This window comes from Dama dama, chromosome 27 (assembly GCF_033118175.1).
Source record: "Dama dama isolate Ldn47 chromosome 27, ASM3311817v1, whole genome shotgun sequence".
Classification (NCBI taxonomy): Eukaryota; Metazoa; Chordata; class Mammalia; order Artiodactyla; family Cervidae; genus Dama; species Dama dama.
This window is the reverse complement of record NC_083707.1, coordinates 23086974-23208162: the sequence shown is the minus strand read 5'-3', so window position 1 is coordinate 23208162 and position 121189 is coordinate 23086974. Positions and strand designations below refer to the sequence as shown.

The 121189-nt window shown below is 41.3% G+C and overlaps 3 protein-coding genes and 1 pseudogene across 5 annotated transcripts; 2 read left to right on the top strand and 2 right to left on the bottom strand.

The window, feature by feature from the left end:
* Positions 1–25875: 25875 nt before the first annotated feature.
* On the top strand, positions 25876–77280 carry LOC133047715 (zinc finger protein 271-like). The gene is made up of 6 exons (XM_061131137.1): positions 25876–25955; positions 27277–27771; positions 28038–28179; positions 29434–29499; positions 30650–31689; positions 72704–77280. Exons 2-6 carry the CDS (start codon positions 27358–27360, stop codon positions 74372–74374), a joined length of 3333 nt encoding a protein of 1110 aa, XP_060987120.1. The 5' UTR covers positions 25876–25955; positions 27277–27357; the 3' UTR covers positions 74375–77280.
* Positions 35874–56099, bottom strand: ZSCAN30 (zinc finger and SCAN domain containing 30). Of its 3 annotated transcripts, none has more exons than XM_061131135.1 (4): positions 56039–56099; positions 45866–46372; positions 45457–45595; positions 35874–39106 (listed from the first exon to the last, which is right to left on the bottom strand). In XM_061131135.1, exons 2-4 carry the CDS (start codon positions 46271–46273, stop codon positions 38175–38177), a joined length of 1479 nt encoding a protein of 492 aa, XP_060987118.1. In that variant the 5' UTR covers positions 46274–46372; positions 56039–56099; the 3' UTR covers positions 35874–38174. The 3 variants fall into 3 exon arrangements, with proteins under 3 accessions (XP_060987118.1, XP_060987117.1, XP_060987116.1); XM_061131134.1 differs by having other exon boundaries at positions 55660–56057; XM_061131133.1 differs by lacking the exon at positions 56039–56099 and having other exon boundaries at positions 45866–48978.
* Positions 77281–82841: 5561 nt separating the features above from the next.
* Positions 82842–89874, top strand: LOC133047613 (small ribosomal subunit protein uS2B-like; annotated as a pseudogene).
* A 2250-nt stretch (positions 89875–92124) lies between these two features.
* On the bottom strand, positions 92125–102528 carry ZNF24 (zinc finger protein 24). Its single transcript, XM_061131136.1, has 4 exons — positions 102421–102528; positions 100056–100554; positions 99677–99824; positions 92125–97710 (listed from the first exon to the last, which is right to left on the bottom strand). Exons 2-4 carry the CDS (start codon positions 100473–100475, stop codon positions 97172–97174), a joined length of 1107 nt encoding a protein of 368 aa, XP_060987119.1. The 5' UTR covers positions 100476–100554; positions 102421–102528; the 3' UTR covers positions 92125–97171.
* Positions 102529–121189: the final 18661 nt, after the last annotated feature.

The following is a 121189-nucleotide window of genomic DNA, read 5'->3' as shown; positions in this document are numbered from 1 at the left end:
TCATCACTTAAAGAGAGATTGGCAGAGTGGATAAAAACCATGACCAAAACTGCATACAATTTGGATGGCACTCAAGATCATGATGCTTGGTGAAAAAAAAGTCCTCAGAAGTCCACATACTATATCTTTCCACTTATATAACACTCTCAAAATGATGAAATTAAAAATATGGAAAACAGACTAGCAGTTACCAGGGTTAGGGTTGGGGTGGGTGTGACTCTAAAGGGATGCTACCCCATAAACTGTAGCCCACCAGGCTCCTCTGTCCATGGGATTTTCCAGACAAGAATACTGCAGTGGGTTGCCATTTCCTTCTCCGGGGGATCTTCCCTGTAAAGGGACAGTATGAGGGAAGTCTTTATGGCAAAGTAATAGCTCTGGATCTTAACTGTAGTGCTGGTTACACAAATCTATACCTGTTATAGAATGGTATAGAACTGTACACACACACTGTACCATTGTCAATTTTCTAGTTTTAATACCGTATTCAGTTCAGTCGCTCAGTTGTGTCCGACTCTGTATTATGGTTACATAAAACCACCAGTAGTTTCTGCCACTTCCAATCAATCTTAGCTTTTGAGGCTTTCTTCATAGCTAAGTTGGCAAAGAATCTGTCTGCAATGCCGGAGACCGGGGTTCGATCCCTGGGTTGGAAAGATCCTCTGGAGAAGGAAATGGCAACCCACTCTGGTATTCCTGCCTGGAGAATCCCACGGACAGAGGAGCCTGGCAGGCTGCAGTCCATAGGGTCACAAGAGTCGGATATGACTTAGCGACTAAACCACCACCATGGTTACACAATCCTTTCATAGGCATACTTCAGAAAGAATGCTGCTTCAGTTCAGATCACTGCAATAAAACAAATCCTGGCAACAAAGACAGTCACAAAATTTTTAAGTTTCCCAGTACATATAAAAGGTATGTTTACACCATACTGTTGTGTATTAAGTGTGCAATAGCATTATTTTCCAATGTACACCTTAATTTAAAAATACTTTAGTGTTTACAAAAACAGAAATATGGATCAATGGAGTAGAATAGATAGCTCAGAAATAAATCCACACATTTATGGTCAATTAATCGTCAACAAAGGAGGCAAGAATATACAATGAAGAAAAGAGAGTCTCTTCAGCAACTGATGTTGAAAAAGCTGGGCAGCCACATGCAAATCAATGAATTCAGAACACACCCTCACACCATTCACATAAATAAACTCAAAATGGCCTAAAGACTTACATATGAGACATGACACTGTACAACTCCTAGATGAGAATACAGGCAAAACATTCTTTGACATAAATCAAACCAATGTTTTTTTTTTAGGTCAGTCTCTCAAGGTAATAGAACTAAAAGCAAAAATAAACAATGGTACCTAATCAAACATAAAGCTTTTGCACAACAAAGGAAACCATAAACAAAACACAAAACCACCTATAAACTAGGAGAAAATATTTTCAACCAATGATACTGACAAGGGCTTGCTTAATTTCCAAAATATACAAACAGCTCATACAACTCAATAATAAAAAACCAAACCCATCAAAAAATGGGCAGAAAACCTAAGCAGACATTTCTCCAAAGAAGACAGATAGCCAAAAAGCACACAAAAAATGCTCAACTTTGCTAATTATTAGAGAAATGCTTATCAAAATGACAAACAGGTACCACCTCACACCTTTCAGAATGGCCATCATTAAAAAGTTACAAATAACAAATGCTGGATAGGGCATGGAAAAAAGGAATCCTCCAACACTGTTGGTGGGAATGTAAACTGGTATAGCCTATATGGAGCTTCCTTAAAAAACTGAAAATAAAAGTTTCCATAGGATCCAGCAAATCTACTCCTGGGTATATATCCAAAGACAATTATAATTCAAAAAGATGCATCACTCCAACATTCTTAGGAGCACTATTTACAATAGCCAAGACATGGAGATAATCTAAATATCCATCAACAGACGGATGGACAAACATATGGTACATATGTACAAGGGACTATTACTTGGCCAAAAAAAGGAATGAAATAATGCCATGTGCAGCAACATGGATATTTCTAGAGATTATCATACCAAGTGAAGGAAGTCAGACAGAGAAAGACAAATACCATATGATGTCACATGTATAGAATCTAAAATATGACACAAATGAACTTATTTATGAAACAGAAACAGACTCACAGACATAGAAAGCAAGCTTAGGGTTACCAAAGGGGAAAGAGGCTGGGGTGGGCATAAATTAGGAGTTTGGGATTAGCAGATATAAACTATTATATATCAAATATATAAACAACAAAGTACTATAGTATAGCACAGGGAACTATACTCAACATTCTGTAACAAACCATAATAGAAAAGAATATGAAAAAGAATATGTGTATACATGTATAACTGAATCACTTTGCTGTACGCCAGAAACTAAGACATTGTAAATCAACTATACTTCAATTTAGAAAACACTTTATTGCTTAATAATGCTAAACACCATCTGAACCTTCAATGAGTTGTAACTTTTTTTTGCCATAGTAACATCAAGATCACTGATCACAAATCACCACAACAAATACAGTAATACTGAAAAAGTTTGAAGTATTCCAAGAATTACCAAAATGTGATGCAGAGACACCAAGTGAGCAAATGTTGTTGGGAAAATGGCACCAGTAGACCTGCTCAATTCAAGGTTGCCACAAACCTTCAATTTGTTTCAAGAATATATATATATGTAAAACATAATATATGTATCTAGTTCCCCCAGTGGTTATGTTACATCTTATGTAATCATTGGAGAGAACTGGGTAAAAGGTACACAGATCCTCTCTGTAGATTTTGCAGTTTCCTGTGAATCTAGTTATCTCAAAAGTAAAACAAAGAAAAAGCTCTACCTAAGTTCAAATCCAGGCTCCACCACTCCGTCTATGAATCTGAGCTCATCTGACTAATGTGTGCCTTGGGTTTGCTCATCCATAACATGCAACAACAGTATTTACCAAGTTACGGCAAGAAATAACTGAAACAATACATTATAAGAAAAATTATTGTGAGTACTAAGTGATTATTCCCATATTTCTGATTTTTCCTTTGTTGTAGAGCTAGGCAAGATCAATCCACTTTTTATCTTTGATTATTTATATGATCTATTTCATGTCCACATCATACAGCTATTATTAAGAAGCTTGTATGACTAATAAATGTTTTAAGCATCTCATCAACACATTTAAGAAAACATCGGCCTACAGGATGAAAGCAAAAGGACTGGACATGAAGCATATCAAGGGTAGGCATGGACAGATCTACCCTCTGACTTTGTTCACAGTCTACCTGGAGAATCAAAATATACCTCCCAAAGCACAAGATGTTTACTGTCCATATTATTCACTGAACAAAAGAAAAAAAAATCTTATTTCAGGTGGCACTAGTGGTAAAGAATCCACCTGCTGGTGCAAGAGATGCAGGTTCGATCCCTGGGTTGGGAAGATCCTCTGGAGAAGGAAATGCTAACCCACTCCAGTATTCTTGCCTGGAAAAACCCATGGACAGAGGAGCCTGGCAGGCTACACTCCATGGGGACTCCAAGGAATTGGACACAACTGAGCAACTGAACACAACAGCACAGTACATTATTCACTGAACAAAAGGAAAAAACATACTGTTTAATTAATCAAAAGCCAATTAGAAAACCTGACACATATATAGCCAGACAAAGCCAGAGGAACAGAATAGAGAGTCAAGAAATAAATTAAATACACATGAAAATTTAGTATATGAACAGGATGTTACCTGAAATTGGTCAGGGAAAGATGGGCTATTCAATAAATTGTGCTAAAGCTATTGGACAGCCACTTGGAAATAAAAGGCTACATTCACACTTTATATCAGGAAAATTCTAAATGGATAAAAGACATAGATATGAAAATAAAGCAATGAGAGTACTAGAAGAAAATAGAAACTTCTTTTTAACCTTGAAGTGTGGAAGGCTTTCCTTACCATGATGCCAAAGAAGCCACAGAAGAAACAACTGACAAAGTTGACTATATAAAATCAAAAAGTTCTGCATGGCAAAAACAAAATTTAAAAAAAACTCAAAAAAAAAAAAAAAAAGGAAAGAGTAAATGAAAAATATTCACAGAAAACAGTAAGATCAAAAATCATATTTAAAAATATATCTGGTTATTCCTATAGCACAGTTTGTAATAGCAAAAAAATTGGGAACAACCTAAATGTCCATCAGTAGAAAGCTAATTAAGTTGTTCAGTACATTTTTACATGACAGAATATTATGCAGTTGTGAAAAAGGAAAAATTCTTTAGCTAAATAATACAGAAAAATCTCTATTATTAAAACTAGTATTAATTTTTTTTTTTAAAAAAAAGCAAAGTGAAAACAGAATATACAGTATGTTTCCTTTTGAGTAAAAGGGGTAAAATAAGTATATTGCTTATATGCATGAAGAAACTCTATAATGAGACACTGTTGCTGTTTTTCAGTTGCTCAGTCATGTCTGACTCTTTGTGACCCCATGGACTGCAGCATGCCAGGCTTCCCTGTCCTTCATCATCTCCTGGAGTTTGCTCAAACTCTTGTCCATTGAGTCAGTGATGCCGTCCAACCATCTCAACCTCTGTGGTCCACTTCTACTCCCGCCTTCAATATTTCCCAGGATCAAATAAAAAACCACTTATGTTGGCTATCAAGAAGGTAGGCACGTAGGTGAGAACTAAGTAGATAAGAAAAAATTTTCATTTTATACTTTTTGCTACTGTTTTGAATCACTCAAAAATTTATCTGTTCAAAATATTGGATTAAAAACAACTCTTAAGCAGACTCAGAAAGGATTGTTTTATTCATTTTAGCCTCCATTAAAAAGCATCCCAAGCAACTCATACAGACTGAAAATATTCTGATAAACACCTAATCAGAGACTGGGAGTCTTAAGATACTACCAAGAGCCCCTGGATCAAAGTGCCAAAAGATGACGTCACACTCATTTCCCACTCAGTCTAGGAAATTAAATTTACTTTAAAATAGGGCAATAATAAAAGTATTTAGCAAATTTTAAAGCCATGAACAACTGAATTTTATAAAATTCTGAAGTCTAGAAACACCACACTATTTAAAGAGACAACTTTTTTTAAAAAAGACAACAAGGAAGATAGGCAATTGGCAGAGGAGGGAAGCAGCTTTTGCAATAGAAAGATAAGGAATGAGAAATACCAAAGAGTTACAGTTCATTACAGCAGCAAACTCAAACTTGAGAGAAATATTCCAACAACTTTTTGTCTATGTACATATGTACTGTGTGGGATTATCTATCTATTTATTCATTTACTTATTTAGTCATTCATTTAGTCATTCACTTGTCCATTCATTCTGGACTGGCAAAACTTGTCCTTTCATTCTAAACAAAATAAATTTAAAAGCTGAAGGGACGGAATTCCCTGGCAGTCCTGTGGTTAGGACGCCCTGCTTTCACTGCTGAGGGCCCAGGTTCAATCCCTGGTCGGAGAACCAAGATCCTGCAAGCTGCATGAGGCAGCCACATAAATAGAAAGGCTGAAGGGCATGATATTCTCAAAGACCCATAGAGCTAAAAGTCAACTTAAAGAAGGGGTTTTTTACAGAACAGTAACCTAAATTATAAAATGGGAGGGCAGCATGATTACAGTTTTGGTAAGTGATCATAAAAAAGTGATCATTCCTAAAACACTAAATATTAAAACAAGAGAGATTATAGGGCTTCCCTGGTGGCTCAGCAGTAAAGAATCTGCCTACAATGCAGGAGACTTACAGGAGACGAAGGTGTGATCCCTAAGTCAGGAATATCCCCTGGAGAAGGAAATGGCAAACTACACCAGTATTCTTGCCTGGGAAATCCCAGACAGAGGAGCCTGGCGGGCTACAGTCCATGGGGTTGCAGAGTTGGGCACAACTGAGTGACTAAAACAACAGAGAGATTATAAGTACAGCACTCTCAGAGCCTCTAGTCATTTCTGGCTAAGTGTTATTAAATGACTTACATCTTAACTATGGAAAGAGTACACAATTTTTCCAAATTTAAATATTTTCCTTGAGAGAAGAAAATGAAGGAAAATTTACAGTGAGTAACATATACTTTGGATAGAAATCTGATAACACATTAAAACTGGGGGTTAAACCATTTTTATTATGGAGACATAAATTTAAGCCTGTATTTGTCAGCTGCAAACTAGCACACTGATAAAAGAATATTTACATTAATCTGCTTTATCTGTTATATCCCATAATCCAAGTTGAGATTTAGATTCCTCCTCCTTGCTCCCAAAATACTTTATGTTTACTGCACCTTACTGTGTTCTAGAATTCAGTTGATGTCTCTCCATATCGGTCTCTAGACAGGTTTCCAGAAGGCAGGACCCTGTCTTCTGTTCATTATAGTAGTTACACAGAATCTAGTAAAGTGCTTGGTTGCTGAGGACTAATAAACATTGTTAATTAAATGTCAAAAAATTAGGTATTGTAGCACATATTCACTATATTAATGATGTTGTAACAGCCCACTTTCCATTTAGGCCAAGGTTATCTTGGTTTATGTATCCATGACTCTTAGAAAGATGAGATGACAAACTTATAAAACTGAATAAGCCTAAGACAAATTGAAGCTTAAGAGTTTCACTGTAAAATTCTCCAAGGCTAATTCTCTTTCTGTTCATGTAACTCAGAGTTTACTCTTTTACAGCATCCTTATATAACTCCATGGAAAGCATTTCAGATTACTTGGTTCCTTTGGATGTTATAAGGTTTTTCTTTGTAATTTAAATATTTGATGAATCCTCTAGATGTTGAAAATCCAAATTACTATGTTTAGAAAATATTAAATGTTAGTGGGAATGAGGAATTTCACGTTCATGGCAGACTCCTCTGCGATCCGACAAAAGCTGTCCTGCTTTATCTGGCCGAGAGGTGGCAGCATGTAACAGGACAGTATCTCAAAACTCCCGTGCTTATTTCGCCTGAGTATTTAGAACCACCAAAGAACTTTACAAATATCTGTGAAAAGAAGAGATGCAAAAAGCAAAGGAGAAAAGGAAAGATATATCCATTTGAATGCAGAGTTCCAAAGAATAGCAAGGAGAGATAAGAAAGCCTTCCTCAGCGATCAATACAAAGAAATAGAGGAAAACAATAGAATGGGGAAAACTAGAGATCTCTTCAAGAACATTAGAGGTACCAAAGAAACATTTCACGCAAAGATGGGCTCAATAAAGGACAGAAATGGTATGGATCTAAAAGAAGCAGAAGATATTAAGAAGAGGTGGCAAGAATACACAGAAGAACTATACAAAAAAGATCTCCACGACCCAGATCATCACAATGGTGTGATCACTCATCTAGAGCCAGACATCCTGGAATGAGAAGTCAAGTGGGCCTTAGAAGGTATCACTACGAACAAAGCTAGTGGAGGTGACTAGCTAGTGGAAATAGCTCAATTCCAGTTGAGCTATTTCAAATCCTAAAAGATGATGGTGTGAAAGTGCTGCACTCAATATGCCAGCAAATTTGGAAAACTCAGCAGTGGCCACAGGACTAGTAAAGGTCAGTTTTCTTTCCAATCCCAAAGAAAGGCAAAGCCAAAGAATGCTCAAACTACCGCACAACTGCACTCACCTCACACACTAGCAAAGTAATGCTCAAAATTCTCCAAGCCAGGCTTCAGCAATACATGAAACGTGAACTTCCAGATGTTCAAGCTGGGTTTCAAAAAGGCAGAGGAACCAGAGATCAAATTGCCAACATCTGTTGGATCCTCGAAAAAGCAAGAGAGTTCCAGAAAAAACATCTATTTCTGCTTTATTGACTATGCCAAAGCCTTTGACTGTGTGGATCACAACAAACTGTGGAAAATTCTAAAAGAGATGAGAATACCAGACCACCTGACCTGCCTCCTGAGAAACCTATATGCAGGTCAGGAAGCAACAGTTAGAACTGGACATGGAACAACAGACTGGTTCCAAATAGGAAAAGGAGTACATCAAGGCTATATATTGTCACCCTACTTATTTAACTTAAATGCAGAGTACATCATGAGAAATGCTGGGCTGGAGGAAGCACAAGCTGGAATCAAGACTGCCAGGAGAAATATCAATAACCTCAGATATGCATATGACAACACCCTTATGGTAGAAAGCAAAGAAGAGCTAAAGAGCCTCTTGATGAAAGTGAAAGAAGAGAGTGAAAAAGTTGGCTTAAAACACAACATTCAGAAAACTAAGATCATGACATCTGGTCCCGTCACTTCATGGCAAATAGATGGGGAAACAGTGACAGACTATTTTTTTTGCTCCAAAATCACTGCAGATGGTGACAGACACTTGCTCCTTGGAAGAAAAGCTATGACCAACCTAGACAGCATATTAAAAAGCACAGACATTCCTTTGCCAACAAAGGTCCATCTAGTCAAGGCTATGGTTTTTCCAGTAGTCATGTATGGATTTGAGAGTTGGACTATAAAGAAAGCTGAGCGCTGAAGAACTGATGCTTTTGAACTGTGGTGTTGGAGAAGACTCTTGAGAGTCCCTTGGACTGCAAGGAGATTCCATTCTAAAGGAAATCAGTCCTGAATAGTCACTGGAATGACTGACGCTGAAGCTGAAACTCCAATACCTTGGCCACCTGATTCGAGGAACTGACTCATTTGAAAAGATCCTAATGCTGTGAAAGATTGAAGGCAAGAAGAGAAGGGGATGACAGAGGATGAGATGGTTGGATGGCATCACTGACTCAATGAATGTGAGTTTGAGTAAACTCTGGAAGTTGATGATGGACAGGGAGGTCTGGCATGCTGCAGTCCATGGGGTCACAAAGAGTCGGACCTGACTGAGTGACTGAACTGACTGACTAACTGAAGAACTTTACGGGAGACAGAGTAAACAAAGATTTAGCTACTTTATTAGTTCCAACCAACTGGATGCCCAAAATGGTAAAGGTCTTTGGATAGTTTCAACCATCTTACAGCTAGATCCAGTGCCACCACTGTTGCTAATTATCACCTGCTTGTTAATTCACAATAGGTGTAACACAACATAAACTAGCAAGGTCCTGCCAAGCCAGAGAGGAAAGAGGTAAAGAACAAGGGAGCTTGGGAAAGAAACTGAAATAAAAGAAATCAAAAAATGCTTGAGTAATCTGGAACACCTCTTATAAACACTTGTGATGACTTTTCAGTCTGTAATAATAAACATGACTAACGTGATAAATTTTTACAGTTTATGATATTAACCCTTTTTATATAACCATTTTGTTAACACAGAGACTAATAATAATAATATGATCAAACAACTGCAAACAACTCGTGAGGGTTTTAAGGTCGATTGATGTACTACTCATTTTTTGTACAAGTGTATGATTTGGTTAAAAACAGGAGAATTTATCCCATAGCATAAGTACTGTTTGACATTCAACATTTTCATGTATTTTATTATACCTGTAGGATGTTACTAGCATATAACTCTTCTATAGAATAATAAAATTATGATAAAATATTGGGCAAGTTAGATAATGAGGATAAACAATTACTTGTTTGGTTTGGTGTGGTTAGATTCAGTCATCAGCAGACTTATTTCATTCTGCCATGTCATCATCATGCTTACCTACATAAGCTGTTAATTAAGTGTCCTTGCTTTTAAAGATTTAAGAGATCCTGACATGCTCTCTATTTAAAGGGTTATTATTTGAGTTCCTAGTTACCACCCAGTTTCCTAGGAGACTAAGAAATCTGTTGCTATTTAAACACAAAGCTAAACTGACTATACTTGTTTAACTGCAAAATTGACTTGAGACCTGTTTAAAATTATATAAGGGGGTAGCCACTAAGCTTAGAAATGTGTCAAGTGTGAGGCAGGTTAGAACCTGAATTTCATCTGAAACTTGGAGATTTCTGTGGCACATTACCTTCTCGTGTGCAGTTTCAGCTTGGACTCACCGGGGACTGTATGGTAGCCCAGAACTGGAAGAAGTACAATCACACAACTTCACTCCAGGGCTACTATACAGCTGCCTGAGTCAGTCAGTGCAGGACCAATTGTTAAATCGTCCTGCACCCTAACTGTGTGCAAGCAGTCTAGACATGTTACATGTTTGTCAAAGTGATGATGACCACAGTGATGATGTTAGTTTAGCTTGCTAAAAAAAAAAAAGCAAACTTACCTTTTAAAATAAAGGGTAATAAAAACTTCCTTTTTTTTTTTTCTTTATTTTTTTTTTCAGTGGGTTTTGTCATACATTGATATGAATCAGCCATAGACTTTCACGTATTCCCCATCCCGATCCCCCCTCCCACCTCCCTCTCTACCCGATTCCTCTGGGTCTTCCCAGTGCACCAGGCCCGAGCACTTGTCTCATGCATCCCACCTGGGCTGGTGATCTGTTTCACCATAGATAGTATACATGCTGTTCTTTCAAAACATCCCACCCTCACCTTCTCCCACAGAGTTCAAAAGTCTGTTCTGTATTTCTGTGTCTCTTTTTCTGTTTTGCATATAGGGTTATCGTTATCACCTTTCTAAATTCCATATATATGTGTTAGTATGCTGTAATGTTCTTTATCTTTCTGGCTTACTTCACTCTGTATAATGGGCTCCAGTTTCATCCATCTCATTAGAACTGGTTCAAATGAATTCTTTTTAATGGCTGAGTAATATTCCATGGTGTATATGTACCACAGCTTCCTTATCCATTCATCTGCTGATGGGCATCTAGGTTGCTTCCATGTCCTGGCTATTATAAACAGTGCTGCGATGAACATTGGGGTGCATTTCTAAAAATAAGGACTTTTAATTTTAAAAAGAAATTAAGAAGATGATTACATCATCAGATTCATGTTAAGTCTGGCAGCAACCTGCAAGATGCATGGGAATAGGAGGGCAGATGTGAGTCAAGGAGATCAATTAAGAAGCTATTACTAGAAAGATAATAAAGGCTTGAATTAAAACAGTAAAAAGGAAAAGATGACAAATCTGAGCTATTTCAAATGATGAGTTGATATGACCAAAGTTTTTAAATGACCAATTTTTCCCAGTCCCTTCCACTGACCCTAAAATTTCTACTTACTCATGACATGTGAGGGTAAAAATTGCAAGAAGTAATTATTCTACTATAAAAATGCCACAATAGAATAATTAATTTTAATAAGAGTAAAAATGGAAGAAGGTAGTCCAATTTGATTTGGCTGTATGAATGTAGAAGCATTGGTGAACTGTCCACGACAGATGTCCTCACACCTCACAGGTTGGAAATTAAGATTTGGGGCTTGGGACTTTCCTGGTGGCCCAGTGGTTAAGACTCTGTGCTCCCCATGCAGGGGAGCACAGGTTCAATTCCTAGTCAGAGAACTAGATCCCACATGAAACAACTAAGAGTTCACACTATACAAGTAAGAGAGATCCTGTGTGCCACAAGTAAGACCTGACATAGCCAAGTAAATATTAAAAAAAAAAAAAAAAAGATTTGGGGCTTGGTAGATACAATATTGGGGCTACCCTGACGGCTCAGATCGTAAAGAATCTGCCTGCAATGCATGAGACCTGGGTTTGATCCCTGGGTTGGGAAGATCCCCTGGAGGAAGACATGGCAACCCACTCTAGTATTCTGGCCTGGAGAATCCCATGGACAAAGGAGCCTGGCAGGCTACAGTCCACAGGGTTTTAAAGAGTTGGACACGACTGAGCGACTAAGCACAGCACAAATATAATTTTGTGATATAATAAGAAATACATGTTTGGTCTTCATCTCCAGTTTCTGGCACAGAACGCCTAAATCCCCTGGAATTTCCCAAGTGGTGGGGTGAGAGGAGGACCTTTTGTTACATAATAAGCCCTTTCAACTATACCTGAGTTTATGCTAATTCCAACCACATGATCAGAGGATTGGAATTTTTAGCCTCACCCAGTGACCTCCAGGGAGAGGAGAGAAACTAGGGATTAAGTTATTAAAAACTGTCAGTGGTCAATAACTTAATCAGTTGTGCCTATTAACAGAAGCTCCAATACCTTGGCCACCTGATGCGAAGAACTGACTCATTGGAAAAGACTCTGATGCTGGGAAAGATTGAAGGCAGGAGGAGAAGAGGGCGACAGAGGATGAGAGGGTTGGATGGCATCACCAACTCGATGGACACAAGTTTGAGCAAGTTCCAGGAATTGGTGATGGACAGGGAAGCCTGGCATGCTGCAGTCCATGGGGTCGCAGAGAGTCAGACATAAACACCATAAATGATGGGTTCAGAGAGCTACTGGCAGGTGACACAACCCATACTCTATGGGGACAGAAGCTCCCACACTCAAGACCCTTCCTGACTTCGTTTTAAATACCTCTTCATCTGGTTGTTCACTTGTATTCTTTATAATAAACCAGTATTTCCCTGAGTTCTATGAGCCTTTAGAGCAAATTATTAAACCTGAGGGGTAGCTGTGCAAACCTCAAATTTATAGCCAAGTCAGACAGAAATGTGGATAAACTGGAACCCACTACTTAAAATTGTTGTCTCAAGTTGGGGGCAGTCTTGTGGGACTCAACCTTTAACGTGTGGGGTCTGTGCCAACTGGGTAGTTAGGGTCAGAACTCAATTAGATTTTATTCAGTTCAGTTCAGTCACTCAGTCATGTCCGACTCTTTGCAACCCCATGAATCGCAGCACGCCAGGCTTCCCTGTCCATCACTAGCTCCCAGATTCCATTCAAACCCATGTCCATCGAGTCGGTGATGCGATCCAACCATCTCATCCTCTGTCATCCCCTTCTCCTTCTGACCCCAATCCCTCCGAGCATCAGGGTCTTTTCCAATGAATCAGCTCTTCACATCAGGTGGCCAAAGTATTGGAGTTTCAGCTTCAGCATCAGTCCTTCCAATGAACACCCAGGACTGATCTCCTTTAGGATGGACTGGTTGGATCTCCTGGCAGTCCAAGGGACTCTCAAGAGTCTTCTCCAACACCACAGTTCAAAAGCATCAGTTCTTCAGTGCTCAGCTTTCTTTATAGTCCAACTCTCACATCCATACATGACCACTGGAAAAACCATAACCTTGACTAGATGGACCTTTGTTGGCAAAGTAATGTCTCTGCTTTTTAATATGCTGTCTAGGTTGGTCATAACTTTCCTTCCAAGGAATAAGCAGCTTTTAATTTCATGGCTGCAATCACCATCTGCAGTGATTTTGGAGCCCCCCAAAATAAAGTCAGACACTGTTTCCCCACCTATTTGCCATGAAGTGATGGGACGAGATGCCATGATCTTATTTTTCTGAATGTTGAGCTTTAAGCCAACTTTTTCACGCTCCTCTTTCACTTTCATCAAGAGGCTCTTTAGTTCTTCTTCACTTTCTGCCATAAAGGTGGTGTCATCTGCATTTCTGAGGTTATTGATATTTCCCCTGGCAATCTTGATTCCAGCTTGTGCTTCTTCCAGCCCAGCGTTTCTCATGATGTACTCTGCATATAAGTTAAATAAGCAGGGTGACAATATAGAGCCTTGACGTACTCCTTTTCCTATTTGGAACCAGTCTGTTGTTCCATGTCCAGTTCTAACTGTTGCTTCCTGACCTGCATACAGGTTTCTCAGGAGGCAGGTCAGGTGGTCTGGTATTCCCATCTCTTTCAGAATTTTCCACAGTTTGTTGTGATCCACACAGTCAAAGGCTTTGGCATAGTCAATAAAGCAGATGTTTTTCTGGAACTCTCTTGGTTTTTCGATGATCCAGCGGATGTTGGCAATTTGATCTCTGGTTCCTCTGCCTTTTCTAAAACCAGCTTGAACATCTGGAAGTTCACGGTTCACATATTGGTGAAGCCTGGCTTGGAGAATTTCAAGCATTACTCTACTAGCATGTGAGATGGGTGCAATTGTGCAGTAGTTTGAGCATTCTTTGGCTGTTAATAACTTATGTTTGCAGAGAACTGGAGAATTGCTTGGTGTGGGAAACCCACACATTTGGTGTTGAAAGTGTCATGAATGGAGAAACAGTTTTCCTTTAGTAAACAAGACAGGAATGAAGATACAAATTGGGGGATCATTTATGTACGAGAAGAATGAAATCAGCCCCCCGACAGAGGGGATATACAAGGAAAGTGATGAAGATGAGCTCAGCAGAAGCCTGAGGCAGGGAGCAGACAGTGAAGAGGAATCACCCAGGCACAGTGTGGCTGGAGCAGGAGAGAAAAAATATTGTCTTAGAAACTAAAAAAATAAAATGAAATTAAAAAGGATAGGCTGTCAGTGACAAAAATACTAGAGTTCAGGAAGGATAAGGATTGAGAAGTCATTGAATTCAGTGGTTATAAGATCACTATCTTCTAAGATTCAACTTCATGGGAATGGTAAGAGAAAACTGGATTAATAAATAAGAAGTATGTATCCTTATCTCCATGCTTCCATAATTCCTCCAAATTGTATTCAAATATCAATATTTTAAATATAAAAGTAAATCACAGCTTTAAAATTCTTCAGGATGCCCTCTTTTCGTGGTTATGGTAATGAGCGACATATTTAGGATGTGTAAAAATGTGATAACTTCGGCTCTTGAAGAGGTAAGCATCAGCTGTCTTAAATGTCACTGGAAAAAATGCCCCCATTGCCCCAACAGTAATGTCCAAAACATATTTTTGCTTTCAGTCTTTGTTTTCTGTACTGTACATAAAGCATAAATACATAAAGTAGAAAGAGTAGTAAGTCACTTCGTCCAGTGTAGGATAAATGCAGAACCTGAAAATCAAGGGATAAAAGCAGAGATACTCAAGAGATTCAAAGAAAGCAATATTTCACCTTTAATATGGTTTTTTTTAAGAGAAGTAAATAGCATTTTTACATGAGTCATAACCCTAGTTTTCTTTAATATTACTGAAAAACAAACTAAACAAAATACAGTCCCTGCCTCGGCCCTGACCCTAAAGGGAGACAGGCCACCAGCTGTGTTAAATCGAGCTCCAGTTCAAACCACTGACAAGTACTTTTTGGTATCCCCTGACATGAGAATAGAACTATTTTCAAGGATAAATATGTCCTCTTACAAGAAGCCATCAACAAAGAGAAAATATTCCTGGGCTTGACCATACATTCCTAGAGAAAGAGAAAACTCAGATTCAGCTGCCATAATTTCCCTTTCAAAGGGCAATTTTGAACAGATTGGCAACCCACTCCGATATTCTTGCCTGGAAAATCCCATGGACTGAGGATCCTGGTAGGCTACAGTCCATGGGGTCTCAAAGAGTCGGACATGACTGAGCGACTTCACTTTACTTCACTTCTGTCAACCTATTAGGCTTGGCAACTAACCAACCAGACAATCCATACAGAAGCCCCAAACCGAAGGAAACTCAATCTGGTCACAATTGCTTTTCTGTGGTTAAGTGGCTCAATTTCCCATTTAAAGGTAAGACCACTCAGACATCTTCACCACCACCAAACCACCAACACCACCACTTTTGTTTCTTTCTATTCTAAATTATTTTATTTAATATGAACATCAGGCCCCTGCACAGCTAAGGAATCCCTCTCCAACATGAGTTCACTGGACTACAGTTTATAATTTCTTGTTTATTTTTCCCTTTAATGAACTCATAATGCTTTTGTGACAAGGGATAGAAAAGCTTTTATTGTTTAAATTGTTCATTCAAGTTACTCAGCCAAGCCTCCAGTTGACATTTTACAGTAGGAATCCCAATAGACTCTAGGATTTAAGAGAACAAAAATCAGAGAGATTTTCATTGGTTTTAGCCTCTGCTATACACGTAGAAACTAAAATAGTTTCTGGTGGAAATCTGGACACAGTTTAATTAACAGATCAGAATCCACATCTGTCTGACTCTGAAGTCTACACTCTTATCTGCCACATCACAATTTCCCAACCTAATTTGATAATGAGAATCATTTGGCGTATTTGTCAAAAATATAAATTCATTGAATCATCCCTATGCATGTGTGCTCAGTCGCTAAGTCACGTCCAACTCTTTTGTGACCCCATGGACTGCAGCTCACCAGGTTCCCCTGTCCATGGAATCTTCCAACCCACTGGAGTGGGTTGCCATCTCCTCCTCCAGGAGATCCTGCCCCTGGGATCGAACCTATGTCTCCTGCATCTCCTGCATTAGCAGGCATATTCTTTACCACTGAGCCACCTGGGAATCCAAACAAGGTTTAGCACCCTGAATCATCCTGAGGTATTGTAATTGAAGGCCTAGTAATATGCATTTTTAACAAAGACCCTAAATAATTATTCAGCTCAGTTCAGTTGCTCAGTTGTGTCTGACTCTTGCGACCCCATGAATTGCAGCACACCAGGCCTCCCTGTCCATCACAAACTCCCAGAGTTTACTCAAACTCATGTCCATCAAGTCAGTGATGCCATCCAACCATCTCATCCTCTGTTGTCCCCTTCTCCTCCTGCCCCCAATCCTTCCCAGCATCAGGGTCTTTTCCAATGAGTCAACTCTTCGCATGAGGTAGCCAAAGTACTGGAGTTTCAGCTTCAGCATCAGTCCTTCCAGTGAACACCCAGGACTGATCTCCTTTAGGATGGACTGGTTGGATCTCCTTGCAGTCCAAGGGACTCTCAAGAGTCTTCTCCAACACCATAGTTCAAAAGCATCAATTTTTCCGTGCTCAGCTTTCTTCACAGTCCAACTCTCACATCCATACATGACCACTGGAAAAACCATAGCCTTGACCAGACGGACCTTTGTTGGCAAAGTAATGTTTCTGCCAGTGGGCATATCTAGGGACTGCCCTGGCAATCCAATGATTAAGACGTTGCCTTCAAAGCAGGGGGTTCGGGCTTGATCCCTGGTCAGGGAGCTAAGATCCCTCATGCCTCATGGTCAAAAAAAACCAAAACATAAAACAGGCAAATCCAGACCCGCAGAAATGTTTCTTCTGCCAACTTCCACACTGCTTATCAAGTCAATCTCTCCTTCTCCAAATACCAACAATATACATTCATTGAGCACTGTTCTAAATGTATTCCAACAGCCTTCTGAGGTAGGTAATTTAACTACACCCATTTTTCAGAAAAGGAAATGGAGGCATAGAAAATTTAAGAAGCTTGTACAAGGTCACAGAGTTAATCACTGAGAGAGCAGGGATTTGAACCCAGTCTTACTCCAGAAGCTGAATTCATAACCATTACATTATTCTGCATATACCCGCTTGTCCCAACCTCCCCAAAGTGCTGGTTTCCTTTGGGTAACACTTCCACATCTGGTAATGAAAGTCATCTTGTAGCCTCTGTACGTGCATGGGCTCAATCACTTCAGTCATGTCCTACCCTTTGCAGTCCCGTGGACTGCAACCTGCCAGGTTCCTCCATCCATGGGATTCTCCAGGCAAAAATATTGAAGTGAGTTGCCAAGCTCTCCTCCAGGGGATCTTCCCAACCCAGGGATAAAACCCAGGTCTCCTGCATCTCCTGCCTTGGCAGGCGGGTTCTTTATCATTGTGCCACAAACCTCAAACTGATAGATTATAAAAATAAAGATAGTTCCACCAAAAGGCACTCAATTGGTTTTTTTAGTATAATCAAAAGAAATAGCCATTTATAAGGAAAGTGTTATTATCTGCAGTGGTACAATCCCGGCCACAAAAACACAATATAAAATAATGAATTTGTAAAAGCATGAGAAATCCAGAAATAAGCAAATTGAATTGCACCTCCTGAAAATGTCTTAAACATAAAAGTAGATTTTAGCATTCAGGAAGCCTGGAGGTAACGTGTGTGTGCGCTCTCATGCTCTCAGTTGTGTTCAACTCTTTGTGACCCCATGAGCTGCCAGGCTCCTCTGTCCATGGGATTTTAACAGGCAAGAACATTGAGTGTTGTTGCCATTTCCTGCTCCAGGAGAACTTCCTGACCCAGGGATTGAACCCTCACCTCTGCGTCTCCTGCATTAGAGATGTATTTTTTACCACTGAACCACTTGGGAAGCATCCCCAGAGGTAGTATATAAATCAGTCATTTCCCATCATGCTGCCTAACAAGATTAAAAGAAATGAAGTTATCATTATATGTTGCCACAAAAACGAATATTCAATAAGTTCACTGTTCTGTAAAAAAAATTCAATTAAACCCTCAATTTCTTTCTAATAATGATTACTACAACAACAAAAGAATTTAGGCAAATAATACAAGTTCAAGACAACCAAATTAGATTTTTAAACACATCCATTTTAACACAGATAATGGTTATAATGAAATGACATGGAAGTCTTTTAACACCCAAGTCCTACAGCTTTAAAAAAGAAAAGCTTCCCCTGCACTCTAAAGTTTCCTACCCACAAAACCATTAGAAAATATTTCATTCAGCTTCTTTAGCAGAAGTGTCCTTTCAGTTACTCCCTAAACTTCCAGATGGTCAAGCTGGATTTAGAAGAGGCAGAGGAAGCAGAGATCAAATTGCCAACATCCACTGGATCCTCGAAAAAGCAAGAGAGTTCCAGAAAAACATCTACTTCTGCTTTATTGACTATGCCAAAGCCTTTGACTCCAAAATCACAACAAACTGTGGAAAATTCTTAAAGAGATGGGTATACAAGACCACCGGACCTGCCTCCTGAGAAATCTGCATGCAGGTCAGGAAGCAACAGTTAGAACTGGACATGGAACAACAGACTGGTTCCAAATCAGGAAAGGAGTACATTAAGGCTGTATACTGTCACCCTACTTATTTAACTTATATGCAGAGTACATCATGAGAAACGGTGGACTGGGAGAAATATCGCTAACCTCAGATATGCAGATGACACCACACTTAGGGCAGAAAGCAAAGAAGAACTAAAGAGCCTCTTGATGAAAGTGAAAGAGGAGAGTGAAAAAGTTGGCTTAAAATGCAACATTCAGAAAACTAAGATCATGACATCTGGTTCCGTCACTTCATGGCAAAGAGGTGGGGAAACAATGACAATTTTTTTTTGGCTCCAAAATTGCCGGGGTCTAGCCTCGGCAGGATCCAGTGGGTACCCTCAGGATGAAAGGCATCTGCAAGAGAAGACACGTGAGGCCAGCCTTGATAGGGCCAAGTCTGCGAGGGAGAGAGAGAGAAAGAGAGACAGAAAAGAGAGAGAGAGGCCAGACGGGGGGTGCAGCAGACTCTGGCAATGCTTTATTTTTTACCGTGGCTTTTATACCCTAAGTTAGTACATTTCTAAGGGGAAGATAGTTTAACATTACATCAGCTTGTCCTTCACGAAACCAGGGTGTTTTCTGCATACTTCTTTGTTTATGAGGGTGTTGTACATTATCTTCTGGCCTTAGGGCCTATTAACATTTTATGCAAGTCAGGTGAATGTAAACCTATTTTCTGTTTCTCTGGTGACCTTAACTGAAAGGTAGCAGTCTCACAGGGCAACAGTGCAGAGTAGAAGTATAACCTTGTTAACACAAAAATTAATCCTTCTGCAGAAGTTGTCAGTTGCGTTTATCGAAGAGTTTTATCCCATACAGATTCTGCGGCTTCAGTGAGGCAGCTTCTGCCTAGCACTCCTGGCTGACAATTAACAACCGTTTCATTGTTACCACACTAGGGCTAAGCTCTTATTTTTCTAGATCTATAACTATATTAACAATGGTTTCTATAACGCAACCTTAGCACATTAAGAGCAAAAACACAGCAAGCAAATGTTAACCCAATAGCCACTTTTAGAATAATTTTTCTTGTGTTTTCTAACAGGGCTTCCTCAACCCCCCCGAAGGGCTCTATGTCTATTAGGGACCCTATATGATCAGGTTCTTTATGCTGTTTTATGATTAGGGTATTATAAGCAATCATGCATATTAGCACCAAGGGCATAGACGCATTTGCCAAACAAACTAAAATACCAGCAAAGGAGTTTAAATTAAAACGCTCCTTTCACCCTGGATAATCTCATAAAATACCACCACCTGGGAAACTTATTGATTAAAGTTCTAAATTGATTCTTATTTGGGAAGAGATCGGAGAAGGCCTTCTGCCTGTGTCACAGAAATTAGGGAGTAGTCTATTGAAGCAAGCATCAGAAAGACAGATATCATCTTTAAGGTGAGCACTGGGGGCAGCTTTTTGGAATCCCTGAAAACCTGATCCGCCTTGCCTGTCAAGTTTTCTCCCTCATGACCTTGTCATGGGTGGGATCTTGTGTGCTGGCTCCCGGCACAAAATCACTGCAGATGGTGACCGCAGCCATGAAATTCAAAGACACTTGCTCCTTGGAAGAAAAGCTACGGCCAACCTAGACAGTATATTAAAAAGCAGAGAAATTACTTTGTCAACAAAGGTCCATCTAGTCATAGCTATGGTTTTCCCAGTAGTCATGTATGGATGCGAGAGGTGGACTACAAAGAAAGCTGAGCGCTGAAGAATTGATGCTTTTGAACTGTGGTGTTGAAGACTCTTAAGAGTCCCTTGGACAGCAAGGAGATCCAGCCAGTCCATCCTAAAGGAAATCAGTTTTGAATATTGATTGGAAGGACTGATGTTCAAGCTGAAATTCCAATACTTTGGTCACCTGATGCGAAGAACTGACTCATTTGAAAAGACCCTGATGCTGGGAAAGACTGAAGGCGGGAGGAGAAGGGGACGACAGAGGATGCGCTGGTTGGATAGCATCACCGACTCAATGGATAGGAGTTTGAATTAACTCTGGGAGTTGGTGACGAACAGGGAGGTCTGGTGTGCTGTAGTCCATGTCAGTCACAAAGAGTCATACACAACTGAGTGACTGAACTGAACTGAATCCATTCATTTATTAAGTCATTGCACTTTTTCTTTCCTAATCTTAGAATGTATCTTTCTTTGTTGAATCACCCCTAAGGCAGAACAGAATCCTGGTGGAAGATCCTTCTGAAGTGGCTGGCAGGATTAAGAGCTAGGATGAGATTTGTCTTTGTGGATAACTCATAAAGGGAAACAAATGTAAAACAATAGTAAGAGCCTGTCTATGGCTTTAACTCTGTTCTGGGCATGGTAAATGCAAGAATGTGCAACCTCAAGGGCTCTGACATCGAGGCAAAGAGAAACAACTCAGTAAATAAGGCTTTTGTTTCCTGTCTTGGGTGCTACAAATAAGCACTGTCTTGTTCTGTTAATCCATCTGTCTCTAAAAAACACTGAATGCAATGCTAAGTTGATGATATAATAGTGACAGTAATAGAATTTAATAGTGTAACAATTATTCTGGATATTCTGTATTAATGATTTGGCGTCTTGGAGTCGTGGAGCCACACTAATAACCCAAAGTTTTAACAAACACCTCCACCATCAGGCACTTGGCAATCTATCACAAATCCTGCAATCACAAGCATCAACTGTGTGTTTTATTTCCCACTCCCACTTTCAATAGGAGACATCCCCACCTAGCTGGCTGCTTCTCAGCACTATAACAAGGATTAGTCCCAGCTCTCTCTACTTCTCCCTGTAAGTGACCCCATGTGGCCCCCTGAGGGATGCGATGCCTCCCATTCTCTGGGTATCTGAGCAGTAAACTCTTCTTTCAATGGTTGCTGTCTGTGTGTCTGTCAAAACTTGATTAAAATAAATCTTGGATTAAAATAGTCCAAGTACATTATTCAAAATGTTCCTCTCTGAATAGTCTATGTCTTTGAATCCTTCCATTACTATCACTAGTTGTGGTATTGTTAAAAGGTAAACTGAATGAGGTTCATGAAAATTTTGAAGAGCTTCATTGAGCAAGTGAAGTGAAAGTCACTCAGTCATGTCTGACTCTTTGCAACCCACAGACTATATAGTCCGTAGACTTCTCCAGGCCAGAATACTGGAGTGGGTAGCCTTTCCCTTCTCTAAGGGATCTTCCCAACCCAGCGATTGAACCCAGTTCTCCTACATTTCAGGCAGATTCTTTACCAGCTGAGCCACGAGAGAAGCCCAAGAATACTGGAATGGGTAGCCTATCATTTCTCCAGGGGATCTTCCTGACCCAGGAATCGAATCAGGGTCTCCTGCATTGCAGGCAGATTCTTTACCAACTGAGCTCTCAGGGAAGCCCTTCTTTTGCAAATATCGAAGCAAATCAGGCAGCACCAAACTGAAAATGGCTGGGAGCTTTAGAGCAGATGTGGAAGCAACTCGTGGGAATTGATGCTTAAGCTTAAGTGATGGCCTCATTTGAGAAAGCCTAGTTGGCTGGCTGTGATTAGTTGTTAAGTTTGGTTCTTAATCTTGAGGTATTTACAAAAATAAACTCTGGCTTAGGTTTTGGTTTCCTTATATAGGCTGCCAAGGCATTAGAACCACCTGAACCAAACACCACCTAATCAAATTTTAAAATCCCTGTTTAATTACTTTAACCAGCACCAATATTCTCGCTTGCATATTTCTATACTAGTCATTACTGATGAGACAACAATGGAAAAACAAAATCCCTGCCCTGAGTTTATACTCTAAGAGTTACAGTTATAAGTGAAGTGAGGAAGCTTGTCTTTTATTTCATTTGAATCTCTTACTTGTCTTACCAGTGTTTCACATATAATAATATTCAATAATTATTTGCTAAATGAAAGAATGATCCATTTTCCTTTAAGCATCAGAAACCATTTTCTCCATCTTTATGACTGAAGAGTAGTTTACAGTTAAGTTTATCTCACTTAATGAAGACCACAAAGTATAGCACTGTTAAGCGACACAGAATTCAAGCAGTTGGACTCTACTGAATGAATAGCTTTACTCACCAACCACCAGTTTATGAACAAGTGGGTCTTCACAGGACACTGAATCTGCTGATGCTGCGGCCATAATTTTCCAACCTCCAGAACTGTAAAAAAGTACATTTTTGTTGTTTATAAGCCACTGAGTCTATGGTATTTTTGTTACAGCAAGATGGACTAAGACACTATGTAAGTGGAGACTGTCGACCAAAGCTCTTAAAATGATCAGCTGCCATCCCACTGAGCATTTAAAACAAGTCCTGGGAATTTTTTATAAATCTTTAGCCTACATCTCTTGCAACTAAGGCATTGGTTTTTATATTAAATGTCTGTGCCATCTTGTAAGGAATGATAGGGATTTGAATTTTTTTCCTAGGGTCTCACTTTCTTACCAATAAAGGCTCATTACTTATCAAAAGATTATCTACTGAAGTAGATGTTCTTGTTGCACTCATCACTCATCTATCTGTCTCCTTTTTCTGTTTTTTAACATAAACCTAATCTTGCTCACCTTCCCCAGACTGTATCTCTCAGGAGGATACAGTCTGGAGATACAGGAGATACAGGTTGGCCTCTCCTCAGCTCTAGGACATGAATCTCAATTGGCCAAGCCTATTTTGGAGGACTCAAGCTTCAGGTGTTGCTGGTGGTTAAGAACCCACCTGCCAATGCAGGAGACATAAAGGACATGGGTTTGATCCCTGGGTCAGGAAGATCCCCTGGAGGAGGGCAGAGCAACCCATCCCACTATTCTAGCCTGGAGAATCCCATGGACAGAGGAGCCTGGCGGGCCACAGTCCATAGGGTCACAAAGAGTTGGACACGACTTAGCAACTTAGCATGTATACACTCACCTTGGAGGCCTCCCTCATTAGGGACAGGCATAGACAGGTGAAGCAATTTTAACTAATGTAACATGAGTGAAAATCTGCTGGTGGGGGGAAGGTTTTCCTTAGTCTTAAAAATAGAAAATATAAAGGTGACCCCTTTTCCTGCCTCTGGATGTCATCTGTAATCTGGAACAGAGACCACTTTAGGACCATAAGGGAAGCCAGACTGGAGAGCATGCCAACACGCTTAAACATGGAGCAGCAAAAAGAAGAAAGGGACCTGGGTCCCTGACAATGTTGTCAAGCCATTGAATTAACCAACCCTGTGGATGACCTGACCTCCACTTACCTAGCTATGTTAGGTAATAAAAAGGCTTAAACATTAAGGACATTTAGTACGGTTTTCTATCACTGCAACTAAGAGTGTTTCTTCTCTCTCAATAGTTGTCCTCCGAAATAGTAGGCTTCTCAGGCATGCATAACAATGCAATGATAACTGCCTATATTTCCTCCTAGGTTCAAGGTACTCTTCCTCTTAAAATGCAGAGTCTATTTCAAGAGCCTTCCCATGAGTCTAGTCTGCCAACAGAATACATAAGTAATACAATGTCAGTTCCAGACCTAGGTCTTAAGAGAGCAAGCATCTTACCTTCTTCCTTCCCACTGTTGGAAACCAGGACCCCTGTCTCGCTGTTCGCTGAACACATAGTAGGCAAGGCACGAGCAGGGAATCTGGAAGAAGATTCGAGGCGTCGTAGGAACTGCAGATAGGTTTATTCTGTCCTGATGGCCATGGCAGCAGCAAGGCAGCAGCAGACATGTTGCATTCGCTCATGGTTGACCCAGCAGACACAGCTGTAACGCACACCAAGGGCTTTTCAGGTGGTGCTTATATAGGCATGTGTGTGTGCAGTGCTACAAACAATTTCAGCTGTTACATAAACATGCAAAGTTATTCATCACAAAACGTGAGGCGAGAGAGCCTGATCACTGCCATCTTGGCTAATTTGCTCTTTCCCTACAACCAGTAAGAAAGTCCAGGCTAATTCCCAGATGACGGGCCACTGCGAGGAAACTTTATGGAGAATCAATGGAGTCCAGCCAAAAGACAGCACCAAGACCACGACAAGGCGAGTGACATCATCCTGGGCCTTCCCGTCCCTATTAAGCTACGTGGACTGACACCTCATAAAGCATCTCTCTGCTAAGCCCTGCCTGAAGTCCCGACCACAGAATTGTGAGCAATAAAACACCTATTTCAGTCACTAAGTATTGGAGTGGTTTGTTAGGCAGCAACAGCTGAAGCATAACGTTGTATTATCTGTTCTCCTGCTTTGTAAAATTGTTCTAGTCTGTGCACTATGATTAGGAATTATTTAGCGAGCCACTCTAAAAGCTAATGAGTATTTTTTCTTCAAATATGTGTTTCGTCTTAGCTCACAAGAGTTGTTTCTCTCCATGTATCACCTTGTACTAACATTTACAAAACAATTAAATACAAATAAAAGGGGAAATATTTGTGACAAATGAGTTGATATCCTCCTCTCACAAATACAAAAGAAAAATAGTAACACCTCACTTTTAAAAATGGAAAAGCCATTTCTTTGAAGAACCATAAATGGTCAGTACACATATGAGGGAAATACATTAACTCAAGCTCACTAATTTAAAAGAAATGCAAATGAAAACAACATGAGGTATCTTTTTTTAAATTTATTTTTAATTGAAGGGTAATTGCATTACAATGTTGTGCTGGTTTCTACCAAACATCAACAAGGAGGCATCATTTTTTAATCTACTGAATGGCCAAAGGAAAAGTTAAACACTAAGACCTAAAGCCAGTGAAAAATGGAAAAAAATCCTTATTAGAGACTCCAAGTCTGGGACCCCTGTCCTTGAAATACGGCGACTTCGGCGTCTCTGGCCACCAGTTACCTGACTTAGGGCAGAGTCTATGGCTGTAATGTGGGCATAAACAGCTACTGCACAAAGCAGCTGTGAGGCTCAGAGGATACGCACAGGGAAGAGCACTATAAATAGTTGTTACTTTTTGTCCAGCCCAGTTCATTCACACGTTCACTTCTGTCGGCAGTACTGGAAATGCACAGGAATTACAGGAAAATTCGAATTATTTTCTGAAAAACTGGAGGTGAGATGACTAGGGAGTGACAAGACATCAAGGACGGCGGTGACTGAGGCGGTGAGCGGTGCTCTCGGGCAGCGGCGACTTCCCACGGGAACCCCCGCCCCTAGAGCATCCTAGACCGGGCGTCAACATTCCTCGGGTACCGAGGCCACCACGAAAGCGATGGGAGGACCAGATCCACGCACTGATTGGCTGCCTGTGAGCACGGGGCGGGGCGGACGGAGGCTCGGGAGGTCGCGCGAGCGGAAGGCCGCGGGCGGGTACTTCCGGTCTTTGTGGCTTTCTACTGCAGGTCCGCGGCTCGCGCCCTGGTCGCTCCTGGTCATCGCGGTGAGGGACGTGGGACCCGAGGCGGAGGGAGGGCGGGGAGGGCGCTCGGCCAGGGCGGCGGGCGCGGGATGGAGGGTCCCCGCTGCTCCGCCTGCGCATCCCCGCGAGCCTTGTCGGGGCGGCATCTCCGAGTGTCTTGGGGACGTAGGGGAGGCCAGCAATCTAAGCCCCTGCTTTCCGGCAGAAAGGGCAATTATTGTCCCTCCACTGTGACTTTTAAGATGCTGCGATTTAAGCGAGGTATAAAAATAGAAAGGCTAGTGCGACGGGGCTGGTAAATAAACTACAGATTTGTAGGCTAAATAGTCTGTTCTCTAAAGTTAACTTTAGTAGGTTAGGTTAGGGTTAAATTGTACTGATCTGTCCCAATTCAAGGGCATACCCTTCCATCGAAGTTCTCCCATTCAAAAATCAGATCATGATCGATTTACATTATGAAATTTAAAACACAAATGACTAGTTGCCATATTTCACTTTTTAAAATGTTTACTCCCCTGTGAGTTCTAAGCATTTTGAGAGTTTAGATTAACGTTTTTGCTTTTATGTCTCATGATATCTGACGTGTTTGGGGGCATATGGTAAGCATTTAACAAATACTTCTTGGTTAATTCCTGGGTAGACTCTTATTCAGGAGAGTACCCAATACCTGGCTCAGGACAGAGACCATAATAAATGCCTCAGTGTTTGTTGAGGAAGTGCATCAGATACTAAATTTGATCAAATGGTAAATGTCCAACGATGTTTTCATTAAAATCAACTCATGTTTAATATGAATTTTAAAAATTTTTTTAAATACGAAAATTTAAAAAAAATTAATATGAATTTTAAAAATAAAAATGAATTTTTATTCCTACCTTAGATGAAAAGCACCATCATTTGCCGTAAGTAAAAGGTAACTAAAAATAAATTTTTATAAAGCATATCAAATCCTAGCTAGATACGGTTACCCATGGAAGTCTGAGGCCTATATTTTAAAGAGAATTTCACAAGTTTTACAGATGATGTTAAAGACAGGCTGTTCTCCCTGATGCAATCAGGATTGAAAGAGAATTGAAGAGGAAATTTCCCAATATGTGATTCAAGTTAATGCTTTCTTTTGCCTCTAAAATAATTCCTCATAGTATAAATGTGGTAGGAATTCTACAGAATGAGAGACATTGAATGAGGTGAGTGATTTTTAGTTTTGTCACTTGTTTATTAGTTACGGTCTCCACCCTGACCCCACTCCATGTGTTACTCCAGTGACTGATCTTTATTATTACAAGTTCTTAGAGGTTTTTTTTTCATTGCTGTAAGTTAACAGTGCTTTTATATCCTTCAGGAAAGAAGAGATTACCCAAAGAAGCTCTGAAGTACAGGACCCAGTTTTAGTGAGCTTCACGCTAAGCTCTTTCAGCCCAGAATGGCTGTGGAATCCAGAACAGTTTCAACCCCAGGACCTCAGAATTCTCAGGAACAAGAGCTGATACTGGTGAAAGTAGAAGAAAGCCGTTCTTGGGGTCAGAAACTTAAGCAGAATGGGAGTACCCGATCCTGCCAAGAATTGTTTCGTCAGCAGTTCAGAAAGTTCTGCTACCAGGAGACACCGGGGCCCCGGGAGGCGCTGGGCCGACTCCAGGAGCTTTGCTATCAGTGGCTCAGGCCAGAGTTGCACACGAAGGAGCAGATCCTGGAGCTGCTGGTGCTGGAGCAGTTCCTGAGTATCCTGCCGGAGGAGCTGCAGATCTGGGTTCAGCAGCATAGTCCAAAGAGCGGCGAGGAAGCCGTGACTCTGTTGGAGGATCTGGAGAGGGAATTCGATGATCCCGGGCAGCAGGTGGGAACAGGGAGATGTGATACGTTGTGGGGAAAGGAATGTACAGACTGGAGCATGTGGCATCATCATAAGAATGGGATGAGAATTTATCTCCACTGAACCATAACCCTGATGTGACTACTAGGGCCATACCCATCTCTGTCCTTCGTAGTTCTTTTGTCCCTGTCCCTCATCCCGGGATGTCTTTGTTAACCTCTGAGAGATTTTTACTAAGCATTTTCCCTAGGGGTTTTCTCACAGAGCTAATCATATTTTACTGATTTCAGGTCCCAGCTGGTCCACAGGGACCAGCAGTGCCTTGGAAGGATTTAACCTGTCTTGGAGCAGCCCAGGAGTTTACACATATTCAACGCCAGCCTTTAAAGAAACAGCTGAAACCGTGGGAACCTTGCCTTTCCCCCAGGAGTGGTAAGAAATAGAAACTCATCTGGAAACTTATCAGGCCTCTGGTCTTGAGGATAGGGAATTAGCTACATTTTACAGCCCACTCCAGGTGAACCTCACCTTTATTATTCTAGAAAGGAGGTGCTCACTTTGCAGCTTTGTATTCAGTGGTCCTGGTGAATTGCAGTTAGCCTTCCTTGTGTCAGTTTGCCTGTCCTTTATTCACTTACTCCTTCATTACATAACTTAATAGGGTGCTAATACATGTTGTACTGTGGTGGGCAGTGGTTCTCTATCTTCAAGGAATTTTTGGGTCTAGATGGGGTGGTTGGCAAGCACAAAGGCAATTATAATATAGTGCCAGGGAGTAAATTATAGACTAGAAGTAGATAATGGGTCCTACTACATATAAAGGCACCCAAGTCAGCTTTAGAGGCTCAAGGAGTACTTCCTGGAAGGAGAGACATCTCAGCTAAGACATGAACTGTGAGTAGAGGTAAGCTGGGTAAATAAGTGGGAAGAGGAGCTTCCACACTAAAGGGAAAAACTGTTTCTTTGCTCACAACACTTCTGACACTGGATATGTGGGGTCTTCCCCCCTGTTAAGCTCTTCTGACACTAACTACCCAGAGCCAGTGCAGACCCCACAGGTTAAGGTTTCAGTCCCAAGAAACTGTCCCGTCCCCTGCCCTCCATCAGATACTAGTCTCACATGTAGCGAGTCCCCAGATTACCCACACTTCTGTCCAGTTTGGTTGCAGATTGGAGGTTCCACAACAGCATCCTGAGGTTTCATAATTTGCTGTAATGGCTCCTAGAACTCAGGAAACACCTTCTTCACCATTTCCTGTTCATTGTAATGATACTGGTGACCAGCCAGATGAAGAGGCCCACAGGGCAAGGTCCAAAAGGGGCCTGAGCACAGGAGCTTCTCTTTCTGGAGTTCAGGATGCACTACTTTCCCTGAAGCTCTCTGAACCCCTTTATTTAATGTGTTAACGGAGGTTTTTTTAGTCATGATTAATTACATCATTGGCCACTGGTGATTAAGTCAACCTCCAGTCCCTGTCTCTGACGTTCAGGGTGGGGCTGAAAGTTCTGACCCTCCAGTCAAACTGGAGAACCTTTGGGAACCAGCCCTCCTTGCCCTCCAAGAGTCAACTCATTAGCATAAGCTCCAGTATCCTCTCCTTTCCACCACAGATGAAACTGCAGGGTTTTAAAAGCTCTGTGCCAGGAACTGGGGGTGAGGCCAAATATATATTTCCCACATTACAGAGTCACACAAGCAAGGACCACAAAGTCCTAAAGATGAGAGAAGACAACCCATTCTGGCAATTGCAGGTAATTCGATTTAACTTGAAGAGAGAATTCCTAGGGAAGAGAGAGAAACTAGAGGGGAAGTTGGCACACAGGTTGTGAAAATGTGTCTGTCATCCTAACTGGTTTGTACAGTGCAGTGGGGTACAGCTGAAGGGTTTTACATGAGGGACTCAGTTGCAGGTTTTAGGACAGGTTTTAGGACTCAGTTGCAGAGGGGAGAGTGGATTTGAGGAAGGCAATGCAGAGTCTGGTTAGAGACAGTTGTATCCAAGTGGCCACAGGGAATAAATCAGGATGAGGTGAGAAAAAATACATCTGATGATTTATTTTCATTTTCGTGTTTGTCAAATATTTATAAGTAACATGGCCAACTAACATTGGATATGAGTGTCTGGAGCTTAAGAGAACTGGGTTAGAATTGGGGATCTGGGGAGACATTACTATATAGCGTAAGTAGTGACTGACGCTGAGGAGGTAGTTGGTGGACTGAGGATATGTGAGAGCTCAGAACAGAACTCCAAGGAACTAGTGTTCCTCATGACTGACCTTGAATCTGAGAAGGAACAGCCATAGAAATCAGGCTGATGTGTTTGGAAGAGAGTGTCTCTGGAAGGAAGGTGTGGTCCGCAGTGTCAGTGCTACAGAGAGGCCAGCTAAGAAAGATCCAGAAAGTAACCATTGGATTTAGCAGCTATGAAGTTGGTGATGTTGATGAGGGCAGGGTGGAGGGTGCACAGGTAAGGCAGACACCAGATTAGAGAATGGGGACCAGTACAGACTGCTGTTTGAAGAAGCTTTATTCTGAGTGGGAGTGAGGTTGCATGAGGGAGATGTATAGGCAAGGAGCTTAATTTTAAAAGATGAGAGAGACTTGAATTTATTTAAGTGCTCATGAACAGGAGTCAGCGGAGAAAGAGACCAAAACAGTAGGAGTGGAATGGTGGATAATTGGTCTACTGAAGTCTCAGAGGAGGCAGGAAAGGATAAATTTCAAACTGTGGATGTAGGCCTTAGTGTTAAAACAGAGGAGGGACCCTATTTTGACCAGTTAAAGGTACATGCAGACAGCTATATCTTTGTGGGCAGGAGCATCTATTTTCTCTAACCTAGAAAGGGAGTATTGAAAGGGACTGGAGAGGTAAAACATTATTTTTTGTTATTATCATTTCAGGTTGTGAGAATAATGAATCGGCAACAAAGAAGGACATTTCAGGAGAGAAACCACAGACACTCTCCCAGGAGCCTTCATTTGGAGGATTCAGTGAACACAAAAGCCGTTTAGAGTGGCAGCAAGGGAGTGCTCCAGGGGAGACATTGAGAAGACCCCCTTCTCAGGAGGGCAGTTTTAGTCCAGTAATCTTCACACACAAATCGCTAGGAAACAGAGACCATCCCGAGCCCCAGAGAAACTTGATTCTAAGCACAAACTCTGTAACGTATCAGAAAGTTCCTACAGAAGAGAGACCTTACAGGTGTGACATCTGCGGGCACAGCTTCAAACAGCATTCTTCTCTAACACAACACCAGAGAATCCATACTGGAGAAAAGCCCTACAAATGTAACCAGTGTGGGAAGGCCTTTAGTTTGAGGTCCTATCTTATTATTCATCAGAGAATCCATAGCGGTGAGAAAGCCTATGAATGTAGTGAATGCGGGAAGGCCTTCAACCAGAGCTCAGCCCTCATTAGACATCGGAAAATCCACACCGGTGAGAAAGCTTGTAAATGTAATGAGTGTGGCAAAGCATTCAGTCAGAGTTCCTACCTCATTATCCATCAAAGAATTCACACTGGTGAGAAACCCTACGAGTGTAATGAATGTGGGAAAACCTTTAGCCAAAGCTCAAAGCTTATCAGACACCAGCGAATTCATACAGGAGAAAGACCTTATGAATGTAACGAGTGTGGAAAAGCTTTCAGGCAGAGCTCAGAGCTGATAACCCATCAGAGAATACATAGTGGAGAGAAACCCTATGAGTGTAATGAGTGTGGAAAAGCCTTCAGCCTGAGCTCAAACCTCATCAGACATCAAAGAATTCACAGTGGAGAGGAACCTTATCAGTGTAACGAATGTGGCAAAACCTTCAAAAGGAGCTCAGCCCTTGTGCAGCATCAGAGAATCCATTCCGGGGAAGAGGCTTACATATGTAGTGAGTGCGGCAAGGCCTTCAGGCACAGATCAGTTCTCATGCGCCATCAGAGAGTCCACACTGTAAAGTGACTTGTGAATACATTGAATACTGTAAATATTTCAGTCAGGCTTCTATCTTTGTCAGAAGGGTTTCATTTGCTTTGGAGTAAAACTCCATGGAGGTGGTTATAAAGTACCAGGTCTCAAGTCATCTACTATACAGCACTCCCCAGTGCTCATGCATATTGTCTCCTGAAAGCTTTTCCTGTGACTAATCAGAACAGCAGGTGGTAGAATTGTTTCTTCCAGCTTTTCTCTTACCATTAGGAATCCTCAGGAGATGCTGAAGATGGGATTATAACATTGAAATCTCATTTTCCATGAGAATGTCACAAAGAGGGCACAGCAACCCAGACTCTTGTCAATGCATCTGATGATCCATGGGCCAGATTTGGGGGGTGGCATGGAGAGTATGAGGGACATTTTCTCAGGAATGCAAAAGATTTTACTGACCAGTGGCAGGGCAGCAAGACGTGGGAAACAGTTTCATCAGTGAGTTATTGAGCCCAGGGCAGGCCAGAAGTGAGACAGTGAAGAGAAAATACAAATTAAGTTACCCAGCAGTTAGTTTTTGAGTGGCTGCTATCAGGCATAAGGGGTACAGTGGACAGTAAGCCCGTCTCTGCAGTTTCATGGACAAGGCAGATAGACAGTGATCCTGGTTCCATCAGTGCTTGTGTGACGTTGAATACCTGACCCAACCTTGGATCAGGGAAGGCCTCTGAGAAAAATTACCTGAAGGATAAGTGGGAGTTAACCAGGGAGGTAGGCCAATAGGAAGAAAGTCTGGCACATCTGAGAAAAGGAAAAGGCTGTGTTACATAGAGCATGGCTGTTGAGTTCCTTCTGAAGTAGATTCCTGACTAAAAGAAACGTGGATGTAGCCAGAATCTTGTTTACTACAGTGCCTGTAGTTAAAACATGAACCAGTGGAAAAGTTTGTCAATAAACAAAACCTGGAGTCTTTGGAACACAGGGTGGTAAGGAGCTTTGTCTTGGTTTGTGTGATCTCAGGGTAAGGGTAAGTGATAGTTTCCTTGTCCATCCTGGAGGCTAGACCTTCCATGTGGGGGAGGGTAGCAGGGCCAGAAAGAGCCCAGTCTGGAAGAGTCCTGGAGTTTGAGATCTCTCCCTTGCAGGCCTAAGGACTCCTTTGCTTTGATCAGACCTCAGCTTCTAGCTCCCAAGGCTCTGGGTCAGAACCGCTATGCTGCCCTCTTATCTGTCCCGGGCTGTGCCCCGACAACTGCACGCACCCAGTTCAGGTGCTAAAAAATACTTGTCCGTTCCTGGGTCTCTTTGTCTTCTCCAAGCACCTCACGTGTTCAGTTCTGTCTTTTTATCAGAAGTATCTCAGAGTCTTGGGAAGTTTGTCAAAGACCACTCTAAAGGGAAGTAGCAGTACCAGTCATGGTCCATCCAGAGACTGCCCTCTTTTGAGGGACCCAGCAGGAGATGTCTCCTCAGACAGGTGCTTCTCAGTGCAATGAGAAGGGTATACAGTTCAGTCAGCAACAGGAAGACATGTTTAAAACTTCTAATAGGTTGGAGGTGTAACACACCTTCCCAGGTGGCACTGGTAGTAGAGAACCTGCCTGCTAGTGCTGGAGACAAGAGATGCAGATTCAATCCCTGGGTCAGGGAAGATTCCCTGGAGGACAGCATGACAACCCACTCCAGTATTCTTGGCTGAAGCATCCCATGGACAGAGGAGCCTGGTGGGCTACAGTCCATAGGGTCACAGAGTTGGGCACAACTGATGTGACTTACCACATCACACACCTTAACGAAAAGTACAAACCTTTTGGAATCTCGTGTCCTGTACGTAGGAAAAAGAAGGGTTTTTCATGAGGATAAATAGAGAAGCAATGCTCCTGCTGGGGCATGAGCTTGTACTAACCAATACGAATGGTGGGAGGGCTACAGCCCAGGCTTGGAAAGAGAATGTAAAAAAGGATCAGTTACATGTAACAGAATAGCATGGTAAAGTGATTCAACTCCTGTTCCTCTTCCACAGAGGTAGACCCAATCAAACTGAAACGGGTAGAACAAATGCTAAGTAGGAATTGCTACAGCATGTATTACGAAAGGCAGATACTCTTCATAGAGTTCTTAACGTATACTGGTAAGAAACATAATAGGTACATGCAAAGGCTTTGTATAGTTGTGTTATTTCTCAGACAGCCCTGTATTTTACAGGTGTGGAGATGAATGAAGGCTTAGGTCATGGCTTACTCAAGATCATGTAGCTACAGAGTGGTGAGGTCAGGCTGGAAACTTAGGCATTAGGAATCCAGAACGTGTCCATGGAGCCACTTCTCCATACCATCTCCCCATGAAAAGGTCCCAGTAGAAAAAAATAGTACTTAAATAGGCGAGTCACAAAAGTATAAATGCCAACAGACAATAAATGTTAGCCTTGCTAGAATTAAAAATGTATATTAAAGCAAGAGTTGAGGTGGCACGTTTTTCCCCTTCGTAAAACTTAACAAAGATTCAGGGAAATTGGGACTCTGATGCTGCTGGTGAGGTGTGAATAGATGCTGTCTGGCAATCAACACCAGAAGCCTTAAACACTGCCTTTTGTTAAAATTCTACCTGGAAATGTATGCTTCAGAAACCATCATGAATGTATACAAAGTTGTTTTCAAAAGTGATGCTGATTAATAATAAACGACAAAGCATATCTTAAGTAAAAGCACAAGACTGTGTACAATATGATTCATTTAAAAAATAAATTTATGCATTAAAAACACTGGAAATATATATAAATTGATTTGCCATACTGGTTATATCTGAGTAATGAGATTGTAGGCGATTTAATTTTTTTCTTGTGCTGTGTCTTCCAACGTTTCCTACAATAAGTATTCAAACTTCTAAAGTTAGAGGAAAAAAAGGTTTAAAAGGGAATGGAAGCCCAGGATAGTTGAAAAACACCAAGAAAAGCACATGCTTTCTATAGCATCTTCGTGCCTTCTGAGTCCCAGGAGGTTAGTTAAATCATTAACTGTCTGTGACTTCCTCACTGCTAAATGACAATGGCAGATGTATTCACCTCACTAGTGTACAAAAAAGTCTGCAAATTAGAATTTTCTATGAAGAACAGTAGCCTTGACATGAAGATGTCTGTTGTCATTGGTGCTTTTCCATGATTTCTGCACCACAAGCAAGTCATCTCATAACTCTGGACCCTCAGTCCAAAGGAGCTGAAGTAGGTGATCTCTTTAAGAGTTAAAGCTTCGACAGTCTTATGTTTATGAAATGGGGGGGATGGGCACCAAATAAGGTAGATGTCAAAGGTAATTGTTTTTCCCTTCACCAGAGTTGCTGGAGGAGAAGTAACCCATCTGTTTCTTTTCTGCTCAGAACCCTCATTTCTTGGGGGTGGAAAGGCAGTCCACTGTTCACCCTAAACGGATCCTGCACAAATTCTTGGATTTTAAAAGATGTGGAATGTAGGCACAGTGCTTAATACCAGTTTTCTACCTCTCCCTCACGTCCACTGGCTAGTCAACACTGTCTAGATGAGAGAATTAGAAATTTAAACACGTCTGACCTTGGTCTTAGCTCCCCTGTGAACAGCTTTGCTTCTTTTGCCCCTTGAAGTGAATCCTCAGAGCAGGGAGACTCGCCAGTCATTTCCGTGCAGAAGGAACTCATCTGGAGAGCATTTCTGCAAAGTCAAGAGGGAGGGTGAGTAGACAGACCCACCCCCTGCTTTCTGACCGGCCAGAACCAGACACTGCTGCTCAGTAACTTTATCATTCACAGCTGTCTCCTTGGCAGGCACCAATGATGGCAGATCTAGAGGGTCATGGGGCTTTCCTTCACGTGATTCTATTAAGGACCTGCTGAGAGGAGGGGGGAAAGCTGTGGCATTCTCCCAGACTCTTGCTCCTAAGAGGGGTGGGGAAGTGTCCTGATTCTGGTGGATGCAGGGCATGTGTGTTCACAGAGGGGACTTGTTCTGATTGCCATGTTCTTTCAACCACAGTGCAGCCGCAGATGTCCCCTCAATTTTGTGGCTTCACCTGGTGAACTGCATCCCCAGGGAGTAGCTAGCGTCTCAGACACGTTTTGGCCATGGAGTCAAAGCTGAGATCACCAGCTCCCAGCCTTCTACAGCTCCTTCCCCTGTTCCCCCAACATGTCTCCCCACTTGTCTTATTATGCTTATTAATGAGTGATCATTTTCAAAGCAAAACTTAAAACTCAAATTTTATTACAAGACATCTTGCATTACATTCTCATGCTAAATAGTTGAAGTATAACAACAAGGTCCTACTGTATAGTACAGGGAACTATATTCAATATCCTGAGATAAATCATAATGGAAATGAGTATTTTAAAGAATATGTAGATACATAACTGAATCACTGCTGTGCCGCAGAAACTAACAATATTGTAAATCAACTACCAAAAAGTTTTTAATGAACAGTTGAAGTATATATTCAAAAGTATAAATGTTAAAAATCAGTTACTAAGAATGATTCACCAGACAAGATTATTACCAAGAAAAAACATATATGTGTGTATATTATATATATTAGGGTTGGTAGGTTAAAAAAATGAATAGAAAGTACTCTAAAATGTTAACTGTTTCTATGGATGATGGGATTCTGGGTGATTTATACTCTCTCATTTTCTGTACTATCAAGATTTACAGTTCACAATCAGGAAAAAATATTCAATGGTATTAAAAACATGAAAAACATGAAATCATTTGATTGTCACCTACAGGAAAAGGCAGCTCTGTCCATCTGAAAAATCTTTTTCGATATCTGACTGACCTCACTAGTAATCCTATGGCCTCTGGACACAAAGGCTGTCCCCCCAGTTCCACCTCCCCTGTTACCCACAACAGCTTTGATCACTACTATGTCTTCAGAAGTGACAGCATCAGGAACGGAAATTGGGGTATCCTAGAAGAGGACTCAGACTTTCTCTTAGGGATTAACTGCCCTCAACAATTACTGGTAAGTCAATTAAAACTGACAAAAATTAGCGAAGTAGAGTTTTGAGGAATCTGAGAGGGTAATTCAACAAATAGTCATTGCCCTCAAGTAGCTTAGCATCTGTGAGTCCGATGAAGAGGAGGGCAAGCAGCGAATGAGACAGAGTGGAGCCTGGGAAGACCTCCTACTCCCATGTTCCTGTCAGCTTCTCGTTTCTGAGCCCCAGGGTCATGGGACACAAACACTCCAGTCCACACTGTCCCTCTAGCATCCAAAATGTACTACTTCCTTGATGTACAAACATGTCTTTTTCATGCATCACAGCCAAGTCTCCCATCACACTAATTCTTTGAGTACTTCAAGAGATTGGGATTGGCCACCCAACTCAGTGACTAAATAGGAAGCGAGGAACCAACACCTCTCCTGGCTTCTGAACCAGGGGCCACAAGAACAAATTGTTGCCAGAGAGAAGTGTCAGAAGAAGGGATGGCTCCAGATCCTCTTTTCATGCCATCAAGCATGAGATAACCTCTGCGTGTAACATTCTCTTCCTTCTCACTTTGTTCTGGCTGACCTCTACCCATCTTTTATGTCTTAGCTGAGACTTCATCACATCCAGGAAGACTTTGGTGACTCATGGACGAGGTTAGGTATCCCCTGCCATCCATGCATTTTAACAGAATCATACATGCACACACACATATATACATACTCACATATATGAATACGTGTGTATATGTATTTCTGAATATGCATATGCATATAAGGGATTCCTTGGTGGCTCAATGGTAAAGAATCCGCCTGCAATGCAGAAGCCACAGTAGATGCAGGTTAGATCTTTGGGTTGGGAGGATCCCCTGGAGAAGGAAATAGCAACCCACTCCAGTATTCTTGCCTGGAGAATCCCATGGACAGAGGAGTTTAGGGTCGCAAAGAGTCAGATATAACTGAAGCAACTGAGCATGCATGCATGCATATATATAAAAAAAACTCACTAGCCTTTAACTCAAGATGCAATGGCCGTGTCTGCCGCTGATGAATGACACATACCAGGTGCTCAGTAAATAAGCAGACCTCAACTGACCTCAGCAGGAAGGCCAGGGCTGAGGAGAGAACGGACATGGGAGGAGAATGAGTCATCATTCCCCAGGTACTACTAAATTGATCCAGGGCATAATTCAACATTTCACAACCTCACAATGCAACATTGCAGAGAACTGGATAATTCTCAGCATGTGACTTCACCTGCCAAATACAAATACTCTTGCCTGGGCAGGGATCCTTGCTATTGGAGACATCACCTCCTAGACCATCTTATAAGGAGCTCCCTCAGGATCTCTTCCCTAACCCCAGATTTACTGTTCACAGTAAATAAAAAAAAAGTACCCATTCAACACTTCAACAAACAGCCTTCTGTGGATCTACTCTTAGGACAGTTCATTGCACCAGAAGGACAAGAATTCTGCTCTCAGAAAACCTTTATCTTCTGTGGAGTCTCACCCCCAAAGTGAATCCTAGCATTTCACAATTGTACAACTCTTACCCAAAGAGTTACACTCTGGTGTGAGTTCTCTGATGCTGCATGAGGCCTGATCTATGCCTAAAGGTTTTCCTACATTCACTGCATTCATAAGGCTTTTCCCCACTGTGGATCCTCTGATGCTGGGTGAGGGCTGAGCTTTGATTGAAGGATTTTCCACATGCATTACATTCATAAGGTTTCTCCCCAGTGTGAATTCGTTGATGTTCAATAAGGATAGAGCTTCTACTGAAAGCCTTACCACATTCAGTACATTCATAGTCTTTGTCTCCAGTGTGAATTTTCTTATGCTGAATAAGGGCTGAGCTCCGGCTGAAAGCTCTCCCACATTCACTGCATCCATAAGGCTTCTCTCCAGTGTGAATTCTCCGATGCCGGATGAGCTCTGAGCTGCCCCTGAAGGCTTTTCCACATTCACAACATCCATAGGGTTTCTCACCACTATGAATTCTCCGATGTCTAACAAGGTCTGAGCTCAGACTAAAGGCTTTGCTACAATCTTGACATGCATAAGGTCTCTCTCCAGTATGAATTCTCTGATGTCTAATCAGCTTTGAGCTCTGGCAAAAGGCTTTCCCGCAGTCCAAGCACTCATAGAGCTTACCCCCAGCGAGAATTCTCGGTTGTGTTTTAGCGTTTGAGTTCAGGCTGAGACTTCCTATACTTTCATTACATTCCAGGAGACTCTTTTCTGTGGAGATTTTCTTGGTGAAGCTTGCCAGGCTAAAATGTTTTTCCTGGCAAGGGAATTGACTCAGTTTGTTCCCAGAAGCACTACCTTTCAGTTTCTCAAAATTGTCCAGACCTCCCAAAGCTTCTTCAACTATCTGTCCTGAAGGAGTTTCCCCAGGGAGTCGTCTTGGAGGTATTGTGATTGCTGATGCAACACATTCAATAATTTCTTGCTTTGCTGTCAATACTCTGTCAGCCACAAGTTTGCCATCTAAAAATGTGAATAGAAAATGCAAGTGTCATTTGCTTCCCATGCTGGAAGAAAAAACTTACTATAATGAGAACAGAAAAGAAATCAAGTGAAATAGGTGTTTACCTATTGGAAAGAAAACTCTTAAAAATTAGCTTCCAAATCTAGAATTAAGAGAAGTGACTTGGGGTAGTGAGAGGTGCCCACCCCCAGAGAGTACCATAGACTAGAATGAGAGTCAGCCTGGGAAAGGAGAGAGAGTGAACAGCAAAAGACATTAGCTAAAGGAGATGGTGGTAAACAGGAGTAGCAGTGAGAGAGCAGGAAGCTGGGAGACAGTCCTGGGTTAGAGGAGAAGGTGTGTTTTTAGGTAATGAGGGAAAGGAAAAGAGGAGATAGGAACAACGAGGCTAAAGAAAGATGTCTGAGTCTTGAATTTAGTCCTTGTAGAAAAACAGGGGAGCAGAAGATACAGTTAGAAAACACTTCAAGGTTTAGAACTGAACAGAGGTAGGTGGTGCAAGGGCTTCCCAGGTGGCGCTAGTGGTAAAAAACCCACCAGCCAATGCAGGAGACGTGTGTTCGATCTCTGGGTTGGGAAGATCTCCTGGAGGACAACATGGCAACCCACTCCAGTATTCATGCCTGAAGAATCCCATGGACTGAGGGCCACAGTCCATAGAGTCTCAAAGAGTCAGACATGACTGAATCAACTTAGCACGCATGCACACAGGTGGTGCAAAGGTAAACAGCAGATTCTGGCAAGTTCTTGGTTGATCAAATAATTACAAGCAAATAGAATACGATATGCAGAGCATAATAAAAGGAATCCTGTGAATTCCTGACTCATTCAGGGTCTGGTGGGAGTCTTCCATGTTCACTTTTTTATTGATAAATGGTCAAAGATGGTTGGAAAGGAGAGGCAGATATGACTGCCTGGTGCCAAACCTTCAGCTTTCACACAACACGCCCCTCTCGTTTCTAGATTTCTAGTAACTCAAAACAGGAGGCTACTAAATGATGGCTAAGGTAACTTGAATTATTTTGCATGGAGAAAATCTGAAAAACTGTTAAGTTACTTTCCACCTCCTCAAAGTCCTCTAAACTTATATGCATTCTACAGGTCAGGAAATGAAGACTCAGAGGCTATATCATTGATATGTCTTGTTGCTGTTGTTTAGTCGCTAAGTCGTGTCTGACTCTTTGCAACCCCATGGACTGTAGCCCACCAGGCTCCTCTGTCCATGGGATTATTGGAGTGGGTTGCCATTTCCTTCTCCAGGGGATCTTCCTGACCCAAGGATGGAACCCAGGTCTCCTTCTTGGCAGGCAGGTTCTTTATCACTGATCCACCAAGGAAGTTATATGATGTAAGGTCATAGAATAAATAATTGGTAGAGTTAGGTTTCAACCAAAGATGCTTCACATCAAGGTTTGCAGTTTTCCCTCCATATCATTTGCCTTCCTTATTGGAAGGAAGCATGGCTATAATCGCACGAGGGAAAAAAATTTTTTTTTAACATTTTTGTTTTATTTTTGTAAAAAAGCATGTTTTTATATGAAAACAAATACCTTTTCTGATATTATTGTAGTTTATGATACTTCAAACACAACAATAAAGTCTCACAATGATTATCTGACCAAAGCAGAGGGCTATCCAGCTTCTCCTTCCCTCACTCCTTACCATAAATCACAGATGGACGACACTCCCTCTTAGATTAGGATGGAACACTCAAATTCACACTGTTCTTGGATCTTAGCCAGAAACTTAAATTAATCAAGCCTGTGCTTGTTCAAAAAGGAAAAAATTATAAATAAAAGCATAATATATAAAAAGGGCTGAAGAATAATAAGCACCAACTTGGTTAAAGTCAGAGAAGTAGCAACCCAAAAGAAATTTTCTGTAAGTAGTAAATAGATCAAGTTATTAAAGAGTATAAAGTGGCAATAAAATTTTGTAGGGACAAAATTAGGGCTGTGAACATTAAAACAGCTACATAATTTACAGGATTTAAAATATCTCTTACTCCTTGGAAGGAAAGTTATGACCAACCTTGACAGCATATTAAAAACAGAGACATTACTTTGCTAACAAAGGTCCATCTAGTCAAGGCTATGGTTTTTCCAGCAATCATGTATGGATGTGAGAGTTGGACTATAAAGAAAGCTGAGCGCTGAAGAATTGATGCTTTTGAACTGTGGTTTTGGAAAAGACTCTTGAGAGTCTTGTGTGCTGCAAGGAGATCCAACCAGTCCATCCTAAAGGAAATCAGTCCTGAATATTCATTGGAAGGACTGATGTTGAAGCTGAAACTTCAATCCTTTGGCCACCTGATGAAAAGAGTTAACTCATTTGAAAAGACCCTGGCCCCGGGAAAGATTGAAGGTGGAAGGAGAAGGTGACAGAGAATGAGATGGTTGGATGGCATCACTGACTCAACAGACATGAATTTGAGTAAACTCTGGGAGTTGGTGATGGACAGGGAGGCCTGGCTTGCTGAAGTCCATGGGGTCGCAAAGAGTCAGACACAACTGAGAGACTGAATTGAACTGAACTGAAAATACCTCTTCAAATTCTGTAGTTACATGAAGTCAAATCATGAGACCAGTGAAAAATCCTGACCTTAGATGTATAGATCAGGAAAATATCAAGATTTTTATTCCTTCAACTATATATGTTTATTATATAAAAATATTAGGATAAACAGTTAACTAGAATAATTTATGGAAATGAAAGATTAAAAGTAGAATAACAAATGACTACTTGAATATTTAGAAATATTTGTACAAAAATAAGCCAAATAATCTAATTAGTATCTCCAAAGAATGAATGATAATTCACAACCAAGCCCAAAGTCCAGAGGCTGGAGGGCAGAGTACAAATTATAGGAGGCACTCTGGAAGAGAAATAAGCCATAGGTTTCCCTGTAGAAAAGCTCTTCTATATAACATCCCCTCACCCCACCCCACTACTTCCCTACCTTTCCAATACCCTATATGGTCTACACTCCTCTTACTGAGGACTCAGCCTTAACTGCACAGGGTAATACTATAAAGGTGATGCCCCATTGCCCACCCGAATCACCTTCACCAGTATGGTGCCTCCTTCCCTCAGCTGCTGCACCTGTTGGTTCCTAATGACCTACATCTGCCCCCTTCTCTGGAGACCTTCCCTGGCAGATGAAACCCATCCGGCCTAGGAAATCACTCCACCCTCACCGCCCTCCACCCCAACTCAAAAAGGGACAACTCAGCAGTACAATTATGCTCCAGGGGGGATCCCTCCAAAGCCCCATCACATGGATTAAGCCAAGGCTAGGTTTCTTGATCTGGTCCCTTCCTAACCCTACCTCTCTCACTCCATCCAGAGTTCTCCTAAAGAGCATGTTCTCAGCAAACCACCTGCACTCAAATCTCCAACTCAGACTTTTCTTCTTGCAAGACATACTATCAGGCTAGTGAAGAAGCTACAGGAAAATTATATTATATAACGAAGGGTGTAAGGTTGTAAAAATGACGTGGTGACTCTTTCAATCCTGTCAGAGTGGATTCCTCCAATGATTTAAACCTCAGGACCTAGGTGAAAGATGGGAAATGATCCACATTAATACTTCGGAAGTGGAGGTGAAACCCTCATGACTAAAAGAGAGATCAGCATAACGAGATACATCAGGAATCCAGTAAAGACCATTCAAGGTCATATACTTAGGGACCAGGCATAAATGGAGGATGAGGAAGGCTGGAAGATGGAATCATTGTGGCTATAAGTTGATTGCGTCAACAACGTAATACCACTGTGAAAGAGCAAATGATAAAAAGATGCAAAGTGCAACAAATAAGAGAGGTGTGAATCTACCTTATAAATTAATCAGATCTTCATTAGAGTATTTTATTTTTTTATCCCTGTAGTTCAAATGAATGTGCAGAACCTGAAGCATGGCCAGGGGAATGAGCAGAGAGATGGAACACAGAATCAGGGGCAGTGAGACACTTAGTTAAAACAAAGTTAAAGGGCAGTGTACTCATTGCCTTCAAGAATAGGTTGTGTTTTATGAGGACTCTGCTGAACAAATAAAATGGAATTAAGTTAAAAGTTGGAAGTAGTTCATATTGAGCCAGAGAAGAAGTTTAAGATTGGTTTAGTTGGCTGGTCTGCCTGCCATAACACAATACCATACACTGGATGGCTTAAACAACGGAAACTTACTTTCTCACAGTTCTGGAGGTTGGAAGTTCAAAATCAATGTGTTGACAGGTTTTTTTTTCAGGTCCACCTCTCCGTGATTTGCAGTGGCTTTCTTTCCACTGTGTCCTTAAACGGTTGTCCCTCAATCTGTGTTACGTCCCAATCTCCTCTTCTTATAAGGACACCGTCATATTGGATTAGGGATCACCCTAACAATCCCAAGTTAACTTATTTACTTCTTTAAAGGCTCTATCTCAAACACAGTCATAATCTGAGGTACTGGAGGCTAGGGCTTCAACACAGAAATTGGGGATGGGGATACATAATTCAGCTCACAACAAATATCAGAATGAAAAAACCAAGAAGGACTTAAAAAATTACAAGACAGTATCATTCCTCAAGACCTTAAAATAGAAATAATCTACTCTAACTGATTTAGATATTTACCTACCTTAAGGCAGAGGACTCGAGGAGATGATTTTTAAAATCCACTTGAATGTAGTTCCTGCTGGATGCAGAAGATGGTTCACTTGGCAAATGATGTGTGGGGGGAGCTGGAAGGGAGTTTCCCAGGAGGTCTCAATGTACAGATGCATGGATTCCTTTGGTGAATTGCCAGAATCTGAGAGCTAGCCCTTGACCTTGTGGCCTCATAAACCTAACTTTATCACCATACAAAGAATAGATTTACTTCTTGGGGTCAACTCTCATTAGCCAAACTCATGTGAAACTGAGCAGTAAAACCACAATAAGAATGAATGAATAATGTAACTGCCACACAGACCAGACTAGACTAGTGCACTTTTTTATTATAGCTAAGTTTCATGGGAACTTAATAAGATTGTTTGGTAAAGATGAAATCGGAAGGGTAGGTGGGTCTAACAAACTTGTTAATGAAAACAAGTTAATAAGCCTGATGTATGTGCTGCCCATAGGGATGACTTTGCCAATAACATAATCAAAGTCCTCTGGTCAGCTTCAAATCCACCCTTCAATGCCCCTGCCGGTGACACACTTCGCCCGAGCCGGCTGACATGATGTGAGCTTTAACAGTAGAGGGGGCCAAACGTTCTGGTGTGATCTCTTTTTTTTCCCTGCAATGTGCAGGGCACCATCCCTCAGGGTGCCTTTCCAGCAAGTTCCATGTCATGGCACCTCCCCATGGGGGGCTCCTGGCAGCCAAGAGGGTGGCTTCTCAGTGAATTCTGCCCCCTAAAACACAACACTCTCCCCCAACCCGTGAATGGCTGTCCTCGAACCCCAAAGAGCAGTTTCCTAGCAAGCCTGCCAGCAAGCACTTCCGGGAACATCTCAGTGGGCCGCAACTGTGTCCTCTTCAACAAGGCTGGACCTCAGCTCTGCAAGGGGAGGGAGAGAACGTGGCACCCTTGTGCAGACTGGTTCCTTCCTGGGGTGCTCTACCTCAATCCTGGAGACTCCCTATGTGTTATTTCTGTATACTTAATGGGGTTTTAAAAACTAACTAGTAATTAATCCCCTGGCATAGTTAATAATTCTTAATGCTAAACTTTCCCTGTTCAAGCTACTATGTAATTTCTCTTACTGATACATTATTCCTCTTCATCTTAGGGATTACCGTGACAGTAGGACCATAATATTTAAAAAACAGAATACTGGCCTTTGAATATTATGGGTATTATTAGAGAATTTTATTAGAAACTTTAATTCTTTCTAAGTTTCTTTTTTTTTTTTTAATTTATTTTAATATATTTTTTACTATGCTGGGTCTTCATGGCTGTATGTAGGCTTTCTCTAGTTGTGGTGAGAGGGGGCTACTCTCCAGTTGCAGTGCACAGGCTTCTTATTGGGTGGTTCTCACGTGGTGGAGCATGGGCTTCAGTAGTTGTGGCAGACTGGTTTAGCTGAGGCAGGCGGCATCTTCCCTGACCAGGGATGGAACCCGTGTCCTCAGCATTAGCAGACAAATTCTTAACCACTGGACCACCTGGGATGTGCTGAGACCTTAATTCTTAAACCAGAATTAGAAATTATGTTGGAATTTCAGATTCTAGGCAGAGCCAAAGGAAGAATATTTCCAGGTAAGGAGACTTTTCCACAACATTTAATGACAGTCACAAGCAGCAGTCATTACGAAAATGCGCCATACCACGCCTTTAAACCTTCACCTCCATCCTCAACCACACATGGACTGCGGGCTCCTCACCTCTCTCACAGAAAGCCTGGCACTCCTGAATCTCATTCTTGCCCTGCTTTTCCAAGGGCTGGAGCTGGATACTAGGTGACTTCAGCGCTCCCACAGACGTCATTTCCTTCCAGGTCATTCCCTGGCCATGAGCTGTGTCCTAGGAGTAATCAAGTACCAACACTATGATTCTGAGGACACATAAGAGGAAAACCCCTAGAATAACGGGGCAGGCCAGCCAGAGTCAGAAACTCAATCAAATGATTAGATAGAGAATAATAAGGCTAAAAGCTCTAGTGACTTGATCCTAGTGGACAAATAATAAGCCAAAAGGCAAAAATGTTTATCATTCTCTGGTAGCCCAGTCAAGTCACTCAGAATGGCTTTCTCGTTAACCTACAATTAAACAAGCCAACAAAACACCCCTCACCTGCTGCCTTGGCTCGCCGAGCTCCTTCTCCATCTCCTCGAGCATCTCCACGGCATCCTCTCCGCTCTCTGGTCGGTTCTCTCGGAACAAGGCCTGCAGCTCCTCGGGCAGGATGGCCAGGAACTGCTCCAGCACCAGCAGCTCCAGGATCTGCTCCTTGCTGAGCACCTCGGGCCTCAGCCACTGACAGCAAAGCTCGCGGAGCCGGCCCAGGGCCTCCCGGGGCCCCGTGGAGTCAGAGTAGCCAAACCGCCTGAACTGCTGGCGGAAGGCCTCCTGGCTACAGGCACTTCCCTGACGGCCAAAGTCCTGCCCCCAAACACAGTTTTCTTCTTTGACCTTCACCATGATGAGTCTTTCCTGCCCTTTTGGAGCACAGTAGGCCAAGGCTGCAGACTTCCCTGCCATTCTGGGCAGAGACAGCCTGAAGAGGCTGCCTAGCCGAAGCGGTGAGCAGATGGAGGTCTGTCTGAGATTTCTTCTGAGTTCTGATGCTCCAGGGAGCTCCTGAGGTGGACGAAGCTCATGTCACACAGGCGGTAAAAAAATGTGTTTAGAATATAAATTCAGCAGTTTGAAGACCAGGTGCCACAGAGCATATAGCACTTTAAAGAAAACTGACGAGACGGGAGCTTTCGTATAAATGATACATTCATGGATGATTCAGGATTTTTCTCAGGAGGTGAAACAGAAAATGTTAAGTATCACTGAAATAAATTCAACTTTTGGTGACCATGTTAGAGACAACATTGGGGACAGTAAGTAGTGCTCATAGATCATGGAAAGCAGGAAAAACACTCTAGTGTATTATTACTTCTCAGAATAATAAGCACCATTTTACTGAGCACCTACTAGATGCCAAGCACCTGCTAGATACTTAACATAAATTTAATATAACTTCCCTAAGAATTCTGTAAGGACAATCATAATTGTGTCCATTTTCCAAATGAGGCTGCTGAGAATCATAAGGGTACCCAAGACACACAGCCAGTAAGCAGCACAAGTGTACTCAGCAACCAGAGTATTTATTAACTCTTTCTATTAAGCCATGGGGTCTCCCCAAAAAGGGGCTTCCTGAGTGGCTCAGTGGTAAAGAATCCACTTGCCAATGCAGAAGACTTGGGTTCAATCCTTGCGTCGGGAAAATCCTCTGGAGAAGGAAATGGTAACCCACTCCATTTATTCTTACCTGGGAAATCCCACAGACAGAGGCACCTGGCAGGCTACAATCCATGGGGTCACAAAGAGTTGGATGAGACTGAACAACGACTCCCCAAAGAAGGGAATCTTCACTTAATAAGCCTACCTTGGGTCAGGCACTTTACAAATACACTTTTATCAGGAAGTGTAAATAACACTAATAGGTATGCATTATCATCCCCACTTTACAGATGAGAACTGAGGTTCTCGAAAGCTAAGTAATTTGCCCAAGGTCCCAAACTGGTATACAGCAAAGTCAAGACATGAACCTAGGAACAGCCCAACTCTGATGCACTGGCTTTTTAAAATTACAGAATGGGTTAATGCCCAGGACAATCTAGGTTGATACTATAAATTAAGAAAGAGGGTGAAACTGTTAAGGAAAGGTCATGGAGAATGGCCACGGTGACGTACAGAAAAGGAAGGTTTATTACTCACTTTAAGTCACAAGGTTCTGAGACAGCACAAAGAAAAGAGGAATGGATTCCTTCATCCATTATCTCAACAATACTTGACCTATATGCTAGGCAGTGTACTGATCAGGATTCTCAGGGTATGAAGGTCTGTTTTCAAGGACTCCCAGTTTAGTACAGGAAAGTGACAGACAAACACAGTGCAACACATCCAAGGATCAAGAGAGGAAGACAAGGGAGCCCAGAAAGATGACCAAGACCAGGAAGAACTGCCTGCCTGGGGGAATCATCTCAGCATAGCCTTATATGTGTGAGCTGGGTAAAGCCGTAGAGGAAAGTCATTCAGGCAAGGAGCAGTGGGTGTAAGAGGACGTGGTTCATTGAGGAAACTGCGGAAAGGCCAGGCTCAGCACGCTGTGGCTCAGAATCAACCATGGAGCACAGACCTCAGGACAGACTTTTTCAGTCAGAATCTCCATGGGTGGGACTCCAATAAGTGCCATAGATGCTTCTGATGTGCAGCAAGAGTAAAAAGTCCTGGATCAGAGCCTGGGCAGAAGTAAGGAATAGTGAGATACCTCAACAAAGAGAAATTTAGGGATATTTTTCTTCTTAATTTTGTGGTATTTGGAAAATATTAAATACATTTCTTTAGTTCTTCTTACAATTGACATTTAAGAAATTCCACGACAATGCACAAATACTATGCCTCACCAACTCATCCTTCACTGGGTAGCTGAAGCATTGTCACTGTTCCTTTTCCATCTCCTTCACAGGTCCACCCTCCTCTACATTAGAGATCCACAGGTTAGACCTAAGCCCCACCAGTGCTCTCAGTCTCTCCCAGGCAATATCATCCTTACCTTCATTTACCGTCCACCTCTAGTCTAGGCTTCCCATCTGAGCTCCAGTCCTATTTGCCTATTGTGACTCACATCCATCATAAATCCTCTTGGATTTCTCACAAGGACCTCAAACTCAGCACATCCATGATCAACTGATGATTCCTCTCACCCCAACCTGCTCCTCTCTCAGGAAGAGCCCCCTCAGGAAGCAGGAACAACCATCTGGCTGTACTGCCGGAAACGAGGAAGCATGCCTAAACATTCTTCCTGTATTTAATTCAAATTCAGTCCTATTGATTTTATTTCCTATCTCCAGAATCTACCTTTCCCCATCACTACCAGCACCACCTTCATTCCGGCCACTATCCTTGTCACACTGTACAAGAACCCAGTCTGTTTCTAATGTAACCACAGTGACTTCTTCAAGTTGCAGATCAGATCCTGTTCCCCCGACTAGTTTTAAAAAAGCAAAAGCAAAAACAATGGATAATCAACAAGTACCCACTGTAATGCACAGAGAACTCTGCTCAGTATTTTATAATAACTTAAATGGGAAAAGAATCTGAAATACAACACAAACACATGTAACTGAATCACCTAGTTGTACACCTGAAACTAACACAAGACTGTTAATCAACTACATATACGTGCTTGGTCACTCAGTCCTGTCTGAGCCTTTGTGACCCCATGGACTGTAGCCCACCAGGCTCGTCAGTCTATGAGATTCTCCAGGCAAGAATTCTCCACTGGAGTGGGTAGCCACGCCCTTCTCCAGGGGAATCTTCCTGACCCAGGGGTCACACCCAAGTCTCCTGCATTGCAGGCAGATTCTTTACTATCTGAGCCACCAGGGAAGACCACTATGGTGGTGGTGGTTTAGTTGCTAAGTCGTGTCTGACTCTTGCGATCCCATGGACTATAGCCCACCAGGCTCGTCAGTCTATGAGATTCTCCAAGCAAGAATACTAGAGTGGGTTGCCATTTCCTTCTCCAGAGGATCTCCCTGACCCAGGAATCAAACCCAGGCCTCCTGCACTGCAGGCAGATTCTTTACCGATTGAGTTATGAGGGAAGTCCTATGTCAACTATACTCCAATATAAAATAAAAATTAAAGACAAAAAACTCCAAAGCCCTTTAGCCAAGGTAAGCCTGTCTTTGATTGCACTCATGTCACTTTACAGATTCCTGGGCCATACCCCAGCCTGAGCCAGAACCTCATCGCAGGTGGAGTTTTAGATCTGTAAAACAGCCTGCAAGCAATTCTGATGTGTAGGCAGGCTTGAGAACCCTGGACCAGTCAGGAAGTCATGAAAGAAAATCATGTTCCTTTCCCTCAGAGCACTTCTCTCATTTTGTCAGTATATATACAGCCCCAACCATGAACAAAGATTCAATTAAAGATTTACATAAAGGCCTTACAAATAGCATTGGTTCCACCCATCAGAGCAAGACCCAGATTTTCCCATAGCCAGTCCCTCCCATCAAGAAGCTTCCACAATCCTCTTATCCTCATCCATCAGAGGACAGAAAAAATGAAAACCACATCACAGAAAACTAACCAAACTGATTACATGGACCACAGCCTTGTCTAACTCAATGAAACTATGAGCCATGCCATGTAGGGCCACCCAAGATGGACGGGTCATGGTGGAGAGGTCTGACAGAATGTGGTCCACTGAAGAAAGGAATGGCAAACCACTTCAGTATTCTTGCCTTGAGAACCCCATGAACAGAATGAAAAGGCAAAAAGATTTGACACTGACAGATGACCTCCCTAGGTCAGTAGGTGTCTAATATGATACTGGAGAAAAGTGGAGAAGTAGCTCCAGAAAGAATGAAGAGGCTGGGCCAAAGCAAAAACAACACCCAGTTGTGGATGTGACTGCTGATGGAAGTAAAGTCCGATACTGTAAAGAACAATATTACATAGGAACCTGCAATTTTAGGTCCACGAATCAAGGTAAATTGGAAGTGGTCAAAGCGGAGATTGCAAGAGTGAATGTCGCCATTTTAAGGATCAGTGAATGAAAATGGACCAGAATGAGGGAATTTAATTCAGATGACCATTACATCTACTACTATGGGCAAGAATCCCTTAGAAGAAATGGAGTAGCCCTCCTAGTCAACAGGAATCTGAAATGCAGTACTTGAGTGCAATCTCAAAAATGACAGAATGATCTCTGTTCATTTCCAAGGCAAACCACTCAATATCCCAGTTATCCAAGTCTATGACCCAGCCACTAATGCCAAAGAAGCTGAAGTTGAACGGTTCTATGAAGATCTACAAAACCTTCTAGAACTAACCAAAACAAAAAAACAAAAAAAGACGTCCTTTTCATCATAGGAGACTGGAATGCAAAAGCAGGAAGTCAAGAGATACCTGAAGTAACAGGCAAGTTTGGCCTTGGAGTACAAAACGAAGCAGGGCAAAGGCTAACAGAGTTTTGCCAAGAGAATGCACTAGTCTTAGCAAACACCCTCTTGCAACAATGCAAGAAACGATTCTACACATGGACATCACCAGATGGTCAATACTGAAATCAGATTGATTATATTCTTCGCTGCCAAAGATGGAGAAGCTCTATACAGTCAGCAAAAACAAAACTGGGAGCTGACTGTGGCACAGATCATGGACTCCTTATTGCCAAATTCAGACTTAAATTGAAGAAAGTAGGGAAAACCACTAGACCACTCAGGTATGACCTAAATCAAATCCTTTACAATATTACAGTGGAAGTGACAAATAGATTCAAGGATTAGATCTGATAGACACAGTGCCTGAAGAACTATGGACAGAGGTTTGTGACACTTACAGGAGGCAGTGATCAAGATCATACTCAAGAAAACAAAATGCAAAAAGGCAAAATGGTTGCTTGAGGAGGCCTTGTAAACAGCTGAGCAAAGAAGAGAAGCAAAAAGCAAAGAAGAAAAGGAAAGATATGCCCATCTGAATGCAGAGTTCCAAAGAATAACAAGAGATAAGATAGCCTTCCTAAGTGACCAATGCAAAGAAATAGAGGAATACAATAGAATGGGAAAGACTAGAGACTTCAAGAAAATTAGAGATACCAAGGGAATATTTCATGCAAAGATGGGCACAATAAAAGACAGAAATGGTATGGACCTAACAGAAGCAGAAGATATTAAGAAGAGGTGGCAAGAATACACAGAACTATATGAAAAAGATCTTAATGATGCAGATAACCATGATGAGGTGATCATTCACCTAGAGCCAGACATCCTGAAATGCAAAGTTGGAATGCAAAGATGGAATTCCAGCTGAGCTCTTTCAAATCCTAAAAGATGATGCTGTAAAAGTGCTGCAGTCAATATGCAAGCAAATTTGGAAAACTCAACATGGCCACAGGACTGGAAAAGGTCAGTTTTCATTCCAATCCCAAAGAATGTTCAAACTACCGCACAACTGCACTCATCTTACACGCTAGCAAAGTAATGCTCAAAATTCTTGAGGCGAGGCTTCAACAGTATGTGAACCAAGAAATTCCAGATGTTCAAGCTGGACTTAGAAAAGGCAGAGGAAGCAGAGATCAAATTGCCAACATCAGCTGGATCGTAGAAAAAGCAGGAGAATTCCAGAAAAACATCTATTTCTGCTTCATTTACTATACCAAAGCCTTTGACTATGTGGATCACAACAAACTGTGGAAAATTCTTAATGAGATGGGAATACCAGACCACCTGACCTGCCTCCTGAGAAATCTGTATGCAGGTCAAGAAGGAACAGTTAGAACCAGACATGGAGCAACAGACTGGTTCTGAATTAGGAAAGGAGTACGTCAGGGCCATATACTGTCACTCTGCTTATTTATCTTATATGCAGAGTACATCATCTGAAATGCTGGACTGGATGAAGCACAAGCTGGAATCAAGATTGCCAGGAGAAATATCAACCTCAGATATGCAAATGACACCACCCTTATGGCAGAAAGTGAAGGGAAACTAAAGACCCTCTTGGTGAAAGTGAAAGAGAGTGAAAATGATGGCTTAAAACTCAACATTCAAAAAAGTAAGATCATGGCATCCGGTCCCATCACTTCATGGCAAACATATGGGGAACACATGTAAATCCATGGCTGATTCATGTCAATGTACGGCAAAAACCACTACAACATTGTAAAGTAATTAGCCTCCAACTAATAAAAATAATTGGGAAAAAAATAAAATAAAAAACGCTTGCTCCTTGGAAGAAAAATTATGACCAACCTAGACAGCAAATTAAAAAGCAGAGACATTACTTTGTCAACAAAGGTCCATATAGTCAAAGCTATGGTTTTTCCAGTGGTCACGTGTGGAAGTGAGAGTTGGACCATAAAGAAAGCTGAGAGCCAAAGAATTGATGCTTTTGAACTGTGATGTTGGTGAAGACTCTTGAGAGTCACCTGGACAGCAAGGAGATCCAGCCAGTCAATCCTCAAGAAAATCAGTCCTGAATATTCATTGGAAGGACTGATGTTGAAGCTGAAGCTCCGATACTTTGGCCACCTGATGCAAAGAACTGACTCATTTGAAAAGACCCGGATGCTGGGAAAGACTGAAGGCAGAAGGGAATAACAGAGGATGAGACGGTTGGATGGCATCACCGACTCAATGGACTTGAGTTTGAGCGAGCTCTGGGAGTTGGTGATGGACAGGGAGCTTGGCGTGTCGCAGCCCATGGGGTTGCAGAGTCAGACACGACTGAGGGACTGAACTGAACTGATACTTCAGTGGATTATTTGAGTAATAGCCATGTGTGTGTGCCTAGTTGCTTCGGTCATGTCCAAGTCTTTGCAACCCCACGGACTGTATCCTGCCAGGCTCCTTTGCTGTGCCCTCCTTCAGGGGATCTTCCAGACCCAGGGATTGAAGTGGCATCTCCTGCATTTCCTTCGCTGCAGGTGGATTCTTTACTGCTGAGCCACCAGGGAAGCTCAAGCGATAGCTACCGTCCTCCACAATAAGATTATAAGCCACATCAAGATCTTTGCTCCCACTGTGTCTCCATCACCCAATCCAATGTGTGGTATATAGTAGGTGTTACATATATAAAAGAAAGAGTGTCACTACAGTTAAGAAAGGAGAGTTTAAAACAGGCAGTGGTCAACATTGTTAAATGCCTAATTAGGTCTGAAAAAGTCCCCATTTCTCATACCGCAGGGAGATGACTTAGCTCAAGGGAAAAGCACCAGCTTTGGAATCAGGTGACCCCACAATGTGGAATCATAATGCATCCTCTTACAAGCTATGTGACATTAGTCGCCAACTAAACCTTTCTGAGATTCCATTTCTTCTTCATTAAAAATGGAGTCAACAATGCTTTCACAGAGTTATTACAGGAATTGGAAATAACATAGACTATTTAGAGTTCTGCTTGGTATATTAAGCATTTTTTTATTCTGATGCTTTGACATCTAGGGCCTTTTCAACACTGGAGGGATTGCCCTTTCCAGGGCTGGCAGATTCCAAGAGATAGTAAACCTGCCTGCAGGTATGCCTTTTACATACCAAGCAACCAATCCAGAGCCCCACACATCCACCACCTCCTCCTGGGGGCTTTCTCATCCAGAGTCACCATTCCCCAGCCCTAATCACCCCAGGACCAGGTATCAGACAATCAGGGACAACCCCTATGCCTCAGAGCCCTGTCCCTACTTTGAAATTATTCAAAGTAGCCAATCCTAAACCTGATGACCTTGCCCTGTTTCTTGTCACACAAAACACAATAAACGCTCCTGCCCACTTTCTGCTCGTATCACCTCCTAACTGACCCTGGTGCTTCCCCAAGTGGCTCTGTGGGCCAGGCATGCCCCTGCTCCTTTGGGATCTGTAACAGACTACCTTTTCACACCAATCATCTCCTGATCTGTTGACCTCCCCATAACTAAATAATAAAAGTTGCGTTTTAAAACACTTGGCCCAGAGCAGATTCTCAACACATTGTGCATACAGCACTCAACATAGTGAATATGCAGCAGGACCATTCGCCCTATTTTTCATAAGGGAGATGCAAATTTCACGTCAGAAGGCATGGGTTACAGAATAGGCTTTATCGGGGAAACTTACCGAGTGGTGAGTAAAAAGAGCACATGTCCCCTGACTCCCCCATTATCCCATAGAAAGGAATTCCAGTGTTGTTTTTTTTCCTCTCCTTTCGTTTTGGGCTTTTGTTTTTTGTGTGTGTGTTTTCTCGGCTGTATGCAGCATGCAGGGTTTGAGTTCCCTGACCAGGGATCCAACCCATGCCCCCTGCAGTGACCCGCGGGGGAATTTACGGAAGGTTATTCAAGGGAGTGCTCCTTCTACAATCTTAGTGTAAATATGAGAAAGCAGCCTTGTCAGCAAGGGGCGTAAGTCGACTGCGTTGGACCAGAAGTGTGAATTTAAGTGTCAGCTGTTTATGGAGTTGTCTAAGGGACCTAGCTGCAGGCCGGAAGCACCTCTGGGAGATGAGATCCTGGTCTCAGGTAGCTCTTAGTCCAAGAAACCCAAGGAAGTCCAGGGCACTTTTGGACATCCTTGCTTACTGCAATATAAAGTATCTACCTTGTCTGCTTAAACTGTAACAGAAAACACTAATTGAGCTTTCACTGTAGTGTCCAGCATCAGCTACCTGTTCTAAGTGTCTTCATTCATTTCATCTTTATAGCACCCTATATTCTAAAGTTTTACAGAAGAAAAACAGAGAAGTTATGTATTTTGTCTCAGGTCACAAGGCTAGTAAGTAGTCTGGATTGTTTTGAAACCCAATGGTCTGACTCCAGAATCCATACTCTTAGTTGGGTACCCTGCTGAACTGCCCTTTCACATCTGCCTTCTCCACTAAACCAACTGCACTTTTGAGGAGAGCCTGTGTTTTCATGCAATTCTCTAACAATATTTATTGAGTTCCTACTTTGTGCAGGCACTGTGCTAGGCACTGAGCAAAGAGTTATAAACAAGACAATGTCCTTGCATTGTGCTTGTTGAGTTGCTAAGTCGTGTCAGACTTTTACAACTCCTGTGACCACCCCCACCCCCACCAAGGACTGTAGCCCGCCAGGCTCCTCTATCATTGGGTTTTCCTTCTCCAGGGGATCTTCCCAAGCCAGGGATGGAACCAGCAGTCTCTTGCACCTCATGCATTGGCAGATGGGAGTCCTTACCACTGCCCCACCTGGGAAGCCCTAACCACTGAGACACCAGGGACTTAAAAACAGTAGGGAAAGGCAGATGTTAAAAAAAAGAGGGGAAAAAAAAAGAGCAGGTAATTACCTGATTTAATCGTTAAAGAACTACAAGGGGGAGAGTAGAAGGTGCTCTAGAGTGGCTGGTTAAAAAAAAAAAAAAAAATCTAACCTAGACTGGAGAAGTCAAGAAGGATGGCTGAGATAGGACAGAAGAACGAACTCTGGGCGAGTGAAATGGGAGGAAAGATTCCATCCGTGTCCCTGCGTCTCCTCCGTCAGCGGCCAGGCACACAGGAAGCGCCCGGTTAGTGCTCGCGGAGTCCGGGGATGCAAAGGTGGGTGGACGAACCGCAAGCGGACAAACCCATGAAAGAATGGACCGACGGACGGATGCGCCGACGGACGGAAGGGCGGGCAGCCAGACGGTACGGTTGAGGGGCGGCCACTTGGTAGAACTGCATGCTATGCCTGGGGCCTAGGCAGGCCGAGGCCGGACAGCAGCGGTTTGGGAAGCACCCGGGGCCGCGGGGCCGCACCGCCTCACTCACCCTTAGCTCCGCGGGCGGCGGGGACTGACCTCAGGTGAGGAGCAGAATGACCTCGGACGGCGCGCGCCGGAAGTGGGGGGCGGCGCGCCCCTCTAGGCCGCCCGGAGGACTGCAGCTCTGTGGCGGGCGCGCGGCGGGGTTCAGAGGACCCTTGAGGGGACCGGGGAGCAGGAGCGGGTCTCTGGGTGGGACCTGGTGGGTACCGCCCCAGGTCGAAAACGGTTGACGGGAGACTGTAAAAGGAAAATAGAGATAGAAATAGCGATAGAGCTTAGTGTAGCATCAAGGAGCTAAAAATAGAACCGACCATCTGTAAATCTGGGGCAGAGGACCAGATCACATTCGCACATCATGCACGCTGTCTGCAAGGACAGTTCTCGAAGCTACAGGGCGGAGAGTAGGGGAAGGGGTCTTACCCCAGCGTGGCGAGAGTGTAAAGTGCAGAGCCACCCCACTGTCGACTACAAGGGCGTGGGAATCTGGGACCCAGCAGTAGGTCAATAATTTTCTCAAAGACCGCGGTACTCAAGCTGAGCCTTGCCGCCGACGGAGTAAAATGGAGATTTAGGAGTGCCGTGTTTCCTACCAGGTAGGGAGCGGCAGGAGCGAGAGCACAGCGATGGGAAGCTCAGGGCCCGCTGGGGAATTAGCCCAGCATCTTGGTTGGCCGGATCCTAGGCTAAGGGATGGGTTGGGATCAGGTTTGGAGGATTTCAAATGCCCTGCTAAGGAATCAGGAATGCATTTAGTTAGCGGTGCAGGCCATTTACGTGTGACGTGACCAGAATTGTAATTCTGCGGCAGTATCTGACAGTGCTTTGGAGACAGGATTAAAGGACAAAAGAGATGAAAGAGGACAGACCGTTAAAAATGTAAACTTAGCAAGATTTGCGAGTATCTGAAAATATGACTAAAGATAGGGAAGAGACATACCAAGGGAGATCTTGTGGGAAAAGAAACAAGGAATTATAAAATACTAGTATCTGAGGGAAGGAAAGGGTAGAGCTGGTAGTGATGAGGAGCTTCTCAGAGAAGCTGGGCCCAGCTAGTTCAAACATCATAAAAGCCAGGAGAGCTCTCAGGAGAGGGAACAAATGACTAGGAGATGCTGCAGAGAGCTGGAGAAGGTGCTTACTAAGGTGATGCTAGAATTAAGGCAAAGGGGGAAGAAGGGCCAGAGAGGTGTTACCTGTGTAACTTGCCTGGGGTTAGAAGTGTAAGGTAAGGCCCTGAGAATAGATAATAATTCCTTTCCAGAAATGTGATAATGCAGGAAGGAAAAAGAGAGGAAACTCGTTGGTTGAGGCAACAGGATTGTAAGGAGTTTGTTTTCTAAGGAGATTACAGACCTAATTATATTTGTAGAATAAAGGTAAAGAGTGAGTGGGGAGAAAAATTGAAGATAGAATAGAGGAATAGTTGATGGGGAGAGAATAAGACCAGATAGGTCTCAGGAAGTAAGATGAAACACTATAATTAAAAATGGTACATTTAGTCTATATTGTCATGCTCTGAATGTAGACCAACCAAGTAGTATCAATGGGTGATACTCATTTTACAAGTAAATAAGTGCACTGTTTACTGAATTGTCACAAACTGAACACACTTGTGTTACTAGCACTCAGATGAAGAAAGAGTATTATCTATCCTCAGAAGTGCCTACTGCAGTCTCCTCAAGCCGCTACCCTCCCCGGCCCTAAAAGATAGAAACTACCCTGGAGGAAGGCATGGCAACCCACTCCAGTATTCTTGCCTGGAGAATCCCCGAGGACTGTAGCCTGCCAGGGTCCTCCGTCTATGGGGTCACAAAGAGTCGGACACGATTGAGCGACAGCATAGCATACATACACTAAACCCTTAACATGATAGGTTAGTCTTGCCTATTTTTGTACTTTTATAAATGGAACTCAGTATGCACTCTCTTAATTCAGCGTTCATTCAACACTGTGTGAAATTCATATTGCTTTCTGTAGATGTACACTGTACAATTCTCATTTCTAGTTAGAATATATTGTGTGATTATGCCAATACTCAGACATTCTATTATTGGTGAACATTATTGAGAGTGAAGTATTTAACTCTCTAAATACATTATTTTTGGATATTAAGCCAACCTTGTATTACTAAGATAAATTCTAAATACATTATTTTTGGATATTAAGCCAACCTTGTATTACTAAGATAAATTCCACTTGATCATGATGTATAATTTTTTAATATATTAATGGATTTAATTTACTCATATTTGATTGAGAATATTTGTGTCCATATTGTTAGAGATATTCGTCTGTAGTTTTATTTTCCTGTGATATCTTTGTCTCACTTTGGTATCAGAGTAATTAATGGCCCCTTTTATTTTCTGGGAGAGATTCTGAAGGATTAATATTCGCTTCCCTGATAGCTCAGTTGGTAAAGAATCCACCTGCAATGCAGCAGACCTTGGTTCGATTTCTTGGTCGGGAAGATCCGCTGGACAAGGGATAGGCTACCCACTCCAGTATTCTTGGGTTTCCCTGGTGGCTCAGCTGGTAAAGAATCCACCTGCAATGCAGGAGACCCTGGTTCGATCCCTGGGTTGGGAAGATCCCCTGGAGAAGGGAAAGGCTACCCACTCCAGTATTCTGGCCTGGAGAATTCCATGGACTGTATAGTCCGTGGGATCCCAAAGACTTGGATGTGACTTTCACTTTCAATATTCTTAAACTGTTTGATAGATTTCACTAGTGACGCAATCTGGGCCTGTGCTTTTCCTTGTTAGAAAAATTTTTATTATGAACTCAATTTCTTTACTTTTCATACACTTATTGTTTTTATTTCTTTTTCAGATAGTTTTAGTAATTTGCATAATTCTAAGTAATATGTCCATTTCACTTATGTTGTATAATGTGTTTGCATAAAGTTGTTTATAATAATCCCTATGCTCTTAAATTTTTATAGGGTTGGTAGTGATGTCTGCTCTTCTTGGCTTTTGTTAATCTCTTTTTTTTCTTTAGTTGGTCCAGTAAAGGCTAACTATATACTAACAAAAATACCAATTTTTGTTGGTATTTTCAAAGAACAAATTTTGGAATTTAGGGGTGGGGGGGTGGCAGGTAGCGGCCTGCACCGGGTCTTAGTTGTGGCACACAGGCTCTTTGATGGAGTGGGATCTTTCAGTTATGGGACGTGGGATCTAGTTCCCTGACCAGGGATAGGACTTGGGCTCTCTGCTTTGGCAGTGCAGAGTCTTAACCACTGAACCATTTGGAAAGTCTCTTGGTTTGATTTTTTTTTTCTGCTTTCAGTTTTATTAATTACTACTTGACTCATTACTTCCTTCCTTCTGCTTCTTTTGGCTGTTAAGTTTGCTTTACATTTTCAAGTTTCTCAAGATGGAAACTTAGATTACTGTACTACGAGGTTTTCTTTTCTAATATAGGCATTTCAAAGCTAAAAAAATTTCCTCTTAGGCACTGCTGTAGCTACACCATACAAAATTTTAAATATGGCATTTCATTTTCATTCAGTATAAAACATAATTTCTCTTGTGATTTCTTTGAATTATAGGCTATTTAGATATGGGTTGTTTAATTTCCAAATATCTTAGAGTTTCCAAATTACTCTGTCGCTTGAAATGCCCGTTGGGTCAGTGGAAGTGAAGAGAAGTAAGTCACTCAGTAAGGACACACCGACTCTGCGAGTCCATGGACTATATAGTCCATGGAATTCTCCAGGCCAGAATACTGGACTGGGTAGCCTTTCCCTTCTCCAGGGGATCTTCCAACCCAGGGACCGAACCCAGGTCTCCTGCATTGTGGGTGTATTCTTTACCAGCTGAACCACGAGAGAAGCCCAAGAATACTGGAGTGGGGAGCCTATCTCTTCTCCAGCAGATCTTCCCAACCTAGGAATTGAACAGGGGTCTCCTGCATTGTAGGCAGACTCTTTACCAACTGAGCTATCAGGGAATCTTTACCAGCTGAGCTACTGGGCCAGTGGAATCCCTATCAACTGCAATCTCTGGGCCACATAGCTCCCATTGGCCTCGGAGCTGCTCTCAGTTGAGGTGGCCTTGGTGTCTCAACCCTCAGTAGTGGACCCACCCCTGGGTGGGGCATTCCATTGTCTGTGTGTAGAATCCAAATAGAATTGTCTGTGTGCATTCCATTGTCTGTGTGTAGAATCCCAATAGAATCCCAAAAGTCTGACAGTCTTTATTTTGTCCTGTCTCTGTCAAATTCAGTCCAAGCTGGCAGTGTTTCTGGTGAGAATCATATTGGTCTTCCGTGGATATCAGAGGGATGCACACAACTGGATACGAGGCTCTTCCATGGATCCTTCCTATGGATAACCCCCTTTCTATTCCTGGTTTCTGTTGAGATGGTTGATTGGGTCCATGAATCACCCATATAACCTCTTCACCAAAAGGTTGTCCAGCTACACCAATGGCCTTGTCTCCGGAGCATGCTATCTGTGTAGGCTGAGAATCTTCCAAATCTTTGAGTACTGACTCCTTTTCGATTTATCTCTTTCCTCTCATATTTTTACTGTAATCAGCAAGGGGAAATCATCCAGCTATACTTTACACCTTTTGCTTGATAATATCCTCAGTTAACTACCCAAGCTCATCACTTACAAGTTCTATTTTCTGTCCAACAGCAGAATATGATTCAGTCAAGTTCCTGCTACTTTATAAAAAGTATCACCTTTTTCTCCAGCTTCCAATAATGTTTTCTTCATTTCTAAGATGTCACCATAAGTTTTTATGTTTGTTTGTTTTGGGGTGTTTTGTTGTGTTTTTTTTGGCCATGCCACATGGCTTGTGAGATCTTAGTTCCCAGACCAGGGATTGAACCCCAGGCCCCAGCTGTGAAAGAGCCAAGTCCTAACAGATGGATCACCAGAGAATTTGCCCCCACCAGAAGTATTTTTAATGCTCATTATTTCAAGCAAAATTCTGTTCATGACAATATATGTATTCTCTAAGATGACAGAGGATTCCACTTCTGAGCTTTTCATTTCTTTCTGAGCTCTTGCCAGAGTCACTTCTAATGTCCATATTTCTACCAACAATCTCTATAGGGAGAGAACGCCAAGGACTGGGACTTCCCTGGCCATCTCCTGGTTGACTCTGCACTTCCACTGCAGGGGGCATGGCTTCCATTCCTGGTCAGGGGACTAAAATCCCGAATGTTGCATGGCATGGCCAAGGAATGCCAGCAACCACCTGAAGTTAGGAGACTGGGGTGGAATCAGTCCTTCCCTAGGGCCTTCAGAGGATCATGGCCCTTGCTAACACCTTTGATTTTGGGTTTTAAGCTCCAGACTGTGACAGAATAAATTTTTGTTGGGTTAAGCCACTCAGTTTGTGGCACTAGAAATGGGGTGCTGAACAAACACCTAAAAACGTAGATGTGGCTTTCAAACTGGGGAATGATCAGAAGCTTGAGGAGTTCTGAGGTTGATGATACCAACCAAGTCTAGGATGCCTTGAAGAGATTGTGTCCATACAAAGACCCTTACGCAAATGTTCATGGCACCTTTATTCCTAATAGTGAAAAAAACTATAGATAACCCACATGCCCATCAACTGGTGAATGGATAAACAAACTGTGGTGTGTACATCCAACGGAAGATCATTCAGCAACAAAAAGGAGGAGTAGGCTGCTGATACAGCAATATAGCTAAACCTCAAAATAATAATGCTCAGTGAAAGAAGTTTGAGTGCAAAAAAGAGTACATTATGTTTGAATCTGTAATGTAAATAACTCTAGAAAATGCTAACTATAATAATAGAAAGCAGAATAGTGGTTGGGGGCTGTGGGAACAAAGGGAGGGATTACCAAGGGAAGGAGGAAACTTCTGGGAATGTGTTCATAATTTTCATTATGGTGATGGTTTCACAGTTGTATACATAGGACAAAACTCACCAAATTGTATACTTTAAATATTTGCTGATTATTGTATGCTTGTTATATACCGTACGGTTTTTTTTTTTTTTTAAAAAAAGCATCTGCACTCCCTACTTGGAACCGCTGGACCCAAACAAGGAGTCCTTACATTTGTTCTTACATAATGTTCCTTACATTTCATCAGGGTCTCATTCACATCCCTAAGATTTCATAAATTGGAACAGGTTCAAGGGCTGAAAGACAAAGTCCTCTTTCTCTACCTCAATCATCACTTCAGCCTGCCACCATTTTCCCAAACCTATACCTTTTCTTCGACATCTTAACTCACATTTCTCACCGGTCTCAATACTTCTATTATTTCCTATTTCTATATCCCCCCCCAACCCCGCCTCCCGACCTCACCCTTATTTCCCAAGATATTTCCAAGGACACAGGAATATCCTTTCCCACCCTGATGCCCTCTCCTGCCCCCTTTCAGATTCTTCTCACCCTGATCCTTCAGCCACAACGAGGAGTGTATTGGCAAGCAGACAGTTTAGAAAGAGACCCCCATGGCCTTTCTTAACAGCAAAGTAGATGAAAATACAGCTTTCTAGCAAGTCAGGGATGAATTCCTGAGCACTGTCTATTTTTAAGGCAGCAGTTCTCAAAGTGTGGCCTCAGGATCACCTGAGAAGCTGCGCCCCCACTGCAGACCTACAGAGTCGGAAGCTGGGGTGGGGCCCAGCCATCAATTTTAGTAGAGGCACGTCAGTGTTCTGGGGCGGGGGGAAACAGACAGGAAGAAAGTTAGATTGGAAGCTCTCCGTGCGTATCTGATTGACAGATTTGGGGGCTCGAAGACAGGGTGTGGGGTGGGAGGGAGACATTAACAAAGGAGAAAGATAATTAAGGAAGAGCTCATTATGTAGTCAGAAAATCTACCCTGCCCCAGAGAGCTTTCTCGAAAGATGTTCTCTGACATTTACGCCAGGAACTGGCAGACAGGGCCAGCCGGGCCCCTAACTGAGGCCAGTTCCGCGGATGTTCAGGGGTTAAATCTCTGCAGCTCCCCGCCGCCATCCCACCCTGCCGCCCCCCGCCTCGCGCGTGTGCGCGTGCGCGGCCTCGGGCCATAGAGCTAAGCAAACCTCCCAGATTCCTAGAGCGGAAGGCGCGATAGCTGGTTTAGCGGGTGGGAGGCTTGACGGCGACCTGGAGAACACGTCAAGGTATGGGTGATGTCGGCTCACGGATGGCAGAGGAACTCGGGCAATCTGGGCTGCCCAGCGGCCTCGCAGCGCCGCCAGGGAACCTTGTACGGTTCCTTGAGTCTTTAGGGAGTCGAGGCTGTCGCCGTGGCCCCCAGGCGCCGCTCCTGGGCACTGGGAGCTGGTCGGTGCTTGGCCTGGTGTTGTTTGGGTACCCAGCCAGTCGTTGACCGGCCTTGGGTTCTATTGAATGAACACTAGAAACTGGAAGCGAGTGGAATCCAGAAGCTTGGAGGCAGCCGCGCGAATCAGCCGACGAAGGTGTGAGTGTGAGCGCAGAAGGAGGGAGGGACGGATGATGATAATGATGTCATTTGTGTCATTTGGGTGTAGGAAGGGCAGCGAAAAACATAGAGCTAACCGCTAGGGCAGAATTCTGAAATTCCCTCCCCTGCCTTATTCCCGTTATATCCTTATTTTGGTAGCATTAACCCCCGGATTATTTTTTTAAAATCTCTAGACTTAGAATGAAGACTACATGTCCAAGACGGGTGGTATACACTAGTGATACACTGTGTAAAATAGATAACTAATAAAAAATTAGGTATGATGAGAACATACTGTATAGCTCAGCAAACTCTACTTAATGCTCTGTGGTAACGTATATGGAAAGGAAGTCCAAAAGGGACTTCCCTAACTAACCCTGTCTGCTGGATGATGAGGGAGGAAGCATAGTACATTTGAAAGAAAAGCACCTGAAAGTTAAATGAGATTTTATTTTCTCCTTAACGTCTTTTATATCCAGAGGATGTTTTTGCTGGTCTAGTCTCAGAAATTATATCTTCAGTCTCTGCACTGATTCCCTTCCGAGTCCAATGGTGCCCAGTTGCCTCCAGGCCTCAGACTTCTATGTGAACAAGAAAAGCTCACTGAGGAAATGGTAATTCTTCAGTTGCTCCCTGAGATGTCATGTCCAGTTGCAGTCTATGGAGACTCAGTTCACTTATGAGTCTTAAGAACACCTGTCAGGTGAGAAGCAGTGTGTGTCTTTTTTGATGGTTGGGGGAGGGGGCGGTTTGGGTTTACCTTACTATGTTAGTATCTTCTGGTGCCGTTGGTATTTCTCATTGCCAATAGCCTTCCCTGTATTAGGCAGTACCATCTCTTTTTTCACAAAAGAAAAAACATTCTTTTGTGTTCCAAGTTCTAGGCTTTATTGTACATTCTTGCAGTCAAATTCTCCTGGCATTCCTTCTTCTCTTCCATTTTTCCCATTATAATCACCTCACCACCAAGCTATCAGTATTCTTTATTTCCCCTGGGGATACTACCTGTGAACTAATCAAAGAAGCCTTTGCCCTCAAGGAGTTTACATTCTAGTTGCAGGGAAAAGAAATATATAAATATACAGTATAGTATCCCTGTGGCTCAGCTGGTAAAGAATTCACCTGCAATGCGGGAGACCTGGGTTCGATCCCTGGGTTGGGAATATCCCCTAGAGAAGGGAAAGGTTACCCACTCCAGTATTCTGGCCTGGAGAATTCCATGGACCTTATAGTCCATGGAGTTGCAAAGAGTTGGACACGACTGAGCGAGTTTCACTTTCACTTCACTTTCACAGTATAGTATCAGATACTAATAATGGTTATGGAGAATGTATCAGAATTCTGGCAGGAAACAGATGGCTTATTCAAATTGGATAATTCAGATTTCATGAAGAGGCTGGGCAGGATTATAGAAATCAACAAGGGATGGAGAAGATCCTACACAAAGTCTAAGCTGATAGAACTATCTTCTTCTTTTTTTTTTTCCATTTATTTTTATTAGTTGGAGGCTAATTACTTTACAATATTGTAGTGGGTTTTGTCATACATTGACATGAATCAGCCATGGAGTTACATGTTTTCCCCATCCCGATCCCCCCTCCCACTTCCCTCTCCACCCGATCCCTCTGGGTCTTTCCAGTGTACCAGGCCCGAGCACTTGTTTCATGCATCCAACCTGGGCTGGTGACCTGTTTCACCATAGATAATATACATGTTTCGATGCTGTTCTCTCGAAACATCCCACCCTCGCCTTCTCCCACAGAGTCCAAAAGTCTGTTCTGTACATCTGTGTCTCTTTTTCTGTTTTGCATATAGGGTTATCATTACCATCTTTCTAAATCCCATATATATGTGTTAGTATGCTGTAATGTTCTTTGTCTTTCTGGCTTACTTCACTCTGTATAACAACGTAGATGCCCATCAGCAGACGAATGGATAAGGAAGCTGTGGTACATATACACCTTCGAATATTACTCAGCCATTAAAAAGAATTCATGTGAATCAGTTCTAATGAGATGGATGAAACTGGAGCCCATTATACAGAGAACTATCTTCTGTCACCCATTCCACATCGCCCTTATCTTCTGCCAGCATCTCAGTGGTACAGAGTTCTTTATCTAGTCAAATAACATAAACCTTCTTTCCTAGATGATCTAAGTCCTTGGTGCCCCTGTCTCTTTCAGGTTACTTTGGTGTACCATTGACAGGGCCTGTTAGACATGAGAGAACTAATGGGCACCCCCATGAAGTCCTCTGAGTTCCAGTAGCATCAACCGTTTCCACACTGGTAATTGGTATCAGTCATTCTGGCCAGCAGAGTGACCCCGTCTCTGCCTGCTGGTTTGACAGTTTGAGGAGCCCAAAATACAGAAGCAGGAAACAGTCTCAACTTCAAATTTAATAAAATTATGACTTTGTCCCATGGTAGAAGTATTTTTCCTTTGAGAGTCAGAATCCCAAACCCACCAAGCCCAAGATTGTAGGGATAAGAAGCAAAAATAATGTAAGTGAATTATGAGGTATAGAGTAAGAGACATTATTACTTTCTCTTCTGCCCGTGGCTCCTATATCCATGTATTATGGCCATGGGGAATATATAGTGCTGTTTATCATCCTCTATTTTATTGCATATATTGCATCCCATATGATAGCACTGCAAACTTATCAAGGTGTTGTTGCCCAGCTGGTACCATAACTAAATCTTCATTTAATCATTCCACCATTATCATCATCCACTTAAATCCGGATGGTGGGACATATGATAAGGCCCATGAGTTATATGTATATGAGCTCACTTCTGAACTTCCTTCCCTATAAAATGACTCCTTGGCGGTAATAAGAAATACAGCATTCTCTTAAGTCAATGTAAATTTTTATCTGGACTGTGTATATAGTCCTTTGAAAACAAATGGTTGCCTTCTCCATAATAAAAAGGGCTAGGTATAGTGAATCTGTCCCCATGTGGGTACCTAGTTTCTCTCTAGAGAATGTTACCTTATTAGGGCCTTGGCAGTTGGCCTCTTGAGCACATAGAAATGATTCTAGGCATATCAACCTTCATAAGTGGAGGTCCGTTTTGTTGAGCCCTTATATAGCCTCCGTCTGTGCTGCCGTGACCACTTTGTGCATGAATCCGTTGGGCAAGCACTGCATTGGTAAAAAGGCTGATTGACATCATAATATGGATCACCGTATCCATCTGATTGAGAGGCTTCTCCACAGAAAATGCCCTTTGGTAGGATTCACATGGGCCACTAACTTATTAGTGGTTCATGCTTTGGTTCATCCTCATACTTTTCCTCCAGAATCTTTATTTCTCATCTTGTTCAGTCTTATTCTTCCCAGGTACCTAAGTGATAAGATGGGCTTCCCTGGTGGCTCACCAGTAAAGAATCTGCCTGCCAATGCAGGAGATGTGGGTTTGATCCCTGTGTCGGGAAGATCCCCTAGAGAAGGAAATGGCAACCTGCTCCAGTATTCTTGCCTGGGAAATTCCATGGACAGAGGAACCTGGCAGGCTACAGTCCATGGGGTCACAAAGAGTTGGACACGACTTAGTGACTAAACAACAACAATGAGTAATCAGATAACCCATTAGTTCAGTTCAGTTCAGTTCAGTTGCTCAGTCATGTCCGACTCTTTGCGACCCCATGAATCACAGCATGCCAGGCCTCCCTGTCCATCACCAACTCCCCAAGTTTACTCAAACTCATGTCCATCGAGTTGGTGATGCCATCCAGCCATCTCATCCTCTGTCGTCCCCTTCTCCTCCTGCCCCCAATCCCTCCCAGCATCAGGGTCTTTTCCAATGAGTCAACTCTTCGCATGAGGTGGCCAAAGTATTAGAGTTTCAGCTTCAGCGTCAGTCCTTCCAATGAACACCCAGGACTGATCTCCTTTAGGATGGACTGGTTGGATCTCCTTGCAGTCCAAGGGACTCTCAAGAGTCTCCTCCAACACCACAGTTCAAAAAGCATCAATTTTTCGGCGCTTAGTTTTCTTCACAGTCCAACTCTCACATCCATACATGACCACTGAAAAAACCATAGCCTTGACTAGACAGACCTTTGTTGGCAAAGTATTGTCTCTGCTTTTACTACCCATGAATTGTCAATTCATGTATCTTAGGCTATGTTGCCTAAGTAGACATGGAAAGTAGACAACCAGGTATATACCTGAAATTCTGCCCACTGGAAGGATTTGCCTTTCCCAGCGTGTTTGAGGCCACTGCTGAGTAGAGGTATAAGCTGGTGCCCATACACTGGGCACGCCCATCTGTGCATTTTCCTCCTCTGTTAATTGGTAATAGGGAACTCCCATGGGACCATGAATATAGGTTGAGGGGGTGTGGTAGTGGTGCAGTAGGAACAGGATTGGGAATCTGAGTCACTATCACGTGGAATTTACTTGTCTTTCAGATTTGCTTTTATAATGGAATACTGGTTTATATGTTCAGTTCTCTGAATTGATGGATCATATAACAACTAGTACACAGAGGTCACTTTGTAATAGTTATTTGGTACTCTGTGGTCAAACATTAAGTCTCTAATAGTGCTCAAGAGCAAGCCAAGATCTGCTTTTCACTTAGAAAATGGCTGGTAGAAGGGAGTATGGTCTTATTCCACTATCGTTCTCTCTTTTTTTAATATTTATTTTTATTTATTTGGCTGTGCCAGGTCTTAGTTGTGACATGTGGGATCTTTAGTTGTGGCATGTGAACTCTTAGTTGCAGCATGTGGGATCTAGTTCCCTGACCAGGGATTGAACCCAGACTCCCTGTATTGGGAGCATAGAGTCTTAGCCACTAGACCACCAGGGAAGTCCCTTCACTGTGGTTCTCTTACAGAGGCTTTCAAGAGTCTCCATACAGCAACCATGACTGCTCCTGACACTTCCAATACCATTGGTTATCCTGGTTAATGAGGTCATGTGACAGGACAGCTTGCATTGCAAAATGGTCCTACTGTAGAACCTTTTTTTATTCTACTGTTAGTCACTCAGTCATGTCCGACTCTGCGACCCCATGCACTGTAACCCGCCAGGCTTCTTTCTCCATGGAATTCTCCAGGCCAGAGTACTGAGTCTCTCTCAAAAGTAGCAACCTTACAAATTACTCTGATTGGTCATTTCAGCTCACTTATTCCCTAAAAAATGCAGGCCCACCAAGCATTATGCCTCTCTGAGATGGTAAGAATTGGTTAGAGGTATAACCAAAATGAGAGAATAAGCCATGTGACAGAGAAGAGTCTTCCAGGAAGAGGGAATAGCAAAAGTCAGAGCGCCCAAAATACAGCTGGAACAGGGTAAGCCTGGGGTAGACAGGTGATAGGCGTGGTGTAGAATGAAATGAGGGCAGAGAGAAAAAAGGGACCAGATCATAAGTTATTCCCAGTGAAATGGGAAAACAGTGGAACTCTTTTCACAAAATAACATGTAAAGATCACTCTAGCCATTATATGGAGAACAGGAGAAAAGTAAGTTAGCATAAAGAAAGCAAATGATTTAAGAGAGTAATCAACTATGTCAAATAAATCAAGAATAAGACTGAAAATTGACCATTGGATTTGTTAAGATAGAGCATATTAGGGGCTTTAATAAGTATGGTTTTGGTGGAGTTACAGAGATAAAAGCCTGATTGCAGTGAGTTAAAAAAGGCCTAGACTTGATGTTGCTTAGAATATAGCGCTGTCTGAACTATACACACCTGAGCGAAGTGTGAAGTGGCTTAACCACTTTGGAAAAATCTAGTTAAAGACCCAACAATTCTGATCCTAAATTTATATAACCAAGAGAAACACTTATATATGTATACCGAGATAGACATACTAGCATATTCATATCAGCATTGTTTGAAATAGCAAAATGTTCTTATCCATTGAAGAGGAATGGATAGATCACTTGTGGTATATGTCACATTATAGTAGTGAACATGAATGCACTGTGGGTGAATCTTCCAAACATAATGTTGAGCAAATAAACAGTCATAGAATATATGTGGTATGATTCCATAAATGCATAAAGTTCAAAAACATGCTGTATTTGCTGCTAGGGGTGCCATACCAAAACCATAGAGTGGGTGGCATAAACAACACAAATTTATTTTCTCAGTTGTGTGTATTAATTTTGGTCATCTATGCTTTACTTTGCTTCTAGAAGTCTTACAGCTTTAGGTTTTATATTTAGGTTTATATTACATTTCTAGTTAATTTTTAAAATAATTTTATTTATTTACTTTTGGCTGTGCTGGGTTTTGGTTGCTGCACAGCCTTTTCTCTAGTTATGCTGAGTGGGGGCTTCTCTCTAGTTGCGTTGCATGGGCTTCTTATTCCCATGGCTTCTCTTGTTGTGGAGCGTGGGCCCTAGGCATCCAGGCTTCAGTAGTTGTGATGCACAGGCTTAGTTGCTCTGTGGCATGTGGGATCTATCTGGATCAGGGATTGAACCTACATCTCCTGCATTGGCAGGCAGATTCTTTACCACTGAGCCACCAGGGAAGCCCCTCTAGTTAATTTTTGTTTATAGTATAAGGAGGGGCTTCCCTGGTGGCTCAATAGGTAAAGAACAGAGTCAGAGTTAATTTTTGTTATTATAATACCCACTTGTAACACTCGTTTTTGAAAAGAAACTACTTTTTCACCATTGAATTATCTTGGCAACTTTGTTGAATGCCATTTGTACATACATATTTAGATCTGTTTATAGACTCTGTTCTATTCAGTTAATGGATATGTCTATCCTTGCCAGGATCTCACTGCCTTGATTACTATAGCTTTGTAGTATAAGCTCTCCAGTTTTGTTCTTTTTCAAAATTGTTTAGACCTTTCTCTGACTTTCTACACAGAGTTTAGAATTGGTTTGTCAGTTTCTACAAAAAAGCCTGCTGATAATTTGATTCAGATTGCATTGAATCCACAGATCACTTTGGGAAGAATTTATCATCTTAACAATATAAAATCTTCCTATATGTAGATGATGGCATATATTTCTAAGTCTTTAATTTCTCTTAGCAAGTTTTATAGTTTTCATTATGCAGATATTGCACATACCTTGTTGAATTTGCTTCTAAGTATTTCATTTTTTAGTGCAACTGAGAAAATGTTTTTAATTATAGGTTCTAATTGTTCATTGCTAGTATACAGAAATGCAATCAGGTAAGACACTTCAGGATTTTCTGTATACATGATTGCATAATCTGTAATACAGTTTGACTTCTTTCTTGTATATATCATTTATTTTTCATGTTATATTGCATTGTCTATGAATAGTGAATAGAAGTTGTACAGTGTTGAATAAAAGTGGTAACATGTTCTTGTTTTCCTCGCTTCTTCCTAGGAGAAAACTATGTAATGTTTAACCATTAAGTATGATGTTAGCTATTAGTTTTTCTTTGCCTTTTATTAAAGTAGTTAATTTACATGTAACATAGTTGATGTTAGGATTTAAATATACCATTTAAATGTATTTTTTGTTTTTATTTTATCCCATCTTTTGTTTCTTTTTTGTTTTTCTTTTTCTCTTCATGTGCCTGATTTATTTACATTATCAAGTTTTTTGTTTTTCCATTTTTTTCCTCTATCAGCTTATTGTTTGTACATCCTTGTATTGTTACTTACCTGTCACCTTATAGCTTTCACCTCATAGGCTTTCTCAACTGTGATTCTGTGAGAAAACTAAGCCAAAATGCTCTAAGGCATTCGCTGTAAGTAACATATTAATGTTTCTCCTATACATCTGTTGATGTACTGGCTTTCTACCATCTTTGGGAGAATTAAGAAAACAGTCACTCATAATATTTTCTTGTGGAACCCTGTTTGAAAAAGGCTGCCTTAGAAATCACAACATACATATTTAATTTATTCCAGTTTATCTTAGTTTACTATTTCTAGGATAATCCAAAGACCTTGTAATATTTTGGTTCCATTTACCTTCCTCCACTTATGCTATTTTTGCCATATATTTTAATTTTACATATATACTGTAAACTCCATGAGACATTCAGGCCCATTTAGATTTACCCCAATACTTTACTTTTTTCAGTAGCCTTTGCCTCTGGCAAAGAGGAGAAATGTCCACTTGGAGGCTTGGGATTTTGGATTTTAGCCCTTGAAATTAATCTCTGTCATGTTTTTAGCTCTCTAGACCATTTGCAGCCTGACAGTGATGTACCTTTTATAGTAAACACCTCTTAAGAATGGGCTGATAGTCTCAAGAATTTTGGTGGAGCTCTCATGTTCTCTACCAATACATCTGGTATTGTTGAGCATAGGAATAACTTCCTAAAAAATCAACTCAAAAGAGATTTCTGATCCTACCTCCCTAATCTTTTTCTAATTTACACACCTTAGTAAGGACGTTTGGACACTAAATATAGTTGTCCTCAAAAGGATCATGTTTTCTTGGTCACTTTCTTCTAATAATCAAGACAAAAGAGGTAGAGGACTACATAGACCTATTTTTGAAAATTCAGGCTTCTTTCCTAACCATTCCTGGGCTTGATGCCTCTTTCTTTCCCCCTGGACAGCACATGAGCAGCCTGGTTGGTGTACGCTCACAGTGACCGCTTGGCTGCCACTGCCTCCTCCTTCTCTTTTTCCCTTTTCCCTCCTTCCAGCTCCATCACTGAAGTTTTCATTCATACTGCCTACTTTACATATACCAGTAAGTTGCTTATGTATTAGCTCTAAATAGTCAAACTTTCCTAATTACTGTAATTAGATTTCAGTATTCACAGATCTCTTCTTGTGACAAACATATACAGAACATATCTGAGAAGCCACTTTAATAAACAGTTATTCATTATTTATTAATTTTCAGTGTTTTGGAGCACTCCTACACTGTGACATTTCATAGGAAAATACTAATCTTTTCACCTTGAAATTTCTTACAGTATGGAGAACATGTTCCATCTGTATTTTGTTTATTGTTTTAGATGGTGTGACTAAGGCCAGTGTTGGAGAGATGGCTTCTAAGGAGAAAATTACAGCAAAAGTTGAACCATTGACTGAAGAGTCTGGCAACCCCAGAAATGATGTTCTCCAGGATTCTGAATGCAGAGAATTCTTTGAACTTGGGGATAAATTCAATGAAAAGGATCAGAACCTCTTTAAAAGAAGACAGCACAACTGTGATGAATGTGGGCAAAGCTTTACTTGTAGTGCAGGCCTTATTAGGCATCAAAGAACCCACTGGGAGAAACCCTATGAATGTGATCAGTGTGGAAAGGCCTTTAATGTGAGCTCAGCCCTGGTTCTGCATCAGAGAATTCATACTGGGGAGAAACCCTATCCTTGTAATTGGTGCATTAAAAGTTTCAGTCGGAGCTCAGACCTTATTAAACATCAAAGAGTCCACACTGGTGAGAAACCTTACAAATGTGATGAATGTGGGAAAGCCTTCAGTCAGAGCTCTGATCTTATTATACATCAGAGAATCCATACAGGAGAAAAACCCTATCAATGCAGTCATTGTAGTAAAAGTTTTAGCCAGCGCTCAGACCTGGTTAAACATCAGAGAATCCATACTGGAGAGAAGCCTTATACATGTAGCCAGTGTAATAAACATTTTAGTCAGAGTTCTGATGTTATAAAACATCAAAGAATCCACACTGGTGAGAAACCATATAAGTGCGATGTGTGTGGAAAAGCCTTCAGTCAGAGCTCAGATCTTATTCTACATCAGAGAATCCACACTGGAGAGAAACCATATCCATGTAATCAGTGTAACAAAAGTTTCAGTCAGAACTCAGACCTTATTAAACATCGAAGGATCCACACTGGAGAGAAACCCTATAAATGTAATGAATGTGGGAAAGCTTTTAATCAGAGCTCAGTTCTTATTCTGCATCAGAGAATTCACACTGGAGAGAAACCCTATCCATGTAATCAGTGTAGCAAAACCTTCAGTAGGCTTTCAGATCTTATTAATCATCAACGAATTCACACTGGAGAGAAGCCTTACCCCTGTAACCAGTGCAGTAAAATGTTTAGTCGAAGATCGGACCTTATTAAACATTATAGAATTCATACAGGTGAGAAACCCTATGAGTGTGATGAGTGTGGGAAAACCTTTAGTCAAAGCTCAAATCTTATTCTGCATCAGAGAATCCACACTGGCGAGAAACCCTATCCGTGTAGTGATTGTACTAAAAGTTTTAGTCGTCGTTCAGACCTTGTGAAACATCAAAGAATACACACTGGAGAGAAACCATACACATGTGATCAGTGCAATAAAAGTTTTAGTCAAAGCTCAGACCTCACTAAACATCAGAGAGTACACTCTGGAGAAAAACCCTATCATTGTGATTGTTGTGAGAAAGCTTTCAGTCAGAGTTCTGACCTTATTCTTCATCAGAGAATTCACACTGGAGAAAAACCATATCCGTGCACACAGTGCAGCAAAAGTTTCAGTCAGAACTCAGACCTTATCAAGCACCAGAGGATCCACACTGGGGAAAAACCATATAAATGTAATGAGTGTGGGAAGGCGTTCAGTCAGTGTTCAGCTCTTGTCCTACATCAGAGGATCCATACTGGGGAGAAACCATACCCATGTGATCAGTGTGGCAAAGGCTTTAGTCGGAGCTCTGATGTCATTAACCATCAAAGAATCCACACGAATGAAAATCCACATAAATGTGATGTGTGTAGAAAAGCCTTCAGCACATGCACTGATCTTAATGAACACCAGAGAATCCACACGAGAAAGAAACCCCACAGGTGCGTTCAGTGCAGTAGAAGTTTTAGCCGGCTCTCTGATCTTAATCATCATGAGAAAATTCATTCTGGGGAAAACACTTTGAATGTGGGAAAACCTTTAGTGTATACCCCAACTTTATTCAGTACTAGAGATGCTCTGCCAGAAAAAAATCTTAGGAATGCTATTGATTATGAGAAAGGTTTTAATCAATGTTCAGCTCTCATGCTACATTAAACACACACACACACACTACAGAGAAAACATAGTAATTCAATTTTTGTAATGAAAAGTTGAACTCAGAGCTCAGACATTACTAAAGAAAAATTCTGAGAATGAATCCTGTGGGTAGAGGGAAGAAAATCTTTAATGTGAAAAAAATTTTATTGAATGTCAGCAACAATGGAAAAAAATTTCTGTTTGCTGTAATGTTAAGAAAAGCTCTAGTCTTTTAATCAAACACAGTCCACAAGAGGAAAGTTTCTATCATTATAAGAAATGTCTAACAGTGTTAATGCAGAATGTTACCAGATATTGTAAAAATCAGTGTGGTGGTGTGTGTAATCACAGTGCAGAAAGAAATGTATTAGTGTTATAATCTCACACCTTAGTGAGCCCAGATCACCAGTTGCAGAGAAGTTATTTTAGAGAACGTAGGGAAAACTTAAACCATTCCCTTATCTTGTCATTCACTCTGATAACTGGCATACTACTTATCGCCTGACAGCTGGAGAGTTCTACTTTATGCTAATTCTAGCTATTAAATTCCCTGTGTGTGAACATGCTATGCTATTCTGGTATGAAACTTGTTAACTATAAAACTCTAGTGCCCCATTTTCTGAAAGTTTTTTTTTTCTTTTGCCAAGTTTTGTTCTTCCTAGTGAGCACAAGTTTTCAAGTTTCTGTGATGTTCACAGCAAACATGAATTTGTTTTGCTCTTAATAATGCAGCCCATCCATAAACTTTAGAGGTCTGAAATTATTTCAACACTACCATTTAATTGCAGTTTCTGAATATATGAAGTAATTGTTTTAAATTCCATATGTTAAAGTATGAATATTACTACTATGTGTATCCTGTCATCTATAGATTGAACAAAATGTTAGCTAAAGTAATAACCTTCATGACTAATTCATATAGCATATTCTGTTTACAAGTAAAAAGATCTGTTGATCTTTTTTTAATGGCAACATTCATCAGACTTTGTTTTCTTTGTTGACTTCTTACATACATACTGATAATAGGCTATGTATACTTGATATTTTCAACTGAAAAACAGTTTTTTAAAAGTAAGAAAACCTGTCTTTCTGGTATTAACCATTTGTTAAAATTCTGCTACTGTCATTTACTTTGACTATCCCCCATAATTATCCAATTAATATTTTAATACACATTGTTAAATTATTATGTGCAAGACATTTTTTTTTTTTTAGGTTTTGTAGTATACACAAAGAATACACTGTCCCCAGAAATCATGAATTGTCTGGTCATAAAGGCTGACATATGCAGAAAACATGGCTCAATAGAATCATTAAGGTAGACAAGATGCTTATAAGAGCTCAGAGGCGGTAGGGTTCAATTGCGATTGGAAAGAAAGGAAAAGCTTTGTGGAGTTCCCAAGATTTGAGTTTTGAAGGATGGGAGTAGAGGCATATGGGCAGGGAGGGAATAGTCAAGAAAGGCACAGAAGTGATAAAATACAAGAAATGATACAGAGTATGGTGGTTAGTCACTAATTCAATAAATATTCAGTGTCAGACACTGCAGTGAGTGCTGCTGAAGAAAGAATTATGCCCCTGTGCTTAAGTGTTTAGGAAAATAATGACTGAAACATGTACTTAAAAGAGTAAGAATAAAGTGGAAATTAAAAGGAAGTAGGAGAAAAGACAGTTAAGTGTCATGCTAAATAAGCAGACACTTCAACTTTCTGCACTTTGGTGTCATCTGTAAAACAAAAGTACTAGGTATGGTTGGAATAGATTTCATATTCCTGCATATTGTTCTCAAGGTAGTGGAAAGCTATTAAAATCTATGAATCAGGGAATGGCATGATCATCATCTTGCTTTCAGAAAAGTCTAAAAAGGAAGAAAGAACAGAAAGGAAAACCATTTTGTAAGTCTAGAAATAAAATCACAAGGTCCGGAAGTAAAGGAGCTAAATGGCATAGACATGATGATAGGTTGAGAAGTGAGTAGGGGTGAAGTGAGAAGTGAGTAGGAGGGGAAAAGCATAACAATTATTGTCTATTTTGGGGGAATTTTAAAAGTTAAGAAAAATGCAATGATAAAATTTATATATGAAGGTTAGCTATTTTTCCTGAGGATAAACACTAAGAGCCAACTGCTTCCTACACATTACTATCTAGTGTCCCACAGGTAAACATAAAATTCATAAACTTGACGCACTGATGATACCCTCCTGAATTTCTTACTAAACATCTTGCCATCCAGATAAAATAACTGGTAGCCAACCTACATCCTTCATTCTCCCCCAGTTTTCTAAATCTACTTGCTCACTAGGTCATTTCTGAGTTACAAAAATAACACTACTTATTGTAAAAATTTAAGCAATAGTGAAGTATATAAAGTAAAAAGGGAAGGGAAACAGAACGAGGCCTGATATTTTATGTCAGTTGATTCCCCTGGCATTTGCTGATTCTCAAGCTAGCAAGACAAAAGGCCAAGAAATCTAACCAAAGGACCCTGGAAGATTCAGATATCCACTATCACAATCTGAATCACACACTTACCAAGTGAATCATCAAAAATAGGAAATCTGAATATAACCATAGTTAGTAAGGAGATTCCTGACATAGAAAAGCCCAGAACCAGATGGTTTCACTGTTGAATTCTACCAAACATTTAAAAAAGAAAAACCAATCCATCTCAGACTGCTTCAAAAAACAGGAGGGAATGTTTTCAAGGTCATTTTATGAGGCCAGAATCAACCTGATATCAAAGCCAGACAAAGATACTACAAGAAAACTACAGATCAATATCTCCTTTAAATATTGATGCAAAAACCCTCAACAGAATATTGCCAAACAGAATTCAATAGCACATTAACAGGATTATATAATACCAAGTGGAATTTATTTCTGAAATGCAAGGATGGTTCAACATATGAAAATCAATCAATGTAATACACCATATTATCAGAGTAAAGGGTAAAAACCACATGATCATCTCAATTGATGCAAAAAAAATTTTCTTTGACAAAATTTAATACCTTTTCATGACTTAACCCACACACTCAACAATCTAGGAGTAATACCTGGATAATAATAAAGGCCATACATATAAAACTCATAGTTAACATATACTCAGTGGTAAAACACTGAAAACGTTTCCTCTGAGAGGAACAAGAATGCCTGCTTTTGCCATGTTAATATAGCACTGGAACTCCTAGTCACAGCAACTAGCAAGAAAAATAAATGAAAGGAGGGATTAAAATGATATCTCTTTGTAGATGACGTGATCTTATATACAGAAAACCCTTAAAGTCTCACACATACAACTTGTTAGAACTCAAATCAACTCAGCACAGTTGTAGGGTACAAAATCAACATGCAAAAATTAATTGTGTTTTTATACACTAACAATAAACAACCTTAAAAAAAAGCAATTCCATTCACAGTGGCATCAAAAAGAATAAAATATTTAAGAATACACTTAACCAAGTAAACAAAAGACATGCTAAAAGCTACAAAATATCTGAAAGAAACTAGACACCAATAAATGAAGAGCCATCCCATAGTATTAAGTACATTAAATAATAAAATTAACCAAGGAAACAAAAAGCTTATACACTAAAAGCTACAAAATGTTCTGAAAGAAATTAGACACCAACAAATGAAAAGACACTCCATGGTGTTAAATACATTAAATAATAGATAGTAGTAAATACTACCCAAAGAAATCTACAGATTCAGTGAAATCCCTATCAAAATCCCAACAACAATTTTTTCAGACCCAGAAAAATCCATCCGAAAACACATGGAATATCAAGGAGCCCTCAATAGCCAAAACAACCTTGAGGAAGAACAAAGGTGGAAGTCCCACACTTTCTGATTTCAAAACTTAACTACAGTAATAGAAACAGTGTGGTACTGGCATAAAGACAAATGCATAGACCAATGGAATAGTATAGAGTATAGAAAGTCAAGAAATAAATGCTTCCATAAATAGTCAAATGATTTTCAACAAGGGTGTCAAGACCATTCAATGTGTAAAAAGACAGTTTTCTTGATAAATGACATTGAGAAAACTGCATATCGACAAGCAAAAGAATGAATTTGGACCCTTGCCTTACACCATGTACAAAAATTAACTCAAAATGGATCAAAGACCTAAACATAAGAGCTAAAACTACAAAACTCTTAGAAGAAAACATGGAGGAAATTGGATTTGTCAGTGATTTCTTGGATATGACAACATAAGGGGAAACAAAAGAATTAAGTGGATTTCATCAAAATTTAAAACTTTTATGCATCAAAGGATACTATTATCAGAATGAAAAAGGAAATCCATAGAATTTGAGAAAATATTTGCAAATCACATACAGACGGATTTTTAAAATTTTTTTTATTTTTAATTGAAGGATAATTGCTTTACAGTATTGCATTCATTTCTACCAAACATCAACATGAAACAGCCATAGATTTACAGATAAGGGATTAATATTCAGAATATATAAAGAACCCCTACAACTCAACAATAACTAACCAGATTTTCTAATTGGTCAAATGGCTTGAATAGACATTTCTCCAAAGATGTTATAAAAATGGTCAAAAAGCACATAAAAAGATACTCAGTATCACTAATCATTAGGGAAATGCAGATCAAAACCTCAGTGAGATATCATTCTATACCTATTAGGATAGCCATTATTTAAGAAAGAAAGGAAGGAGGGATAGAAGGAAGTAAGGAAATAATATTGTTGATGAGAAATTGGAACCCTTGCACAATGCTGATGGGAATGTAAAATGGTGTAGCCACTGTAGGAAACAGTATGGTGGGTCCTCAAAAAATGAAACACTGAATTACAATATGATCCAATAATTCCACTTCTGGGTATAGACACAAAATGGTTGAAAGAAGGGACTCAAATATTTGTACACTGATCATAGCAGTGTTATTGACAATAGCCAAAAGCTGAAAACAATCTGAATGTCCATTGACGGACAATGAATAAACAAAATGTGGTATATAAATACAATAGAATGTTACTCAGCTTTACAGAGAAAGGAGATTTGGATACACACTATGTCACAGAGGAACACTGAAGACATCATGCTAAGTGAAATAAGCCAGACACAGAAGGACAAATATCTTATGATCCCACTTACATGGTGTACCCAGCAGATCAGATACACTGAAATGGAAGTTAGTGAGAGATACATAAGTAGAAAACACCAAGGCTGAAACATGAAAGAAAAAAATGTTATAGAAGATACAGAAGAGAGCATAGGAATCATACCTGCTTTGGTAAAATGGCCTGGTTGTTGTTCAGTTGCTAACTGCAGCACGCCACACTTCCCTGTCCTTCAGTATCTCCTGGGGTTTGCTCAAACTCATGTTCATTGAACTGGTGATGCCATCCAGCCATCTCATCCTCTGTCACCCCCTTCTCCTCCTGCCATCAATCTTTCCCAGAATCAAGGTCTTTTCCAAAGGGACACAACTTAGCTACTAAGCCATGGGGTCACAAAGAGTCGGACACAACTGAGCAACTGAACTGAGCTAGCTACTAAGTCATCAAAAAGTCCTAACATACACAAAATTTGAATCTCAATGAAATAAGAGATGATGAAACAAAGGCTGTATTTAAAGAAAGAGTGGTCAAGAATTTTCCAACACTCATGAATAATCACATCATACATTAAAGGAGCACTGCAGACACCAAAAACTACAAAGAAAGTATAGCTGGGGATATCATCATACCTAACATTTTACCAAAGAAAAGAGAAAATCTTAATAAAGGGGGAAGTCGTTATATTCAAGGAAGCAACAAATAGACTGAGGCTTAACTTCTCAACATAAAGCCGGAAGATAATGAGATATCTTAGAAGTATAATTTTCAAAAGTAAAGACAATGTAAAGACATCTCCAGACAAATAGAAAGAGAATTCATTGCTCACAGACTCAAACAAAAAGTACTAAAAGAAGCTCTTCAGGCACATGAGAAGAACACTTAAGGAAAAATAAAGAGCCATGGAAAGTATAAATCTGAAGGTAAATCTAAACAAATATTGACTATAAGAAAAGGTAAGAATGCCTAAAGTCAGGATCTAAGTATATTCTCAGGGAAAAGGTAGAAGTACTAATTTATATATTAGGTTCCAATAAACCAAGGATGCATGTTGTGATCTCTAGAGTAAAAAAGGGCTATAACTAACAATTTAACAAAAAGTAAAATGGAATAATAAAAACTATTGATTAATCTCAAAGAAGGCAAGAGAAGAAGAATATAAATAGAAAACAAATAGGAACATGATAGATGTAAGCCCAAATACACCAGTAACGGGATGTTCCTAAGCCAGGGACTGAACCCACGTCTCTTACGTCTCTTGCATTGGCAATTGGTTTCTTTACCTCTAGCACCACCTGCGAAGCCCATGTTACATGCAAGTGGACACAAGACAAAGATTCTTGACTAGAACTTTTTTAAATGAATCATATTACTTGAGATACAACTATCAAGGGGATTCCCAGGGGCTCAATGGGTAAAGAACCTGCCTGTCAATGCAGGAGACATACGCTGCAGGGTTCAATCCCTGGGTTTGGAAGATCCCCTGGAGGAGGGCATGGCACCCTGCTGCAGTATTCTTGCCTGGAAAATCCCATAGACAGAGGAGCCTGGAGGGCCACAGTTCATGGGGTTGCAAAGAGTCAGACACAACTGAAGCAACTTAGCACACACACAAGCACAACTATCAAAATCCAGGAAATTTAAAATATTAATACAAGTACAGAAAAAGATACTTCATTCAAACATTAACCGAAAGAAATGTGCTAATAGCTGTACCAATATTAGACAAGGAGTAGACTGTAAAGCAGATGTCTTACTAGAGATAAAATGGACAGAGGCCTCTGTGAGAGGCTGGTGGGCATCCCTAGGATCAGTAACCACCATAAGTCTCTACTCCCAGAAGACTATTGATGAGTCCGTTTACTAAGAAAACAGAAATATACTAAACGTGTGTACACTTAACAATTTTGCTTCAGAGTATATAAAGCTAAAATTGACAAAACTAAAATGAGAAAGGTAAATCTACAATCTTAGTAGGAGACTTACACAAATCTCTTAGTAAAAGAGAACACGGAGGAAAAAATGTCTAAGAATATAGTATATTTGGACAATATGATTAATAAAATTACCTAATGGACATATAGATAACAGTGCAACCAATAATGGCAGGAAACTTGATTCTTTTTTTTTTGTTTTTTAGGAAACTTGATTCTTTTCAGGTGCACTGAGAACATTTTCCAAAACTGAGTATATGCTGGTTTGTGAAGCAAGCCTCAACAAATTTTGTCAGATTGAAATCATTTAGAGTTGGGCAACAGAATTTTCTGTGTTCATCTGTATTGTTCAATACAACAGACATCAGAGTCAATACAGTAGTCACTAGCCACATGTGGCTACTGAGCACTTAAATTATGTGACTGATGAACTCTATTGTATTTATTTTAATTAATTTATATAGCTACATCTGGTTAGTGACTACTTATTAGCATAGACTTAGCATATGTTTTCATTCAACAATAAAACTAGTTAGAAATCAATAGCGTAAACATTTTAAAAATTTCCGACTCTTTGGAAATTAAGAAAAACAATTTAAATTACCCATGGATAAGCAAACACAATGGAAATTAGAATGTATTTTTAATCTGGATAAAGTGAAATACAACTTTATCCACAGAGATAAAGTAAGATACAACTAAAGTCCTGATTAAAGAGAAATGTATAGCATTCGGTGCATGTATTAGGGGGAGAGGGAAAGGCTAAAATTTAGTGATTTGAGTCTCCATCACCAGAAGTTAGAAAAAGAATATCAAGTAAATCTAAAGAAAGTAGCTATTGCTGTTTAGTCACTCTTTGTGACCCCATAGATTGTAGCCCACCAGGCTCCTCTGTCCATGGGATTTCCCAGGCAAGAATACTGGAGCAGGTTGCCTTTTCCTCCTCCAGGGAATCTTCCCAACCCAGGGAGTGAACCTGCATCTCCTGCTTCACAGGTAAATTCTTTACCACTGAGCTACCTGGGAAGCCCCGAAGGAAAGTAGAGAGAGATTGATATGGGTTGTTCTGGTTTCTCATCATAATTTAAAGAGAAATACTCACAATATCCAGAGCCCTTTATGTCCTGCAAAAGAAGGAAGAAGAGGTCCTCAAACTCCTTACATAGGGACTTCTCTGGTGGTGCAGTGGCTAAGATGCCATGCTCCCAATCCTGGGGGCCTGGGTTCAAACCCTAGTCAGGGGACTAGATCCCACATGCCCCAACTAAGAGCTCACATGCCACAACTAAAGATCCTACGTGCCGCCGCAACAAAGATCTGGTGCAGCCAAATAAATAAAAATAAAATAATTAAACTATTTTAAAAAGAAAAATCCTTACATAAGGAACCCACTTAGGAGGCACTTAGGTTGACTTCCAAATGGAACAGTGAATCTACAAAAGGAAAAAGTGATGGCATCTACCTCATAAATCTGAAGAGAATCTGGGAGAAAGTTCTGGCAGCGTGTGCCATGCTGTCGATGCCACTGAAAACTCGGCTAACGTCAGTGTCCTGTCCTCCAGACATACTGGCCGCCAAGCTGTGCTGAAGTTTGCTGCTGCCCCGAGGCCACTCCTATTGCTGACTGTGTCACTCCTGGAGATTTCACTCACCAGATCCAGGCAGTCTTCTGGGAGTGGAGACTTCCAGTGGTTACTGATCCTAGGGCTGCCCACCAGCCTCTCACAGAGGCCTCTTACGTTAACCTGCCTACCACTGCTCTGTGTAACACAGACTCAACTCTGTGCTCTGTGGGCATTGCCATTCCCTCCAACAACAAGGGAGCTCACTCAGTGGGTCTGAGGTGACGGGTGCTGGCCTAGGAAGTTGTGCGCATGTGTGGCACCATCTCTCATGAACACCCACAGGAGGTCACACCTGACCTCGGCTTCCACACAGACCCAGAAGAGATTGAAGGGGAGGAGCACGCTGCTGCTGAAAAGGCTGTGTCCAAGGAGGCATTTCAGTGTGAATGGACAGCTCTAGCTCCTGACTTTACTGCTGTTCAACCCAAGATCCCAGACTGGTCTGCGGTGTACAGGTGTCCTGGGTGCCTACTCAGCAGGTCCCTCCTGAAGACTGGAGTTTGCAGCCCGGCACTGAAGACTGGTCTGCAGCTCCTACTGCTCAGGAATGGGGAGGGAAGACCACTGAGTGGTTTTAAACCACTCTCTCATAGAAACAGAACATGGAAATCAAGTTGAGGGAAAATAAAGTTGTTTTTTTTTTTTTAAAGAGAAGGAAGGAAATAGTAGAGCATGAATTAATGAACTAGAAAGCAAACATTTTAAAAAGAAAATAAAGCCAAAGGCTCATTTTTGGGAAAAGAATAAATTTTATATTCTCCCAGCAAAACTAATCAAGAAAGAGAAAGAAGTCCCATATGTCAATGTAAGGAATGCAAAAGTGGCCATCAGCACAGATCTACAGCCATTACAGGGGTAATATGAAGGATATGATTAATAATTTTACCTGAAAATAAGAAAATTAATCTAAAATTAACATAATAAGAAATATAAAATTTGAATAGCTCTATGTCTATTAAGGACATTATCTGTAATTTAAATTTTTCTTATAAAGAATATTCCAAGCCAGACCTCTCAGCAGGGAATATTTCCAGACAGTAAATGAAAAAAAATATACCAATCTCACACAATCTCTTAAGGTAATAGAAAAAGACCATACATTACCCAACTAATTTTATGGAAGCTGTGAATTATGTTCCTTACAGAGGAAGGTTTCCTTTCTGAAACTAGAACAAGAGGCCATCTTTCCCAATGATGTTGACACACCCATCTCTCCACATCTCCCTAGAACACCCTTCAGGCCTTTGATCTTCCAGCTGTCAAGAAGCTGCAGCTGAGCCTCCAGGGCACATTAAAAGCAATCTCTTTCAAAAAATTGGGATCCAGTTCTCTGGCAGGCAGACTGAATCTATACAATATCATACAATATCATTTATCACTTACACTAATACCAGGCTGAATGAATCACAAGCTGGAATCAAGATTGCTGGGAGAAATATCAACAACCTCAGATATGCAGATGATACCACTCTAATGGCAGAGAGCAAAGAGGAACTAAAGAACCTCTTGATGAGGGTGAAAGAGGAGAGTGAAAAAACTGGCTTATAACTCAACGTTCAAAAAACTAAGATCATGGTTTCTGGTCCCATCACTTCATGGCAAATAGAAGGGGGGAAAGTGGAAACAGTGAAACTTTCTTGGGCTGCAAAATCACTGAGGATGGTGATTGCAGTCATGAAATTAAAAGACACTTGCTCCTTAGAAGAAAAGCTATGACAAGACTAGACAGCATATTAAAAAGCAGAGACATCACTTTGCTGACAAAGGTCTGTATAGTCAAAGCTACGGTTTTACCAGTAGTCATGTACAGATGTGAGTTGGACCATAAAGAAGGCTGAGCACCAAAGAATTGATGCTTTTGAACTGTGGTATTGGAGAAGACTCTTGAGAGTCCCTTGGACTGCAAGGAGATCAAACCAGTCAACTCTAAGGAAATCAACCCTGAGTATTTACTGGAAGGATTGATACTGAAGCTGAAACTCCAATGCTTTGGCCACCTGATGAGAAGAGTAGACCAAGAGTATTTTGATGAGTGCTATACTACATATATGTGTACTTTGTTCTAAAAATCATATTGACAGTGGCAAATGAAAAATTTTCCATTGTTGTACCAGGAATATTCCTATATCAAAAACATAGCTCTACACCTTCATTTTAAATATGGCTGTAAGGGATATTTATAATTGCTTTCTCAATATTCCTCCTCCCTCTCCCTGCCCCAAAACTTCTCAGTAACAGCACCTTACCTGACTTTCTTTTAGTAATTTGCTCTCTCCCTTTCAGGGCTACTGTTTTTTCTAACTTTGAAGTTTGAGATAATTTCAAACTTACAGAAAAATTGCAGGAAGAGTACAAAGAATTCCTATATGTGCTTCCCCCAGATTCCCCAAATATCATTTTATCACATTTGCTTTATCATTATCTACCTATTTACTCTATCTACCCAGATATATCTCTATATATATTTTAATTTTTTTCCCGGATTGTTTAGGAGTAAGTTGCAGACAACTTACTTTGCAGGCAAAGGAGAAAAGGAAAGATATGCCCATTTGAATGCAGAGTTCCAAAGAATAGCAAGGAGAGATAAGAAAGCCTTCCTCAGTGATCAGTGCAAATAGGGGAAAACAATAGAATGGGAAAGACTAGAAATCTCAAGAAAATTGAGATACCAAGGGAACTTTTCATGCAAAGATGGGCACAATAAAGGACAGAAATGGTATGGACCTAACAGAAGCAGAAGTTATTAAGAAGAGGTGGCAAGAATACACAGAAGAACTATACAAAAGAGATCTTCATGACCCAGATAATCACGATGGGGTGATCACTCATCTAGAGCCAGACATCCTGGAATGTGAAGTCAAGAGGGCCTTAGGAAGCATCACTACGAACAAAGCTAGTGGAGGTGATGGAATTCCAGTTGAGCTATTTCAAATCCTGGAAGATGATACTGTGAAAGTGCTGCACTCAACATGCGAGCAATTTTGGAAAACTCAGCAGTGGCCACAGAACTGGAAAAGTCAGTTTTCATTCCAATCCCAAAGAAAGGCAATGTCAAAGAATGCTCAAACTACTTCACAATTGCACTCATCTCACATGCTAACAAAGTGATGCTCAAAATTCTCCAAGCCGGGCTTCAACAATATGTGAACCATGAACTTCCAGATGTTCAAGCTGGACTTCAAAAAGGCAGAGGAACCAGAGATCAAATTGCCAACATCTGCTGGATCATCGAAAAAGCAAGAGAGTTCCAGAAAAACAGCTATTTCTGCTTTATTGACTATGCCAAAGCCTTTGACTGTGTGGATCACAATAAACTGTGGAAGATTCTGAAAGAGATGGGAATACCAGACCACCTGACCTGCCTCCTGAGAAACATGTATGCAGGTCAAGAAGCAACAGTCAGAACTGGACATGGAACAACAGACTGGTTCCAAATTGGGAAAAGAGTACATCAAGGCTGTATATTGTCACCCTGCTTATTTAACTTATATGCAGAGTACATCATGCAAAATGCCAGGCTGGATGAAGCACAAACTGGAATAAAGATTGCCGGGAGAAATATCAATAGCCTCAGATATGCAGATGACAGCACCCTTATGGCAGAAAGCAAAGAAGAATTAAAGAGCCTCTTGATGAAACTGAAAGAGGAGAGTGAAAAAGTTGGCTTAAAACTCAATATTCAGAAAACTAAGATCATGGCATCTGGTCCCATCACTTCATGGCAAGTAGATGGGGAAACAGTGGAAACAGTGACAGACTTAATTTTGGGGGGCTCCAAAATCACTACAGATGGTGACTGCAGCCATGAAATTAAAAGAGGATGGGAAGGACTGATGCTGAAGCTGAAATTGCAATACTTGGCCACCTGATCGGAGGAACTGTCTCATTTGAAAAGACCCTGATGCTGGAAAAGATTGAAGGCAGGAGAAGGGGACGACAGAGGATGAGATGGTTGCATGGCATCACCAACTCAATGGACATGAGTTTGAGTAAACTCTGAGAGTTGGTGATAGACAGGGAGGCCTGGCGTGCTGCAGTCCATAGGGTTGCAAAGAGTCAGACATGACTGAGCGACTGAACTGAAGTTGCAGACTTTGACATTCAAACAGAGCAAGGAGAAAGAGGATTTTGAGCAGAGAAATGGTATATTCTGGTTTCTATGATCTGGGTGCCTTGTGGGGAACTGAGTAAAGCAGGGAGATGGGGAGGCTATGGCCTGAGCAACTGGGAGGATAAAATTGCCACATTATAAGATGGCAATATAAGATACGAGAAAACTACATGTTTGGAGAGAAATTAAAAGTTTGATTGGGGCATGTTAGGTTGAAGATGCCTAATGAATCACTGTTCCAAGCATCGTTTATAAGCCTTTTTGCAGGGCCAGGGTTTCTGCTCTTTGATACTGATGACCCTCTAAGAAGACTGCCTGCACCATCCACCCTTGCAGTTGCAGCACCAGGCTGCACGTGGAGGGAGCAACTGACTCCCCCTGGATCTCTGGCCCGCCACTCCCCCTGTGCTGCTGTGCTGTCTTGGATCCTGACTTCCCGGTGGCTGCTGCTGGAGGGGCTCAATCATACCATCTGGGAGTGTGGAGTTGATGTTCTACGGTGGAAACTGAGGGGAGCCTGAAGAAAAGTCATCTCCCTCCTCCTACCCCATGGTGAGATGACCTAGTTCATACCACAAGCACTCTGAAGATAGTGAAACTATGCAAACAGCTGTGCCTTGACTGTAGACACAGAGTAACACCCACTTGTACCTTTCTTTTTCCCTGGCTCACTACCCATTTACCTTCAGTCATCATGCTCTGAGATTGCACCACCCCAATAAAGGAAAAGAATCCACCTGCCAATGCAGGAGACACAGGAGACCCAGGTTCCATCCCTGGGTCAGGAAGATCCCCTGGAAGAGGAAATGGCAACCCACTCCAGTATTCTTGCCTGGGAAATCCCATGGACAGAGGACTCTGGAAGACTACAGTCCAGGGGGTTGCAAAGAATCGGACACAACTGAGCACGCATGCATGCAATAAAGAATTAAAAATAAGGTTTCATTTTAGGCTCTGTTTTCTTGCGAACCCAGATTAAAGTAGGCATCAAATTGGAGATATCTGGTAGGCAAAGGGATTTATGAACCTGTAATTCAGAGAAGAGGTAAAGGCTGGAATATAGATTTTGGAGTCCTAGGTACTAATTGTAAAGACCTAAGACCAGATGAGGAGAAGGCAATGGCACCCCACTCCAGTACTCTTGTCTGGGAAATCCCATGGACGGAGGAGCCTGGTAGGCTACAGTTCATGGGGTCTCGAGGAGTCGGACACGACTGAGCGACTTCACTTTCACTTTTCACTTTCATGCACTGTAGAAGGAAATGGCAGCCCACTCTAGTATTCTTGCCTGGAGAATCCCAGGGACAGAGGAGGCTGGTGGGCTGCTGTCTATGGGGCTGCACAGAGTTGGACACGACTGTCTCGACTTAGCAGCAGCAGCAGCAGCAAGACCAGATGAGATCCTAGGAAGTGAACATAGGTAGAAAGCCAAAGAGACTTGAATGCTGACCCCTCAGGCACTCGAACCCACTGAAGGCTAGAGTTGAGGAAATACCAGCATTGAGACTGAGAAGAAACATCCCACAAGGTAGAGAAAAACCAAGTGTGTTGTTCCTGAAGCCAAATGAAAATGTCAGTTATGCAAAGTACTGCTGACAGCTCAAACAGTAAGTTAGTATTGGAACCAGCAATATGGAGTTTAGCAAACTTGATTACTACTCTTTATGTGGAGAATTAGCTTAATATTCAGTAATGTCACACCTCTCATTCCTGATATAATTTGCTTTTTTTTTTTTTTTTTCCTGATCAATCTGGCTTAGAAGTTTATCTTGTTCTTTTTAAAAAATTGCTTTTGGTTTAAATAGAGTATATAAATTGATTTATTTTTGTTTTCTATTGCTTTCCAATCTAGTTTTTCTTTTCTTCTCTTTACTTTGGGCTTATTCTGGTTTCTTAAAGTAGAAGCTAAAGTAATTAAATCGAGACTTTTTTCCTAATATATTTCATGGCTAAAAATTTACCTGTGAAAACTGTGTCCCAGAAATAACTTGTTGAAATATTTCTCCATTCCTTTCTCCCCTCACCTTCGGGAACTCTAATTACCGTTATACATACTAGGCTGCTTGATATTGTTCTGCAGCCCTGTTCATTTTTTCTCAGTGTTTTCTTTTCCTTTTTTTTTCATTTTGAATGGTTTTTGCTATGTCTTACCTATGGTAATTTTTTTTCTATTATGTTTAATCCACAATTAATCCCTTCTGTGCTTTTTTTTTTTAAAAAAAACCTGATATTGTAGCTTTCATCTCCAAAAGTTTGATTTGGTGGTTTTTCTTAGATTTCATGTCACTACTGAGCATGTTCTATATTTCCATAGCTTCTTGATCATACAGAATACGGTTTAATAACTGTCTTGATGAGGTTGTCTAATTGTCACTTCTGGATCAATTTGAGTGGTTTTTCTGATTATGGTTGCCTTTTCCTGCTTCTTTGCATGACATGACTTACCCAATTTTTTATTGGATGCTAGTCATTGTGTATTGTATGCTGTTGGGTGCTAAGTATTTTTTTATATATATATATTCTCGAGCTTTGTTCTTGGATGTGTTTAAATTACTTAAACAGTTTTATCCTATTAGGTCTTGCTATTATCTTTCAGGCAGTGTTGTCTAGGGTTCATTTTTCTCCTATGGTGCTAAGACTACATTTTGGACCCAGAGTTTCTCAACCTCAGCACTACTGACATTTAAGGCCAGATGATTCATTATAGGATGTTTAGCAGCATCTCTGGCCTCCACCCACTAGATGCCAGTATAGGTTCATCTTCTCTGGCTGTGAAAACCAAAAACTGTCTCCAGAAATCACCAACTGCCTCCTGTGAGATTGGGGGGTGGCGGGTGGGGGACGGGGAAGGTGTGTGTGCACCAAAACTGCCCTCTTTTGAGAACCAGAGCTCTAACAGATATCCTGTTACTTTTAAGGGTTTCTGCTCTGCCTGATGGTACTATTCCTGGCCATTTGTGAGTTCCAGTGATTTCCCCCCCTAATTCTTCTGGATGGTTCTTTCCTCCACCTCAGAGTTCCACTCAGCTGAATGATTGTGAAGGACCCTCTGCAGATCTCCAATGTTTAATTCTCCTCTTTGGTACTCTACCCTGCAAAAGCTAGTCCCTTGACCTCTCAGGGTCCCCTGCTCCCTCTTCTCATTGAGGGAGACTGCCAGGTTCTGTTAGAGTTCTCCCTTCCTGTGCTGTGGCCTGGAAGGCAGTGAAAGTTAAAAGTGTTAGTTGCTTAGTCATGTCCGACTCTTTGGGATCCCATGGACTGTCCATGGAATTCTCCAGGCAATATTGGAGTGGGTTGCCTTCCCTTCTCAGGGGATCTTCCCAGGGGTCGAACCCAGGTCTCCTGCATTGCAGATTGTTTACCATCTGAGCCACCAGGGAAGCCCCAAATTTGCTTCATGTTTCCCATTTCAGGGATCTCCACTCCTGTCCTTTGCTTCTGATATGTTTTGTCTAGTACTGTACTTGCTCAGGTTAGTCATCTTGGTCTGAAGGATTTTGTGATGATTTTTTTGAAAGGATATTTGCATGCTAATTAAATTCAGAGAGGAAAAATTTATAATGCAAGAGGTAAGGATTACTGGAGTATGCCCGAGTAGGTTTGAGAGGGTAGCTTAGATCCAATGGAGAGGGCAGCCTAGGGTAGCACAGTTGATCCACAGTTAAGAGGAAAAGTGGCACTAAGATTAAGAAATCAAGATATGGACTTTGTTTACTGCTTTCTAGATTTTTCTTTCTGTTGTAAACATGGTATAATAGGTAGAGACAGGGACAGGTATACAGAGTGCATTTTTATAGGTGTAGACACAACATAAAATTGTTAATGGGATAATACTAGGATTGTGGACTCACGGGTGACTTTTGGAATGCTTTTTATTTCTAAGCTTTTCTCATGTAGCTATATATTAGTTTATATTAATAGTATATTATAGATTTACATAAAAGTATGTAGAGAAACTTTTACGAATTTAAAGAAACTAGTTGGGACACTTTATTCTAGTCTCAGCACCTACTCATTACACTCCTTTGCCCAAAATCTCTATGAGTTTTCCATCTCATTCATAGTTCTCGCCAACGGCTAACCAAGTAACCATGATCTGGCCCTCCTCTCCACCCTTAACTCCCTTCTCTGGTTCCACCCACTACATTCACCCCTGTTCACTCTGCTCCAGCCCCACTGGCCTTGCCTCTTGAACTAATCAGGCATTGCTCCTACATCAAACTCTTCACACTTGCTGTTCTCATGCCTAGAGTATTTTCCCCCTAGAGTCTCAGCATGCTTCCTTACACTTACTTGTATCTTTTCTCAAACTTCACTATCAGTGAAGTCTTCCCTGTATGACCTGTTTAAATTGCAATCCATTTCCTGCTTGATGTTTTGTGGTCTCTTCTCTCCTAGTGTACTTTCTTCTTACCATTCATCACATGCTTTTTTTTCCCTACTGCCATCTGTGGTTCCAAAAGCAATAGATATAAACCCCAGGGCAGTCTTGGGCCTGAGCAACTTCAAATCCACAGGCCTGAAAAATTTAAAAAAGGACCCCAGAAAACCACATTGGGGGGAAGAGGGGGACATGGGAAGGGGTTCCAAGTCACATACAGGCGGTGCTTGAGAGGAACACCCTAAGAGTGATGGCTGGAGGTGGGTATAGACTCAGCAATGTAATCCCTAGTCTGGGTCCCAAGTTAATGAATCTGTAAGGATGGGAAGAGAAATGTCAAGGACTTGACTGTGTGTCTTTTTTATCTATAGCCATTGCCAACACCAGTGTTCAGTTATTGTTGGAATTGAAAGTATACGTATGTGCTGTGTGGTGTAGACAAGAGTAGAGTAACAAATGGCAGAGCTGGACAGAGGCCAAATCATGGAAGGCCATGCTAATTTTATTAACTTATGTAGTGCATAAAGTATAAGTCTAGAATTTAAAATTACAAAGGTTTTCTACAAATTAGTAAGAAAATACAAATAACCTATATTAATCAGGACAGAAACCCAATTCAAATATTTTAAACAAGAAAGGGACTTTATTGGCTCACAAAACGTTAAAGTCCAGAGGTAGGGCAGGCTTTAGGCACAGCTGGATCTAGGGCCTCCAGAAAAATGACACCAGAACTTAGCTCTCATTCCTTTCTGCTAGCCTCTGAGTTTCCCCTCAGACTCATTCCACACAGTACAAATTTTCAGGCTTACACAGTCCTTAGTTCGTGGGATCTCTGTCGAGCGTTCCTTCCAAGAGTTCCAGCAGAAGTTCCGTTGAGGGCATTCTTTAGCCTGACTTGGGTTACATGCCCATTCTTTAATCACTGTGGCTAAGGAGGTGTGGGATTCAGGAAGGCCTGACCTGGTCATGTACTCACCTAAGCCACAGAGAATGGGTTCCCCACAATATTTATTCTGTTATCACAAGATGGGGAAAGAGATGCTGAACAGAAACAACATATATCCACACATAACTCAATAGAAAAGCAGGTGAAGGATACAAACTATCCATGATAAAACTATAAACGGCCAATAAATATATGAAAATAACCTCAACCTTGCCATTAATCAGGAAAATGTAAAATGATCCTTTTTCTCTTTTTTTGCCCATCAGATAAAAATTATCAAGTGCAGGTAAAGCTTTATGGGGAAATGAGCACTTTCCATAGTTGGTGAAAACAGAAAGTCATGAAGGCCTTTGGGACAGCTAAGGTGGGTCTACTATCAGATTGTTCTCTGATAGACAATCTGGTAACAATCTGATAGACCCAACAACCTATGGTCTACTCCATTCTAAAAAAATACTCACACACATGCATACAGATATGAAAGAGATGTTTACTTTGGCAATGTAATAGCAAGAGAAAAAATAAGGGAACAGTTAAATAATGGTATTTTCATAGTATTGAATATTATTCAACCATTATGGAGATTTAAAGACCTTAGGATTGGTTTTTGAGACCAAAAAAAGCAAGCTGCAGAACAATACATATATATATCCTATTTATGTAAAAATGGCATTTATATGTATATGCATACTCACATGGGAATTATGGAAAGGAGATTAGATGAATGCATACTCAACTGTGGGCAGTGGAATGTGATAGGAAATGCTGGAGAAAAGGGTCTCTCTTCGCTTGTATATAAAAGTTTTGTACACTGAGATGGTAGTCATTTATTTTTTCATAATTAAAAATGGGAAAATGCAATTCACAATTTGAAATGCAAATCGCAAATACAAGCATAAAAAGATAATTCTCCTTATTAACAAAAAAAGAGCAAACACATTGAAGGATTCAGGGTTGGTGGAGTGTAGGCAAAGAGGCACTCTAACTAGTGATGGAGCTGCAAAGTGGTACAATCTTTTCTCATGATATTTCTCCAAATGTTAAATATGTACATTTCCTGACCCAATAAATCCGCTTCTGGCTATTTACGCTACAGAAATACCCACACAGGCAGCAAAATATATATGGATGTTAACTCTACCTTTATTTGTAATTTAAAAAAAAATTGGAACTAACGAAATTACCTACCAACAGGGGTTGTCTAATAAGTTACAGCATATTTTTTCAGGCTGCGCTGTGTGGCATGTGGGATCTTAGTTCCCCAATCAGGGATTGAACTTGTGCCCCCTGCATTGGGAGTGCCGAGTCTTAACCACTGGACTGCCTGGGAAGTTCCAGTTATAGCGTATTGATGCAATGGGTTAGTATGTAGCCATAAAAAAATAAAAGTCTACATCCAAGTGGGAGGGAGAGGAGGCAATTTTCAGTGCAGTACATGTAAAATGGGGGTATGTACCTACCTCATATGGTCGGTGTGGGGATTAAGAGTTAATCCATGGTAAAGCGCTTCCAACAGTGTCTGTGTACAGTGACAAGTGTCAGCTATTAACACGTTTTTGCTTAATTATGTATATGCCTAAGTCTGGAAGAAGAGCAAACCAAGTAATTATTACTTCTCAATTTAGACAATAGAAAGAAATGTCTGTTTTCATTTTGTATTTCTGAACTGTAGAAAAGCCAAACAAGTATGTTTTAATAGCCTTTATATTTGTTAACCATAAGATAAAAGCATAAAATTTACCAATCAAGATTTAATAGCCATCATTCATTGCATTGTGAAAAAAAATATATCCCTGGAGTTCACAGAACTAGATTTGAGTTTTAGCTCTAACTGGCCACATGCAAGTCACACGATCTCTAAATCTTGCTTTCCTAGTCTACAAATCTAAGGAAGATGGGTAGTGTCTAACCCAATGACTGGCATGCAGATTATTTCAGTACATAGAACCCTCCCTGCAACTTACACAAATGTGATAGACCTACTGCTAAATGATCAAGTGCCAACTGGGTGTGAATGTGGAGAGTTCAACATCCAAGAAAATCAAAAGAAAATTTCGCAGTAATGAGCAAGTGCTCAGTGGCTATTGGACATGCATAAGCAGTCTGCTTGCCGTTAATAATGACTGCTCATTTGCTAACCGAACAGATGCCACTGGTTGGCAATGCTAGATCACCACTTCATCAAAGGCTGGGCACCCCCCAGAATTGCCAACTATGATCATCCGAGTGGACATAAATCAAAGTCCAGATGAAATCACAAAGCACCGAATAGATAATCAGAGATGGGGAGTACACAGACAATCATTTCCTTTTAATGTGTATCATCACCCAGTTTTCTGGGGTCCAGTCCATTTCCCCCCCAGAGCCTTGCCTTAGTCTCAGAATCCTCCTTAAACAACACACAGGTATCAGAGATGACAAGACAAACTCACATTTGCCAACTCTTCATACTTTTTTCTAAGTCCTCACATTACACCAAACATCTTTGGCATTTATGACAAACGTACAGGGAAGCTTCTCTGTATACAGGAAAAGCAGAAGATCTAAAAAACCATGAAACTCTAGCCACCGAGAGGTTACTCCATTCTTACCTACTCTGATATAAGAATTCTGTCATCCAAGCAGTATTCCAAATATGCCACTTCAGAACCTACTTGGAAAGAAGCCAGTTATAAATAAATCAATCAACCCAAGACCATTTTATCTGAAAGCGGAGGAATTCATAGCTTTATTGGACACTGACTTGTTTCCTCTCAGCCACAAAGAGAAAAAGACCCAAACAAAAGTCCCTACATATTCTTGTATAACTTAAAATACATTATATCATTACTACATATTTATACTTCAATAAATCTTAATCTATAAAGCACATTTCTTATAATTAATTGTTATCAAAAAATCTATAAACAAGCTCCATTCTGCCTCACTTCTCCACCAGCTAACCTTGCATTTATTACTCTGCTTTTTAACAGGTTCATGCAAATCGCACCTTCCATTTTTTAATTTGATCCAAGCACCAGATGTAACCCAAAACTGCAAATACGTAGTATTTTTATTCACATGGGTCATTTTCCACACAATTATGCCCACTATAAAAAAGCCTTTTCTCATATTCTATATATTTTAACTTCCAGAGTTTTCCACTAAACAGAACCACAGTATTTGGGATTCTCAACCAAGGAGTATATAATCCTACTACTACAATGTTATTACTTTTATACATTTTTTAAAAACTGTGTTAAGACTTAAAATTAAAGAAAAAAGCTCCACCAACTCTGACAATTAATAAACTAGTTGTTAATAGCCTAGTTCTTTTTTAAATAGAACAATCCATTCAACCTAATATGTTAAGTACAACCTCAATACTACTAGAGATTGATTAGGTTTTTTTAATAAAAGACCCATAAACTTCCAAACTGTGATAGTTATCTTGGACTCACCTCTGAAGACTGCTGACGAGCTGGCTAGCTCTTTGAGCTGAGTCTTCCTTTCCCCAATACAACACCCTGGTAAGAGAACTATGGCTCTAGGAATCTCAGAGGTGACCCCCCACCCCAGGACTGCTTAGACTGGGGGAGAGGGGGGAGAGGCTAACTCACAGGAAACAGCTTTATACCAACCCCCAGTGATTTACAGTGGAAGAATACCTACCTACCCATGGCAGGGTTACAGTACCTAGCACAGTGCCTTGTCGGTAGAAAATTTAATAAACGCATGGCTGCTCTGTTAGCTTGGTGTTCAACCCTTTTGTACCAAAAGAGTAAAATAAAAAACCTGATACCTTGTTCCCCACCTGTCAGGGATTCTCCTGTCCTCTACAAAAATGAAAGAAAAATAACAATGACTTAGATCTTCAAGTCTTTTGTTTTCTAAAAGCCAAGACAGATCATTACTCTTGTTTACATTTGCCCTTCAACACTGCCATTCACTACAGATCCTCCCCTAGTGTTATAATTTCTACTTTCATTGCTTTACAACTGTTTGTTTAGACTGTTCACTTTCTAATGACACAGGAGAGGACATTATTTTCATGAGTGGGTTGCTTCTCAATTACAGGTAGGATGAGCTATTTTTGAGTTTTCCAGCAGGCAGATAATTATACCTAGAATAAATTCTTGATACACTTCAATTCTTGGATCAAAGTATTTGTCAGTCTTCCCCAATCTGGGTGTCCCGTTCACTTTTTCATGTTTTATCAACCGTCACTTCTTATCTGAGTTTTAAGGCTTATTTCACTCTGGTTTTTGGTCACCTTTTATCTTCTATTTTCAAAAATGCATATTCAAATTAGGTAAAAGGAAACAGGTAAATTTGGAAAAAGTGGTTTCCGTTTTCAGATTTTGTAATTCCTGTTGCTTTTCAATGTAGAAGGGAATGTATCCTTGCAAAGAACATTTCGATGACCAACACAAATAATATATCGGTCTAAGAAGCAAACTTTGTAACAAAGGGACAAAGATCAGGTAGTTCATCATTAGGAAAAATAATAAGAAATATCACATGGAAGATTAGGCATTAACACCTGAATAAAGTTTAAAATTTCAGTTTCTAGGCAGGTATGACACCATTCCTTTTAAGATAATAATAGTGGGTGAAGATTTTCTACACTTCCCAGTGGATTTTCTAACAGTCTATAGGAAAACTATGTCATTTCATGTTTTTAATTTTGTCTTCATTTCAGAAGAAAAAGACCTGAGTGCTGACTTTTTTTTTTTTAATTTCTTAAACTTTCACAACATTGAGAAGTTTTTCTGCATTGTGTCTTCGCTGATGTCTAAAGAGATTTGAGCTCTGACTATAGGATTTCCCACACTGAACGCATTCATAAGGTTTCTCCCCAGTATGGATTCTCTGGTGATTGATAAGCCCAGAATTCTGGCTAAAGGCTTTTCCACATTCAAGACATTTGTAAGGTTTTTCTCCAGTGTGGACTCTCTGGTGCTGCACGAGGATGGAACTCCTGCTGAATGCTTTCCCACACTCAACACATCCATAGGGTTTCTCCCCACTGTGGATTCTCTGATGAAGAATAAGGGCTGAGCCCTGACTGAAGTGTTTCCCACATTCGTCACATATATGCTGTTTCTTTCGGGAGGGATTTCTCTTTCTTTCAAACCTGCCCTTAGGGAAACAGGTTTCTCCATATTTAAAGATTTGAGGAACACCTATATTGAGAGTGCCGGGAACTTCATGAGATTCTCCTGCTGAAGGAATCTCCTGCTTTGGAGCTAGAGCTCCATTTTCAGTCCTAGCATCATCATCTGAAATAAACAGAAAATGTAAATATCACTCACTTCCTATTTGGGAGGACAGACAACTGAAGAAAAAAAAAAAGTTAAAAAAAAAAATGAACTTGAAGTAAATAGCTTGTATATGTCTATAAACAGCACTATGAAACTGGTGATGATACTACTGCCTAGTCTCAAAAAAGAAAAATATGAAAACAACTGATTATGAGGTTAATGAGGTGAGAGCATGAGAACATATGAGGAATTAAAAGGCTGTATCCTAGTGAGTAGTAGCACAGGGAGTGGGTTACATAATGGTGGTCAAAAATCAAAGGGTGGAAAAACCGCAGATGTTTCAGAGAGTCTAAGTTTGTTAGGAGACACAGAGATGCAGCTAAGGTCAGGAGAAAAATAAATCAAAATTTGCCATCAGGAAATCACATTGTTTTGCTTTGAAAAGGGAGAGATTACATCAAAATACAAAATGTAAGTAACCAATCTGTCAGACAGTGATTTTTCTAAAATGAGCAAGGTAAGGCAGGTCAAAGCCAAGATTAGACTACAAGGAGAATATAGCAGTCTTGACAAGAAGCAGCTGAAGGTAAGCTGGGAGCATCCTGTGTTAACTTGGGACATGACACTTAGAAATTCAAGGCTCTTTTAATGACTGAAGTTTTCTTGTAAAAGCAACTTGCTGTATTTGGTATTTGTCATGGTATTTAGACAAGCTATGACTTCTAGGCCTGTTATATGTGCACAGTGAAAGAACAGCCTGAGTTACGAATTACCAACATGAGGTACCATCATCTACCTGTAGGCAGGAGTGGTATGAGCAAGTCTCATATAAGACCTTCCTGAAACTTTAAGCTTTGATGAATAAACAGTTACTAAAGGGTGAGCAGAAGCACTCAAGAAACTTGTACATAGTGAGAAAGTCTGTAACAAATGATTAAGAAAGAGACAGATAGAAAAGGCTGACTAAGAGACACTGAAGAGTCAGAGGAGATTAGTGAGGTCTGGAGACTTGAATAACAGAGAAGTGAGTGTGAAGGTAACAAATGGCACAGAAAGAATTGAGTTCCCAAGTGTGGTAAAGACCAGAATGCTAAAATAAGGTGAGAATTATTCTATTCTACAGTTTAAAGAGGCAAGAATTAAGTCTATTCTACAGTTCAGGCAAGGGAGAAGTTTGCCACCCAGGAAGATGCCACCTCCAACAACCAAAGATACTGGTTCTCAAACTCTACTATACAGAAGAACACCCCATAATTCAGAGGGGCAGCCTACTCAGAACTCATCTGGCTCACATTACCATTACCTTCAACTACCTCAAGAAATGATGCCCAAAGCAGTTGCAAACAAAATTTCATTTTAATTCATATAAATATGAACAAGAAATCTAGCAGTTTTAGGAATATACAGGATTGTATCAAAGTAAGTATGTGGCAATAACTGCCACAAAGTAATGTGGCATTAACTGCCAAGATGCTGGGAAAGAATGGTGTTAGTGAATAATCTTTCCATTTAATTTTTCTGTACTTATGTTGAAGAAAAAACAAAAAAGCTGAAATTCAAAAAGATTTTGGTGATAACAAACAAAAAAACTAGATTTGAAGAGGAAAGCTTATTATACCAGGGGGACTAGGTAGGAGACTGGAAGGATGTAAAACAGGTGGCAAATAAGCAATACATAGGGACCTGGTCTACGGGTAGGTTATGGCTCAGAGTAAGTCAAATGCCCACCAGAAATGGGCAGGCCTTCAAAGAAAGACATAAAAGCAAAGAAAAGGTTGATGATGTTATGTTGAAGAATAAAAGACCCAAGGTCAGCAAACCAATTTTTATCACATAAGAACAGAAATCCTACAATGTGTCTATGTCTAAGCAATCAGGTGAAGGTGATTATTCCCCCTCCCTGCTCCCAGTAAAAATAAGCATAGAGTTCTGGACAAAAGGTCCACACTCTCACTCTCCAGCCCACAAGAGTTCCAGTCCTCACCACAGTGCCTTAGGGAATGGAGCTCCCAGGATGCCCACTTGAGCTGGTTTTCCACAGCATCAAGCTCAGAACTCGGTAATCCCTGAGCTTCTTCTTGAGATACTATCTCCTCCACTAACACTTCCCGTTTTCGTCGACGAAGAGAAACCTGGAAATGACAGGAATTGGTTCAGTTGAGAAGGAATTTGATGAGAATCAAAACTAAAACACACACCAAAGAAATCATACAAAACATATGCTGCAGAGGCCCAGAGGGCAAAGCAGCATAAAAATGAAGGGGGGAAGGGGAAGCATAAACATAATTCTAACTTAGTTGAGTGGAACTAATTCAGGAGCCGTGAATACTGCTATGCCAGTGCTCCTAACACAGGAAACTTACTGGCTGTCCAGGGTCATCTAGTTCACTCTCTAAATCCTCCAGGACCGTCACTGCCTCCTCTCCATTCTCTGGATGATGCTCTCGAACCCAAGTCTGTAGCTCCTTGGGGAGGATGGCAACAAACTGCTCCAGTACAACCAGCTCCAAGATTTGTTCTTTTGTGTGTGTCTCTGGCCTGAGCCACAGACGGCAAAGTTCTCGAAGCTGGCTCACAGCTTCCCGCGGCCCAGGTGAATCCTGGTATCCAAATTGCCTGAATCTCTGGCGGAAAACCTCCGGGTCAGGAAGATGGTTCCAGGGGATACTCGACCCCTCTTCACCATCAGGATCCTCCTCCAGCTTCACTCTTAGTATTTTTTCCTCTTCATCTGGAGTTGGGATGATAAGTATTGAATCCTCTTCCACTGACTGTGCAGACATCCTGATTTATAATACTTCAAGGAAAGACAATCAAGGCAAGATACCTTAGGGAAATACCCAATTTTCTTCACAGGCACTCCTGAGGCACAAGAAATGAAAAATATATAAGTGACTAAATATTCTAAGAACCTGGACACAGACTGATTAAAGGAAATAAAAATGTATTCTTCTACTAGATTAAAAATTCCAATCAACAACCTGAACCAGAAGTTGGCAAACTACAGCTCATGGCAAAATCTGGCCTGCTGCCCATTTTTGTACAATGCGTATACTAAGAATAGTTTTCACACTTGTACATGGTTGGAAAAAAATCAAAAGAACACTCCAGGACATGTGAAAGTGACATGAAATTAAACCATCTGTCTCCATAAATAATTTCATTCATTTGTTCACATTACAATAGCAGAGTTGAGCAGTTGCAATAGGCACTATAGGGCATGAGAAACCTAATATTTACCCTGGTCCTTCAGAGAGAAAGTTTGCCAAAGTATGATCAACAAAACCTATTTCAACAATCAAAAGAATCTAAGTTAAGAACCAGCCCTTCTCAGTGTTACCTAAATGCATCTGACCCTTGAACACATTATCTACAAGTCAGTACTGGTGTTCTTGACACACTTAGGTCATCTCAAAAGCAGGGACTGCTTTTTTATTATCTGTTTAAAAAAATTTTTTTTCACAAAACGTTTAGGGGTTATTTTTTAAATGTTTAAGAACTCCTATGACTTAAAATATACGTTAAAAAAAAAATCACTTGCTCAGGAACAGATTAAATAATGTTGGAAAAAAGTAACCACTATGTGCCATAAAAGTTAATTATTTTTCAGTTACCCTCCACACCATAAACACCTTTAAATTAGGAACGACAGGCATTATTAAGCAAATTCTAGGGGAAAAAAGTACTCTCATAACACCTTTGTGGTGCAGATTCTTCCGCTGACACTGAATGACTCACAATCTCCCCAGCTACTACCTTCATGGAAACCTTGTGCCATTTCTGATCCTTTCCTTGGTATTTGCACAGTCATCCCATGCCATTGTCTACAACACGCGTTAAGAATTAGCCACGCAGCTGCTCAAAGTACCCATTCAGGCCCCAGAATATGAAAGCTAATTTCCAAAAACTTCCTGTAACCCTACCAAAAACAGGAATCAGAAAAGATCAGGTAACATACACACAAGTTTAATTAAATACTCTGCGGAGTGTGGCGGCTTTATAAACATGTAGCTTTGGCCTATAGATCTGTTTCTATTCCAAGACCCTACCTTTCTACGGCTCAAGCATTCTATAGAAAAGAAATTTCTCTTCCTTTTACGTTCTCAAACAGCACCCTGGCGGTGGGATGTGAGGAGGTGCGGGGAGCCCAGGCCCGCGGTCCCGACCGTCTTTGCGCGGAGAGCCCGGTCCCTGGTGACCTCCCCACGCACTCCTGCAGAGTGCCGCTGGGAACCGCGCCCCCACCCCAACGACGTCAGCCCCTTTTCCCCGCACTTGGGGCGGCGGCTTTCCTCAGACCGAACGCCACCCGGCCACAACAGCGAACGAGCCCCAGCACTTCCGCCCGCGGCCGGCTGAACTACAAGTCCCGGCAGGCCCGCGCGAGGCCCGCCCACTCCCACCTCCGCCCGAAAAGAATCCCAGAACTCTCCGCGAGATGCCTGGGCCTCGAAATAGAACAAAACCGGCCGATGGGGGAGGGGAATCGGGGGTCGCGAAGGACACAGGGGATGGAGGACTCTTCGAGGGTGCTGAAAGCCCGATCTGGCTTTCTGTCTTCCCTTGCCCGTCCCACAACTGCCGGGCACGGAGACCGCGGCCTGTCCCTCGCGCCTCTGGAAGAAGCCGAGGAAGGTTCCCGCCAGGCTTCTTCGCTGACTCTTGCCAAGCAGTCTGCAGCCCCCAGGCCAGCATCCCCCTCACACCCTTCCCCCCACTCGCACAAACCTCGGGCTCGGGCACCACAGCCGCTTCGCTGTCTTCGGCCGACGCAGAAACGCCGCTCAGAAGCCGTTTCCCAGCAGCCCCCGGCGCGGACTGCTTCCGGTCTGTGGGCCCCAGGAGGCGGAGGGAGGCGGGGGGAGGCGAAGCCCCACGTTGCCATGGAGATGTGCTCCGGGCCGGGGGAAGGGCTGTCCAACGACAATGACTGCTTTGAGGCTTCGCTTGGCCTCGCGCCTTCCTCCCCCGGTATCCCAGCCTTCTGGGTTCCGCTTGAAAGACAAGGAAAAGAAAGAATTCTGCCACTAAGACAGTCTTTACGGTTTCAGAAGCCTTTTCACATGCGTTATCTCATGTGATCTTCACAGTAGTTCTCTGAAAGAAGTATTATGAATATTTATGAATGTTAATTACTTTGTACCAGGCACTGTCACCGTGCTTTACATGAAATTTCATTTTCACAACAACGCTGAGATAGTAAGAACTTTTGTTATTCCCATTTCACAGCTGAGATCATTGAGGCACAAGTAAATAGCTTGCCGAGTGCTCATAACTGGTAAGTGGGAAGCAAGATTTGAAACCAAGGCATGACTCTCACCTTTGCCTCCTACTGGCTATGCCATACAACTTTACTATGACCAGTGTAATTGTCAGGGAAACAAGATGAGACTCTTAACCAAGAGCTTTGGCAGTGAGCTCACATTGAATTTGCAGAATGCGTGGTCATTTTCTTACTTGAGTCTTGACAGTTTCTATTACAAAGCAGCTGCCAAAGTGATTGTTTAAAAACAGAAATCAGACAGCTTCATTCCCCTATTTAAAGACATTTAATGGATCCCTAACTGCCTTACTCCTGCTTGTGCTAGGTTGCGCAGTTGTGTCCTACTCTTTGCTGCCCTATGGAGTGTATCCAGCCAAGCTGCTCTGTCCTTGGGATTTTTCAGGTAAGAATACTGGAGTGGGCTGCCATTTCCTCCTCCAGAGGAATCTTCCCCTACTGCCTTAATTATGACATAAAAATTCCTTACATTTTCCTGTAAGGCCCCACTAGTCTGTTCCCTGCCCCCACCCCCACTCTCCAACTCTGTAGGCTCATTGTGGTCTGGATCCTCAGCCTTCCTGACCACCTTTCCTCCTGGAAACCTCCCCACTCTCATAGCGCTGGGTAGAAGTGATCTCATTTATTCACTTCTCTATTTTTGTTTGTTTTGTTTTTGTCCATAAGACCCATAAAGGCAGAGACTGTGCCTGTCTTATTCACCACAGTATCTCCACATAGGATACAGACTGCCTGGTACATGGATTGTTGGTCAGTTGCCAAGTCGGGTCTGACTGTGACCCCATGAACTGCAGCATGCCTGGCTCCTCTGTCCTTCACTCTTTCCTGGAGTTTGCTCATATTCCTGCCCATTGAGTCGGTGACACCATCCAACCATCTCATCGTCTGCCACCCCGTTCTCCTTTTGCCTTCAGTCTTTCCCAGCGTCATGGTCTTTTCCACTGAGTTGGCTCTTCGAATCAGGTGGCCAAAGTATTGGAGTTTTAGTTTAGCGTCAATCCTTCCAAAGGATATTCAGAGTTGATTTCCTTTAGGATTGACTAGAGAACTCGGTTAATATTTGTTGAATAAATGAATAAAGTGTGGGCTGCTCAGATTGCTGCTTTTGCTAGGTCACGTGGCAGGCCTCAGAAACCACAAAGAAAGAGCCCTGTTGTTTAAGGTCTGTGTTAGAAGTGCAGGTCCAGCCTTTCAGAAGCATTCCAATATCCTCAGGCTTCAGCTTTCTGCCTCTTCGGGAAAGTTCCTTTTGCAAAGAGCCCTCAGTCTGCTGGACTGGTGAATGAGAAAGCTCTCAAGTTAGCAGCTGATGGTATAGCACTCCACTACTCTCTAACTGGAGCTTTGCCCCCCCAAAACCCCTGCTACTTCTGATGACTCATCTCTCTTCATTTAGGGGGTTTCTGAAATCTTTACTTTTTTCTTTCCTACTTGGCTATTGCCACCAACCTACTTGGCTGCTCTTCCCAACTGTTCTCTCTTTGGTGACTCTAAAAGCTAGCTCATGTTATTTTTCAGAGACAAACCAAAATTTAATTTCTCAAGGTTCATGCTGTGTGCTTTAGCAGAATTTGATGGAGGATCTTGTATATACATTTATAATAGATAAAAAATAAACCAGAATGAAAATCCTTTTTCTTTCTTTTTAAAAGCAAGCCATGTACCAAGTTTTTTGGTCCAAATTGTGTAGGATAATTTAAATTGCATTCTGTTAACCAATATGAGTGTGTTTCTGTAAGTATGCTTGTATGCGTGCTAAGTCGTTTCAGTCTTGTCCAACTTTTTGTGACCCTGTGGACCACAGCCCACCAGGCTCCTCTGCCCATGAAATTTTCCAGGCAAGAATCCTGGAGTGGGTTGCCATGCCCTCCTCCAGGGGATCTTCCCGATCCAGGATTGAACCTGCATCTCTTATGTCACCTGCACTGGCAGGTGGGTTTTCTGTAAGTATAGCTATGTCGAAATAAAGTTTTAAAAAGCAATAAATAAATAAAAGGTAGCTCAAGACATTTTTGTTTTATTTTGTCTTGCTTTAAGTGTTTTTACATCTAATTAATGCTGGAAAACTAAAAACATACACATCAAACAGAAGTACTTGGGCAGATTAAAAATGTTAAAATTTAATAAGACCCTTTGCCTGGGATTCATTCTATCATTCCTAATTCTTTCTGAGAGAGTAAATAAAATCACAATGAGTTTTTCTTCTCTACTCTTTTGAGAGCAGGGACTATAAACCTCGGTTTTGAAACCCCATCCTCTGAGTCCCAGGTTTGATTCCTCAGTCAGGAAGATCCCCTGGAGAAGGAAATGGCTACGCACTCCAGTATTCTTGCCTGGAGAATTCCACGGAGAGAGGAGCCTAGTGGGCTACAGTCTATGGGGTCACAAAGTGTCAGACACGACTGATTGACTAATACTTTCACTTTCGATGGAAACAGTGACATACTTTCTTGGGCTCTAAAATCACTGCAGATGGTGACTACAGCCATGAAATTAAAAGACGCTTGCTCCTTAGAAGAAAAGCTATGACCAACCTAGACAGCATGTTAAAAAGCAGAGACATTCCTTTGCTGACAAAGGTCCGTCTAGTTAAAGCTATAGTTTTTCCATAGTCATATATGGATGTGAGAGTAGGACCATAAAGAAAGCTGAGCATCGAAGAATCGATGCTTTTGAACTGTGGTGTTAGAGAAGACTCTTGAGAGTCCCCTGGACTGTAAGGAGGTCAAACCAGTCAATCCTAAAGGAAATCAGGCCTGAGTATTCATTGGAAGGACTGATGCTGAAGCTGAAACTCCAATACTTTGGCCACCTGATATGAAGAACTGACTCACTGGAAAAGACCTTGATGCTATGAAAAATTGAAGACAGGAGGAGAAGGGGATGACAGAGGATGATGTGGTTGGATGGCATCACTGACTCAATAGACATGAATTTGAGCAAGCTCTGGGAGTTGGTGATGGACAGGGAGGCCTGGCAGTCCATGGGGTCGCAAAGAGTCAGACACGACTGAGCAGCTGAACTGAACTGAGTAGCAACAACACTATGCTCAGCCATAGGTAATAAGTTGTGATTGAGCTAAGCCATTCATGACTTATCTGTTTCCCTTTGCCATGAACTCACTCTGCCTAGCTAGAGATGGTCATATGATTCAGTTCATGGTCAATGAGATACAAGGGAAAGTAGTCTCATTTATATCTCAGTGAGATGAAAGTGTCTTTCAAGAAATTTATCTAACTCATATAAGCTGTCAGATGTCTTAGCATAAAGTTGTTCATAATATTCCCTTAATATACTGTCTATAGGATCAGTAGTGATGTCCTCTTTTTCATTCCTGACATTGGTAGTCTTGTTTATTTTTCTGTATATGTGTTGCTTGAAGTTTATCAATTTTATTAATCTTTCAAGGAAACAACTTTTGGCTTTGTTTATTTGCTCTATTTTTTATTTCATGGGGCTCTTCTCTTTTTAAAATAAGTTAATAGACAGTAAAATTAGTTCTGCTTTTAGCAGATAGCTCTAGGAGTTTTAATACATGTATAAATTATGAAACTATCACCAAAATCATAATATAGGATAGTTCTATCATTCCACAAATGTCTCTCAAGATGTACTTACAAATTTTCTACTCCATAACCCATGACAACCACTGGTTTGCATGTATGAATGCTAAGTTGACTCAGTCATGTCTGACTCTTTGTGACCCTATGGACTGTAGCCCACGAGGCTCCTCTATCCATAGGGTTCTCCAGGCAAGAATACTGGAGTGGGTTGCCATGGCCTCCTCCAGAACCACTGGTTTATTATCCATCAAAATAGTTTTGACTTTTACACAGTGTAATATAAATGGAATCATAAAGTTAACCTTTTACATAACTTTCATTAAGTATAATAACTTTGAGATTCATCTGTGTTGTTGTTACATATCTCAATTGTTCATTTCATTTTATTGCTGCGTATTGCTAAGTAGGATTTTACTGTAGGTATCGTTTGTTTATCCAGTTAAGCATTGAAGGACTTTTGGGTTAACTCCAGATTTGGGCAATTTTAAATAGAGTTTCCCTGGTAGCTCAGATGGTAAAGAATCTGCCTGCAAGGCAGGAGACCTGGCTTTGATCCCTGGGTCAGGAAGATCCCCTGGAGAAGGGAATGGCTACCCACTCCAATATTCTTGCCTGGAGAATTCCATAGACAGAGGAGCCTGGGGTTGCATGGGGTTACAGTCCATGGAGTTGCAAAAAAGTTGGATACGACTGAGTGACTAACACAAGTGCACACTATAAATATTAATGGACAGGCTTTGTGATCATAAGTTTTTATCTCTCTGGAGTAAATATCTAGAAGTGGAATCGCTGGGTCATATAATTTTATGGACTGAAAGTTTGTGCCGGCTTCCCAAACTCACTAGCTGAGGCCCTAACTCACAGTGTAATACTATTTGAAGCTGGGCACTTTGGGAGGTAATTAAGTTTATATACGGTCATGAGAGTGGGATTCATTCCCTTATAAAAGAGACACACAGAGCTGCTTCCTCTCTTTCTCTACCATGTGAGGACAAGGGATAACGATGGCCATCTGCAAGCCAGGAAGAGAGCCCCCCACCTGGGAACCAAATTCAGTTCAGTTCAGTCTCTCAGTCATGTTCGATTCTTTGCAACCCCATAGACTGCAGCATGCCAGGCCTCCCTTGTCCATCACCAACTCCTGGAGCTTGCGCAAACTAATGTCCATCAAGTTGGTGATGCCATCCAACTATCTCATCCTCTGTCATCCCCTTCTCCTCCTGCCTTCAGTCATTCCCAGCATCAGGGGCTTTTCCAATGAGTCAGTTCTTTGCATCAGGTAGCCAAAGTATTGGAGTTTCAGCTTCAACATCAGTCCTTCAAATTAATATTAAGGACTGATTTCCTTTAGGATGGACTGGTTGGATCTCCTTACAGTCCAGGGGACTCTCAAGAGTCTTCTCCAACACCACAGTTTAAAAGCATCAATTCTTCAGCACTTAGCTTTCTTTATAGTCCAACTCTCACATCCATACATGACTACTGGAAAAACCATAGCTTTGACTAGATGGACCTTTGTCGGCAAAGGAATGTCTCTGCTTTTTAATGTGCTGTCTAGGTTTGTCATAGCTTTTCTTCCAAGGAGCAGGCATCTTTTAATTTCATGACTGCAGTCACCATCTGCAGTGATTTTGGAGCCCAAGATAATGAAGTCTGTCACTGTTTTCATTGTTTTTCCATCCATTTGCCATGAAGTGATGGGACCAGATTCTATGATTTTAGTTTTCTGAATGTTGAGTTTTAAGCCAACTTTTTCACTCTCCTCTTTCACTTTCATCAAGAAGCCCTTTAGTTCCTCTTCACTTTCTACTATAAGGGTGGTATCATCTGCATATCTGAGGTTATTGATATTTCTCCCATCAGTCTTGATCCCCGCTTGTGCTTCATCCAGCCTGGCATTTGCATGATGTACTCTGCATATAAGTTAAATAAGCAGGGTGACAGGGAACCAAATTAGCTGACACCTTTACCTTGGACTTTCCAAATTCCAGAACTGTAAGAACAAATTTGTTATTTAAGCCATGACTGTATGATATTTTGTTATAGCAGCTGGAGCTAATATATATGATTTTTTTAGTTTGAATAAACTGAATTTTTTAAATTAAAAAAAAGAAATATTGAGCTAAAACCAACATTTGGTACATAAAGAATGAATCTGGGAAATCATGATTGAAAATTCTATTTCTCTATATTCTTTTAATAGAGTGTTTGACAGAGGAAAATGTTTAATTTTGATGAACTCCAATTTATCCATTTAAAAATTTTATTCCTTCTGAGTGAGTTTGTTTCCCGGAAAGCATGGCCATAACATCACTAAAATGTTCTTCCATAAAATTGGATTAATATATTGGGTTGGCAAAAATGTTCATTTAGGCTTTTCTCTTACAGCTTATGAAAAAACCTGAATGAACTTATTCAACAATCTAATATTTTTTAAATCAACAGTAGTAAGAATGTAGGAAGATAACATATTTTAAAAAAGGTTCTATAAATTGTAAAGACCTCAATAAATGTTAGAGGCAATAATACTAAAAAAATAAAATAAAATAAAATTTTATTCCTTGGGACTTCCCTGGTGGTCCAGTGGCTAAGTCTCCGAGCTCTCAATGCAGGGGGCCTGGGTTTGATCCCTGGTCAGGGAGCTAGATCCCTTGTGCCACAGCTAAGAGTTTGCATGCTGCAACTAAAGACTCCACATGTCCCAAAGAAGATGGAAGATCCTGTGTGCCACAACCGAGACTCGGTACAGTCAAATACATAAATACTTTAAAAATAAATAAAAGCAGTGGGGATTGGCACCAAGCTTCTGGGAGCAAAGCTCCTCTGAGCAGAATGAAGTGTTTCCCTCTTAAAGTGCCTGCCCCATGCCCTCTGTCATTGCTGTGCTGCTATCCTTCCACTGTCTAGGGAGAGGAATTGAACGAAGAAAAAAGATACGGAACTTCCCTTATGCTTTCTGACCCTTAAGAACCCCTTTTCCATCTCTTGGGCTTCTCTGTGGGCACTTGTGAGTTTCAGGCTTCCTTTGAGTCTAGGCCAGGTGATACCAAAAAGAAAAAAAAGGGTAAATTCAGTGGAACCTGAAATTCTAGTCTTCTTCCCCAGTCTGCTTTCTATTATTCACTTTGAGGAGTCCTCAGGGAGCTACTCTGTGATCTTTGTCCAGGATTCTCTCGGACTTTGGCCACCCGATGGGAAGAGCCAGCTCATTAGAAAAGACCCCGATGCTCGGGAAGACTGAAGGCAAAAGGATAAAGGGGTGGCAGAGGATGAGATGGTTAGATAGTATCACTGACTCAGTGGACTTGAATGTAAGTAAACTCTGGCAGATAGTGGAGGACAGAGGAGCCTGGTGTGCTGTATAGTCCAGGGGGTATCGAAGAGTCAGACACGACTGAGCGACTGGACAACTGTGGGACTCTTTGGAAAGAGACAGGGTTGGATTATGCTTACTCCATCTTGCCTAGCACCAGAGCCTCTGTTTTTTACTTTTATCATTCTCTCTCTTCCACTTATTTTGGTTTTAAATGAAAAATATAAAAAGTGGCACCTGAGGGCTTCAGTCCCGCTTGTCTGTAGTATTCTTAGTTGCTCACTCCACCTGGGTCAGCTGCGTCTTCCAGCTCCTGCAGCACTGCCTGTTATCATAACCAGTCACAGGAACATCTAGAGACTGAAAAGTATCATCTCTTTTTTATGTCTCTTTTTTAGAAGAAAGCAAACTTTTCCAGAGGCCAGGCAGCAGGCTTTCCCTAATGTCTCACTGGCCTACATTGAGTGATATGCCAGTGCCCAAATCAAAACCGGGCTTCCCTGGTAGCTCAGTGGTAAAGAATTCACCTGCCAATGCAAGAGATGCAGGTTCGACCCCTGGATTGGGAAGATCCCCTGAAGAAGGAAATGGCAACCCACTCCAGTATTCTTGCCTGGGAAATCCCAGGGACAGAGGAGCTTGGTGGGCTACAGTCCATTGGGTTGGAAAGAGTTGGACAACTTGGGGACTGAACAACAACAACAAAATCAAAATCACTTGCAGGTGGAGTGGAATTATTATTATTGGCCTAAACTGATCATTTGTGGTTGAATGACTATCAAGAAATCAAACAGTAAAACCACCTTCGTTGCAAGACTGCTAAAAGCCAATGAATCAAAAGCAACATTTAATGGACTAATTCAGTTCTGATGTGGCCTCACTTACATGTCCAACTGGAGATATTCTACCTACAATCCTGACAAGTCCTTCTTCAGTAGACTGGAGCCAGCAGAGCTGTATAGGAAAAGACGGCAGATGGCTATCCAGCTGATCATTAGCTCAGACAGTAGAGTTCCTTATTTTAGCTGCCACCCCATGTCATTGTAGACTTTGAATAAAATCAGTCCTCCATCTGAAGACAAACAAGTTAATCTTAGCCTTAAATTCAAACTTGAGTAAGATTAAGAGATGCAGATAATAAGACATACCCATGAGGTGAAAATGTCAGGAATCAATAAAGTAAGTAATTAGCATGTGCTCTGTCACTTCAGTCATATCCAACTCTTTTCGACCTTGTGGACTGTAGCCCACCGGGCTCCTCTATCCGTGGGATTCTCCAGGCAAGAATACTGGAGTGGGTTGCCATGCCCTCCACCACGGGATCTTCCTGACCCAGGGATTAGACCCGTGTCTCCTGCATCTCCTGCATTGCAGGCAGATTCTTTACCCACTGAGCCACCTGGGAAACCAAATAATTAGCATATAACAGTAATTAGAGTTATTTAGCATATAGCTTTATAAAAGGAAGCATGTTGAATCTGAGATAGAAATTATAAAACAATATTATTTATTAGCCATCCAGGATTTATATATAATCCATTCAGATCTTCTAGGACTGGGACTTCCCTGGTGCTCCAGTGGTCAGGGCTCTGCACTTCCAATGCTGGGGCACAGGTTCGATCCCTGGTCAGGGGAACTAGGATCCCACATGCTGCACAGAGTGGCCAAAAAATGTAAAACCAAATCTTCTAGGACTGGTGGAACAGTCTCATCATGGCCTGTCCTAAGTGTTAGTGGCAAAGAGAAGATTCTTTGTCAGTCCCTTCACCAAACACTTGTCTGGATTTTATCTTCCAGATCTTCTGCTTTTCAACAATCTATAGTGTTTCTTCTTCTTCTTCTTTCTTCTTCTTCCTTCCTTTCTTCTTCTTCCTTCTTTCTTCTTCTTCCTTCTTTCTTCTTCTTCCTTCTTTCTTCTTCCTTCTTCTTTCTTCTTCTTCCTTCTTTCTTCTTCTTCCTTCTTTCTTCTTCTTTTTCTTGTTCTTCTTCTTCTTAGAATTATAGAAAAATCTTTTCCCTTTTGTTTCCTTCAGTGTTCTTATGGTAAAATAAACAAGAAGTTTACCATTTTAACCATTTTTAAGTGTATAGTTCCCTTCATTCTTTCTGGAGCTATTTCTCCACTGATCTCCAGTAGCATATTGGGCACCTACCGACCTGGGGAGTTCATCTTTCAGTGTCCTATCTTTTTGCCTTTTCATACTGTTCATGGGGTTCTCAAGACAAGAATACTGAAGTGGTTTGCCATTCCCTTCTCCAGTGGACCACATTCTGTCAGACCTCTCCACCATGACCCGTCCTTCTTGGGTGGTCCCATACAGCATGTCTTAGTTTCATTGAGTTAGGCAAGGCTGTGGTCCTGTGATCATATTGGCTAGTTGTCCATGACTGTAGTTTTAGTCTGTCTGCCCCGATCCCCTCTCTCAGTGCCTATCATCTTTCCTGGGTTTCTCTTACCTTGGACGCGGGGTTGCTGTTCACGGCTGCTCCAGCAAAGCGCAGCCGCTGCTCCTTACCTCAGACGCAGGGTAGTGCCTCTCGGCCATGCCTGTGCACTGTTGCAGCCGCAGACCATCCCCAAGAAAAAGAAATGCAGAAAGGCAAAATGGCTGTCTGAGGAGGTCTTACAAATAGCTGTGAAAAGACAGGAAGCGAAAAGCAAAGGAGAAAAGGAAAGATATACCCATTTGAATGCAGAGTTCCAAACAAGAGCAAGGAGAGATAAGAAAGCCTTCCTCAGTGATCAATGCAAAGAAATAGAGGAAAACAATAGAATGGGAAAGACTAGAGATCTCTTCAAGAAAATTAGAGATACCAAGGGAACATCTCATGCAAAGATGGGCTCAATAAAGGAAAGAAATGGTAGGGACCTGACAGAAGCAGAAGATATTAAGAAGAGGTGGCAAGAATACACAGAACTGTACAAAAAAGATCTTCATGACCCAGATAATCATGATGATGTGATCACTCACCTAGAGCCAGACATCCTGGAATGTCAAGTCAAGTGGGCCTTAGGAAGCATCACTACGAACAAAGCTAGTGGAGGTGATGGAATTACAGTTGAGCTATTTCAAATCCTAAAAGATGATGCTGTGAAAGTGCTGCACTCAATATGTCAGCAAATATGGAAAACTCAGCAGTGGCCACAGGACTGGAAAAGGTCAGTTTTCATTCCAATCCCAAAGAAAGGCATCCCAAAGAATGCTCAAACTACCTCACAGTTGCACTCATCTCACACGCTAATAAAGTAATGCTTGAAATTCTCCAAGCCAGGCTTCAGCAATACATGAAACGTGAACTTCCAGATGTTCAAGCTGGTTTTGGGAAAGGCAGAGGAACCAGAGATCAAATTGCCAACATCCACTGCATCATCGAAAAAGCAAGAGAGTTCCAGAAAAACATCTATTTCTCCTTTATTGACTATGCCAGAGCCTTTGACTGTGTGGATCACAATAAACTGTGGAAAATTCTGAAGGAGATGGGAATACCAGACCACCTGACCTGCCTCTTGAGAAACCTGTATGCAGGTCAGGAAGCAACAGTTAGGACTGGACATGGAACAACAGACTGGTTCCAAATAGGAAAAGGAGTACGTCAAGGCTCTATATTGTCACCCTGCTTATTTAACTTCTATGCAGAGTACATCATGAGAAACACTGGGCTGGAGGAAGCACAAACTGGAATAAAGATTGCCGGGAGAAATATCAATAACCTCAGATATGCAGATGACACCACCCTTATGGCAGAAAGTGAAGAAGAACTAAAGAGCCTCTTGATGAAAGTGAAAGAGGAGAGTGAAAAAGTTGGCTTAAAGTTCCACATTCAGAAAACTAAGATCATGGCATCCGGTCCCATCACTTCATGGCAGATAGATGGGGAAACAGTGGAAACAGTGGCTGACTTTATTTTTCTGGGCTCCAAAATCACTGCAGATGGTGATTGCAGCCATGAAATTAAAAGATGCTTACTCCTTGGAAGCAAAGTTATGACCAACCTAGATAGCATATTAAAAAGCCGAGACATTACTTTTCCAACAAAGGTCTGTCTAGTCAAGGCTATGATTTTTCCAGTGGTCATGTATGGATGTGAGAGTTGGACTATGAAGAAAGCTGAGTGCCGAAGAATTGGTGCTTTTGGACTGTGGTGTTGGAGAAGACTCTTGAGAGTCCCTTAGACTGCAAGGAGATCCAACGAGTCCATCCTGAAGGAGATCAGTCCTGGGTGTTCATTGGAAGGACTGATGCTGAAGCTGAAACTCCAATACTTTGGCCATCTGATGCGAAGAGCTGACTCATTTGAAGAGACCCTGATGCTGGGAAAGATTGAGGGCAGGAGGAGAAGGGGATGACAGAGGATGGGATGGTTGGATCGCATCACCAACTCAATGGACATGGGTTTGGGTGGACTCCAGGAGTTGGTGATGGACAGGGAGGCCTGGCGTGCTGCGGTTCATGGGGTCACAGAGTCAGACATGACTGAGTGACTGAACTGAACTGAACTGAAGTGTGTAGTTCAGTGGCATTAAATACATTCTTAATGCTATACAATTGTGACAATTATCCATTTCCAGAACTTTTCATCACCCCAAACCAAAACTCTGTACCCATTAAAAACTCCTCAATCCTCTTTCCCCCAGTCCTGGTAATCAGTATTCTATGAATTTGCCTATTCTAGATACCTCATATAAATAAAATCGTACAATATTCATCTTTATTTATCTGGCTTATTTCACTCACCGTGTTTTCAAGTTTCACCACTGTTGCAGCATGTACAAATTTCTTCCACTACCCCAAAGCCGGGAGCTTCTGTGAAATCTTTTGGAAGCTGATTTGGTGTACTGTGCTCAGTCACACACTGAGCAACTGACCCCGTGGACTATAGCCCACCAGGCTCCTCTGTCCATGCAATTCTCCAGGAAAAAATACTGGAGTGGGTAGCCATTCCCTTCTCCAGGGGATCTTCCCCATCCAGGGATTGAACCCGGGTCTCCTGCATTGCAGGCAGATTCTCTACTACTGAGCCACCAGGGATACATGAACTAAATCAAGATAAAGCACAGATGTTTACAGACGTAGTTAAGTCTGTGGCAGCTTGATTCTGAGATGCTGAGTGTAGTTCCAGGGACGGGGTTTGGCAGTGCCAGTCTTGCTCTTCAGGATGCATGTTGTCTCCATGTGAGTAAAAGTCACTCAGTCATGACTCTTTGTGACCCCATGAACTATACAGTCCATGGAATTCTCCAGGCCAGAATACTGGAGTGGGTAGCCTTTCCCTTCTCCAGGAGGAGATCTTCCCACCCCAGGAATCAAACCCAAGTTTCTCACATTGCATGCAAATTCTTTACCAGCCACCAGGGAACAGGTAGTAACGTAGGTCTTTCATAAAAGCGAAGTGACATAAAGTGAACTTTCAAAACACAGAGGCTACCTGTACTTGTTTTTACTAATTGAAATAAATCTGAGGAGGATTTTTACTTTCAAGGAAAAAGGCAATGATAGCCTTCAGTGTTTGCTTTGCCTCAAGCAGCCCAAGCAGCGTGAATGGCACTGGGAAGCTCCTTCCTGGACAACTACCCTCAGCATCTCAGCATCAAGCCACTGTAACTTTGAACTGTGTCTAAGGTAACCACTTCTTTGCTTTACACCATTTCAGCCTATGAAAGTTTTCAGAGGAGCACTCTTCTTTCAGATAGTGGGAGAAACCTGTACTGATGTAGGTCTTTTGTAAAAGGGAAGTAGTGTAAAGTGAACTTTTGAAAAGTGGGGGATACCTGTGTCAGAATTTCATTGCTTTTTAAGGCTAAATAATATTCCATTGTATGCATATAGCATGCTTTTGCTTATCTGTTGATTTACTGAGGAACACTTGGGTTGCTTCCCCCTTTTGGCTATTGTGAATGATGCTGCTATGAACATAGGTATATAAGTGTCTGTTTGAGTCCATGCTTTCAACTCTTTTGGGTCTATATTAGGAGTGGAATTGCCAGATCATATGGTAATTCTATGTTTAGCTTTTTGAGGAAACATTAAGCTGTTTTCCACAGTGGCTCTACCAGTTTACATTCCCATCAGCAATGTACCAGGGTTCCAATTTCTCTACATCTTTGCCAACACTTGTTATTTTTTTGTATTTTTGATCAGCCATCATGATGGGTATGAGGTGATATCTCATTGAGGCTTTGATTCATATTTCCCAAAAGATAAGTGAAACTGAACATCTTTTCCAGTTCTTATTGGTAACTTGTAGATCTTCTTTGGAAAAGTGTCTATTGATGTCTTTTGCCCACTTTTTAAATGGGTTGTTTGGTTATTTTCTTTTTCTGTTGAGTTGTAGGAGTTCTTCATACATTCCAGATATTAATCCTTTATCAGATATATGATTTTCAAATATTTTCATTCCACAAATATTTGAGTTTCTATTATGGGCCATGCATTCTGTCTAACACTTGAGAAACACCAGTGAATGAAGTAGCTCATGTTCTCAAGAAACATAAAATAGTGAAGTCAATACAGGAGTAAATACAGTATCCATTTAGTGGATAAAAGGCTATCACATTGCAAAAAAAAAAAAAAAATGGAGCTTATCTTTTATAGCTGATGTTTTTGCTTCCTGGATCCCCACCCCATTGGGTAGGGAGTGTGATGGTGAAAGAGTTGAATTAAATTATTCAGTCCATTTTAAATTCAACTCCCTATCATGGCCATTTCTCCCTCTACCCTTCTTCTCCATCTGGAAGTCTGTTGGGCGATTGTTTTCCCAATGCACTCAGTGACAAGCCTATCTTCCTCCCCTTTCAAGCTCTCTCCCAGGCCCCTCCAGCACTTCTGCAGAGGTGAAACAACATCTGTGTCTGACCTCTTTGTCTCACCATTCCCAGGATCAGGAGGGCTTTTAGTTTTTCTTTCTTTTGCTGTCTCACAACTTTCTTCTCAAAGTACCATTCACTCTCCTCTGCCTTGGGATTTACTTGCAGTTTGATATTTTATTTTACTTTAAAATATTTCATTGGTGTATAGTTGATTTACAATGTTGTGTTAGTTCCAGGTGGACAGCGTAGTGAGTCAGTTATACATATACATATATCTGCTCCTTTTTAGATTCTTTTCCCATATAGGTCACTGCAGAGTATTGAGTAGAGTTCACTGTGCTATACAGTAGGCCCTCATTACTTATGGTTTATTAATAAATACAGTAAAGTGTACATGTCTCCCAGTCTCCCCAGCTACCATGTTTGTTTTCTACATCTGTGACTCTTTCTGTTTTGTACATAAGTTCATTTGTACCATTTGTTTAGATTCTACATGTAAGTGATATTGTATGCTTGTTTTTCTCTGACTTCAGTCAGTATGACAATCTCTGGGTCTATCCGTGTTGCTGCAAATGGCATTGCTGTTCTTTTTTTTATGGCTGAGTGCATTAAAAAAAAAAAGATTTATTTATCTTTGGCTGTGTTGGGTCTTTCTTGCTGCTTGCAGGCTTTCTCTAGTTGCAGAAAGCGGGAGCTACTCTCTAGTTGGGGTACATGGGCTTCTTACGGTGGTGGCTTCTCTGTTTGCAGAGCGTGGCCTCCAGGCGTTCAGCTGTGGTGCGTGGGCTCATTAGTTGTGGTCTGCAGGCTCTAAAGCGCGGGCTTAGCAATTGTGGTACAAGGGCTTAGTTGCTCCACAGCATGTGGGGTCTTCCCAGAGCCCCAGTTGAATCTGTGTCCCCTGCATTGGCAGGTGGAGTCTTAGCCACCAGACCACCAGGGAAGCCCTTGAGTGCATTTCAATATTTTAAAAATACTTTATTTCATGTGATAAATGTGATGCCAGAGTGAGAACAGATTTCTATGGAATCAACAGAAGGGTGTGGAGGTGATCCCAACCAACTGTTAAGGTGTCACAGCTTCCTGGAGGAAGTGGCATCTGAGCTAAAATCTGAAGAACATACAGGAGTTAGATAAAGTGTAGAGGCTGGATAAGAGTTTAAAAGGAATACATACAAAGGCCCAGAGGTAGGAGAAAGACTTCTAATCCAAAATGTGTTTGGCATACAACCCAGCAATCCCACTGCTTGGCATACACACCAAGGAAACCAGAATTGAAAGAGACACGTGTACCCCAATGTTCATCGCAGCACTGTTTATAATAGCTCGGACATGGAAGCAACCTAGATGTCCATCAGCAGACAAATGGATAAGAAAGCTGTGGTACATATACACCATGGAATATTACTCAGCCATTAAAAAGAATGCATTTGAGTCAGTTCTAATGAGGTGGATGAAACTGGAGCCTATTATACAGAGTGAAGTAAGTCAGAAAGAAAAACACCAGTATAGTATATTAACGCATATATATGGAATTTAGAAAGATGGTAACGATGACCCTATATGCGAGACAGCAAAAGAAACACAGATGTAAAGAACAGACTTTTGGACTCTGTGGGAGAAGGCGAGGGTGAGATGATTTGAGAGAATAGCATTGAAACATGTATATTATCATATGTGAAATAGATCACCAGTCCAGGTTCGATGCATGAGACAGGGTGCTCAGGGCTGGTGCACTGGGATGACCCTGAGGGATGGGATGGGGAGGGAGGTGGGAGGGGGATTCAGGATGGGGAACACATGTACACCCATGGCTGATTCATGTCAGTGTATGGAAAAACCACTACTGTATTGTAAAGTAATTAGCCTCCAATTAAAATAAATAAATTAATTTTTAAAATATTTGGCATAGAGAATTAAAGACATAGTAACAAGAGAGAGAAAGCAGAAATGATAAGCAGTAGTCAGATCATGACAAGCCTCAAACACTTTGTTTAGGAGTTCTGACTTTATAATAAAGCAATGGGACGCTTGTGTTTTAGGCAAAAAAGGGACATAAATTTATATTTTAAAAAGATCACTGTGGCTGAAAGAGATGAATGCACATGAAGGAGACAAAACTAAAGGCCATTTTGCTCCCTGTCACTCAGGGATTAGCCACAATCTTGACTTTTTAAGAATACACTAGAAGAATATAGAGTTCATTCAGCATGTTTTCAGTGTTGAAGAGGTGGATCCAGAAGGGAGGAAAAAGGATGAAGAAATAAGAGAAAATGACTGACGGCAGCCAACATCCTTCAGAGGTGAGGAGGAAAGGTGAGGGACCAGAAAAGAGAGCCCCCCCCCCTTTCATTCTGAAAGAAGGGGAGAGGAAATGATGGGGGAGATGCAACTAAGCTGACAACCTTGATGGGCTTCTGACTGTTTTTTGTTGTTGTTGTTGTTTGTAGTGAAGGAGGCAAAATCATAGCCATGTGCTCAGGAAAAGTTAAGTGGCCAAGGAGGAGTATGGCATACACTGTTTCAACACAGTTGGTTCCCAACCCCCAGCTACTGTGCTATCTTCCTGCTTATAGTTGGTCAGTTGCTCAGTCATGTCCGACTCTTTGCTACCCATGGATTACAGCAACCGCCAGGTTTCCCCGTCCATCATCAACTCCCAGAGCTTGCTCAAACTCATGTCCACTGAGTCGGTGATGCCATCCAACCACCTCATCCTCTATTAGTCCCCTTCTCCTCCTGCCTTCAATCTTTTCCCAGCACCTGGGTCTTTTCCAGTGAGTTGCCTCTTTGCATCAGTTGGCTGAAGTATTGGAGCTTCAACCCTAGGGGTTGAAAACACTTGCTTTACCAGACATACTTGCAACAGGGGAGCATACGTGGAAGTTTGTTGGGGCTTCTTAGAAAGCTAATTTTTTTCTAGTAATGGAGATGGCCATGGCTGGAGCCCCCTTTCCTCTTTCTCCCTGACTTGACCCCAGATGCCATTCCAGAGCTGGGACAGCACTCCCTCTTATCTGAGAAAGTAAGTATGAAGCAAAGGCCCAAAGTGCAGAGACAGCAGCCAGAGAAGTCATTGTTCAGCTGCTGATTGACAGCCAGCAGCAACCTGCCTCCAGATTTCTGGTTGGGGAGTCTAATTTGTTTAAGCCACCAAAGGATTTGCTGGATTTTGTATTCAGCATTCCTGATACAAGAAGTTTCAAGGGTAGTGGCAAACATCTGACCTGGTCGCTGAAGAGAATTGGAGAGGAGAAGGGGGAACATAGGATTATAGATAATAATGAAGGCTCAAATGAAGTGAAATTAATTCTAAAAATATCCAGTTTCATTTTGGAGTGCTTACTATCTGTGGGAATTAATTTGATGGGGATGCTAAGAATTTTTTAAATCAAATTTAGCTCAAGTCATATTAATTCTCTGGTTAGATAAACTAGTACCTCCTACTTATTAGGAGACCTGTATAGGAGCAAGATAACTCAAAGAACCCAGTGACACCCTTTAAAGATTCATTATTCTAAGAGGATATGATTCACTTCACTTTTCTGGTGGAATAGTTCAGATTATTCACAGTGAAAAGAATGTAATCTTGCAAAGCCTATGGCATAACCAAGTGAAGAAGGACACTTCCCTCAGAATACCTGATTTAGATTCTGTCCTTTTATTCACATAGTACTCTATGAGCACTATGAGTACTTTCTATGAGTACTATTCACAAAAAACTCTTTCTATAATTAAGCGGTAATTCACAACACATATATCTTTTGCTGCTTTAATAGATGGCTTGTTCCTCTCTTTAATTACAAAAAGCATGAGACCCAAATAAAAAGATTCCTATTTTTTTTTAATGTTTTATTTCTTTATAAAAAAAGATGTATCAAGTAGTTTTGAAATGTGCTTGTTTTCTCATTATAAAACTTACAATATGGAGTAAGATGCCAAGGCATCTTATCTATGCCTTGGCAAACTGTCATACTCATTTCCAACTTTGAATCAGCTTCCAAAACTTTATCTTTTTAACAGTCAATATCATGATACAGCTCTGCGAGTTCCTTCAATGAGAAGTTGTTCAACAGCATCACTTCTTTTGAGACGCATACACTGTTTATGACTGCTTTCCTCACATAAAACTTCACTAAGTTCTGCCTCCTACATACCTAGAACTATTTCTTGAATGGCAGCAGTATCACAGTCATCTTTATCTCCATTTACATCCCATCCAAATCCTGCAGTTTTTCCACAGTACAGCCTCTCACTATTGTACAAAGCAAGGACTGCCTGTAATTCTTGGAATCTGAGTGCACATTTCACAGTAGCATCCTTATGTGAGTTTGTAGCTTTACTAGGTAGTTTACCATTAATTTGTGTTGACTTTGAGATGAAACCAGCCTTTACTGGCAGTAAATAGATGTCCTTGTAATTACTATTTCCTTCAATGTAGCAACTAACTTCAATGCCAAACTGATTGGTATTTGTTCTTGATTACACTACAAAGGAAAAGTAAATGCTCCATTTCAACCATAAGCAGCTTT

Bases quoted from the DNA above. Each gene is read 5' to 3' on its own strand.
- ZSCAN30 (XM_061131135.1), bottom strand. From the start codon at position 46,273: ATGGCAGGGAAGTCTGCAGCCTTGGCCTACTGTGCTCCAAAAGGGCAG. The intron at 45,596-45,865 runs GTGAGGGGTGTT...GATTACTCCTAG, and splicing joins TCGGCGAGCCAAGGCAGCAG to GACACAGCTCATGGCCAGGG. The intron at 39,107-45,456 runs GTGAGGAGCCCG...TCACATTTTTAG, and splicing joins CCAGGCTTTCTGTGAGAGAG to ATGGCAAACTTGTGGCTGAC.
- LOC133047715 (XM_061131137.1), top strand. From the start codon at position 27,358: ATGGCTGTGGAATCCAGAACAGTTTCAACCCCAGGACCTCAGAATTCT. The intron at 27,772-28,037 runs GTGGGAACAGGG...TACTGATTTCAG, and splicing joins TCGATGATCCCGGGCAGCAG to GTCCCAGCTGGTCCACAGGG. The intron at 29,500-30,649 runs GTAATTCGATTT...TTATCATTTCAG, and splicing joins ACCCATTCTGGCAATTGCAG to GTTGTGAGAATAATGAATCG.
- ZNF24 (XM_061131136.1), bottom strand. From the start codon at position 100,475: ATGTCTGCACAGTCAGTGGAAGAGGATTCAATACTTATCATCCCAACT. The intron at 99,825-100,055 runs GTAAGTTTCCTG...TGTCATTTCCAG, and splicing joins TAGATGACCCTGGACAGCCA to GTTTCTCTTCGTCGACGAAA. The intron at 97,711-99,676 runs GTGAGGACTGGA...TGTTTATTTCAG, and splicing joins CCATTCCCTAAGGCACTGTG to ATGATGATGCTAGGACTGAA.